This window comes from Bacillus rossius, chromosome 15 (genome assembly GCF_032445375.1).
Source record: "Bacillus rossius redtenbacheri isolate Brsri chromosome 15, Brsri_v3, whole genome shotgun sequence".
NCBI classification, from domain to species: Eukaryota; Metazoa; Arthropoda; class Insecta; order Phasmatodea; family Bacillidae; genus Bacillus; species Bacillus rossius.
This window is the reverse complement of record NC_086342.1, coordinates 44,838,860-44,983,038: the sequence shown is the minus strand read 5'-3', so window position 1 is coordinate 44,983,038 and position 144,179 is coordinate 44,838,860. Positions and strand designations below refer to the sequence as shown.

At 44.0% G+C, this 144,179-nt stretch overlaps 2 protein-coding genes across 2 annotated transcripts in view; both read right to left on the bottom strand.

Annotated features, from left to right (window-relative positions):
* The window catches only part of LOC134539557 (phosphatidylinositol 4-phosphate 3-kinase C2 domain-containing subunit beta), a 162,935-nt gene extending 132,032 nt beyond the window's left edge, over window positions 1-30,903 (bottom strand). The window contains exons 1-10 of the mRNA XM_063381696.1: window positions 30,722-30,903; window positions 27,458-27,614; window positions 24,650-25,312; window positions 23,818-24,047; window positions 22,053-22,170; window positions 20,258-20,401; window positions 14,196-14,425; window positions 14,004-14,103; window positions 9,721-9,917; window positions 4,882-5,095 (exon numbers count right to left, since the gene is read on the bottom strand). Of these exons, the coding sequence (XP_063237766.1) occupies window positions 4,882-5,095; window positions 9,721-9,917; window positions 14,004-14,103; window positions 14,196-14,425; window positions 20,258-20,401; window positions 22,053-22,170; window positions 23,818-24,047; window positions 24,650-25,312; window positions 27,458-27,614 (2,053 nt within the window). The 5' untranslated portion in view covers window positions 30,722-30,903. The remainder of the gene's footprint in view (window positions 1-4,881; window positions 5,096-9,720; window positions 9,918-14,003; window positions 14,104-14,195; window positions 14,426-20,257; window positions 20,402-22,052; window positions 22,171-23,817; window positions 24,048-24,649; window positions 25,313-27,457; window positions 27,615-30,721) is intronic.
* A 10,479-nt stretch (window positions 30,904-41,382) lies between these two features.
* On the bottom strand, window positions 41,383-137,763 carry LOC134539556 (membrane-bound alkaline phosphatase-like). Its single transcript, XM_063381694.1, has 10 exons — window positions 137,630-137,763; window positions 61,168-61,239; window positions 56,846-57,066; window positions 52,290-52,463; window positions 51,120-51,311; window positions 50,687-50,888; window positions 47,663-47,797; window positions 47,229-47,420; window positions 46,195-46,317; window positions 41,383-43,128 (listed from the first exon to the last, which is right to left on the bottom strand). Exons 1-10 carry the CDS (start codon window positions 137,694-137,696, stop codon window positions 42,899-42,901), a joined length of 1,608 nt encoding a protein of 535 aa, XP_063237764.1. The 5' UTR covers window positions 137,697-137,763; the 3' UTR covers window positions 41,383-42,898.
* Window positions 137,764-144,179: the final 6,416 nt, after the last annotated feature.

The window sequence follows — 144,179 nt, the reverse complement described above, 5'->3', positions numbered from 1 at the left end:
CCCTGGACTGCAGCTGGAAGTCCACCCTGAACGCCTGGCAGTACGTCTCTATGAGCCCTCGCTACAGGATACGGTACACACTTGCAGGCATCTCAGCCCTGGACTGCAGCTGGAAGTCCACCCTGAACGCCTGGCAGTACGTCTCTATGAGCCCTCGCTACAGGATACGGTACACACTTGCAGGCATCTCAGCCCTGGACTGCAGCTGGAAGTCCACCCTGAACGCCTGGCAGTACGTCTCTATGAGCCCTCGCTACAGGATACGGTACACACTTGCAGGCATCTCAGCCCTGGACTGCAGCTGGAAGTCCACCCTGAACGCCTGGCAGTACGTCTCTATGAGCCCTCGCTACAGGATACGGTACACACTTGCAGGCATCTCAGCCCTGGACTGCAGCTGGAAGTCCACCCTGAACGCCTGGCAGTACTTCTCTATGAGCCCTCGCTACAGGATACGGTACGCACTTGCAGGCATCTCAGCCCTGGACTGCAGCTGGCAGTCCACCCTGAATGCCTAGCAGTACGTCTCTATGAGCCCTCGCTACAGGATACGGTACACACTTGCAGGCATCTCAGCCCTGGACTGCAGCTGGCAGTCCACCCTGAATGCCTGGCAGTACGTCTCTATGAGCCCTCGCTACAGGATACGGTACACACTTGCAGGCATCTCAGCCCTGGACTGCAGCTGGAAGTCCACCCTGAACGCCTGGCAGTACGTCTCTATGAGCCCTCGCTACAGGATACGGTACACACTTGCAGGCATCTCAGCCCTGGACTGCAGCTGGAAGTCCACCCTGAACGCCTGGCAGTACGTCTCTATGAGCCCTTGCTACAGGATACGGTACACACTTGCAGGCATCTCAGCCCTGGACTGCAGCTGGCAGTCCACCCTGAATGCCTGGCAGTACGTCTCTATGAGCCCTCGCTACAGGATACGGTACACACTTGCAGGCATCTCAGCCCTGGACTGCAGCTGGAAGTCCAATCTGAACGCCTGGCAGTACGTCTCTATGAGTCCTCGCTACAGGATACGGTACACACTTGCAGGCATCTCAGCCCTGGACTGCAGCTGGAAGTCCACCCTGAACGCCTGGCAGTACGTCTCTATGAGCCCTCGCTACAGGATACGGTACACACTTGCAGGCATCTCAGCCCTGGACTGCAGCTGGCAGTCCACCCTGAATGCCTGGCAGTACGTCTCTATGAGCCCTCGCTACAGGATACGGTACACACTTGCAGGCATCTCAGCCCTGGACTGCAGCTGGAAGTCCACCCTGAACGCCTGGCAGTACGTCTCTATGAGCCCTCGCTACAGGATACGGTACACACTTGCAGGCATCTCAGCCCTGGACTGCAGCTGGAAGTCCACCCTGAACGCCTGGCAGTACTTCTCTATGAGCCCTCGCTACAGGATACGGTACGCACTTGCAGGCATCTCAGCCCTGGACTGCAGCTGGCAGTCCACCCTGAATGCCTAGCAGTACGTCTCTATGAGCCCTCGCTACAGGATACGGTACACACTTGCAGGCATCTCAGCCCTGGACTGCAGCTGGCAGTCCACCCTGAATGCCTGGCAGTACGTCTCTATGAGCCCTCGCTACAGGATACGGTACACACTTGCAGGCATCTCAGCCCTGGACTGCAGCTGGAAGTCCACCCTGAACGCCTGGCAGTACGTCTCTATGAGCCCTCGCTACAGGATACGGTACACACTTGCAGGCATCTCAGCCCTGGACTGCAGCTGGAAGTCCACCCTGAACGCCTGGCAGTACGTCTCTATGAGCCCTCGCTACAGGATACGGTACACACTTGCAGGCATCTCAGCCCTGGACTGCAGCTGGCAGTCCACCCTGAATGCCTAGCAGTACGTCTCTATGAGCCCTCGCTACAGGATACGGTACACACTTGCAGGCATCTCAGCCCTGGACTGCAGCTGGCAGTCCACCCTGAATGCCTAGCAGTACGTCTCTATGAGCCCTCGCTACAGGATACGGTACACACTTGCAGGCATCTCAGCCCTGGACTGCAGCTGGAAGTCCACCCTGAACGCCTGGCAGTACGTCTCTATGAGCCCTCGCTACAGGATACGGTACACACTTGCAGGCATCTCAGCCCTGGAATGCAGCTGGAAGTCCACCCTGAACGCCTGGCAGTACGTCTCTATGAGCCCTCGCTACAGGATACGGTACACACTTGCAGGCATCTCAGCCCTGGACTGCAGCTGGCAGTCCACCCTGAATGCCTGGCAGTACGTCTCTATGAGCCCTCGCTACAGGATACGGTACACACTTGCAGGCATCTCAGCCCTGGACTGCAGCTGGAAGTCCACCCTGAACGCCTGGCAGTACGTCTCTATGAGTCCTCGCTACAGGATACGGTACACACTTGCAGGCATCTCAGCCCTGGACTGCAGCTGGAAGTCCACCCTGAACGCCTGGCAGTACGTCTCTATGAGCCCTCGCTACAGGATACGGTACACACTTGCAGGCATCTCAGCCCTGGACTGCAGCTGGAAGTCCACCCTGAACGCCTGGCAGTACGTCTCTATGAGCCCTCGCTACAGGATACGGTACACACTTGCAGGCATCTCAGCCCTGGACTGCAGCTGGAAGTCCACCCTGAACGCCTGGCAGTACGTCTCTATGAGCCCTCGCTACAGGATACGGTACACACTTGCAGGCATCTCAGCCCTGGACTGCAGCTGGAAGTCCACCCTGAACGCCTGGCAGTACGTCTCTATGAGCCCTCGCTACAGGATACGGTACACACTTGCAGGCATCTCAGCCCTGGACTGCAGCTGGAAGTCCACCCTGAACGCCTGGCAGTACTTCTCTATGAGCCCTCGCTACAGGATACGGTACGCACTTGCAGGCATCTCAGCCCTGGACTGCAGCTGGCAGTCCACCCTGAATGCCTAGCAGTACGTCTCTATGAGCCCTCGCTACAGGATACGGTACACACTTGCAGGCATCTCAGCCCTGGACTGCAGCTGGCAGTCCACCCTGAATGCCTGGCAGTACGTCTCTATGAGCCCTCGCTACAGGATACGGTACACACTTGCAGGCATCTCAGCCCTGGACTGCAGCTGGAAGTCCACCCTGAACGCCTGGCAGTACGTCTCTATGAGCCCTCGCTACAGGATACGGTACACACTTGCAGGCATCTCAGCCCTGGACTGCAGCTGGAAGTCCACCCTGAACGCCTGGCAGTACGTCTCTATGAGCCCTTGCTACAGGATACGGTACACACTTGCAGGCATCTCAGCCCTGGACTGCAGCTGGCAGTCCACCCTGAATGCCTGGCAGTACGTCTCTATGAGCCCTCGCTACAGGATACGGTACACACTTGCAGGCATCTCAGCCCTGGACTGCAGCTGGAAGTCCAATCTGAACGCCTGGCAGTACGTCTCTATGAGTCCTCGCTACAGGATACGGTACACACTTGCAGGCATCTCAGCCCTGGACTGCAGCTGGAAGTCCACCCTGAACGCCTGGCAGTACGTCTCTATGAGCCCTCGCTACAGGATACGGTACACACTTGCAGGCATCTCAGCCCTGGACTGCAGCTGGCAGTCCACCCTGAATGCCTGGCAGTACGTCTCTATGAGCCCTCGCTACAGGATACGGTACACACTTGCAGGCATCTCAGCCCTGGACTGCAGCTGGAAGTCCACCCTGAACGCCTGGCAGTACGTCTCTATGAGCCCTCGCTACAGGATACGGTACACACTTGCAGGCATCTCAGCCCTGGACTGCAGCTGGAAGTCCACCCTGAACGCCTGGCAGTACTTCTCTATGAGCCCTCGCTACAGGATACGGTACGCACTTGCAGGCATCTCAGCCCTGGACTGCAGCTGGCAGTCCACCCTGAATGCCTAGCAGTACGTCTCTATGAGCCCTCGCTACAGGATACGGTACACACTTGCAGGCATCTCAGCCCTGGACTGCAGCTGGCAGTCCACCCTGAATGCCTGGCAGTACGTCTCTATGAGCCCTCGCTACAGGATACGGTACACACTTGCAGGCATCTCAGCCCTGGACTGCAGCTGGAAGTCCACCCTGAACGCCTGGCAGTACGTCTCTATGAGCCCTCGCTACAGGATACGGTACACACTTGCAGGCATCTCAGCCCTGGACTGCAGCTGGAAGTCCACCCTGAACGCCTGGCAGTACGTCTCTATGAGCCCTCGCTACAGGATACGGTACACACTTGCAGGCATCTCAGCCCTGGACTGCAGCTGGCAGTCCACCCTGAATGCCTAGCAGTACGTCTCTATGAGCCCTCGCTACAGGATACGGTACACACTTGCAGGCATCTCAGCCCTGGACTGCAGCTGGCAGTCCACCCTGAATGCCTAGCAGTACGTCTCTATGAGCCCTCGCTACAGGATACGGTACACACTTGCAGGCATCTCAGCCCTGGACTGCAGCTGGAAGTCCACCCTGAACGCCTGGCAGTACGTCTCTATGAGCCCTCGCTACAGGATACGGTACACACTTGCAGGCATCTCAGCCCTGGACTGCAGCTGGAAGTCCACCCTGAACGCCTGGCAGTACGTCTCTATGAGCCCTCGCTACAGGATACGGTACACACTTGCAGGCATCTCAGCCCTGGACTGCAGCTGGAAGTCCACCCTGAACGCCTGGCAGTACGTCTCTATGAGCCCTCGCTACAGGATACGGTACACACTTGCAGGCATCTCAGCCCTGGACTGCAGCTGGAAGTCCACCCTGAACGCCTGGCAGTACGTCTCTATGAGCCCTCGCTACAGGATACGGTACACACTTGCAGGCATCTCAGCCCTGGACTGCAGCTGGAAGTCCACCCTGAACGCCTGGCAGTACGTCTCTATGAGCCCTCGCTACAGGATACGGTACACACTTGCAGGCATCTCAGCCCTGGACTGCAGCTGGAAGTCCACCCTGAACGCCTGGCAGTACGTCTCTATGAGTCCCTGCACGGAGTCCCGGATCCTGTCGCAGTGGGCCGCGATGGTGTCTCGCGCTGAGAGCTCCGGCCGCTTCAGCGTTACGTTGCAGTAGTCCTTCGACTCGCTCGCGATGCCCAGCCACGGTGTGCCCTCTGCCAGCGCCGTCTGGAACCAAACATCGGCAGTCTGTTCATAAACAAGTTTTTATTTACATAAAAATACAATACATAAATTTAAAAGTTTTTTCGGCACCAAAGTATATATAATAATTTTAAGTTATCCAAGAATGATCCAAACAAAAGTAAGTAAACATACCGTATTTACTCGCATATAGGTCGCACACATAATTTGAGGTCTTGAATTTGGTATTTAAGATACCCCCCATATAGGTCGCACGGGTAATTTAATGACGCGAACGGCCGGTGCGCCGTGCATGAAAGAGTTAACGGGTACTGTAAAACTCCGCTGCTACGAGAGCTGATAATGGTGTGATAAATTGTTGTAACAAGTACTCGTAATAACCGAATATAGAAAATTGAAGTCAAGTTAGTTTCCTGACTTCTTAAAATGTCTTAATTGTAGACTATAACGCGAAAACAGTGCTTTGTATTGAAAATTGCACAGAATAAAAGTTGTAGTAAATTTAATTACGAATAAAAAAGGCCTGTTATGATTTTTTATATCTATAGCGGTTTTCGTTATGGGTTCCGATAAATACTCACGCTAAGTGAATTCACGTCACACGAGTTCGGCTATGCTAGCCGGCTGGTTGTTATTTTCGTTCAAAACGTGGCGAAGGAACTTGTGTGGATCAGGTAGAAAACATTCGGCTATAAACGAAAGATATAAGAACAATGCTATCCTGAAATGCTGTGACATGTTTATGGAGTAGATAATCACAGCGACAGACCGACAGGATGTGCTCCCGCCCTTGCCGTCAGCGATGTTTATTTTGACAGCTCAAGCAATTATCTTTTCCACGACCCTTCACAGCGTAAAAAAAAAAGAAAAAAAAACACGTTCGAATGTATATGGAAAAGTAACTATGCAGTAAAATAAATATATTTACGGCCCTGCTAAATTTTTCTATTCAATAAAATTCGAGGTATTAGTGATTTTTCAGCAGAAACTGTTGTGTGACTAATAAACAAATTGTATCATAATAACTTAAACTTATAAAGTATTTATTAACGGCGAAGGACAGTCGTATAAGCCCATAAAAATATTTATTTTACTGAGAATGGACTATACAACCTGGCTTTTGCCGCACGCGGTGTGGGAGGGGAGGAGGATGCTGACAGTTTCTCACGCAGAAGGTTGAAATAAGGGAGGAAATATGTTGAAATGTTAGTTGGAAAAGGGGGTAGGGTGTTTTTACATGGTTTGTGGCTCTGGGAGGGATGAGCCTTGAAGAATTAGCAGGGGATGGGAGAGGTAAGCGTCACGTCACGTATGACGTCAAGCCAACGCTACCGCCAGCCTGGCCGGACGAGTTTCTTATGCTCTCACAGAAGCTACGGGCGGGTAAGATAACATGACAGCTGAGACGGCTTTTCGTGCGATAGTGGACGCGCCGAGCTCGGCTAGACATTGCCTCGTGGACAGTCTAGAAGGGTGGTAACTATTTTTAGCCGTCTTTTGTATGCCTGCCTGCTTACAGTACAGCTCCCGCCAAGATAAACGTGAACACATAGCGCCCAACAAAGTGTAACAGACTTGTTTTTCAGCCGATTTTACTCAAATTTTCGACTTTCTCTGCTCAAATTTTTCACGGTTTCTCAAAAAACGGTCATATAAACGGAATGGACACATCAGAGGGGGGTCGCATCGGCGGGATTCTACTTTATTGCAAAAAAAATTCCTCAAAAATTTTAAAAGTTTTTTCTTCACATATAGGTCGCACTTCAATTTTTTCCCCATCAAATCTGGTAAAATTGCCGTACCTATATGCGAGTAAATACGGTATAAGCAATTTTGGTGATTTAAAATTATTTTAAGGCTATAGCTAGGGACAAGATTATATGTAGTAACATTTAATTACAAATTTATTCAAATCATTAAAAAAAGTTTGAAATTCAAGGAATGTCATTTCTAGACAAAATATTGTATCAAAATGCATGGATCAGAAAAATTAAATTAATATGTTTTACTGTGCACCTCTTATTGAAAAAATTTTAAACAATAAATGCTCGCTCATTTATTTTTATCATTCTGAATGTATCTGTTTTAGTCAAATTTTTAAAAAATTTTATTAGAGAAAAAATGAAGCATATAAAGTTTCGGTGGAGTATTAGAAAACAGCTTTTATAAAAATTTAAACAACAACCCCAAATTTCTCTGTTTTTAAAATAAGCTTGGACTAAAACCAAAACAATAAAACCTTGTCTCCAGTAGCATAAATGAAAGTAACGTATCATCTTCTCAGTGATGAAATGTAAATTGCTTTGTGAAAAAGTTTGAATGTAAGTCAAAGATTTATGAATCATCAGAACAGTATGAACATATTGATTAACATTTCGGTAAATCATTTCTAATTCAGAAATGAAATTCATCATGCAGAAAATACCACAGCTGTATTGGTTTACCATGCACTAAACTACTCTGGCCAGCTAGATACAAAAACCTGGTGTAATATGGCCTGATCAAATAACCTCAACCCAACATCAGAGATGTAACATAAATTCTACATAAATCTATTCAATCAGTAGAATATGAATATTATTCTAATGCGGATTTCGAAGCCCATTAAAAATAAAATATAAAAAGTCTTGAAAATTTACATGAACACAAGAAAGTTCTTTGAAATTCAAGGATGAATATCTTTATATATATAATTCTTCTGTACGTGTGTATGTGACTGAACTCCTAAACGGCTGGACCGATTTTGATGAATTTTTTTGTGTGTGATTAAGTTGATTCGGTAATGGTTTGAATTCACATATTTTTTGGGTTCCATATATACTCTTTCCAATTATTTTTTTGATTTACATGAATTTTTTAATTGCTGGTTTATTTAGGGTTGCTACAGAAACTGTATTAGCCATTTGTTTTTCTTCATGCGATTCATTTGTTTCTCTTATTTAACCTAAATATGTGACTGATCGAACGTCAACTCAGAAAAGTTCAAGAAGAGAACGAAAGATGTCAGATAAAACAAAATGTCGAAAGATTGTTTGCATGCTGATAAATTATTTTTTTATAAGAACTGGTCACATGAGATAAAAACTCCAACTAAAGGTGAGTAATGATTTTCCAAATGTCAAAATAAAAACAAAAGATACATTTATTGATGTTTTAAATATTTTTCAGTAATCTTATTACAAGTTTTGGAATAAAATTTTTATCCGTGACTTTATTAACTTTAGTAGAATCTCATTATAAAGTACATCAATAAAGCCTCAACTTTCATACTTAGTAATGAAAGTACTTTATTCGGAAAGTCTATATATTTACCTTTAAAATGTAGTATTTTTGAATTTTTAAAAATAAAGTAGTACGGGATCAAATGTTACATTAGCTTGGAAGCAAATATTTGTAAAACAAGAATTAAAAAAAAATTACTGATCTTAATACAGTAGCCTAAATTCTAGGCCTACATGTACAAAATTTATATCTGTCAAACACAAAATGACAAATGGGTTACACTATTTTGCAGATATACTATACATTTATGGAGATACAATTCCCTTGTTATCTCCTAAGCGAAGTCTCTTGTGACCAGCAGATAAAAATGACTGTTCGTATAGATTCATAATTTTTAGCGATCTTTTATTATTGTTGACAGTGTAGTGGGCACCAAACCAAATGACCGTGCCACATCTTAATTTTTCCTGCCTTTGTCAACTTCTTTCAAAATTTCCACATTTTCCTTCAAAGCGAACTGCTTGCGATTCTTTTTATCTTTTTGGCCATATATCCTGATTAAAATATTCAATCAACAATATTGTTTGCCTGGCGCCACGTCAAACGTAAACAAACCTCGCATCCATAGATAACCATAGCGCGTGTCGCGAGCATGGCTGTGCCAGGCGACATTTTGACCTTAATGGCAACACAAAGCGTGTCGGCCATGTTGTGACACCAAACAGTTCAACGCTTAACCCGCATAAATTAAGATTATTGGATTTTCTATTTTGTATATAAGTTAAAATATAATTTTTATTTAACGTTTGTATCTGCGTTAATTAAAACTTTTAAAACGTGCTCTTCAAATAACCAAAAGATGGCGCAGCTAAAAACAATTTTCTTGAAGAGAGGCGGACAGTAATCGATTAGTATTTAGATCGTCTCGTGCACTAAGTGTGTGATCCATGGAGGAGGAAGAATGGCGCGTTATACTGTACTATGATTCTATGAATCGTTGATACAATGTTTATTTACGTTTTATACTTGTTAACGATTCTTGGAAGTAATAAAAATTAATCATAATGAACATTTATATTAAAGAACCCCTGCGCAAACACAGTAACAATTATGTACGTAAAATTTTCCTGATAACTGGAAAAGAATGGTCTTTGTATTGAAAGGTAGGATACGTTTTTAATGTTAAAGTGAAATATTTTTACATTGTTTACATTGGTGTTTTGAAAAGTAATTTAAAATCATACGTTGAACTGAAAGAGACGTTATTCTGAAGTACGTTGTAAGGAATTTCACTGTATTTAGCACTTTAAACAATCATTGTAAGTTCACCAAAGATATAAAGCAGACGGGAAACGGCTGGTTTTGTTTTTACAGTACTTCATTGTGGTGTGAGCTCAGACTGGTGGAGTGTTGGCGCCGGGACTCACGAAGGGCGGGGCGGGCGCCGCGAGCTGCTGGCACGCCCTCCTGAGGCCCTCGACGGCCTCGCTGATGTCCGTGGTCTCCACGCTGCCCATGAGCGCGCAGATGGCCTTGACGCCCTGCACCACGCGCTCGGGTCGCACGGTCGCGCCCGGCACGCCAGTCGCCTGCGTCGCCCGCTCCATCTCCTGCTCCATGGTCTCTGCGCAGCCGCACGGCACGTTCCCTCTTACTCCACTCTTCCTCCCCCTGCTCTCGCTGATCAACCTCGTGGGCAGGGTGCCCACAAGGGAAAAAAATATTTTGTACCAATTTAGGCGAGAAAAAAGTACTAGATTATAATTTGTTGCGCTTTTAACAATTTAAGGAAGTTATTATGACATTGCAATGCTCTTAACTTAAATATCACACCACACACACATACAATTCCATAGTTTTTTAAAAATAATTACGCCTGATAACAAAACATACTGGAGTTAACTGTAATGTTATAATATTAAAGAAAAAAAGTACTATATCTGAGCGTAAATGTACTAGACCACTACAAGTACTAGATCTGGTACGAAAGTACTAACTGCGGACACCCTGCTCGTAGGACAACACACACAAGTTAAACTACAAATGGTTATCGAAACACATGTCAAACTGTAACAATACATTGATTGTGACCATGTAGATGACTATCAATATATATAGATATCAGGGGCGCAACAACTAAATTTCCAAAGGGGGGGGCAATATACCTTTTTATAAAGAATCATTGAAGCGGGGGGTCCGGGGGTCCTCCCCCGGGAAAATTTGTATTTAAAGGTGGAAAATGGTGCTATTTAAGCAGTTTTATTATCTAAAAATTGATTATACAGCACTTTCTTTGCCCCCGTTTGCCCCCACTTCAAGTTTTCAGGGGGGGGGGGGGGTTAAAATACCCTTGCCCCCCCTGTTGTTGCACCCCTGATAGATATTGGTTTAAAATCATTAAATCAATACATATAAAGATCGTGCACTGATTGTTTCTCTTATGTTTAGTTGATGGTGAAAACCGATAGATTTTCAGTGGCACGGTTTGAGACCAAAATACAAAACAGTTTGAAGAGAACTAAAGGTGGGCCTGTGTGAATACTAGTTTCTTGATGTGAAGCAAATATGAAATCAAATGATTGAATTATTCGTGAAGTCTAGTCGTACTGCGAATATTTTTTTTCTTGGCATGGCTGTATTCCTGTATTACACTTATTTTATATTATAAAGTACTAGAATAAAGTAAAAAATTATAATAATTTTACATTTGTAATGACTGTTCTTAATATAAAACCATTTGACCCTTAGATTTAGCACCATTCAATACAAATGATACAATAACCATGCATCAAATTAATTTTGTGCATAGATAAAAGCAGACCTGAGCTTCGTCACAAATGCAAAGCTTCACGTCAGATTCGAAGCTTCACATCACATTCAATGCTTCACATAAAATGAATACCAAATTTTCTGAGGAAGTCAAATCAAATATTAAAAAGAGCTTTGATCTGATTAGCTTAGTCAAAGCTTTGCACAGGTGTAATTAAAGGAACACATTGGGATTAAAAATTACTAGCCCAGTTTGAAAACTTACAGTTTGTCAATTTCCCTGTGTTTTCCCGGTTTTGAAGACAACCTTCTCAAACTTCAGAGTTTAAGCTTTTTTTTCTTTTTTTTTTTCTTTCCAAATTTTCCATGTTTATAGGAACCCCGACAAAGCTCAGTTGAACAATAAAAAACCCTGTTCAGAAGTCTTTCAAAGGACTTGCACAAACATAGTCATGCCCAGTGCTCGGTATATTGCACAGTCGTCCGCCCAAGAAAGCGCTAGAACAATTAATTCAAGAAATTGCTTGGACCCTGGTTCAAGGTGAATTAATTATGTAATAGATAGGCCTGTGTGAATACTCGATTTTTGATGCAAAGCGATATCAAATTAAATGTTTAAAATATTCGCAAAGTCAAGTCAATTTGCGAATATTATTCTCAGTGAAACTGTATGTAACACTTATTTTATAAAATACAGGATTTAAGTAACAAAAAATATATATAATATATATAATATATTGTAATGCTTGAACTGATTAAGTGATTAACCAATCCAATAAAAATTACAAAATAACAATATAAAATAAAATATTAACATGGACTTCATTAAAGTAAACGGAGTGCCAACTTTTACTTTTGATTTTTTTTAAGCAGCCAACTTTACCTATTTAATCAAAACATATACAACATGAAAATAAAACCTAGGTATTTGCATGAGTGTATCTTAGGCTTAAGATGTTTTAAAGCTTTGTAATACAGCCAAAGTTTCATATAAAACAAATAGCAATTTCCTGGGAAAATCAAATAGAATATTTGAAAGAGCTTTAATTGTTTAGCTTAGTCAAAACTTCGCACAGAACTAGTAATAGATTCATTGCTCTATAATGTATCTAAAAAAAAGCATTACTTTTGTTTAATGATTGCCTGTGTAAGGTATTTAATTATATAAAATATCAATATGTATAATTTAATTTATGAAATTTTTATTATATGGCTGTTAAACTCTAGAATGTACTTAGATCTATCCTCCCGCTGTGAGAATGATGTATGTACCGTATTTAATCGCATAATGTCCGCCATCGCATAATGTCCGCACATTTCTTTTTAAATACTTGAAATGGAATTTTTTAAAATCTGCATAAAGTCCGCACCAGACAAAGCAACCTTGGCCACCCCTGAAAGGCACAGTAACGGAATAGAAATTTACCGACGCTGTAAACAATGCTTTAACCTTGAGTTGTTCATTTCTCCGGAGCGGTCGCCGAGAGGGTTTTGTAGCGTGGTGAAACCGTCCGGACTCAGAAACTCGCACTCCACTGAGCAGCTGCCTGCGACGTCATGCGAGTTGCAAGGGGATGGGCTATATATAGCACAAGCCAGTACACGTCAACTTACACTACGTCACAAAGTAGGGGAGGTAGCGGAGAAGTGGTGGGGGTACATGCGCACGGTTTCACCTTCTCAATACTTCCACCACGGTTCGTTGGGAGAGGGAAAGGGAAAGGTCACTGGACTAATAGGTAATAAAAATAACTGTAAACGCAGCGGACCCGTGCAATGAAAGATTAAAAAAATATCTTTTCACGCAAAGCGTTTATTTTGTGTAGGCTGGGTGCGGCTTCTAAACGTAAGAGCGCACATGAGAGTGAGAGAAGAAAAAAAAATGAGTGGTGTCTTCCACTAATCGCCGGCACCCAATTATCTCGACACCTGTCACATTTCTCACGTCCGCTGCGGAGGGTCGCCAGTCACCAGCGCTTTGCGAAGTAGTGTGCCGCCGTTAATATTTTTCAACTGGGCCGAGGGAAGGGTGCCAATTTTACGAACCAGCGATTTTACTAATGCAATCCGCGGAACCGTGAGCATACGTAAAATCAGGGTACTAGTAAACTAATTATGAGATAACAATTTTTTTACTCTACACAAAACATGTAAAATTTTGAGGAAAAGAATTTTTTTTCAAAGTTCACCTCATGTCAGCACCTCATTTTTTTTGTTAAAAATGTAGCCAAATTACTGCAGACATTAAGCGAGTAAATACAGTAGTTCTGCAGGGCATACTTTAAGTTCTTAATGAGACTTGGTGAAAAAAAAAAAATATATATATATATATATTACAAGACTAACCAGGTATGTGTCTCCGAAAAATATTAACCGGCCAATAAATTGGAGTACTGAAGAATTATTGGAAAAAAAACTGCTCATGGATTTTACCAGTTTTAAAGTAGAAGCTGTTTTAAGAGTGGCTAACGATAATGCGAGTGAGAGTTTTTTCAAGGCCACGAGAGGCTGGAACTCAAGGCATGTTTAGTGGCGTGCTAGAAGAAGTAAGCGTACTAATCGAACGTACAATGGCCCATCTAAGGCTGTCCAGTGCACCATTTGTTCCCTAGCAAGTCAACTACCAACATTATAAACATCAACACTAGAGGGAGGCTCCCCTTTCATACAACACATTACTTATTTAAGGCACCAGTCCTCAATTAAAATAAAAGGTCAACAAGGTTAGTCCTAATTACAAGCCCTGGTAAGCAGCTTCACATATTATCCAACTAGGTATTTGAAAGCACATTCATCAATCTTTTTACAAATAAATATTAAATAATTTTAAAATACGTATTGGACTGATTTTTAAAGAATACATCAACTGAAAGAGGAACGAGTATCTTAAGATCTGTGTAAACACTGAATCAACACTGTCAAACTACAGTTTGGAACCAACCTAAGAGTATCATCAAAGAATCGTACGACATCGGATCGACCGGTTCGTTGGGCAGCAAGTCCTGCAGCTTCAGGGCGGAGTCCCTGACGTCGTCTTGTGCCTGGAAAAGAAACCCGACGAGGGACATGAACGGAGTGCCACGAACACTGGTGCGACAGCAGGTCTCGCGACGGGGACGGAGGGACCCCTCACCGTGCGGGCCAGCGGCCGCCCCAGCCGCGCGGCAGGCACCAGGCACAGCTCCACGTCGCGCTCCAGCTTGGTGCACTGGTGCACGTACTCGTAGTCGGCCAGGCTCGTCTCGGGCACCAGGAACTCCTGCAGCCCGTGCACCTTCAGCAGGTAGTCGGCGGCGGGGCGGCGCAGGTCACCCTCCAGCTCACACACCACGTGCAGCACCACGTGCTCCACCGTCGAGCCCACTGCGCACACCGCACCTCTCCGCACCTCTCCGCACCTCTCCGCACACACCGTACCTCTCCGCACGCACTGCACCTCTCCGCACGCACTGCACCTCTCCGCACGCACTGCACCCCTCCACTGCCACCAGGCCTGCGCCAACACCGTTCCATCAATTATACCCTCTTTCATCGCACAATCGTCGCACTCGCATGATCGTCGCACCCATATTTCAGGCCGTCAAAATTGGGATAAAAAAAACTTCTCACGTAAACGTCGCATGATGTTTTTGGTCCCGCCATAAGATGCCGAGCGCTTTGTGCAGGTATCTTTTCCGTATAAAACGATGTATTTTAAAGTATAGAAATCTAATATCTATTCAGACATTACCGCTTACTTATTTGATTATTAACGCAAATATGAAGTTGTCCAAAGTGTAAATTTTCTTTCAAAGAAGTTTTCAAACGTTATAACCTTTATCTGATCGTCTGCGTCGCCGCGGTGTACTGTTTATGAACATGTAGCCAGCGCTAGTTGGCATCATTCGTGTTCGGTTATGTTGCTTCCTGTACAGAGCGCGCACATATAGTCGGATATCGATATCTGGCCGACTGCATGCAGCGCGCGCTCTCTGTCGAGTGCCGAGTTAACTACACTTGATGGCCCGCACTCTTTCGTGGCAAGCGTGTACTACGACAGTTACGCGTTAGTTCACGTCACAGATTCAAGTGGCTTGCGTTCGCGTCACACATTTTGTTTTTCTATTATAAGTTGAAGAAAGGTTTTTGTTGCATGAATTATTAATTTAAATTGTTTGGTGTGCTCTTTTAAACTTCACTTTTTAATAAACGTACTTTCCATTAATGGGTTTTGTTTTCATGAATAACTTTACCTAAAATTAAATTTTTTTCCCGCATAATCGTCGCACCCCTACTTTTCAAACTTGATATTAGAATAAAATGTGCGACGATTATGCGAGAAAACACGGTACGAAATGTTGAATCGAATTGCTAGAGACAAGATCATATGGTGAATTGCGATAAAATCAAAATAACCCAGAAAACCATGTCAATACACCTTAAAAAACCTAAATGTAAGTTAACACTTTATATAGCACCAAAATATGTTATATCATGGAATTAAGCAACACTAAAATGAAACTTAATTCAAATCACAAAAAAAAAAATTTAATGTTTGAAATTCATGAATGTTGTTATTTCCTGACAATATTTGTACCTAAGTGTCTGAACCAGAAAACTTATTTAATTCTTTTATCGTGCATCCTTTGTTTAATCTCTTTTAAACTTAAAATGGGTGCTGATTAATTTTTAGGTTCTGAATGTATCTGTTTAAGACTAATTTATTACAAATTATTTTATCGTTAAAATGAAGCATACAAACTATTACAAACTTGAATTTATAAAAATAAAAACAATAACGAAACTGGACAAAATATTTAATTATAAAATCTGGTCGCTACGAGTTGTAAGAAAATCCAAGAAAATAAATTAAAAATTATTTAGCATTTGTAATGTTTGAAATGATAAAAAGATTAACCAATAGGGTCCTTATTTTTAATATAATTCAATATAAATTATAAAATATCCCCGCATAAAATTAATATTATTCAGCATTCATAAAATCAAATGGAGTGTTTTTTTTGTTAATTTATCAATTTTACCCAAACAAAACACATACAACTCAAAAAAAAAAAACTAAATATTTTCATGAGCGAATACAAATGTTTTAAAGCTTTGCAACAAATAAAAAATCTTCACAGCAAACGCGTAGCTTTCATCACAACCAAATCTTCAAATAGAACTAATAGTGAATTTCCTGGTGAAGTCAAAACCAGTATTAAAATTAGAGCTGGGCCGATCACCTATTTTGCCGATCATGCCGATGCCGATCATCTGCTGCCGATCTTGCCGATCTTCTGAGCCGATTAGAGCCTTTCAAGTACCTCTGATTACACGTTGCTTTTGACGGATCACTATAAACGGTGAAATATTCCCAGACAAAACTACTTTTCATTGACATGATTACTTAAAAATCACGACATAATAAATTTCACGGACTAGCGATTATACAGGTAAGCCCGGAAGGTCTTGTCAAGCTTCTCAGACACCAGCGCAGGGGCGTAGCCAGGGGGGGGTTTTAGGGGTTCGAACCCCCCCCTTAGCTCCAAATCTTTAATTAATTTCTTATTCATCACTCAAACAAATTTCATATTAAAATTAATAAAATTTTTACCATTACAATATTTAAATTTAAGTACCGAAAACTGCTAAAATAGCACTATTATACACCTTAAAATCCAAATTTTCCCGGGGGAGGACCCCCGGACCACCCGCTTTAATACGGGGGGGGGGGGGGGGGGGCATGCTTCTTAACACCCCCCACACGCAAATCCTGGCTACGCCACTGCACCAGCGTGCAGCTGGGTTAAGGCCAAGGTCATGTGACGTAACATCTCCCGAGGCTTACTGCGCCTTGGCAGCAGATGGATAAAAATAGTAAACTCCCCATTATTCGTGTTCATTGGGACCCACCGATGCCCGGATAATTGAAATTCTGTAAAAATAAATAAATAAATAAACCCGGATAATCGGTTAACGGTAAGGGCCGCCTTCGTATTGTTGTCTCGGCTTAAAAAAATACGGCACTGCCTAGCCATTAGTTCACGGTCATTTACAACAGCCGAAGAGAGAAAGATAAGATCGTGCTGACCTTGTACACATAAATTTTGGGTAGCTTCCCACCCCCCTCCTCCCCTTCGACCAGCCGAATGCCAGCGAGACACGTCACTCGCCAGGCGCCTGCCGTGCGTTGGCGGGCGGAAAGTAACTCAGCAGCACGTCAAACAACATTCAAACAAACGGGAGACGGGAAGCAGAAGTCAGGACATCCCCCTCAAGTTTAAAGAGTGACAAATGTGACAGCTGAAAAGGGGGGGGGGGGGGGCGACACAAAGGGTCGGTACAAACAGCGTTGCAGAGTTTGGCGGCCCACGCGATGGCTTGCAGTGTTTGCCGGCCGCCGGCCAGCGTGACGTTAATTTTAAGCGCTGACAATTTTAGCTTCTCTTTTTTTTCTGCACTTTTAAATCGTCCCGGATTATCCGATTCCCGTATTAGCGCGTCACAGATTAACGAGGTTCTACTGTGGGAAACAAAAATCTTAATCAACCGGGTTTTTATACAAAAAAAAGTTAAGCTCTATTTCCCGCTAAACAGTATAAGAATATTAATTTCGCTAAACAAAACTTTCAATAGGCCATATTTAGCGAGAAAAAACTAAATAGATGAATTCCCGAAGAGTAGTTGTTTACTAACCACGAGACAACTAGCGCCATTAATCCTACGAATTCCGTCGCGCGACGCGCGTCACTCTAATCTCTGGCGTCATATAACCAACCTAAACAACAGTCGCCACTCGCCATTCCGGTAATATTAACCGTAAATGGTAAACAAATACATAGTTTTCGGTTCGTAAATGATAAATAACTTTACAAATAGTATAATGGAAAATTATTTTACCGAAAGTACCGTAAATATACGTGGAAATTGATACTTAGGTATGTAACTGTTCAATGTTTATAAAACTTACGGTATTTGTTTACTTTATTGGTATTTTTTTTTTCGTGTGTGGTTAGTTTTAAATTATTAAATCCTATTATTTTTCTATGAGTAATCAAATTTTCTTCCCGGAAAGTACTGTAAACAAACATGGAAAGTTGTTAGGTATAGGTAATTATTCAATGTTATAAGTTTGCAGTAGGAGACCAATGATCGGCTCAAATAATCGGCTACGTTTTGCCGATCATTATGATCGGCAAAATTAACAAAATCGGCCGATTATTACGATCGGGGATCGGCATCGGCCCAGCTCTAATTAAAATTAGCTTTGATTGATTTGCTCAGTCAAAGCTCTGCACAGGCTTCGCTAGGCCACGGAAGCCTGAGAACAGTTCACAAAGACAGAGAAAATTCAAAAGAATTGAAAACATGAAAAGGTGTGCTCAAAACCTGTAAAACACACGAAAATTTACAATATCTATACTAATAATGAAACTGTTAACGATAAACAGTCTGTACATTGGATGAAGTTATAAGGGGGTGACACTTGTTAGATCATAAAAACACTACCAAAGTAAATACAGCAGGGGTAAGAATATGAGCATAAATAACAAATATATAATGAATTCGAACCAAAGTTCTATCGTAAAATAATAATTTCAAGAAAAAAACCTGAACGAGGGTTCTTTAAATGATTCATGCTGCAACGGAGTCGCAACGAAGCTTCACCATCTCGCTGCCCGCAGCGCTCCTTTCCCCGCTTCACCTCTTCCTCCCCTCCATCTTTTGGCTCAGTTCCCCTCCTACTCCACCCTCATATCCCCTCCTCTCGTCCCTCCCCTCTTTCCCACCGCGATTTCAGCGCCTCTATCGGCGCACCTTTTTCGGGCTATATAAACCCCGGTGTTACGAGGGTTTATCACTGTCTGAGCTCACTAGGAGTGATGGCGGTCCACCGGGCAGCAATAGCATAATTCTGGAGACACTCAGCGAAGCTATGCCTGATTTCATAGCAATAGTTTGGGGTTTTAGTCCTTATTACGATTTAATGCAGTTAGGAGTCTTTAATGTCAGCTTGTTTCCGTTAACCTCATCGAGTGTCTCGCTCTTGTCATTTTAATGATTAATGTTAACTTAGTTGCTTTGAGGTTTCCATGCGCACGGCACTTTCGACTTTAGTAGACGTTTGTTAGGCTTATGTAGCTTTTCTCTATTTTATGGTTTTAGCTTATTCAGAGCCATCTGCTCACTATGCTCGCGGACTTAACCGTTTTTGTTTTTCTTGCTTGCTGCCCGGTGTTTTGTAACTTAATTTATAGTCTACGCGTCGTGGCGCATCGTATCTAACTACCGGTTTAAGACTTACATACGTTATACTTGAGTACGTTCAGGCGCAATTACCGTGTTAGCTTCACAGGAGTTCGACTTAGAAAATGTTTGAACTAGTGTTAACAAATGCGACTAACAAATTATGTGTCTGAATTACAGTACCGACACACTTACATCTGTTTGTCCTTCTATTAATTCTATCTATCTATTAAAGTCTATGAACACAAACTTTGACGGAAATGTTACGTTAAAAGTGCTAACACGTAAAGAGCTTTATTTATGAATAGTGGTAAAATAACCTTTTGTGTAAAATATAGATGTAAACTTGATTGAACTATTATTGAACTATTATATTGTATTTGAGCACGCTTAGAAATGTGTATCCCTTCATACCATACGCGCATTTAAAATTGTGAAATGTTTTAATGTTTAAACATCTACCTACAGTTATGTGTAATAAAGAGTCTATTTTTCTTATGTTGTTTATATCATTTACAACACACCTCTCTTTCGTAACTTGTAATCGTGGTTACAGTTTTTCTCAGAGTACCTTTCTTAATTTTTTATAATTTTTTTAATTTACATATTTTTCTGAGTGTTCTTATTTATTGGAGTGAGGTTGGGACTATAGTAGGCTTTGCTCCAACCTCGCTTCAATGCAAAGAAGAATTTTAATTTAATGCAGTTTTTTTTTTGGACGTACGCCATTGCAGTTTTGCACTGTTTGTGATGGAAAAATTTCCGAAAAATATATACAAAATAAATAAAAAATATGAAGATAAATATTTACAGAAATCAAGTCAGAATCAGCTGATGTCAAAGTTCGCCCCAAGCAAAAAGGTGTTCATGATTGACTTAATCTAAATCCAGTAGAACAATGAGCCTCCTCCTACAGGAGCACCGCATGGTTACTGTGTCGGAACAGGCGAGTGCGGGAAGCACACTCACGATCGCAGGTGAACGTGACGGCACCGCCTCCCTCCTCGGAGTGCACCACCAGCTTCACGCTGGTCTCCGTGACGCAGGAGCTCTCGATGATGGGACTGGTCACGATGCCCGGGTTGCTGAGCGGGTCGTCATGCGGGAACTCCGCTGGGGACACACCCACACCCACACCCACCCAGATGGAAAACCAGTACACGTATAACCCTCTCAAGAACATCCCAAATCAAAAAAAAATATTCCCGATTATAGGTTTAAAAATTTTTAGCAATTCACCTGTAAATATATACAATTTTATCCTTATAATACGTTTTCCCCGTTAAAAAGTTTAAAATTTTAAGTGTCTTCAGAAACTTCTTAACAGGTATTTACTGTATTTCCAAAGATGTGACAATACAGATATGTCTTCCATGACATCCTAATCAACACCAGCTTTTACAATGAACTATACTCAACGACCTAGAGATATATAGACTGCTAGTGGGAGGCCATCTTTGATTCCAATTGAATTTGACAGAATGGTGGGCAAACAGTGCTTTGTTAGAAGACGACGTACGTTGACAGCAGAAAAGTGGCAGTGTACTAAGTTAATTATGTAATATTAAAGGATGAATTATGTTCATTATGTAAAATTATGTGATGAATGAACAGATAACAAATAACACAAATAACAAACCCACACAAATAATTTAAAAGTGGTCATTAGTCCATTGCAGTCGATTACTTTAAATTAATAGTACTAAGTGATGAGATAAATTCCATGTACTGTATCAAATTACCTACCCGAAATACATATATAATAGGTTCAAAAACTGATCTACATATTGGTCACAAACGTTGGGTCGAAGAAGGGTTAGCTATTTTCTAGCGCATTTAATGTCGTACTTACACATCACACTATGATGAAACTGTATTTAAAATTATATTTCACTCATTCCATCTTTAAGTATTACCCGCATAAACAGTAAAATTGCGAAAAACCTACATTTTTAGGGAATTTACTAGCAACTTGCATCTTTCTCCCATAAGAACCAATGCTTTTACAGTTATGTTTTGCCCACCATTCTGTCAAAACAGCTCTCTGTCTCTCTCGCTCGGATTGTAGTTCCCCAGTATGCCGTCGACAGCAGCAATTGGCGCTGAAAGCAGTGTGATAAGCAGTCTATATATCTCTAGGTCGTTGACTATACTGCATTCACTGTTATTAGTTTTGCTAAACCTTTTGTGAAGAATGTGATGCTGTCAATGCATAAATTCGAAATTATGTATTACTTTAGCTGTAATTCAACAGTTAAAACTAGCATTCCATGTTACTTAAACTTAACAAATACACTGTGTATTTGTTAAGTTTTAGTAACATGAAGAAAATGGCACAGGAAGTCTCTCCTTACTAAATAAAATTTGAAAATCCTTATTTCAAATCCAAACTATACAACCTAAACTAGGTATAGTGTACAAATTGAGTAAAAATTGTAACTAATAAAATATTAAAAAATATAATAATAATAAAAAAAGGACATATATGGAATGAACTAAGTAAGTAAATTTTGAAGTACCACAAACAAAATGGTTTTGAATGGGCATGTAATTTAATTAATAGGCTATTTAATAATGTTGTAAATGCCCCCCCCCCCCCCCCCCAAAAAAAAAAGAGCTAGAATAAAAATTGTGTGTATTAACCTCCCTTGAATAGGTCCTGCTTAATTTACTAACAATAATTTTAAAAATACAAAAATACCACGTAGATTTTGGTAAGGGTAAAATTACTTATGTTTGGCACCAGAACGCAAGTGTCCCTCACCTCTGACAGACCTGACCATCTTGTAGAAGGCTTGCAGGTCTGGATCGTGTAGCGCTCCCGTCTCTCCCTTCTGCTTCACCAGCTTCACGTTCTCGTACAGCCTGCTCTTCACTTTGTGCTGCAACACAACGCAAACAACACTCGTCCCGGTGACCGGTCTGTTGTGCCACAACATTCACAGTGCGTGCATTTCCCGACAGCACCAACTCAGACTTATCATATTTTTACCTTTCCGTTTGGATTAAAACAACTTAAAAAACCACCAGATAAACCAGCTAGATAAACTGCAGAAAAAATTGATTATGAAGACTACGAAAGAAAGAGAAACTAGAAAAGCAATCACCAATACAAATGTTTTCAAAACGTACAAACATTATGAGCAGACTGACAGCATAGTGAGCATCAGAGACTCTCCAAAACACAAATCCAAATTGAAAGTAATAAACGAAAAGGACATTGTGATGAATGTTTTTTTGAAGTGTTATTCCAATTGAAAGTAATAAACGAAAAGGACATTGCGATGAATGTTTTCTTTGAAGTATTATTCCAATTGAAAGTAATAAACGAAAAGGACATTGCGATGAATGTTTTCTTTGAAGTATTATTCCAATTGAAAGTAATAAACGAAAAGGACATTGTGATGAATGTTTTCTTTGAAGTATTAATCCAATTGAAAGTAATAAACGAAAAGGACATTGTGATGAATGTTTTCTTTGAAGTATTATTCCAATTGACAGTAATAAACGAAAAGGACATTGTGATGAATGTTTTCTTTGAAGTATTATTCCAATTGAAAGTAATAAACGAAAAGGACATTGTGATGAATGTTTTCTTTGAAGTATTATTCCAATTGAAAGTAATAAACGAAAAGGACATTGTGATGAATGTTTTCTTTGAAGTATTAATCCAATTGAAAGTAATAAACGAAAAGGACATTGCGATGAATGTTTTCTTTGAAGTATTATTCCAATTGAAAGTAATAAACGAAAAGGACATTGCGATGAATGTTTTCTTTGAAGTATTATTCCAATTGAAAGTAATAAACGAAAAGGACATTGTGATGAATGTTTTTTTGAAGTGTTATTCCAATTGAAAGTAATAAACGAAAAGGACATTGTGATGAATGTTTTTTTGAAGTGTTATTCCAATTGAAAGTAATAAATGAAAAGGACATTGCGATGAATGTTTTCTTTGAAGTATTATTCCAATTGAAAGTAATAAACGAAAAGGACATTGTGATGAATGTTTTCTTTGAAGTATTAATCCAATTGAAAGTAATAAACGAAAAGGACATTGTGATGAATGTTTTCTTTGAAGTATTAATCCAATTGAAAGTAATAAACGAAAAGGACATTGTGATGAATGTTTTCTTTGAAGTATTATTCCAATTGACAGTAATAAACGAAAAGGACATTGTGATGAATGTTTTCTTTGAAGTATTATTCCAATTGAAAGTAATAAACGAAAAGGACATTGTGATGAATGTTTTCTTTGAAGTATTATTCCAATTGAAAGTAATAAACGAAAAGGACATTGTGATGAATGTTTTCTTTGAAGTATTAATCCAATTGAAAGTAATAAACGAAAAGGACATTGTGATGAATGTTTTTTTGAAGTGTTATTCCAATTGAAAGTAATAAACGAAAAGGACATTGTGATGAATGTTTTTTTGAAGTGTTATTCCAATTGAAAGTAATAAACGAAAAGGACATTGCGATGAAGTGTTCTTCCAACAGAAGGAAGGGAAACGGCCGGGGACAGATACCTTCCTGTCGAGGGAAGACCGCCGCCTCTCGATTGTGCTCCAGGCCGCCGAGTTGCGCGGTGGCAGCGGAGGGGGGGTGCAGGGGCTCAGCGGGGCGCTGCGCTCCTTCACGACCGCCGCGTACACGGGGTCGCACTGCGAGCCCTCCCCGCTCTGCGCGTACATGTAGTCGAACGGGTCGTAGGGGTCGTACACGCTGCCCGACCACTGGGAATCCACCTCGTCTGCATCTGCACTCACACACACGCGCACTCTGCCGTCATCGGCGTGCCGGACGCTCTACCGTGACCTCGCAGCACATAACTCAGGGCCAAGGGGTACATCATTTTGTCCGGCCCCCTCCCTATCAGTTTCCCAATTTACTCGGACAAAAAGCACAGACCGTAACCACAATACCCAGTGACCACGCTGTAGACAGAAACGTAAAAGCCGTAAAAACCCAACTAACCAATTAACGATCCCGCATGTGACTTGTCTCCGTTGCCACCCACAATGTAATTATGAATTGTTTAAAAACAAATACAACAAGAAGAATGTTCGAAACCTCACCAGGAATTGAGGCAGGCGGACATTCGGTCCTAACCTTCAGGCCTGCTCAGCTTTACACCAAAAAGGAAAGGTGTCCAGTTACGCTTAGTATTTACATGTACGAGACAGATTGCAGCAATGGCAGTTTTGACCATAGTAAATCCTCGAATAATTATTAATTCATGATCGCACCAAAGCAAAAAGGTATCAAAACTGGAAATTTTGCGTGGATATTAGATATGTTGGTGAGCAAAAGTAATTGATGTAATATCCATAAACACATAATCAAATCCTCCGCGCTTACCTTTGGTTATGACGCTAGCAGCGTCCAGTGCCGGCTGGTCTGCATTGAGCAGCGGGTCGAAGGCTTCCAGCACACTGACACGCGAGGACGACGCGTCTCCGAGGCTCGGCTGGTCGAACGGGGTCAGATCTATCAGGTTGTTGTCGTCCCTCTTCTCGGGCAGCCTCGGCACCACCGGCTCGCCAGCGGTCTCCGCCACGGGCAGCGGGTAGGCGCTGGTGTTGACGGGGACGATGGTCCGGTACCCGCCCCCCACGCTCGTGCTGGACACGTGGGGCAGGAACAAGCTCGGCCGTGCGCTGTAGGGCGGCGTGGCACCCGCGTACTTGTAGTCCGTGCAGCCGGGGGGGATGTGGAGGACCCCGCCCCTGTACGGGAGGGTCGCCCCGTAGCGAGGCTCGTTCAGCAGCACAGTGGTGGTGTGCTTCCTCCTCTCCGCGGGGCACGGGCAGTTGAAGCTGATGAGGTCGCTCTCCGGGGGCTCCGGGGTCGACAAGGTGGAAGAGGCGGAGCTCCCCCGCCGCTGCACTGCCGGGGGCGGGGCTATCATCTGGGAGAGGCGGGACCCGCCCGTGTTGAACGAGCCGGGCCGGGGTCGAGACTTCAGGTCAACCTTCGCCACTCGCTCCGCGGCGGGCGCCCGGTCCGCAGTGCCGCCACTTCCTGTGCAAGCATTCCCACCGCTCCTCACCACACCAGTTGACGTGAGATGCAAGTAGAAGACATACTTGTCTCGTCAAGTCTGAGGTCATCGGAGACTACGAGGGTGATGAGATGGGAATGGAGCAGAGCACTGATGGAATATATGGGTGGGGAAAACGTTAGCACCACGAGAAAACACTCTGGCTCATGGCAACGTCTGCCACGCTTGGGTGGCCCAGGACAATGTACCTGTGTGATCTCTTAGTTCCGTGTGTGGGGATCATGCAAGGCTTATGAGGGGCCAACATCCATACAAAGCCTCACGCACGCACGCACGCACGCACGCGGCTTGAGGAAGCATAATGTAACATAGTTACCATTAAACTGTACAACTCTATTCATTTAAAATTGTATAATGTACTTTATTATAATTCTAATAACAATAACAAAATTTCTCCAGATAAATTAGCAAAACCATTGCTGGAATTGAAGTTCCAGATTGGCTAAAATATGTGGTTTTAAAGAGTTAATTTTCTTTAAATATTCTGGAGGAGAGCCCATGCACAACCTTATCATGTAGAGACTAATCCATAACCCCCGCTAGGCCCAGTAGTATGTAGGGCCCTTCTCAAAAGTTAATAGGCCCATGATGCCGCAAAGTCTAAGGCCGCTCACTGTGTATAGGGCTAGTGTACTTCCAGTTCTTGCAGCGAGGACTAGCGTACTCTCTAGTTCTCGCAGCGAGGGCTAGTGTACTATCTAGTTCTCGCAGCGAGGGCTAGTGTACTATCTAGTTCTCGCAGCAAGGGCTAGTGTATCATCTAGTTCTCGCACTGAAGGATAGTGTACTCTCCAGTACTCGCAGCGAGGGCTAGTGTACTATCTAGTTCTCACAGCAAGGGCTAGTGTAAAACCCGTTCTTGCATCAAGGGCAAATGTACTCCCTTGTTCTCGCAACGAGGACTAGCGTACTCCCTTGTTCTCGCAACGAGGATTAGCGTACTCTCTAGTTCGCGCAACGAGGACTAGCGTACTCTCTAGTTCTTGCAGCGAGAACTAACATACTCTCTAGTTCTCGCAGCGAGGACTAACATACTCTCTAGTCCTCACAGCGAGGACTAGCATACTCTCCAGTCCTCACAGCGAGGGCTAGTGTACTCTCCAGTCCTCACAGCGAGGGCTAGTGTACTCTGCAGTTCTTGCAGCGAGGTCTAGTGTACTCTGCAGTTCTCACAGCGAGGGCTAGTGTACTCTGCAGTTCTCGCAGCGAGGTCTAGTGTACTCTCTAGTTCTCGCAGCGAGGTCTAGTGTACTCTGCAGTTCTCGAAGCGAGGTCTAGTGTACTCTGCAGTTCTCGCAGCGAAAGTCTAGTGTACTCTGCAGTTCTCACAGGGAGGTCTAGTGTACTCCCTTGTTCTCGCAACGAGGATTAGCGTACTCTCTAGTTCGAGCAACGAGGACTAGCGTACTCTCTAGTTCTTGCAGCGAGAACTAGCATACTCTCCAGTCCTCACAGCGAGGGTTAGTGTACTCTGCAGTTCTCACAGCGAGGGCTAGTGTACTCTGCAGTTCTCACAGTGAGGTCTAGTGTACTCTCTAGTTCTCGCAGCGAGGTCTAGTGTACTCTGCAGTTCTCGAAGCGAGGTCTAGTGTACTCTGCAGTTCTCGCAGCGAAAGTCTAGTGTACTCTGCAGTTCTCACAGGGAGGTCTAGTGTACTCCCTTGTTCTCGCAACGAGGATTAGCGTACTCTCTAGTTCGCGCAACGAGGACTAGCGTACTCTCTAGTTCTTGCAGCGAGAACTAACATACTCTCTAGTTCTCGCAGCGAGGACTAACATACTCTCTAGTCCTCACAGCGAGGACTAGCATACTCTCCAGTCCTCACAGCGAGGGCTAGTGTACTCTGCAGTTCTTGCAGCGAGGTCTAGTGTACTCTGCAGTTCTCACAGCGAGGGCTAGTGTACTCTGCAGTTCTCGCAGCGAGGTCTAGTGTACTCTGCAGTTCTCGCAGCGAAAGTCTAGTGTACTCTGCAGTTCTCACAGGGAGGTCTAGTGTACTCTCTAGTTCTCGCAGCGAGGTCTAGTGTACTCTGCAGTTCTCGCAGCGAGGGCTAGTGTTGCAGTGAGAAGCACGGGGCCAGCAAGGAGCAGGCGGGCGCCCTACCTGCGCCGGAAGGGCTGCTGCAGTTCTGCCGTCTCTTCAGGCGGAAGTTGTCGAGCGCGAGGCTCTCCAGGCTGAGCGACAGGGCCCGCTCCAGGTCCTCCTGGAACTGCCGCTCGTAGTCGGGCTCCCGGGGCACCGGGCGAGTCGGCTCCCCCATCTGCACACACGCAGTCCACCCTGGCTCTATCTGCGTGACAGCTAGTTTAGTGACTCAATGTTTTAGCCTACTGTACATCCTTCGTTGAAAATAACTGGCTACTGTGTTTTGAGTTGAAAACACCTTAGCACTTGATAAAATGCATTTGGTAGGAGTAATTTCACGAATGGAACAGAAGTCGATTGGAACGGAATGTATAAACATGGCGCTGCCATCAGTGGATGTCTCGTAAATCTCTAAAAGGTGGCGGGCCCGCGCGATTCATCCGTAAATATTAACTTTTTGTAAATATCTGGGAATGTACTAAGCACAATGGTGTGCCAAACTAAACTTTATAATAGTGTAACTAACCTTAATACTTTATGTTATATTTTACACTCATTAACACACATAATAACAATTTTTACAATCCATATGTAGAGAGTGAGCAGTGTTTGTCATACTGTAGACACGCAGAAATTGTTTGCCTACATATGTTCGATTCTATATTGATTAAAGAATTTTGTGATGGAATTTTTACTGTTAAGTCTCAAATATTAAATTAGCTGAAAAAGGTTAAGATTTGCTTGTAGGAAGTATTTAAAATACTTATTTCTGTCGTTTAAGCACAAAGTCACAATCGTAAGGAATATTGGAAAGCAGTTTTGCTGAGCACTGGTGTGGTAATGACAGGTAGAGAAAACGTTGATGTGAATGACTCAAATGTTACATCAGCCCATAAAACATGTGCTTCACAACATGAAAAACATTTGCTGCATTTGGTATCTTGCAAAAATTTACTAAGATACCTTTGAAATTTCCAAATTAGTAAGCTGTAAGAAAATAAATTAATTTTTTTATTTAAACAAAAACATTTAAGTGTAACCGAGGAGATTAGGCCCAAATATGTTACAGGAATTTTGAATTTAAAAACAAACTACATAAGCAATTTTATTTATGTATCTTTCTGATTTCCAAGTCCACATAATATAAATAAACACAGAATAACAAAACATTTTTAACTAATGGCATTTGTGAAATCTAATTCACAACTTACCTAATATTGCAAACCAAAAACTAATATAATCAAAGGGTTTTTACTGTATGATCTTAAAATGAATTGTTCTAGACTGCAGTGAGGTCAACTGAGCGATAAGTCATTATGTGTGAACTAAATGAAAATTTTAGCTAAAAGACAAATAAAATTATAGGCTCTGATTGCTATAAATGGCATCCTGTACTCAATTTTCCATCCACATACCAAGTTAAAAGGTGGATAGGCGTAAAATCAAAAAAGTACTACATTTAACTGCCAGGTGAGTGTGTTTGAAAGTAAACATCATTTTATTTATTTTCTGTTGATAATAAATAAAAAAACTAGTTACTATGAAAGAAAACAAAAACTTTTAAATCAATTTATGGTTTTATAGTAGAAATATTTTAAGTGTGTGTTTTTCAATATTTAGATTAACATTTACTTTAGCCAACAGCTTTGACTGCAATAAACCATACGGCATATCAGCTTCAGGGTGAGAAAGGATTTCAGTTTCAATCTAACATGAATTGAATACGGCAAATTGAACCAAAACTGTAAACCAACAAGTAATGAAAAATCCAAAAATCAATTATGTTGTCTTCATTTACTGCAATATTTCGGTCCAGGAGCATAAGTAGAATTGCAATTCAAGGGGTGAGAGAGGAAAGGAGAGCAGATTCATTATGCCTCCTCTTTGCTTTCAAATTCTTTCTAGTCTATTGATGGTGAGAATGATATATTTTTTTAAGATTTTGATGTTTTGGGGGGGGGGGGTGAAGGGGGGGAGGAGGAGAAGGGGATATATCCCCCCCCCACGTATGCCCTTGATTTTAGCAGTGTTCATCTGTGCTGGTCTTCGAACAAAGCTAAAGCTAGAACTACATGATGGTAATATCCAAGCAAGAACCATGCAATTGTGCAACTCTCCTACTAGCTCTTGTGAGAGCTCCTGAAGGGCTACAGCTCATGAAGTATCAGGTGATTGAACGTGTGTTGTGTGTTGTCGCTCTTACAACAAACAAGTGATGTGATGGGTCCTTTCGTCCTGGGATGTCGCAGCCTCTAATCGAAACACAGAAGTCGGAAGTATAAAGTTCTCGGAAAACTATTGTGTTTGTTTCGTCTTTTCCTGTTTTGGAAAACTATTGTGTTTGTTTAGTATTTTCGTTTTGTTGTGTTTTTGTCTCGTTTCAACTGTTGTGCTGGTTTGTTTCTGTTTTGCAAAACTATTGTGTTTGTTTCGTCTTTTCGTTTTGTTGTGACTTTGTCTCGTTTCAACTTTTGTGCTGAATTTTTTTGGGGTTCAATTCATCATTTGTGGGATTTTTTTCATTCTCTTTGTTTTTCTTTGTTTGTTGACCATATTCCTGTTATGAAATATCATGTGGTGTATATATCCGGTTAACAACAGCAATTTTTTGCTTAATTTGTGTTTTTTGTCTTTTGGTTTATTGTAGTTTTCTTCTACAAACATACATGTGCTTAGCAATGGCATATGTCCAAAAGCTTACATCAAGTCATGCACTCCCATTGCACAAATCTTTCAAAGATAACTTTAATTGTTAGTTAGGCATTGCCAATTTAAAATGTAGCTAACTTAACTAACAAACTATGCTTAATATTTTATAGAATTTATAATGAACTACCTAACCTAACCAACCGTTCACACGATTATAGAGTATTTTTAATGAAACTAACTTTACCTAAAAAACCAATCACGCGATTTTTACAGTATATTTTAATGTAGCTAAGATAACCTAACACACCGTTCTCACAATTTTACACTATTAATGTTATTGAAACTAACCTTACTTCTAATTTAAACGGTTAACTATTTGAAGTATCACAAATTATTTAAGAAAGTTATTCGAAAACATGTTAACAAGTGGGGAAAAAAATGCATTTTGAAAGTCTTATTCATCTAGATAGCATAACAATCGCAATTATACTTTTGAATGTTATCTCCTACGACACACGAAATCTTCACACATTGGCAGTCGAGAGTTTCCAAAATTCAATGAATAGCAAAATTTCTTATAGAAATGTAAAAGTGAACGAGAGTAAATATGCATTTGTGTAAACCTTAAATTACCTTAAAGTTAGTTCCTCCAAGGATTTTAGTAAAATATTTCACTTGAAAGGACGCCCGCTAATAACATCAAATCTGCAAGATTTTCATTTCTTGAAGGCATCTTCGAGTTAACGTTAAAAGCATCAGAGGAAAAAACACATAATCAGCTGTTTTTGGCATTTAGTAGATAAAAAAATACTATTGTTATTAAAAGTTTTTTTTATTTAGTTTGGCATTTCTGTCTTGAACCATCGTACCAACCGTACTTATCTAACATCCAACAAGCCTTCGGAAATAGCGAAATAAATATTCTGCAATCGTATATTTTTATAAATAAAACTATACATTACTTTTAACCAGCTATTTTATTCTTTATTTGCTATTTTAACAAAATATATAGTTTTGAGGAGTAAAACAATTCCTAAAGATACAGTTATTATGTGGAGCACGACAGTGATTGGCAACAGTGACCCTAGCGACCGGGAAGAAAACGACGGATGTCGTCACGTTGATTACAGTTGCAACCGGTACACGGTTAATAAAATTTACCTTGAACAGGTGGTTTATGTCGGTCGCATAGGCGTGCGCACGGTAGGTGCCACAGGTGCCTTGGCACCACCATTAGGGTAAACGTTATTTTGTTTTTTACAAGCAGAAATAATACATACTTACAAAAATCCGTATTATTTCCAAAAATATATGTTTTCCAATCGTGTTGAGTTACAGATATGTGCTCATAACTAGAGCTGTAGCAAACCGTATGTATTCGTTACTGAGTAACGGGTGCGGCATCTAGTAACGAGTAACGAAACGTTACACACGAATGCATTTCGTTACTCGCATCTTTCGTATGTTTCACGCATGCGCGCGCTTATTCGTTACAAAGAACGATGTTTGTTTATTAATAAAAGTATAATTTGGAAATTCGTCGTACAAGTTTTTTACTGTTTATTAAAGGTATTGTGTGTGTAGACAAAGTTTTAGATTCGAACAGAAACAACGTAAGAAAGTATTTTTTACAAATTATAAATATGTATGTTTTTGTTTTTTATTATCGCGTATTTTCACGTTTTATGTTCTTATCTTAAAAGATATATTATAATAAAGCCGCTCTAATGAGAGTTAATTGTTTCTTGGTTAACAAAAGCTGTTAATTATCAAATATTTTTAATTGTTTATATTCGATTTATTTTTATTTACGCGACGTCATACTGTACGCGTACGAAATACGACTCGATTCGATGATGTTACATAACATAGCATGTGCCATGTCATGCGGTATCAGAAGTAACGAGTAACGATACGAAAGTAACGAATACTAATTGTTATAGTAACGAATACATACGGGTACACATTTTTTCGTTACTTTTACACCTCTACTCATAACATTATCAGTATATCAATTATCAATCGAACCAACTATACACACGGAAACAAGCCAACTTGTGTTGTAAACGCGGGCCGCGGCTACGAAACTTCTGAAATGTAAATACTTCTCATAGTTCTCCTCGAATTACATAGAATGCGCGCTCGGTGTCCACTGTTCACTCCACTCGGCAGGCGCACGGAATAATAACCGCCGTCCGCCAGGGTTTATTTAAAAAAAGAGAGAGAGTTTAGTTAGTTAAAAGGATAGGCTTACTCGATGACTTATATGCTGTCGCTGACAAAACATTTTTGTTGTATTCCAAAAGTTAAAACTTTTGCCCACTCTTATTTGTGTTTTTTTATTATTTTAATATTTTACATATTTTAGGTATGTTACAGAAGCACCGACTCCGCTCCTGCGCAGCTAGTTTACGATTAATAAAACGTAAATTCAAACACAACAAAATAGGAAATCAATTTATTATAATACATATAATTACCTAATGTATTCAAGCTAGAATTCATCCCCCAACAACCAGGCTGTGTATTGGCTAGAGCCAATAACCAAACCACATAAATCGAAGCACCGCCTTCGTATTTAAATTAGCCAGGTAATTAACGCAGCACTTTCCTGTAGTTAAGGCCGTGCTTCTACGACCGCTTAACGACCACTCAAGGCACTTCATGCACCCATTTTCGGTTTAACTATACTAATTTAAGACTACCTCAGAATACATACAGACTCACTATATTCAAAATGTTGCTAAAGAGACAGGGAATGGGGCAGGTGGGGACGCCTGCCTGTAGCGTTTAGGTCCGCTACTTTTGAACTGCGCGCGTCATCGCGGGCCTCCGGCACTCCGCTCCCCCAGTGAGGCGGTGGCCCTCACCCTAATGTAGAATCAGTTATGTTTTAATTTGTTCTGTCTAAATTCCTTTTCGGCCACCACCATCAAAAATTGTTTGGATTTCTGCTTTAAATTTAAATTTAACTTCTTGCGTTTTTCTGTTTGTAACTGTCTCGCCCTGAGACGTCGTCGCACGTATTTGTTTGGTAATGCTTTTTAAAGAATAATTAAACTTCTTTCTTCCGTGTACCTGCACTTTGCAGTAATTTTGTAAGTGTAATTTTTTGTAATATAACTTCATATGTGGAACTTATGTCCCTTTTAGACGATCGTTGTTTGGATCGTTCACTGTGTAGCCGGCTTACCCATTCAAATTGTAATTGTCGTTTTGTCAGAAATTGTTCTTGCTTTTCGTATTTAACTTTGCATTGGTTAAACGTAACTGTATCTGAATATTAACGTAATAGTAATTATGAATTAATATTGAAGTTGTTCATGCTTTTTGTTTTCGACATTGTCAGAAATGTTGACGTTATATTAATTTTGAAACAAAGCTTAAAACTGTAAATAGTTTAGTAGTTTTCCTGGTGATTATAACGTTCAAAGCCATAATTTGTCATAAAAAATGTTAAAATTTTAACATCTGTGTATTTAATGTTTTTGTTCGGAAACACCTTAAATAGCACCATTTTGCGCTTTCAAATCCAAATTTTTCCGGGGGAGGACCCCCGGACCCCCACTTTAGGCTCGGGGTCCGTGAATAACAGGGCTGTTGTGTAATCTGGCACCATCAATACTGAAGTCCTGCGCACGCCTATGGGCGGTCGTCTAGATCTTCTTCCTCTTCGAGATCATAGCGATGTACATTGCTGCATAATGCTTCACATGGCTCACACATGTTAGAGCAGTACACCTTGTACCTGCACATTGTCACTGCACAACCTTTTTATTGACTTGATGTAAGTTTTTGGACATACGCCATTGCTAAGAACTTTTTCTGTTGAAGAAAAACTAATAAATAAAATAAATAAATAAAAATAAAAATAAAAATACTCAAAAAAAGATACAAAAAACACACAAAATTAAGCAAACAATTGCTGTTGTCAACAAGGATATGAACACAAAATATTCCGAAACAGGAATATGGTCAGCAAACAAAGAAAAAACAAAGAAAAATGTACTAAGAGAACGAAAAAATCCCCACAAATGATGACAACACAAAAATATTGAAACCCAAAATAATTCAGCACAACAGTTGAAGCGAGACAAAAAAACATGACAAAACGAAAAAACAAACAAATACAATAGTTTTACCTAAACAGAAACAAGCGACGTTTCGGGAACTGCTATCTGCTCCCGTCCTCAGGCAGAGACGCACATGGTACGGAAACACAGGTGCGACTGAGTGAGTCCTGTGTTTCCGTACCATGTGCGTCTCTGCCTGAGGACGGGAGCAGATAGCAGTTCCCGAAACGTCGCTTGTTTCTGTTTAGGTAAAACTATTGTATTTGTTTGTTTTTTCGTTTTGTCATGTTTTTTTGTCTCGCTTCAACTGTTGTGCTGAATTATTTTGGGTTTTAATATTTTTGTGTTGTCATCATTTGTGGGGATTTTTTCGTTCTCTTAGTACATTTTTCTTTGTTTTTTCTTTGTTTGCTGACCATATTCCTGTTTCGGAATATTTTGTGGTGTTCATATCCTTGTTGACAACAGCAATTGTTTGCTTAATTTTGTGTGTTTTTTGTATCTTTTTTTGAGTATTTTTATTTTTATTTTTATTTATTTATTTTATTTATTAGTTTTTCTTCAACAGAAAAAGTTCTTAGCAATGGCGTATGTCCAAAAACTTACATCAAGTCATGCACTCCCATTGCACAAATCTTTTAAAGATAACAACCTTTTTATTCATTTGCATGCAACAAGTTGAAGGAACATGTCAGGTTCAAGGGATTGGTTGGCAGTAATGAAATGTAGGCCTTTGCTTGTATGCCTCCACCCAAAATTTTCCTGCTCCCCCCATGAAACTGACTGGCCCATCCAAAGCTGCACTTACACAAAAACGCGCAGAAAATTTTGGTGTACTGCAGCTCTGGTTCGGGGGAGAGTGGCCATATTTGACGAGGATTTATAAGCTGTTGTATTGTAGCATTTGTACCCCAGCTCATCTGGAGGCACTTGCTTGTTTCCACTGTACAAGGCAGCTATAAATCTCTCGCCAGCTGTGAAGATTGTCTCGACATCAATGTCTTTGTAATGTTTTTGAAGGACAGCAAAAGAAGGCTGAGGCCAGAGAGTTTTTATTCAAAATTTTAAAGGTTTTCGCTTTTCCTTTGTTAAACAAGGTATCACATGTTTACAGCATGCAAGAAAAGGCTTTGTTGGGACAGCCTTTCATTCAGCACTGTGATTGGATGAAATCACACAGAAAGAGCTCTCCCTCTTCCTGGTTTGAGGAAGCAAACATTGGTTGAAGCTGACAGGCCTATCAAAATTAAAAGGAGATTAACGTCCTATCCTACAACTGCCACTGTGTTTTAATCAGAGGAAAATTAGATGATGGTGGTGACAATCAGTCTGTCAGCATGCTGCTCCGCTTGATATCACACAATTTGGGCCGATTTTAGTTTTACCCTAATAAATGAAATCATGCGACTTTTGTTGCGTTCGTTTGCCAGGAAGTGTTCTTGGGAGTGATATTTTTTCTATCACACACTGTAGAAATTATAAGCGAAAAACCAAAACAAAGTGCTAAAATTAGGCTGTTTTTTATGAATATCTCAAAACGCACCAGGAAATTGTATTAGATAACTCCAGATTCGGATTCAACACCAAAAAAAAAAAAAAAATTGGGAATGATAATAAAACCGACTACTGGATTTTTGCAACGAAATGCCATTTTTAAATACCGTTTGCCTGGGTTATTAATACAGTTGTGCAATGCGTGTGTGATACTCAATTCAAAACAGCAATGATGTCTATGCTTAATTTATAGTACCAAAGGGGAAAATAAACACACTACTACAAACATATTTGAGGTCATTAAACAAAAGATTCGAAATGCTGTTTGAGATATGTCACTACAAATTATTACACTTTTTGTGTTATTATGAGTAGGTATGAACATAAACACTCAGAGTACCTACCGATGTCTGTTTGACAAACACTTCAAAGAACTTAAAATCTTTAATGCGTACTTTAATACTTTAATATGACGTCGTACCGACCGAAGGCCATTAGCCCGGCCTCAGCCCGCAGAACTGGCTCCTGCTGGCGGAACGCACCCCTCGCCAAGTCTCCACCCAGATGAGACGAGCGGCGTAACGCAAGTACTCCCAGGGCCATACATTGTGTAGTGTAATTACCACCCGTGCGACAGTGCACCAATTAATCAAACAGTACACTGATCAAGACAAACCGAATTAATCAATTGCGTTTCGGAATGTGCGTCGTAAGACATAAGTGCAACTCCCTTAAGGAAAATGCGTTTAACGGACGCCTTTAACTTTCGTCTTGGCTCAGAGCCTCAAATTAAGAAATCCACAAAGTGCCGGAACAATACCTGGAACAAATCCACAAACACAAGTAAAATCAGTGGGTTTTAGCGTTTAGTAACAGTCTTTAACTTGACACACTTTTTTCATATATATTAAAGTTTAAACCGAATAACGGTAAAGTGCTTTGTCGCTCGTAGCTTGGCGCACGGAGGAATTGCCCCCCCCCCCCCCCAAGCACCACGCACGAAAACCCCTCAGGCAGTTCTAATCAGCTCGCGGCCCGGAGTGGACGTGCGCGTACCGTGGGGAGCCTTCAATCTTTGTCTATCTGATTCTTCACGACTGGTAATGCCGTCGCCACTTTTACTGTCTTAAGGTCGCGGGCCACAAGGCCACCTTAAGCGCAGCCACTTACGGACCTGGCCGACTCCAGTCAAACAATTTTTCGTTAATGCAGCCGCGCAAACACCTGCCGGCCTCACAGAGTTTCCCCTGAACAACTTTAGTGCTTCGATTCGCTACGCGAATCGTAATTGCCTACTGTTAACATTCACGTACGGGCTTGGCCGTCTCCAAACACCAACACTATTACTTCCCCACGAAGGATTGCCGTAGGGAGAGCTAGTCAATTTTTATCACGAGTGTAGTGTAGTGTTATGTTTTTGCGTGTACTAATTTCCGCCCAAGCGCCGATCGGCCAGCGCGCGTGTAGAATCATGTAGCGCCTGTTCAGCAATAAATACGTGTAACCACGTTTCACGAGAGTCCAATGAGTGTTTTCTTTGTTTGTAGTTAGGCATCAGCCCCTTACGCTGTCTAGGGAGTGCGCCCGACCTCATTAGCATATAGTTTCACGTAATCCCAAGTCAAGCCACCGAGTCTAGGGGACACGCTGGGGCCGATCGACCCACTCACGGCTAGACGACAGAGCTAGCATGGCGCCCTCCCGGAAAACACCCCAATTTTCACGTACAGCTCCTTAGACTCGCCGCGGGAATCGCACCCGAAACCCCGGCTGATGGCAAATACTTCTTATCAAACCCAGATGTCAGGACTGTACTACTTCACAGCTTCATAATTAACAGGACTGATGTTTGGCACATTAATACCAAATTGTTCGAAACCTTAATTTCAATTTTAACAGGGGCGTAGGAACCGGGGGGGGGGACAGGGGGGACGTGTCCCCCTGAACTTTTTGGGTGGAGGGGACTGTCCCCCCCAACTTTCTAGACCGTGATATTTTTATTTTATAATATTATTCTGCCCAACTTTATTTGTAATTTCTTCACTCATCAAATTTTATCTTAAGGAAACAATAATAATTTTAACATCGATGTATCCAATGGTTAGATACAAAAACTACTTAAAAAGCGCTATTTTGCACTTTTAAAATCAAAATTTTCCGGTGGAGGACCCCCGGGTAAGAGGGGAATGGGTTTACATGACATCAAAATCATTATTTGTCCCCCCCTCCCCTTAACTTTATGAACACAGCTACGCCAATGAATTTTAAAAATAAATTTATATTACTGCACAACACAATAGTTAAATTTTTTTTTAATTTCCATTGCTCCAACAAGTTTAGTTCAGTGGTAAGCACAAGGCTGTACTCACAGGACCACTGAGTTGCGAGGTACTCACAGCTATTTATATGAATTTTTAGAAGTAAAGGTGTTTCTCTCAATTAAAAAAATATATGTCTTAAATAACAACTCTTAATTTGCTTTAATGGGACATTGCATTTTTGAATTACACCCTTGGCATCACTTAACTGTCATCAATTATAATGGTTACGTATAGGAAGGATAGGGACTTACAATATGGTCCTTCAATATATGAAAATATTCCTATGCACAACACCATAGGGTGCTGCCCTATAAAACTATCTTGAAATGACTTTTAAGTTATTCCTACCCATCATGTATTTTTCCAGCTAGTGTACTGTGTGTCCAGTGTGTTTACTGTGTTGTCAGTTTGTGTAATGTGTGTTCTGTGCGTCCAGTGTGTGTACAGTATGTTATTTTCTTTTGTTGAATGTGTTTCGTTTCGTCAAATGCGCGTAGTCAAATCTTTAGTAACTGTGAATATTTACTGGTTCAAAACCTCTTGGTCTTGATAAAAAATTATCAGGGATCCTTGGTCTTTTAATATCTAAGCGTAAAACATGTTCCATTGGTCTAATTGTTTTTATCGATACTTTAGGTCTGACAGTTTGAAGACTTTGTATTGACTGGTTGAAATATGTTATTTTAGCTATCGACGAAGGTTTTGTGGTCCAGAAATGTCTGGTCTGTACATCTGATATTGTTCATGACCTGGTCTCATGGACAGAAGACACTTGGCTTATACGTATAGCGTATAGCATTGTACATGAACTAGTTGGATTGTATTGCATGCATCGAAAAAAAAAATCGTCGGGCTGGTATCTTCTCTAGTGTTGTTTTCGTAGAGTGAATGATTAATAAACTCCACGAAAGGTAATGGGGAAACATAATTTACAAATGTTTTTTAAGCTTCAGTTATCCTTATCACTGATCGAGAATCAAACCCAAGACTGAGATCTGTCGCGTCAATAATTATTTTAATAAGAGACTCTTTTTGATGAATTTTTTGTATTTTTTTCCCGAATTACTTGCTAAATAATTACGAATTTCCAAGTTGTTGGACATATCGGCTTATAGAAGGCTGGTACGATGAACGTAAGCAGCTGTTAGAATTTTGAACATAAATTATTGAATAAGATTTTTTTACCTACATTTGTTTTTCATCGATCAAGTATTGGACCAAGGACGGATATCGATCGAATCAATCAGTATATGATTTGCAGATTTTTTGATGAATTTTGGAATTTTCTACGAATTTACAGCTAAATAATTACAGATTTCCAATATGTCGTCCAAATGTCAATATGGCGGGCGCCACAGTAATAATAAATTATTGCTGCATTCTAGTGGATAAAAATTAAACTATTATGATGGTAGCGCACTCTAGCAGACGAAAACCAGATTGTGATCTCCATCAGACGAAACAAGATGGTGGACATGACAACATACTAGCTGACGATATATATATACCCTGGCATTAGTGGTGGGAGGTCAGTCTGTCAGTGGCTTCAGTGGAGGAAGGATCTGTCACCATTTTTCTACCCTCACCTGGTATGAACAAAGGACATAAGTGGGTTTTTAAAATAAAAATAATAATAATAATGCATTAAAATTTGATTAATTAATTTTTATATAAATTTTAAAAAATTTCTTGATTTTCTAGCTAAATAATTACGGATTTTTAAGATGGTGGTCGTGACGTTAGTGTCCAAAATTTCGATGTGTTTTTATATAAATCATTTTTTAAATTACCAATTTTTTCATAATTTTTTTCTGATAATAATTATGGATTTTCAAGATGGCGGCCGTAACTAAAATTGCAACGGTGCTTCTTAAATAATATTTCATTAAAAATTTTTAATTAAATTTTTTGTAAATATTAATATTTTTCCCGATTTTCTAGCATACAAATTACGGATTTTCAAGTTGGCATCCGTAACGAAAATTGCAATATTAAGCAGCGGAGCATACGATTATAGAAAACAAAATGGCGGATCCAAGCTGACAGATCCAAGATGGCGGATCCAAGATCGCCTCCAGTGTCAAGGTCAAGGTCATCCAAGATGACCGCTGTAACGTCACAATCCAAGATGGCGGACACCGACACCTCACGCGAATCTCTGCGCTCGGAAGAAGTACAATAACCTTCAATCCTCAGCCTGAAGCCTGGGCCAGGAAATACTTTTCTATAATACTATTGTAATTGAAAAAAAATTAAAATGTTTAAAAACTGAACATTTTTGCTAAAGATAAGAAATATTTATATATGGTAGTAAAGACTTTAAAATTACACAATACAAACACTTAAATATTTTGAACGATAATGTTAACTATTTAATATTATTTGGGTGCAGAATATATTTAATTTTAGTTTTTGAAAATAATTAAAACTAATTTGGAAATATAATGTCAGAAAAAGTTATTAATAAAAATACTTTTTTAATGAAAAGTTTTGGTAGAAAATGGCCCTAATGTTTTATTGTTAAAAGAAAATGTTATTATCATAAAAATACATAATCAGAAACATATGACTTCAATTTCTTTAAAGTTTTTAGGGAATCAAAAAATATATATTCAGGTCTGAATATTTTTTTACGATCTTTACATGTTGTTTATGATTTAAATCCGTGCCATGGGTTGTAAAGTTGATTAAAGAAATAATATATTTTAATTTATAAGTTTACTTGGTTTAAGAAAATGTCAATGAACAGTTATTTTATGTCAAGTAAATATAATTTCCATAGCAGTTTAAATATATGTTAATGTTTTCTATCATAAGCTTTAAAATATATTATTTATTTGTATATATTAATGATGTAATGATAGTTTTTAATTAATAATTGTATGCACTTTTTGTTATATATATATTGATAATTCATTAACTTTTACTGAGTACAATTCAAGTTTATAATTTACTATTTGTGAATAAAAATGGCAATACTTTATATTTTTACGAGTTATCTGTTTGCATGAACACACATGCAAGTAATTATGTTCATAAGTAGTTTATGCAGAGTAAAGCTATATCATGAATGCATTGATACATGAGTCGAATTTTAAGCATACGACCGATCGTTACTTTTTAATTCTGATGCACAAAATTGTAAACACACATTCAGAGTAACGTGCAAATTTTTAAATAATAACTGTTTCTTAAAATGTTGGCCTGTAACCTCACAGAGGCATGAAAAAAGATAGTTTCTGAGGAAACAATTAGTTTCTGAAAACAAAACTTTTCCTCTCTTTCTGAACTTCTGGATTAGGACATGAAACACTTGTAGATATAACATATATGTTACAGAAAAACTGAATAAGTCGTTTGAAATGTTGGAAAAATTTCTTTAGGAGTTAAATAAAGTACAAATATATTTTAAAAGTCAATTTATTACCTTATTTAACTAACAAGTATACACATATATGCACGAAAACACATTGGTATATTCTATCTGTACATATCACACGAAAAATGCTATAGTATCTATGTGTAAAAATTACTAAGTATCATGTCATCAGTTCACTAACTGTCGCAAGCAAATAGCTTGACTATCAACACTATTAAAATTTACAACCATAAAATCAAAACATAAATTGCCATTGGAATATTTTCTCAACTGCCTCGTCTTTTTTCCTAGAGACACAACAAATTCAAGAAAAAATATTTTACAACCAGATTTCTAATTAAGAATTTAAAAAAAAAACATAAAATATATCTGTGTATCGAGAGACAAGGGAAGAATAAGCATCCAATATTCACATGTAGTGTCTCGCTCTCATTAACTGAGATATTGACCGAAACAGACTTCTCTTTATTTCAATGATGCGACTACATTTCCAAAGAAACTATTGTAATTGCGAATACGAGAAGCACTTAATTTGTTTGCATAATTTTTAGTTTACTTATACCCAAACAATCTACGAGAAATAGATTATGTTTTGTTTCGCTTGTACAGATATCTATAACATCATCGTTAAGTAAAGGGATACCAAAATTAATTTTTTCACACGACTGAACAATAGCATTTCTTATTGCATAAATTTTATGAATGGTTATGAATAGAGTTTAAAATATAGGTACTATTAATTACTTAAAAGTTTCATAATGCATAATAAATTATACTTTAATGGATATAATCTAATGAAGCCTTATTGCATTTGATAACTTTAAGCACTGGTGTGAGCAAGTGAAATATAAATGATTCATCATTCAATTAAAGTTAATATTAAATAAAGTAAAATATTGGTAATATTTTCCTGTTTAATTAGGGCTTATATATTATTTTATTCCACATAACTTAATTGCTGCATGATGTAAGTAAAATTTTCATTTGAAAACAAGTTTAACTGACTGAAAAAGACACAATAATAACACTATTTAGTATAATATTTAATACTATTTTTACTAGTTTAATACTATTTAGTATAGTATTTACTATATAATATTTAGTACTATTAAGTACTAAAAAAATTTTGATTTAAAATCTTAATATTTCAATGAGTATTTCCAACAGTTATACATTTTCTAGACTGGAATTATAAAGATGTTTTAAAAAATATAATATTAATTCATTGGGAAACAAAAATTCCAAGCTCCTTAATGAACACACACAATACTTTAACTTGGTTATCTCTGATATCTAATACATTCGTTAACTAGTCAAGTATCAAATTAGGTATAGAATGTTGATCCATGATGGATTCACTGACAACAACAAACTTTGTAAGGTATGTATGCAACGACTGGTTATTAAAATCAATAATTCAGAAAAGAATGGTTTTGATTCAAAGCCCAAACATCACCCAATTATTTCTAGTGTTGCTGTAGGAAACAACACAGCGTGGAAAACAAGAGCGTGTGAAGGTACACAGGCTTGCAACGAGGTGGTGCTACAAGAACTGCTCAGGCGCAGTCCAAGGCAGTGTGTCTGTCTCGCTGCAGGCGGTGATGCCGGGACCCACGCACGCAGCGAAGCCCAGCAGGTGAGGGATGACACTTTGCTCGTACACGCCCGAGAACAGGTGAGCCCAGGGCCCGCGAGCGAACACCGCCACGTCATCGCCGCCATGGGTCTCGCTACGCAGCGGCACCATGGCCGGGAACTCGTAGTCCTTGTCACCTGCAACCACGACCAGCAGATGGCAGTCACTGCTCGTACACTCCAGAGAGAGTGTGGGCTCGGGACCCATGAGTGAACACTCTGCCAGTACATCGCCGCAATGAGCCTCGCTACGTTTCGTGACATGATGGTTAACTGACAGTCCTTTAGCAATAGAGGGAGTACATCATCCCTAATTCATTTGTATGATATGCCAGATATCTATTGTAAACCTCACCATAAATATCGCGAAATAGGTAGGTAATTACGGTAGACTGATTGAGAAATTAAATATGCGTTGGTATAATTCATTATGTGCCCTGGGACTACTCTGCCAGAATTATGGTATGTTCTCCCCTCCTATCTTCCTACCTTTTTCGTATCTATCTATTAATTTTTGTCTACTGTTGTCGGCAATTTTTTCATGTCCATCATCTGGATCACATTGTGTACTGTCAGGTGGTGCCACTTTTGTCGACCTTTGTGTTTTGTCTTCGTGGCCATTAATGTAGTTTAAAGGCTGATAGGTAGTGCCAATGTTACTGAACGTTTTATTTTAAAGTTTTATAAAATACTGGTTGTTGTTTGTATGTTCAGTTGCACGATATGAATCAGTAATGTTATGATCAAACGTCAAGGACCTAAAAACGGAGCTAAATTATCACTTGCCATATGATAAAGTAAAGTGTAATAGCAAATATAATTAATTTTTTAATACCCGGTATGCAATATAGAATTCTGGGTATTTGGAAATAGCTACTAATTATAGTATGCGAAGTTGTACTCATGCTACAAGTATGGAACAATGTAAATTTTATAGCATGCCATTCTGGCTTCCACTACTCACCAAATAGACTTCCCAGAATGCAATTTGAGATATTACTTCCCTTCATCCGTTTTTCGCCTCCCCTGCATACAGGCATAATGCATAGGTCCAACATTTCTCATTTTAGTTATAAGGGGTGGTATGGCTTAGGTACTTCGCTCCCTGTGTTACCCCTCATTACCCATGATGCACTGTTTCCTCTTCTTCCTCAATAAATTATGGTACATCTTACATGCATCATCACTATCCCCACGCTCAACCTCACCCCTTTCCACTCTTACACCTCTTTAGACATATTTAAGCTCCATTGGTAGGGACCGGAAAAATTCGCGGGTTCAATGACCTCTAGGATGAACTCCATAGTTCTACGTACACTCGGTCAAATGCCACCCACTCATTGGCTGCTGTCTTGTGAGACGTTCCAGCGTAGCAGCCTGTGATTCGATAAAGCTTTGGTTGGGTGTTTCTCATTGGCTCAGAGTCACCCAGGTGAGTTGTGAACCAATAGCAGAGGCAGCACTGAGGTATAACGGTTTGTATTTTAGCCTATCGCGAAATGAATTCGCGAATTTTTCCGGTCTCTATCCATTGGTTGTCTCTAGAGGGCAACTGTTTGCATTACCTCATTTCCCAACCTACTTACACGCTAAATGCCCTAGAACCATTTTCCCCTCACTCAACTCATCTTCCACACTCTTCCCCTATGCCCAATAAAATATAGGGCTCCACCCCTCCCCCTTATTTCCAGGAACAATCTGCTGCTGTCGAGCACAATATTACGGCCACCATATTAGTTACAAAGTTCGCCACCAGAGGCGATAGTGATATGCACCTTAAATTCTCAACAAGCTACTAGAGTGGACCAGGGTAGCCATCTTTGATCCCAGAGTTTCTGTCGGAGCCCGACATAGCCACAGTTCAATTAAAAAGAAATAGCTGGCAATCCTAAAATTCAATTAACGGTCAGAGTGTGACGCAGTTGAAAAAAAATTAACAAATTTGCTACTAGAGCTTGCCACGTACATATTCGATTCAGGAAAAGGTGCTATATTTAATATATAAAGTGGCTGGCATAGTGCAGAAAGAAGTAGTTCCAATATCCTCACGAATACACACATAGTTTGTACCATGAACTATGTTCACAATATTTGTTATAAATCTTTATAAAATTTATAATTTAGTAATAAAAATATTTTACTATAAAACGTTGTTCAATATTACTGCTAACCTTATCCATCATATATAAAGAATTATACCTAATCCAATGCATAATTAACCATGATAAATAAAGTGGTAGCAAATTTGTAACCTCCTATTGAAATGAAATAAATAAAAACAATATTTTGACCCCACGCCTTTAAAACAATCAAATGTCAGTAAATAAGACTACCCTACAAACACACCATCATAAAGCCCCTACATTACGAGAAATATAACAAAAAAACTACACCAACTGTACCTGCAGACAACACCTCTTCACCAAAGGACATAAAAAGAGGAATATCCAGGAAAATTAAATGATTCAAACCATTAAAAAAAAAAGGCCAAACATATCAAAATGTGAGAAATAAAAAATGATGAGAGGTCAAGGAAATATTGATAACGATCAAAGCATTCAAACAGCAGAGTGAAAATATCCACTATTAAACACAACAGCAACTGCATTAAAACGACAGAGGAGAATCGAACACAAAACTTCACACCCAAAAGGATCATGTACGGTTTTTTTTCTGTCACGTGGTAAAAAAAAGTCATATATATCCCACCTCTCTGCTATTAGCAGAAGTCAGAAATTGTAAAAAATACATTTAAGATATTTAAAACACAATTACAGCTGAATGCCAGCAAATGCACACTTTGAAGGCTTTGAGCAATTTAACTCCTGCTGTTAATTATGATGGGTGTATATCTGTCACTACTTTCATTTATCCTCGTCCTGGCCAGTCTAGATACATTCGAAAAATTTTATATATCATAACACGCAAATAATCAGAATCAGAAACTTTGGTTTTACTCTTAGTGCACCTGTAGAGCTCAAATCATTTCCTCCTGAACACGATCAAACTGCAGAAGGGAATGAGAAAATTTGGCAAGATTTATTTGGCAATGCAAGTAAATTGTACTTTTTTTATATACATTTGAGAAAATGATTTCCTATTTGTATTGGCTTGTATTTGGTTATTTTTTTGTGAAAATCGTTTTTAAGATTTTAGTTTTAAAATCGAGGTTTCTGCGGGAAATTTTTTTAAATAACTACTTACCTAATTTGTCTGAAGAAATGTCATATCTGGTACCGTTCTTCTGCGGCTGTTTGTACCCGGGTCCATTTGCGTAGCTCAGCGTAGAGTACGGTAATGTGTCGACATCTGAATAACCGGCAACACCTGAAAAAAAAAAAAAAAAAATCTAAGTAAACCGTTTGTACCAACAAATGTTTTCACAAAAAAAAAAGGGGGGGGGGTTGTCGGTAAAGTCGGTTTACGGACGATAATTTTACGTGATAACGACATAAGAAGATATGATGAAAAATTGCATACTTTTTAATTTTCAAATATTATTTACAGTTTTTGCGAATTTAATTTAAATAATTTGTTTATATATAATCACGAACAATTAGTCAAAGAGCCCGCCTTAACCTGTTTGATATTATAGAAGATTTTCTCGCACGGTGGTTGGCCGGTTCTTGCACGCTCGGCTCAGGCGGAACGTGACAATTTTTCGTGCGTGCAGCCGGCGTTCATCGATTTATAAGACGCTATTATGTCAAAAAAATACATTTTTAAAACAATGATCTGCTTGTAAACTTGGTTTATCTACATACTAACGAGCATGCAGAAACATGATCAATTAAAGAAATACGTTCGACTGATATCAGTATCCATATAAGAATATTAAAAAAAAAGTTAAAACCATGCTCTTGTCTCCACATTATCTCCTACACCAAAACTACTACACTTTACGAAACACGTCGGTCACAAATTATCCAGACATATCTTCCTAAATTTGCGGACTCTGAGATAACTTACTTTGGACCTGAATATTAAAAAGAACATTCTTGGTGTGTATTTAACTGTTTAGGTCCACAGCAAGAAGACGGTCGTTCAAATTAGCTTGGGCTTCTGGGTTGCAGCCGCGTCCTCGGCGAAATATTCACCGACGTTTCGGTCGACATTGCAGTCGCCATCATCAGGGAGCATCAGTGGTAGGTAACTGCTCCCTGATGACGGCGGCTGGAATGGCGGTGAATTGTTCGCCGAGTACGCGGCTACAACCCACGGAGGAAGGACTGGCTCACCGAGTACCGGGCCGCCGCGGGCGGGGTAGCCGCTGTACGTCATGACGTGCGCGTGGTCCGAGGTGACCACGACCAGGGTGTCGGAGCTGTTGGTGAGCTCCACCGCCAGCCGGACCGCCTCGTGCAGCTGCTCTGCCTCGTCCAGCGCCTTGTGCGCCCGGTTCTCGTGGTGGCCGTGGTCTATCCGTCCTCCTGCACACCCGGCACACCCCTCAGTGGGCCTTCTGCCGCGCGCACCCGGCACACCCCTCACAGTGTGCCGGCCGAGCGCTCTCCTCAAGTTCCCAAGGTGTACACAAACAAATCAATACTTCAGGTCATATTGCTTTGTAATAATTGTTTGGGCCCTTTCGTTATATCATATTAAATCTTTCTTAACCACGGTGTATTAGGGAAAATCCCTATCAAATGGAATTTATGGTTGGTATGCTTGCCTTCCACGAACAGGAAGAAACCTTCCGGGTTCTTCCGCAACATGGCGATGGCCACTGCTGTCATCTCGGGCAGGGTCGGCTCCGACCTGCTGTCGGCATCGAGGTGGTAGGCCATGTGATCAGCCTCGAACAGTCCTGCAAATAACGAAACGAAGGTGATAAAAAAACTATTTCAATGCCGTGCCACATCAAGTAGCCCTCTTAAATGACTCGCCATCAGAATCCCACTATTTAACACTCGTGCCCAATGTGAAAGGGGGTAGTAAAGCGCCGCCACTGATAATCGGATTAAGCGTGTAGCGGTAATGGAGGGCTGGGTGTTGCCTGTACCGTGCCTTACCCACAGGCAGATACGTGGGCTGACCTGCCAGCACCCTTGCTGTGATCCTCGTAACACTGCCCCCTCCATAAGCCTGTTCGTTCCCAAAAGGTAACAATGTGCTACTGTTGTCCATGCTACGGTGTCATCTTACACATCTGGCAGTTGTGCTGGATATGGACCACTTCTTGACAGCTGTACCACCCCGGTCTCACTCAAATCCTTTTGCGGCCACAGGTCTGCTTCGAGATTATTCTGGGCCTCGTTCTTCTGTATTTGTTGCATTTACCATCAGGCAGTTCTGTTGGGTGCGTTCCCATTCCATTCCGGGCACCTCAGTTGGATATGCCCTGGTCCCTGTCAGGCGAAGCACCGTGGGTGACTTTCTGCTCTTCGAACCTGTGGGTGTTTCTCCTCCTTAACTCCATTATCACACCACTGTCATTATCCCTTCGGTTTTCTTCCGTGATTCAGGCAGTGGTGGATAGACAATCCATCGTTCTCGACATGTGAAGCATAGTTGGCGATCCCTTTTTCTCCGAACCGGTAGAAGTTTTGCGTGATCAATCCTCTTATCATGATGTTGGCCTTCTTTCTTCAGCTTACTCCCACGATAAAGGCGATCCCTTTGGACATGCCTCCATTCGAGGCATGCAAAACACAGCGGGTATATCTCCTTTTATTCGAACTAGTAGAATCTTTTCCTGTTAAGTCCGGTTACCACAATATTAACCTTTCGTCGGTTTACTCCTACTATTTGGGCAGTCGCGTTGGACTTGCCACCGTTCTCGAAATGCAAATCTTCATGGGCGACCTTCAGGCCTCTAAAGCTGTGAACTATTCAACACTTTTCTTTATGCCCCATGGATATTTCCTTCATAAGTACTGGAACCGGCATTCACATCGTTGTAAAGTTCTATCACAGCTCGCCTTGCTGAGATGCTCTTGTGTCTTGAGGCAGTGGATCACAGCTCATCTTGTGGTGGGCCAAACGAAGGGTTTGCTGAATCTACGTATCTCTGAGTCCATCTATAAATGCACTAGTGGCTAGCTGCTGTCGGATCTCTGCAAGGGGCTCTGGATAGGCAAGGTGCACAAGCTTCTAGATTTTTGTCTATAATTTCTTAAGTGTTTCTGAAGATGCATTCACACCCCACCCATATGTCTGTTGCCAAACCTTAGTTCTAAGGCTTCCACCAACACTGAATATCGCCTCTGGTTCGGAACTGGTACGGTCTTCAGCAGCTCGAGTGGAGTTCCTCGAAGGGCCAAGACGAGTGTTGTAACTTTCTCTTCATCACTCCATCCATTAGATTTCTCATCTGCCTCAACTGTTGCCTGTATCATGCCCATGAAAATTATTCTTCGAAAGTGGGTGCTTGAATTTTGGGTGGCCATTAGTAGAGCCTTCCATCTTTACCTCCCCTGAGACATTCTTTCGGCTGGAAGCACCTTCTGCTTCTTCAGCAACGTCATTCCTCGGTTGCAGCTTCTACATGCCATTTGGTTGACTGTTAAAGCCACATGAGCTATTGTGCCACTATGTCTTCTTGTTCAGTTAACTATTGCCCCTGTTGGGCAAGTTGCTCTTCTTGTTGTACGAGATACTGCCCCAAACACTGTACTTTAACTTCATACTGTACGCTGGTTTCGTCCATTTTCTTCTTCATTTCTTCTTGAACAGCCACTTGTTCTCTCCGAATGTCTTCTTGCGCCACCACCAGCCAGTTTAACATATTTTAAGGAGCTTTTTTTTCATTTATCTTGGCTCTTCTTCATTTCGTCAAAATTAAATCTTCATAGCATTCTTCGCTATTTTGAGCTGTTCCTTATTTCATTCTTCATTTCATAATGGCTATTCTACATTTTATTCTCCATTCCCTCCAGGCTACCTTCCATTTTCTTATTGTTACTTTTCTCCTGGTCATTCTTTATTTCTGCCAAGAAAGCCATTATGTTCATAATTTCGTCGACCACTATCTTCCTCGCCAACATACACTGACGATGTAACTATCACTTATTTACTATTAACTACACTCGAATTTCATCATGACCTATACTATACTTCTACACAAAACTAACACTAATTTTATAACATTTTAAACTAATTACAAATCCTAGCATTAACTTTATTCTTAAATAGTTAAATTCTAATTTTTTATTTTTTATTATTTTTTATTTTCAAAAATTGGTCCGAAGTATATTAATTAGGGCTATCCTTACTTCTGACACTAAATGTTACGAGATAGGAAACAGGTCCTGAAATGAAAGCCCAATTAATTAATTAATTGCAATTTTATTCATTTGGTGAATGAACCCTTGGCGAGCGATAGCGGGCGGCGAGAAATTAGCTTCGTGCGCGGAGACTGGTGCATATTGGGACGGCATGCGTGCGGACTAGTGAGTAGCGCGAGGCAGTGTGACGGGACAGAGGTGAACGGTAAGAGACGAACGGTAGGAATAGCCACTGTCGAGCCGACAAAGGGTGCGAATAATTTAAAAAGTTTGTAAATTAAGACAAAGTGTGATTATTAGTTGATAAATATCCTTTACATGCCTGTTTTCCCACTCGTAACACTAGGTTTCATTTACCATAACCATTTGACCATTGGATCTCCATTCCTATTGCATCACCTCATATCACACAACACAACGCTACTGGCCGAATGAGTGGACACCGAGATGCTGTGGGGGCAGGCACGCACCCAGCAGGTAGTCGGTGGCGGCCACGTCTACGTCCAGCAGGCCGCGCCGGTCCCACGCGTAGTGGCTGGAGGCGCCTCGCAGGTCCTTGTCGTCCTGCCACTCGGCCACCAGGTCCGCCCCGTCCAGCCGCGACCCGCGCCTGCCCTCCTCGTCCACCGTCGACCTCGGCCTGAAGCACCGCCTGCCGCCGCCCAGCACCACCTGCACAGCACCCTCTGCCTCCTGCACCAACACCATCTCAAGAGAGAGACCAGCGAGACGGGAGCGGACGTTTTGACGCAACACGGACTGGGACTGCGGTTCCGGCCCAGTCTCCCCTTAAATACTTACGGGGAAAATGGAGATGAGGGTTTTTAATGGGTGGACCATCATGTGTCATCCCTCAAGGTGGTACTCTATATAAAAAAACAAGTGCGTGGCCGAGGCGCTCACCTCGAAGTTATGGCCCGGCGAAGAGCGCACCAGCTGCTGGGCGATGTCGGGACAGCGGGCCGGGTCGACGCCGTCGCGCGCCACCTCGGCGTCGCTCTCCCAGTCCCGGTTGGCGGTGTGGGCGTAGGCGCCGGCGGGGGAGGCGTGCGTGACCCTCGTGGTGGTCACCAGGCCCGTCGCCTTGCCCGCGTCCTGCGCAGAGCACCTGCTAGCCGGGCGGCGGACACATGACCTTCCGAGACCGCTATTGTTGGTGGAAACAATGGGGCATCCTAGATGTCTGATGGAAACCTGGCAGGAGTTCAAGAAAACCTTCCAAAACATTGTGGCTGGCGGAAAAAACAGGGCATCTAAGATGTTTGATGGAAACCTGGCAGGAGTTCAACAAGACCTTCCAAGACATTGTGGTTGGTGTAAACAATGGGGCATCCTAGATGTCTGATGAAAACCTGGCAGGAGTTCAACAAGACCTTCCAAGACATTATGGTGGGTGGAAACAATGGGGCATCCATAAGACCCGATGGAAACCTGAAAGACTGGCAACATAGAGTTCAAAAAGACCGGAAATTTTATGATGGGTGGAAACATTAGGACATTCGAGATGCCTGATGACAACCTAGCATTCTGACAACATGGAGTTTAAAAAGACCTACGGAAATGATATGGTGGGTGGAATGAATGGGGCAACCAAGATGTCTGATGAAAACCTGAAATACTGACAATATTGAGTTCAAAAAGACCTTCGGAAACTTTATGGTGGGTGGAAACATTAGGACAGTCTAGATGCCTGATGAAATCCTGGAAGACTAACAACGAGGAGTTTTTAAAATACCTTCGGAAACTTTTCGATGTATACATTTACAATATACACAATTTTAAAACTGTGGCCATAACTGTAAATGTGACATGGACATATTTCGTTACTTATAAGGTTTCCTATGTATTCCATTAACAATAGTGAAACTCGAGCTGCTCGTCCCCTTGCCTTGCTCTACCTTTCGCCGGCCCTGGGACGGAAAAAAGGGAGGCGGGAGACATATCCCCATCGAAATTCTAAAATAAAGTAGTATAATTCTCAGCAAAAAGTGGAAAGGCAGTGAAAGCAAGCAGCGGGAAAGGCTGGCGGCAGGGCGCAGCGGCGAGAGAGAGAGAGAAGGGGGGGACACACACCTGCGCCCACTGGAACACGGATGTCACGTGGGTGGATGAGTTCCTCTGCGCGCGACAGTCCTTCCTGGCGACCCGAGCGCTCACGCCCAGCGTGCCGTAGTTGGCCTTCACGCCGCACAGGTAGGCCGTGGCCGAGCAGGCAGAGTCCGCCACCGGCGAGTCCACGCAGTACGTCTGCGGCACACGTCACACGTCACATTGCACACGCTTAACGAGCAGGCCGTGTGCCGTGTCCACCATCAGTGAGTCCATGCAGTATGTCTGCGGCACACGTCACACACTACAAGTCGCATATCCAAGTTAAATACCCTCTTGCAGTTTTAATACGAAGGCCGTTTATTTTTTAATCTCCGATAAAGTACAAAAAACAAATTTACTTACCATAAAAATATTGTTCACCAAAGTTCAGCAGAGTCTTACTTATTTCTCTACATAATCGTCAAAACGTACGTCATATCGTAACACAATCTTCTCGATATTTCTTCAAAGTATTCAGCCGCCAGTGAATAGAGATACAGGGCCAGCGCCTGGGTCTCCCTCTGCCTCACGACGCCGCTGTGAGACGGGTGGACTAATCGCGCGGCGCACTGGCTCCCGCGTCTAGACTTAGCCCTGTATCTCTGTTCACTGGTGGCTGACTTCTTTGAATTAGGATCGAAAACCTTTTGTTATGATATGACAAATGCTTCGATCGTTTTGGCGATTATATAGAAAAGTAAGTAATACCCTGCTGAATTTTTGGTGATAAAATTTTTATGTTGTGTATTTTTTTTGATAGCTCATCGGAGGTTAAAAAAAAGCCCTTGTATGTATTAGGCTTAACTATTTTGCTTTAATATTTCGTGCTTTTGCTCATTATTTTCAATAAATTCTTAATATTAACATATTTAATTGTTTAAATAAAAGGTTTTTTTTTTATTTTAACCAAATCCTTATTTAATGGTATTTATGAATTTAGAGGCAAATTATAGTGCGAGTCCTATAATGTACTGAAAACATGTCATGTACAGTTGTAGATTTACCATTTGTTTGTAAACTTCTTTTGAACCTCTTAATTTTAATTGTATCATAAATAAAATAATATGCGTTACGTTTTCCAGAAAAAAATTAGAAATACAAGTTTTCAGTTTTTTTGGTGAACAAATCTTTATTTATTAGGAATGATATTATAAAAAATAAGGGTTTAAACATAAGGCCAAATCCGAAAGGTTAATCTAAACTTGCATACCACATGATTTCATGCTTCACTATATGCTAGGACTGACATAAAAACCTTCATTTAAGTACATAAAAACATAATTAAGGACTAGTTTTATAAAACAATATTTTTTACAAACAATTAAATATGGTTTATTTAAAAAGTATTAAAAATCAAGTGAACAAAAAAACCGAAATATTATAAAAAAGATTGGTTGTCTGTAAAGTCGGTTTACGGACGATAGTTTAACGTGACAACGTCATAACAAAATATTGATGAAATGATTGCATAATTTTATAAATAAAATTGAATAATTTTACTGAATTATCACTATTTTGTATGGATACAAAGACGGAGTGAAATGAAATCTACAATTTATTTGATAAATTTACTTTTATTTGCACTCATTAATTCAAATATGTTTATTACTTTAACGAACAGAGTATTTTAACTATAACTTTTATACATGTTTGCTATTTAACTTCAAGATCGTCGAGAATATTTTACGCTTTTTCGCGATTACACATTTAACGACGAAGTTTGTTCGTCGTGAAATTAAACGTAGAATTTAATAAAAATGTCCTTTCTGTTAATAAAATAAGTATTAGTAAGTTTAAGAAAGAATTTCTGCTTTAATCTCCAACCCAGACGCTCGTGGTGCGCTGGGGCCGAGATTAAAATTCGTCCAGAATATTTTACGATTTTATGTCTTCCAGTGCTCAAAATGATATGCAATTGTGGCCCCGGGCACGAAATTGTATTTATAATTCATTAATAATAACGCCCATCGCGATAAACAAAGGAAAATATGTATTAACGAGTGCCTGGTTGCCGCGGAAGCGGTTAGATAGCGCGATTTTTTCGGATCGCGTTCGTCACCATAGATGACAGCACCGTAGGGGAATAATATTATTTCGTTTTTATAATACGATTTTATAAAAAATACGCATCCCAAATACACCAAACTTATTTATAATGTGTTACACTATTTTTTTAAACATTGTGCAAAAGATCCCGTGTGTAATTTGAATTATTATGTGTAACTGTAAAACACCATTGTTCGTACAAAAACGTATTTGAAAATTCAACATTACTTTTAAATAACCGTACCGATTGTGTTGAAAATCGGTGGAGGATCGTTAAATTACATAATATTAATAATTCAAACGACGAAAAAATGATTGAAAAGTCAAATCGTTTGATGTTTTAATCGAGTGAAAGAGAGATGCGGCGCAAGCGAACAATGAGCGTAACGGGACACATCGTAGTGGGACAATGTGCGATACGGGACACTTTTTCGTGCGTTCAGCCGGCGTTCATCGATTTATTGGACGTTGTCACGTCAAAAAATAATTTGAGTACTACCCCCAGTAACAAGACAGCCTAAAATGTGGACATAACACAATTCAGCTAAATATGTACTAATGTGCACTTCCATCCTAAGGAAAAACACAACCCACTACCATCATAAACACGGAAATTCTGTGCTATCCTGAAAATATGCCATAGCGCATCAGTGATATCGGATAAAGATTATTACTCTAGATTTCTCACGGTAAGGTAACTGCTCATACAACAGTCCTCATACAACAACTCCCCTGAGAGCCAACTCTTCTGGCCGACGTGCAGCCTGGAAGGTCCTGAACTGTGAGCACTCTTGCTGTGGACAGTGCAGCACGTACCTTGGAAAGGCCGGTGTAAGGACTGACGTGCAGCCTGGAGGGTCCTGAAATGTGAGCACTCTTGCTGTGGACAGTGCAGCATGTACCTTGGACAGGCCGGTGTAAGGGAATTGCTCGAACAAAAACTCCCCTGAGAGACAACTCTTCTGGCCAACGTTGAGCCTGGAGGGTCCTGAACTGTGAGCAATTATGTTGTGGACAGTGGAGTACGTACCTTGGAAAGGCCGGTGTAAGGACTGACGTTGAGCCTGGAGGGTCCTGAACTGTGAGCACTCTTGCCGTGGACAGTGGAGCACGTACCTTAGACAGGCCGGTGTAAGGACTGACCTTGAGCCTGGAGGGTCCTGAACTGTGAGCACTCTTGCCGTGGACAGTGGAGCACGTACCTTTGACAGGCCGGTGTAAGGACTGACGTTGAGCCTGGAGGGTCCTGAACTGTGAGCACTCTTGCTGTGGACAGTGCAGCATGTACCTTGGACAGGCCGGTGTAAGGACTGACGTTGAGCCTGGAGGGTCCTGAACTGTGAGCACTCTTGCCGTGGACAGTGGAGCACGTACCTTGGAAAGGCCGGTGTAAGGACTGACGTGCAGCCTGGAGGGTCCTGAACTGTGAGCACTCTTGCCGTGGACAGTGGAGCACGTACCTTGGACAGGCCGGTGTAAGGACTGACGTTGAGCCTGGAGGGTCCTGAACTGTGAGCACTCTTGCTGTGGACAGTGGAGCACGTACCTTGGACAGGCCGGTGTAAGGACTGACGTTGAGCCTGGAGGGTCCTGAACTGTGAGCACTCTTGCCGTGGACAGTGGAGCACGTACCTTAGACAGGCCGGTGTAAGGACTGACCTTGAGCCTGGAGGGTCCTGAACTGTGAGCACTCTTGCTGTGGACAGTGGAGCACGTACCTTGGACAGGCCGGTGTAAGGACTGGCGTTGAGCCTGGAGGGTCCTGAACTGTGAGCACTCTTGCTGTGGACAGTGGAGCACGTACCTTGGACAGGCCGGTGTAAGGACTGGCGTTGAGCCTGGAAAGTCCTGAACTGTGAGCACTCTTGCTGTGGACAGTGGAGCACGTACCTTGGACAGGCCGGTGTAAGGACTGACGTTGAGCCTGGAGGGTCCTGAACTGTGAGCACTCTTGCCGTGGACAGTGGAGCACGTACCTTAGACAGGCCGGTGTAAGGACTGACCTTGAGCCTGGAGGGTCCTGAACTGTGAGCACTCTTGCTGTGGACAGTGGAGCACGTACCTTGGACAGGCCGGTGTAAGGACTGGCGTTGAGCCTGGAGGGTCCTAAACTGTGAGCACTCTTGCTGTGGACAGTGGAGCACGTACCTTGGACAGGCCGGTGTAAGGACTGGCGTTGAGCCTGGAGGGTCCTGAACTGTGAGCACTCTTGCTGTGGACAGTGGAGCACGTACCTTGGACAGGCCGGTGTAAGGACTGACGTTGAGCCTGGAGGGTCCTGAACTGTGAGCACTCTTGCCGTGGACAGTGGAGCACGTACCTTAGACAGGCCGGTGTAAGGACTGACGTTGAGCCTGGAGGGTCCTGAACTGTGAGCACTCTTGCCGTGGACAGTGGAGCACGTACCTTAGACAGGCCGGTGTAAGGACTGACCTTGAGCCTGGAGGGTCCTGAACTGTGAGCACTCTTGCTGTGGACAGTGGAGCACGTACCTTGGACAGGCCGGTGTAAGGGAACTGCTCGAACGACAACTCCTGGCCCTCCCCTGAGAGCCCCCTCTTCTGGCCGATGTACAGCCTGGTGGCCGTCAGGGTCGGGATGGACATGCCGTCTCCCAGGAACAGGATCACGTTCTTGGCTCGACCCTCGATTCTCTCGGCGAACAGGTGTTGCTTCACGGTCTCCTGGGCCTTGTTGTTCCAGTACGCAGGGTCTAGGGAACAAGACAGCTCAGTTACACATCTGGACATGAGGGAGATACAAGTGTTTAACCATGTCTTGATATGAAGTACATGTTGATGAGGCTGAATTCCAAGTGTTCATGGGTCCGGAAATATTTTTTTTACAAATATTGCCTTTCATAACTCCGGATAAACCTGTTATGCGGAATACCATGTGGATAGGTAAATGATCTATAATACCATAATCCACAATATGTAAACAGTGGGAAAGGCACAAACACAGAAGTAATTGACAAATTTTTTATAAGCATGTCACACGAATGAGTGGAAATGATGGGTAAATTTTCTTGTAATATCCACAGTGAACACGGAAACATGGCGACCACACAATGCGACGTCGCCATGCCAGCAGGACGTACTCTTGTAATCCAGGAGACCATTATGCCTCACCTCTGTCTATCCAGTGGTTGCCAAACAGTCATTTGATAAATGTATGAACACAGAAACTGTGATGTCGCTCCATTGTGGGTGAAGTACATGTCTAGGATTATTGCCAATGGGACATATTCTAGCAGAGCAGGTAAATGTTTCCATGATACCTTATCCCACGGAGCCCTATGGAATAACATACCTAGGGCCTCAATGAACAGTTACCAACAATTTCGCACCACACATGGGCCGAGTAGCGTTTCTGAAAACTGGTTAGAAAAGTCGCGTGGTGATTCACATGTGCTCATATGCGCTGATTGTGAAAATTCACCATGTGACATCGCAGTGTACAGTCGCTTCGTCTGTAAATAGCAAAGTAATTTGGAAAATCATCTGGTGGACTGGGCCTGAACATGATGTTCAGGAGTACGGATGTTCCCTGATTGGCTGATGCTGTTCTACAAACATCTTCCTCTCCTGACTCTTTAGGGCTGTGCGTTCACGATACTTCCCCTCCGCTATCACCCTTTGCTATTCCATTCGTAGAATGGCCATTCGCCAGCTCTAAAGAAATGCAGAATCATTTCCAGACCTATGTTCATTTCTCCTGTCACCTCTGCATGTCCTGCGTTAGGACCCAGAGTTTTGACTAGTTTTTGAGATAAATCCTGTGCTTCAGTGCGAATTGGGCCTCACGTGTTGAGGAGTAAAGTGTGTTGTGTATTGTCTACACAGACAGTAAGGTGAAGAATGTATCACTGTAGGGTCTGGACATGTTAGGGAAAGAAATCTACGTGAGTAGGTGTTATGTCGCACGTGTGGGCATGAGGCGCTCTAAGACTGTAGAGGGCTTCGAACAACTTTCTCCGTAGCTCGCAAGAAGTAGAGCCGGTGACTCTCATACCACGAGAGTGACGTATTTGCAGTCATGTGGAAGGAAGACCCCGATGAAGGCAGAAGAGGTTAGAGTGTCGCGTCCGCTCGAAGGAAGCGAGAGATATACCATGCAGTGACTATTCTGGACTCATACACGTAAAGTTTCTATGTAGAACGGTTATGCACACAGAGTTAACACTACATGACCTTAAATATTAAAACGTCTCCACATCACCAAATGGGTACTTATGAAGCAGTAAGTGCTAGGAACTAGGGTTAAAACCACGATCTTTGTCCCATAAATGGGATATCTTTTCGATCTTATCAACCTAGAATTTCAGTGGAAAGAGAAGCACAGAGCTATAATTTTGTTCTCAAGACAGATGAATAAATATTGAGTAAATAATCTTTTCTGGATGTCAAGTTTAGGGAGAATTAAGTAAAGTGTAGTAATTAGATTCTTATTAAACCCCTAAAAGGGACCAACAGGGCAGTATCACTGCATTATTAACGCGTAGACTGAATATGTACGTGAATTGAGCGACGTTTTTTTACACTTTAATGTTAAGATCCCATTTATTTTTCACCCTACCTCATGTAAGATTTTTTTTCTCTGACAGATAACAAATAACATTTCAGAATTTTTATGAATTTGTATTCCTCGAGAAGCAATAATGAAGTCAAACTACTGATTTTGATTTTTAAAATAATGCATTTTTTAAAATTAATGGTTATTTTCAGCTGATTTATTCATATATTTTCATTATATTTTTAAATAATTTTTTAGGTGGTTGAAACGAAGACTCATAGTTTTCCCGCCTTCAAACATTGATGGAAGTATTCACTCCTTTTTAACAGCTAGCTCACTTGCTACGTAAAATTAACTTTAAAAATGATTACTCTTCTCATTCCTAGGAATGCTCTAAGTTTAAGTAACCTCCTTTCTAAAGTACCGAAATAATTAAATTTTAGAAGCTGCCACTGACAACGATGGATCATTATTTAGAGTGTGGTTCCAGTATGGCTTAGAAATCGCGTGCAACGTTATATGTAGCATTGGCTCATTTAAGTTAAGTATTTATGTAAATGGCCATTAAGGGGTTGAAACTCTATCAGAAATAACATCTACATTCTCAAGAGGATTGTGCAACTACAAAATGTAAAATTTAAAAAAAAAACTTCTTCATAAACTCATTCTGTGAAAATATAATATGTATGTAGTATTATAAAAATATGGTGCGCTTAAATAAATTAGATAAAAATTATTCCCGAATTGTAAAACATTCTGGTGATCCTTTGTTGTTTCGGAGAGATGAAGTGGAAGTCCGCCTGAAGGTATGCAGCCAGCCTTGCTGGAGGGAACAACAGGTGGTCTATACATCAGGCGTACCAAACGCCTCAGTCGGCACGGAGTGAGACTTCCTGCGAGAAGATTGGTTGAGCAGGTGACGGAGGGAGGTTCACAGCCAATAAGGGCGCAGGTATCGTGATCGGTCATTCCGGCTCAGGGAGGCAGGAGTTTATTCCGGTATTAACGCTCGAACTATTTCAAATTACTGTCGTTTATTCACTAAAATTACTCATAATGTATTTTTGGCTCTTAACAGTTCTACTGTTTACGTGATACAAAAATTAAATTACGTACAATTATAGATACAATTATAAAATCAGATTAATATGAATAGGAACTTAACTGCTAATTCTCCCGTAATAATAAAAAAATTTGTGAAGATTCAAAAATGAAAAAAAAAAAAAAATGTATTTAGAGGCCAACAGTTAGCAATTAGGTGATATTTCGATTAAAAAACAACAAAATCATGTTGTTAAAAAAACTTAAATTATAAGGTTGATTTTAAACTGTTAGGTGGCAGTTTAAAGTTGTTTATATCTAAGCTAACACCAGCAGCTTTACTCGCGCGAGAATTGTAACACGTTAAAAAAAAAATTCCAAACATCATTATGTAAAGCGATAATAAAATAAAAGGTATTTATAATGTTTATTTCATTACTAAACCTTTCATGGTGGGATTTCGAAACTAGTAAAAATACATCTGTGTCTGAATTCAACTTCATTGCAGGTTTATCTCGAGAAACGAACATTAAAAAATATGTTTGTACAACTTGGGGTCTGAAATGTTTTCAATTACTGTGCTATGTTTTTGAAGTCAGAGCTGAGTGACTGATAATGTTTTGCAGATAATAGAGAAAATTTTTAAGATGGAGCACTAAACGTCTGGATTATGTTAAATTGAATAATGTGCTATAGCCACCACAACATTTATTACTGTTATAAATTGATTTCGATGAAATAATTTTAGTTAACGCCATGAATTCCCATAAATATTTTGTTGGCACAAAAATAATAACAGTTTTCATTGTAATTATTTTACGTCAGCTATATGTTTTTCGGTGTTTGCACAACCATTTTTTAATTGATCATCATCCAGACGCTAATAATTGGTGTTTTTTTTTTGGTTTGTTTTCAAATACTTTTTGCATGATTAACTATAAACCAGATATTCAGCTGCCATTTCAAAGGAATTATCAGCCTTCTAAAGAATTTTAAACCATAACTCAAAATTATTTTTCTACCTACTTTTTAGTAATGAATTTTTAGCCAATCTTTGTAGGTCAACTCTGTTGATTTTAAATGTAGACAACGTTTGTCAATTTATATTTCCCGTTTCAGGGAAACAGATAAATAAACTTTGATAAAACCACACTAGCCTCATTTTCTGTCCATTAAGGAAAACATATAAAACTTTTACAAGTAACCTGTTTTCAATGCAAATTAAACAAAATATTGTCACGAATGTAAATTTGCTTACCTTTTTCAACATTGACGCTTCTTTTAATACGACTGCTTGCCACATTGTTGTTGGGATGCATAATCTCTCCACCTGGTTTGGAAAAGAAACCAAACGTAATTAATAACAAATAAAATTGTTTGATTGTTTAGTTCAAACATGACAGATAAATTACTGTTGCGAGTGGGGTAAACAAGTCCGAAAGTATAGCCCAATTAATGGAATATATTTTTATTTACTATGTAATATTTAGATTATTTTATAAGTTATACAAATTTAATTATATGTCCAAAAATTATTCACTCTTTCATTCAGTCCACAGTTTACTCTCCCTACTGGAGCTCTGCTCGACAGTTGCTCCCTCTACTGCTGGTCTCTTACCTCGCACCTCTGTGCCAGCACACTGCCTCGCACCACTCACACAACACTGTCCCGATGCACCAGTCTCCGCACACGAAATCCACCCCTCGTCGCTCGCTATAGTTCACCAAGTGGTCACTCTAGACACAGGACTACCGCAGTGGGACGGGGCGCTGTCTCTCCGGCAGTTGGGCAGACCGGCCTGCCTCGTCGCCTCGCCTCTAGCATCTTCGTAACAATACTTCAGTGAACAACTAGTTAAGCTTAGGTTTTGGTGAAAATCAATCCGTTGGCATTTTTGAGGACTAAAACGAGATTTTTTTTTATTAAAAACGGGAATTTTTTCCTTGAAATAGAGAAAAATTTATTTTCAAAATTTTCGTGGTTTTTTGAAGGAATTTTTTTTTCTCCTAAAACTGGTAATTTTGGTGCTTTTGGTAATTTTTTTGGCAAAATTTTGGATCATTTTTGGCAAATTTTGAAGGTCAAGGTCAAAGGTCAAGTTCATCCAAGATGGTGGTCGGTACCTCGGCACCTCAGCCTGAAGACTGTCTCAGGAGGTACTATTATATACTACTCACTAGGTATTATTCCATGCATATTGAAATGATTTCATTTGACAATAAAATATTTCACTTTTTCTATTAATAATCAATTAATTTTTTAGGGCCAAGTATAAACTTAGTAAACGTCGTAATATGTCAATCACAGAATAAACTGAATTTTTGTTTTGTTTTAGTTTATAAGGTCTAATGGCCAAATTCGTAGCTTACCGATATTTTGCAATAAATATTTTTTTTCAGTGCATGCATATCCCAAATCAAAAAAGCTGAAAGCTTCGAAGTGTTATCTGTATTGGTTTTTGCCGTCGCGAATGACAAGCTAAGACAAACGTGAGGACATGGGAAAAACAAAGATTGTAAGAATTATATTTCGAAACGCCGATCCTCCCTGGTTATCTGGTCGGGCGTGACGAAGTCGAACGCTGTTTGGAAGACATTGCACGAGGGAACGTGCCTGATCCGTTAAGTGGTTAATAATGGGCTCTTTTCCCGCTGCGTGAAAACGGCGAGCGACGTCGCTGGATGTCGGCCGTAGCCGTGACGTCAACACTTCCTCCTCTATGGCGTCGCGTCCAACATAACCTCAACACGAACACGCCCAGCCATATACCTCTTTAAAATTGCTTCCATACTGGGAGGCAATTAAAAATTAACGAATGATAACAAAATCGGGGGATACAGTTCGGTGTTTCAGCTACATATCTATCATCTCCATCCGAAATTTAATTGCACCACTGGATAGCTAAAGGATCAAAGAATTCGTTACGATAAGTGAGGACTGTGACGCATCGCGCGTGGTGGAGTGGGAAGCGCCGCCATTTTGTGGTCATTTTTCTGCGTTTCGAGATTTCCATTTAGTATAAGTTTTGACTCGGAGAACCTACGACGTTCGTTGGTTTCAATCGTCAGCTCTCGTCAAAATCTATCGATTTAATGTATAAAACATTAGTGTAAAATAGTTATAGTGAATATATATGGTTTTAAAATATTAAAATGTATAATCAATATCTAATATATAATGTCGGCCTATACGCGACTTCTTAGTGTTCAAACATGATTATAACATACATATAATAGCGCATTTTATATTTTGTATAGAAAATATTACCTGTTACGTACACGTATTCACGTACAACACATGGACGTGTCAATGACACAGCCATATCCCATTTTTGTTGTAGCCTACTTACTTTACTGTGTAAGTAATGCCGAAAAGGAATTTAAGTTTTTCAGCAGTAAATAAGTAAAAATGTATATAGACTAACAAACACATGGTCGCCAATAAAGCAGTCATTATAGCAAGAATGGCTGCAATAAAAACCTGGTTACAGTTTCATAAACAGATGTCTGGGTGAAGCAGTAAACAGGTAGTATATAAATGTATGTTCGGCTACCGGTGTCGGTGTCTGTGTCCGCCATCTTGGATTGTGGGATCACGGCGGCCATCTTGGACGACATCGACCTTTGACCTTGACATTCAAAATTTGCCAAAAATTGTCCCAAATTTGCCAAAAATTCATCCAAATTTCTAATTTCCTATGAAATAATCTGTTAAAATATTCTAAATAATTAAAAAAAAAAAATCCCTACTTCGGTGGAAAAATTCCCGTTTTGAGGGAAAATTTCACGGTTTAGTCCTCCAAAAAATTCAGCGGCTTGAAAATTCCCCAAAGCGGCTTAAATTCCTCATGGGCAAGACGCCCCAAGCCGCCGAGTTCATGACCTCAACCATTAAAATGTCATGGCCGTCGTTTAAAATTGTGACATACCAACCTTTTTCAATTATCATTTGGGTCACCCTCTTGAAAATCCGTGATTATTATCAGACAATCTTGGAAACATATAAAAATTTATTAATTAATAAATTTTTATTTATAAAAAGCACTTGGAGTCCTCGGTTCGAACTAGGTGAGGTCTAAAATTGCGATGAATCCTCTCTCCATGGAAACTACCAGAAGACTGATCTCCCACCACAAATGCCAAGGAATATATATCCCCAGCTAGTATGACGTCATGTTCACCATCTTGTAACTGTTGCTGGAGTCTGCCATCTTGGATCCGAAATATTGTTTTTGTATGAGAGAGTGCGCTACCGCCATGTTAGTTTAATTTTTACCCGCTAGTATATAGTAATTATTTATTGCCAGGGCACCTGCCATATTGACATTTTAGCGCCATTTCGGAAATTCGTAATTATTTGACTATAAAATCAGGAAATTTCATATTTAAAAAAATCTGCAATCAATATACTGATTTATTAGTTCAGTTCCTGTCAATGGTTTGATCCATAATCCAAAAAAAGGTAATTTTAGGTAATAAATAATTAATTCAATAATATATGACAAAAAATCCTTAAAGCAACTTAGGTTCCTAGTCTACCAGTTTCCAGTAAGCTTATGATGACATATTGACCGTCATCTTGAAATTCTCTAATTATTTGGCTAGAAATACGGAAAAAAATCCCAAAATTCATTAAATATTTACTAATTAATTTACTACTTAATTCAATGGATTACTGTCCTTGCTTCAAATCCTTGTTCAATGATAAAAAATAAAAATTTATTTCAATATCACTTCAATTTACTATTAAAGTGACAGGTTCAAGAAATAAAACAACAGAATTACAACAAAAATTGGTTGTCTGTAAAGTCGGTTTACGGACGATAGTTTAACGTGACAACGTCATAAAAAAACATTGATGAAATGATTGCATACTTTTTTGAATAAAATTGATTCATTTTTATTGAATTATCACTATTTTGTATGGATACAAAGAAGGAGTGAAATTAAATCTACAATTTAATTGATACATTTACTTTTATTTGCACTCATTAATTCAAATATGTTTATTACTTTAACGAACAGATTATTTTAACTATAATTTTTATACATGTTTGCTATTTAACTTCTTCCAATCTGTGTTATTCTGTTAAGGATAGGACGATGATAGGAAAAGTAGGAAACGAATGGGAGTGTTTCAAGTTTAATGTGCCTCGAAAAAGTCAAATAGATGGTTGTTTCAATCAAGTGGAAGAGAGATAGATGCGGTGCAAGCGTACAATGAGCGTAACGGGACAATGTGCGTAACGGGACACTTTTTCGTGCGTGCAGCCGGCATTCATCGATTTATTAGACGTTGTCACGTCAAAAATATTTAATTATACCTCCACTACTACAGAAACACTTGCAAAGTTAGCAATCTAATAAACAGTTAGTTCTGCATCGGCTTGAACTGACTAATACTTGCCTCCAATCGGTTTACTGAAGACAAATACTAGCCAAATACTTTACCTACGTAGTCTTTTTCTTCCCGACAGAGTTTGCCGATACTGTGTTAACTGATTCCTTCACATAGTCGGAATTGTAAATGGGAGTATTCACTGTCTTGAATGCCTACTTCTTCACTTGGCTCTCGAATGGATACGCTTTACCATACATGCAGTCCAGACACTAGTTATATTTAAAAGGTCCGTACGTTTCTACCTCATCAGTAATCTGAGATATAATCAAGAAAAGTACAAATGACTTTCGACGCGCTAAACGTATTTAGACAGTAGTAGTCTTTCAAGATTTCACTAAATGTAGATTGCGCTAAATGGAATCCACTATCAGTTATCTGTAATGCACCAAGCACAGACTTGTGTTTAGTGTCATGTCCAGAAGTTATCGCAATCGGTTACGGCCCATCTGCTTGTGTGCGTGTACGTTTACGAGTCTCCAACCTAAACCAATGAGTCGAAATGTCTGCAGGTAGTTTCACAGTAGGCACGTGGATTTCTCCTTTGCAGTTTTTCGCGTGTTTTCTCAAACTGTCAATACGAGTAAACCACACATGACACTCATCAGATCTAAACTTCATACGAGAAGGATTCTTCGTACATTTACTTCTCTCATGTCTTCGTGCATCATGGGAAAATGCGAACGACATATCTCAGTAGCAGTTCGATGAAGGCGAACCTTTCAGACCCAAACCAGATGACGTTGTTACTGCAGTTGTGCCAATTCCCGGTGCACTCTTATGCACATCGATGCATCGTTGTTGCAGCGAAACCTTTACTTTCTGCCGTACAGCACGACCTCTGCATGTCTTCAAGTGCGTTTTCATATTATCTTTTCTGGCAAACTGTTTATGTCATTTCTCACGGCCAAATATTATGCGAGGAGGATTCTTAGTACAGAATACAGGTTTAGTTTTATCGTTGGGTCAATCTGCACATCATTTAAATTTTGGCTTGTTCACTGTGAATTTATGTTTTCAGTTTTATTTCTTACTAGCCGGTAAGAACTATGAGGTGGTAGAATTTCCTCACTGCATCCTGTTAGGGCAGACTTAGATGAAGGAAAGAGTCTTTGGTGGACATTTGACACATCGTACAATTTTTTGTAAGGCACATTTTTTGAAGTGAAACAGTTTTGGGTGTGGTGGGAGAAAAATTTCAAGGCCGAATTTTAATGCAATTTTTTCGTGAAACATTGTTGTGAAACATTTTTTATTTCCTAACCTAACTTAAAGCTATGAGTGTTTTTGGGAGGGTTCCGGGTTAGGGAGGGAGACTAAGTGCGTCTCAGGCCGAAGCCCATACGCTCTAATCATGCAGGTTGTTGAGGTAGCATGCATCATGTGCTAGGAGGGGATTCGCCAGCCATGGAAGCGATTGGCGCCATGACTATCTCCCCTCACAGACTATACTAGACTAAGACTAGATAAGTTGGGCCCGGGTAAAACCTGCATGGACACATGGAAAACCCTGGGCACTTACATGCGGGATGCAAAAATTTAATGCATTAATAACAACCAGGTTGGTTACGGGAAACAGAAGGATGGTTCTGGAAGAACAGTTGGACAGAGTAGAAATAAACTACTAAGCAATGGGCGGGAACTTGGACATTGCTGTCCGCATCACATTGGGTGGCACTGGTTGTTTCGGGGGCGACTTTTGTCGTTTCCCGCCAGGCTGCCAGCCAGCCTAAACTAAATTAAGAAGGGAATTATATAGTAGGCCTGTGAATATAACATTATAATTAAACATTAAAATAAACAATAAAACATGTTTAATCCGGTAGCTTTTAAAAAATTTTAACGCTTTTTTCCCCGCGAGCTGGTGCATCGAGCCTGCACTCAGGAGTGGACATAGCCTCAGGTAGGCCCAAGTCGATCAGAGAAATTATCCAGTCCTCCATCGCGAGGCCCTAACCTCAGCAACTAGTAGTAATGTACTGTCGCGACAGCGGGCTCCACGTGGCTTAGTGCGACTCAGGTTGAACCCCGCCATGCTGCAGGGATAGCGACCCGCCTGCGCCTGACTTGCTGGCATCTAGTAGGGGAGTGTTAGGGCAGAGGGCGACACAGCGGGGTTTGAGCTTATTTTGAAGTGAGAAATAATTTTGTTAATTCGAGAATTATTTTTAGAAAATTGTTTCTCTCTCTCTCTCTCTCTCTCTCTCTCTCTCTCTCTCTCTCTCTGCCGTTTTACCCCTTACGACATACTTACAAGCCGAGGTTTGAATTGCCAAAGAGGTTTCACTTAGGCTATATCACATGTACTGAGTTACACGCGCTCATTTTTATATTTAAGTTGTGTAAAGTAAGAGTATTTATATATTTATTATTTTGTATAGTTGACAAGTTCTCTGAATACTTTTTCGTATTCCTCACAAATTTTACTTTAAACTATCATTTTTTTAACGCTGATGTAGAAATTTTTCACCAAAGAATCAAACTTTTGTCACACAAAATAGGCAGTTGTTAATGAAAATAACAGGCACATTTTTTGACGTGACAACGTCTAATAAATCTATGAACGCCGGCTGCACGCACGAAAAAGTGTCCCGTAACGCACATTGTCCCACTACGGATGTGTCCTGTTATGCTCATTGTACGCATGCGTGGCATCTCTCTTCCACTCGATATAAATGTTGAATAATCAAATACGTTTTTACGAACAATGGTGTTTTACAGTTACACATAATAATTCAAATTACACACGGGATCTTTTGCACAATGTTTTAAAAAATATTGTCACATATTATAAATAAGTTTGGTGTATTTGGGATGCGTATTTGTTATAAAATCGTGTTATATAAACGAAATAATATTATTCCCCTACCGTGCTGTGATCTACGGTGACGGACGCGAACCGAATGAATCGCGATAACAATCCGCTATCGCGGGAACCAGGCACTCCTTAATACATATTTTCCTTTCTTTATCGCGAGGGGCGTTATTATTAATGAATTATAAATAATATTTCGTGGCCGGGGCCACAATTGCATATCATTTTGAGCACTGGAAGACATAAAAACAAAAATATTCTCGACGTATTTTAATCTCTGGTTTTCATTGCTTATTACAACAACAATTTCGCCAATAAAGGTAAATTATTTTATATCGCTCTTTGCTAACCTGAACCTCCTAGCATTGCGACCGAGTCCGTGGCGTAACTCTGTTTTCATGCATTTCAATGTAACATTTTCATTGCTCTTTGCTAACCCATTACTCCTAGCATTGCTGCAGAGTCCGTGGCGCAAATATATTATTTTTGACTGCATCTTGGTGTTGGGTAAGCCATTTTCCTTCACGTCATCCTTAAAACACACCCATTCGTTTCCTACTTTTCCTATCATCGTCACACAGATTGGAAGAAGTTAAATAGCAAACATGTATAAAAGTTATATTTAAAATAATCTCTTAGTTAAAGTAATAAACATATTTGAATTAATGAGTGCAAATAAAAGTAAATTTATCAATAAAATTGTAGATTTCATTTCACTCATTTTATTTATCCATACATAATAGTGATAATTCAATTAAAATGATTCAATTTTATTCATAAAAGTATGCAATCATTTCATCAATGTTTTGTTATGACGTAGTCACGTTAAACTATCGTCCGTAAACCAACTTTACAGACAACCAATTTTTTTTAATAAGAATCGGATGTTATAAATGTATAAAAGTAAATGCGATAATGGTGCATTGTCGATCAGACTGGAAGACAGTGAATCGTAAAGAGGTTTTTTCATCTCATAATTCAAGAACGGAAGTTTTTTCGTCAACTTTGAGGGCGCGCAGCGCCCAGACCGTTGGAGGTGGAGGGCTCAAACATTTTTTCTGCACACCTTTCATCCTTCGTCTGTGCAGCGCCCCACCCTAAGACCCCCTCCCCCACAACCACTGGGAGGAGATAGAGTGAACAGAGGGGCATGTTTTCTAGATCTGTCACCGAGGAAGGCGCGCTCTAAGTCGCGTAACTTCCGTGCCGTTGGTCCGGGGGCCCAACGCTTTGGCACAGAGGTAGTACAGGATATTACCTCCAGACTTTTTCTTCGGATTTTGAAAATATCATCTCATAATTCAAGAACGGAAGTTTTTTCGTCAAATTTGAGGGCGCGCAGTGCCCAGACCGTTGGAGGTGGAGGGCTCAAACATTTTTTCTGCACACCTTTCATCCTTCGTCAGTGCAGCGCCCCACCCTAACACCCCCTCCCCCTCGCCAATGGGAGGTAATAGAGTGAACAGAGGGGCATGTTTTCTAGATCTGTCACCGAGGGAGGCGCACTCTAAGTCGCGTAACTTCCGTGCCGTTGGTCCGGGGGCCAAACGCTTTGGCACAGAAGTAGTACAGGATGGTACCTCCAGACTTTTTCTTCGGATTTTGAAAATATCATCTCATAATTCAAGAAAGGAAGTTTTTTCGTCGACATTGAGGGCGCGCAGCGCCCAGACCGTTGGAGGTGGAGGGCTCAAATATTTTTCTGCACACCATTCATCCTTCGTCTGTGCAGCACCTAACCCTAAGACCCCCTCCCACACAACCACTGGAAGGAGATAGAGTGAACAGAGGGGCATGTTTTCTAGATCTGTCACCGAGGGAGGCGCGCTCTAAGTCGCGTAACTTCCGTGCCGTTGGTCCGGGGGCCCAACGCTTTGGCACAGAGGTAGTACAGGATGGTACCTCCAGACTTTTTCTTCGGATTTTGAAAATATCATCTCATAATTCAAGAACGGAAGTTTTTTCGTCGAATTTGAGGGCGTGCAGCGCCACGACCGTTGGAGGTGGAGGGCTCAAACATTTTTTCTGCACACCTTTCATCCTTCGTCTGTGCAGCGCCCCACCCTAACACCCCCTCCCCCTCGCCAATGGGAGGTAATAGAGTGAACAGAGGGGCATGTTTTCTAGATCTGTCACCGAGGAAGGCGCGCTCTAAGTCGCGTAACTTCCGTGCCGTTGGTCCGGGGGCCAAACGCTTTGGCACAGAGGTAGTACAGGATGGTACCTCGACACTTTTTTTCGGATTTTGAAAATATCATCACATAATTCAAGAATTGAAGTTTTTTCGTCGACTTTGAGGGCGCGCAGCGCCCAGACCGTTGAAGGTGGAGATCTCAAATATTTTTTCTGCACACCTTTCATCCTTCATCTGTGCAGCGCCCCACCCTAAGACCCCCTCTTCCCCAACCCCTGGGAGGAGATAGAGTGAACCGAGGAGCATGTTTTCTAGATCTGTCACCGAGGAAGGCGCGCTCTAAGTCGTGTAACTTCCGTGCCGTTGGTCCGGGGGCCAAATGCTTTGGCACAGAGGTAGTACAGGATGGTACCTCGAGACTTTTTTTTTCGGATTTTGAAAATATCATCTCATAATTCCAGAACGGAAGTTTTTTCGTCGCAATTGAGGGCGCATAGCGCCCAGACCGTTGGAGGTGGAGGGCTCAAAATTTTTTCTACACACCTTTCATCCTTCGTCTGTGCAGCGCCCCACCCTAAGACCCCCTCCCCCTCAAACCCTGGGAGGAGATAGAGTGAACAGAGGGGCATGTTTTCTAGATTTGTCACCGAGAAAGGCGCGCTCTAAGTCGCGTAACTTCCGTGCCGTTGGCCCGGGGGCCAAATGCTTTGGCACAGAGATAGTACAGGATGGTATATCGAGACTTTTTTTTCGGATTTTGTAATTATCATCTTATAATTTAAGAACGGAAGTTTTTTCGTCGACTTTAAAGGGCGCGCAGCGCCCAGACATTTGGAGGTGGAGGGCTCAAATATTTTTTCTGCACACCTTTTATCCTTCCTCTGTGCAGTGCCACACCCTAAGACCCCCACCCACTTAACCCCTGGGAGGAAATAGAGTGAACAGAGGGGCATGATTTCTAGATCTGTCACAGATGAAGGCGCGCTCTAAGTCGCGTAACTTCCGTGCTGTTTGTCCAGGGGGCCAAACGCTTTGGCACAGAGGTAGTACAGGATGGTACCTCCAGACTTTTTCTTCAGATTTTGAAAATATCATCTCTTAATTCAAGAACGGAAGTTTTTTCGTCAAATTTGAGGGCGCGCAGTGCCCAGACCGTTGGAGGTGGATGGCTCAAACATTTTTTCTGCACACCTTTCATCCTTCGTCTGTGCAGCGCCCCACCCTAACACCCCCTCCCCCTCGCCAATGGGAGGTAATAGAGTGAATAGAGGGGCATGTTTTCTAGATCTGTCACCGAGGGAGGCGCGCTCTAAGTCGCGTAACTTCCGTGCCGTTGGTCCGAAGCCCAAACGCTTTGGCACAGAGGTAGTACAGGATGGTACCTCCAGAATTTTTCTTCGGATTTTGAAAATATCATCTCATAATTCAAGAACGGAAGTTTTTTCGTCGAATTTGAGGGCGTGCAGCGCCACGACTGTTGGAGGTGGAGGGCTCAAACATTTTTTCTGCACACTTTTCATCCTTCGTCTGTGCAGCGCCCCACCCTAAGACCCCCTCCCCCACAACCACTGGGAGGAGATAGAGTGAACAGAGGGGCATGTTTTCTAGATCTGTCACCGAGGGAGGCGCGCTCTAAGTCGCGTAACTTCCGTGCCGTTGGTCCGAAGCCCAAACGCTTTGGCACAGAGGTAGTACAGGATGGTACCTCCAGAATTTTTCTTCGGATTTTGAAAATATCATCTCATAATTCAAGAACGGAAGTTTTTTCGTCGAATTTGAGGGCGTGCAGCGCCACGACCGTTGGAGGTGGAGGGCTCAAACATTTTTTCTGCACACTTTTCATCCTTCGTCTGTGCAGCGCCCCACCCTATGACCCCCTCCCCCACAACCACTGGGAGGAGATAGAGTGAACAGAGGGGCATGTTTTCTAGATATGTCACCGAGGAAGGCGCGCTCTAAGTCGCGTAACATCTGTGCCGTTGGTCCGGGGGCCAAACGCTTTGGCATAGAGGTAGTACAGGATGGAACCTCCAGAATTTTTCTTCGGATTTTAAAAATATCATCTCATAATTCAAGAACGGAAGTTTTTTCGTCAAATTTGAGGGCGCGCAGTGCCCAGACCGTTGGAGGTGGAGGGCTCAAACATTTTTTCTGCATACCTTTCATCCTTCGTCTGTGCAGCGCCCCACCCTAACACCCCCTCCCCCTCGCCAATAGGAGGTAATAGAGTGAAAAGAGGGGCATGTTTTCTAGATCTGTCACCGAGGGAGGCGCGCTCTAAGTCACGTAACTTCCGTGCCGTTGGTCCGGGGGCCAAACGCTTTGGCACAGAGGTAGTACAGGATGGTACCTCCAGACGTTTTCTTCAGGTTTTTGAAAATATCATCTCATAATTCAAAAAAGGAAGTTTTTTCGTCGACATTGAGGGCGCGCAGCGCCCAGACCATTGGAGGTGGAGGGCTCAAATATTTTTCTGCACAACTTTCATCCTTCGTCTGTGCAGCTCCCCACCCTAAGACCCCCTCCCCCACAACCACTGGGAGGAGATAGAGTGAACAGAGGGGCATGTTTTCTAGATCTGTCACCGAGGGAGGAGCGCTCTAAGTCGCGTAACGTCCGTGCCGTTGGTCCGGGGGCCCAACGCTTTGGCACAGAGGTAGTACAGGATGGTACCTCCAGACTTTTTCTTCGGATTTTGAAAATATCATCTCATAATTCAAGAATGGAAGTTTTTTCGTCGAATTTGAGGGCGTGCAGCGCCACGACCGTTGTAGGTGGAGGGCTCAAACCTTTTTTTCTGCACACCTTTCATCCTTCGTCTGTGCAGCGCCCCACCCTAAGTCCACCTCCCCCACAACCACTGGGAGGAGATAGAGTGAACAGAGGGGCATGTTTTCTAGATCTGTCACCGAGGGAGGCGCGCTCTAAGTCGCGTAACTTCCGTGCCGTTGATCCGGGGGCCAAACGCTTTGGCACAGAGGTAGTACAGGATGGTACCTCCAGACTTTTTCTTCGGATTTTGAAAATATCATCTCATAATTCAAGAACGGAAGTTTTTACGTCAAATTTAAAGGCGCGCAGTGCCCAGACCGTTGGAGGTGAAGGGCTCAAACATTTTTTCTGCACACCTTTAATCCTTCGTCTGTGCAGCGCCCCACCCTAACACCCCCTCCCCCTCGCCAATGGGAGGTAATAGAGTGAACAGAGGGGCATGTTTTCTAGATCTGTCAACGAGGGAGGCGCGCTCTAAGTCGCGTAACTTCCGTGCCGTTGGTCTGGGGGCCAAACGCTTTGCCACAGAGGTAGTACAGGATGGTACCTCCAGACTTTTTCTTCGGATTTTGAAAATATCATCTCATAATTTAAGAACGGAAGTTTTTTCTTCAAATTTGAGGGCGTGCAGCGTCACGACCGTTGGAGGTGGAGGGCTCAAATATTTTTTCTGCACACCTTTCATCCTTTGTCTGTGCAGGGCCCCACCCTAAGAATCCCTCCCCCTCAATCCCTGGGGGGAGATAAAGTGAACAGAGGGGCATGTTTTCTAGATTTGTTACCGAGGAAGGCGCGCTCTAAGTCGCGTAACTTCCGTGCCGTTGGTCCGGGGGCCAAACGCTTTGGCACAGAGGTAGTACAGGATGGTACCTCGAAACCTTTTTTTCGGATTTTGAAAATATCATCTCATAATTCAAGAATTGAAGTTTTTTCGTCGACATTGAGGGCGCGCAGCGCCCAGACCGTTGGAGGTGGAGATCTCAAATATTTTTTCTGCACACCTTTAATCCTTCGTCTGTGCAGCGCCCCACCCTAAGACCTCCTCTTCCCCAACCCCTGGGAGGAGATAGAGTGAACCGAGGAGCATGTTTTCTAGATCTGTCACCGAGGAAGGCACGCTCTAAGTCGTGTAACTTCCGTGCCGTTGGTCCGGGGGCCAAACGCTTTGGCACAGAGGTAGTACAGGATGGTACCTCCAGAATTTTTTTTCGGATTTTGAAAATATCATCTCATAATTCAAGAACGGAAGTTTTTTCTTCGAATTTGAGGACGTGCAGCGCCACGACCGTTGGAGGTGGAGATCTCAAATATTTTTTCTGCACACCTTTCATCCTTCGTCTGTGCAGCGCCCCACCCTAAGACCCCCTCTTCCCCAACCCCTGGGAGGAGATAAAGTGAAACGAGGAGCATGTTTTCTAGATCTGTCACCGAGGAAGGCGCGCTCTACGTCGTGTAACTTCCGTGCCGTTGGTCCGGGGGCCAAATGCTTTGGCCCAGAGGTAGTACAGGATGGTACCTCGAGACTTTTTTTTCGGATTTTGAAAATATCATCTCATATTTCCAGAACAGAAGTTTTTTCGTCGCCATTGAGGGCGCATAGCGCCCAGACCGTTGGAGGTGGAGGGCTCAAATATTTTTTCTGCACACCTTTCATCCTTCGTCTGTGCAGCGCCCCACCCTAAGACCCCCTCCCCCTCAACCCCTGGGAGGAAATAGAGTGAACAGACGGGCATGATTTCTAGATCTGTCACCGATGAAGGCGCGCTCTAAGTCGCGTAACTTCCGTGCCGTTTGTCCAAAGGGGTTAAAAGCTTTGGCACAGAGGTAGTACAGGATGGTTTTTCGAGACTTTTTTTTCCGGATTTTGAAAATATTATTATTTCATAATTCAAGAACGGAAGTTTTTACGTCGACTTTGAGGGCGCGCAACGCCCAGACCGTTGGAAGTGGAGGGCTCAAATATTTTATCTGCACACCTTTGATCCTTTGTCTGTGCAGCGCCCCACCCTAAGACCCCCTTCTCCTCAACCCCTGGGAGGAGATAGAGTGAACAGAGGGGCATGTTTTCTAGATCTGTAACCGAGGAAGGTGCGCTCTAAGTTGCGTAACACCCTGCCGTTGGTCCAATGGCCAAACGCATTGGCACAGAGGTAGTACAGAATGGTACCTTGAGACTTTTTTTGCGGATTATGAAAATATCATCTCATAATTCAAGAACGGAAGTTTTTTTGTAGAATTTGAGGGCGCACAGCGCCCAGACCGTTGGAGGTGGAGGGCTCAAATATTTTTTCTGCACACCTTTCATCCTTCGTCTGTGCAGCGCCCCACCCTAAGACACCCTCCACCTCAACCCCTGGGAGGAGATAGAGTGAACAGAGGGGCATGTTTTCTAGATCTGCCACCGAAGAAAGCGCGCTCTAAGTCGCGTAACTTCCGTGCCGTTGGTCCGGGGGCCAAACGCTTTGGCATAGAGGTAGTACAGGGTGGTATCTCAAGAATTTTTTTTTCGCATTTTGAAAATATCATCTCATAATTAGAGATCGGAAGGTTTTTCGTCGAATTTGAGGGCGCCCAGCGCCCAGACCGTTGGAGGTGGAGGGCTCAAATACTTTTTCTGCACACCTTTCATCCTTCGTCTGTGCAGCTCCCCAACCTTAGACCCTCTCCCCCTCAACCACTGGGAGGAGATAGAGTGAACAGAGGTACATGTTTTCTAGATCTGTCAGCGAGGGTGCCGTGCTCTAAGTCGCGTAATTTCCGTGCCATTAGTCCGGAGGCCAGAAGCTTTGGCACAGAAGTAGTACAGGATGGTACCTCGAGACTTTTTTTTCGGATTTTGAATATATCATCTCATAATTCAAGAACGGAAGTTTTTTGTCGACGTAAAGGAAGCGCGCAGCACCCAGACCGTTGGAGGTGGAGGGCTCAAATATTTTTTCTGCACACCTTTCATCCTTCGTCTGTGCAGCTCCCCAACCTTAGACCCTCTCCCCCTCAACCACTGGGAGGAGATAGAGTGAACAGAGGGACATGTTTTCTAGATCTGTCACCGCTGGAGGCGCGCTCTAAGTCGCGTAACTTCCGTGCCGTTGATCCGGGGGCCAAACGCTTTGGCACAGAGGTAGTACAGGATGGTACCTCCAGACTTTTTCTTCGGATTTTGAAAATATCATCTCATAATTCAAGAACGGAAGTTTTTTCGTCAAATTTGAAGGCGCGCAGTGCCCAGACCGTTGGAGGTGGAGGGCTCAAACATTTTTTCTGCACACCTTTCATCCTTCGTCTGTGCAGCGCCCCACCCTAACACACCCTCCCCCTCGACAATGGGAGGTAATAGAGTGAACAGAGGGGCATGTTTTCTAGATCTGTCACCGAGGGAGGCGCGCTCTAAGTCGCGTAACTTCCGTGCCGTTGGTCTGGGGGCCAAACGCTTTGCCACAGAGGTAGTACAGGATGGTACCTCCAGACTTTTTCTTCGGATTTTGAAAATATCATCTCATAATTCAAGAACGGAAGTTTTTTCTTCAAATTTGAGGGCGTGCAGCGTCACGACCGTTGGAGGTGGAGGGCTCAAATATTTTTTCTGCACACCTTTCATCCTTTGTCTGTGCAGGGCCCCACCCTCAGAATCCCTCCCCCTCAATCCCTGGGGGGAGATAAAGTGAACAGAGGGGCATGTTTTCTAGATTTGTCACCGAGGAAGGCGCGCTCTAAGTCGCATAACTTCCGTGCCGTTGGTCCAGGGGCCAAACGCTTTGGCACAGAGGTAGTACAGGATGGTACCTCGAAACCTTTTTTTCGGATTTTGAAAATATCATCTCATAATTCAAGAATTGAAGTTTTTTCGTCGACTTTGAGGGCGCGCAGCGCCCAGACCGTTGGAGGTGGAGATCTCAAATATATTATCTGCACACCTTTAATCCAGCGTCTGTGCAGCGCCCCACCCTAAGACCTCCTCTTCCCCAACCCCTGGGAGGAGATAGAGTGAACCGAGGAGCATGTTTTCTAGATCTGTCACCGAGGAAGGCGCGCTCTAAGTCGTGTAACTTCCGTGCCGTTGGTCCGGGGGCCACACGCTTTGGCACAGAGGTAGTACAGGATGGTATCTCCAGAATTTTTCTTCGGATTTTGAAAATATCATCTCATAATTCAAGAACGGAAGTTTTTTCTTCAAATTTGAGGGCGTGCAGCGCCACGACCGTTGGAGGTGGTAGGGCTCAAATATTTTTTCTGCACACCTTTCATCCTTCGTCTGTGCAGGGCCCCACCCTAAGACCCCCTCCCCCTCAATCCCTGGGAGGAGATAAAGTGAACAGAGGGGCATGTTTTCTAGATTTGTCATCGAGAAAGGCGCGCTCTAAGTCGCGTAACTTCCGTGCCGTTGGTCCGGGGGCCAAACGCTTTGGCACAGAGGTAGTACAGTATGGTACCTCGAGACCTTTTTTTCGGATTTTGAAAATATCATCTCATAATTCAAGAATTGAAGTTTTTTCGTCGACTTTAAGGGCGCGCAGCGCCCAGACCGTTGGAGGTGGAGATCTCTAATATTTTTTCTGCACACCTTTCATCCTTCGTCTTTGCAGCGCCCCACCCTAAGACCCCCTCCCCCTCAACCCCTGGGAGGAGATAGAGTGAACAGAGGGGCATGTTTTCTAGATTTGTCACCGAGGGTGCCGTGCTATAAGTCGCGTAATTTCCGTGCCATTAGTCCGGAGGCCAGAAGCTTTGGCACAGAAGTAGTACAGGATGGTACCTCGAGACTTTTTTTTTGGATTTTGAAAATATATCCTAATTCAAAAAAGGAATTTTTTGACGAATTTGAGGGTGCGCAGCGCACAGACTGTTTAAGGTGGAGGGCTAAAATATTTTTTCTGCACACCTTTCATCCTTCGTCTGTGCAGCGCCCCAACATAAGTCCCTTCCGCCCCTAACCCTGGAAGGAGATAGAGTGAACAAAGGGGCATGTTTTATAGATCTGTCACCGAGGAAGGTGCGCTCTAAGTTGCGTAACTTCCGTGCTGTTGGTCCGGGGGCCAAACGCATTGGCACAGAGGTAGTACAGGATGGTACCTCGAGACTTTTTTTGCGGATTATGAAAATATCATCTCATAATTCAAGAACGGAAGTTTTTTTGTCGAATTTGAGGGCGCACAGCGCCCAGACCGTTGGAGGTGGAGGGCTCAAATATTTTTTCTGCACACCTTTCATCCTTCGTCTTTGCAGCGCCCCACCCTAAGACACCCTCCACCTCAACCCCTGGGAGGAGATAGAGTGAACAGAGGGGCATGTTTTCTAGATCTGCCACCGAAGAAAGCGCGCTCTAAGTCGCGTAACTTCCGTGCCGTTGGTCCGGGGGCAAAAACGCTTTGGCATAGAGGTAGTACAGGGTGGTACCTCAAGAATTTTTTTTTCGCATTTTGAAAATAACATCTCATAATTAGAGATCGGAAGGTTTTTCGTCGAATTTGAGGGCGCCCAGCGCCCAGACCGTTGGAGGTGGAGGGCTCAAATACTTTTTCTGCACACCTTTCATCCTTCGTCTGTGCAGCTCCCCAACCTTAGACCCCCTCCCCCTCAACCACTGGGAGGAGATAGAGTGAACAGAGGGACATGTTTTCTAGATCTGTCACCGAGGGTGCCGTGCTCTAAGTCGCGTAATTTCCGTGCCATTAGTCCGGAGGGCAGAAGCTTTGGCACAGAAGTAGTACAGGATGGTACCTCGAGACTTTTTTTTCGGATTTTGAAAATATCATCTCATAATTCAAGAACGGAAGTTTTTTGTCGACGTAAAGGAAGCGCGCAGCACCCAGACCGTTGGAGGTGGAGGGCTCAAATATTTTTTCTGCACAACTTTTATCCTTCGTCTGTGCAGCGCCCCACCCTGAGATCCCCTCCCCCTCAACCCCTGGGAGGAGATAGAATGAACAGAGGGGCATGTTTTCTAGATCTGTCACCGAGGAAGGTGCGCTCTAAGTAGCGTAACTTCCGTGCCGTTTGTCCGGGGGCCAAATGCTTTGGCACAGAGGTAGTACAGGATAGTACCTCGAGATTTTTTTTCGGATTTTGAAAATATCATCTCATAATTCCAGAACGGAAGTTTTTTCGTCCCTGTTGAGGGCGCATAGCGCCCAGACTGTTGAAAGTGGAGAGCTCAAATATTTTTTCTGCACACCTTTCATCCTTCGTCTATGCAGCGCCCCACCCTAAGACCCCCACATACTCAAACACTGGGAGGAGATAGAGTGAACAGAGGGGCATGTTTTCTAGATCTGCAACCGAGGGAGGTGCGCTCTAAGTCGTTTAACTTCCGTGCCGTTGGTCCGGGTGCCAAACGCTTTGGCACAGAGGTAGTAAAGGATGGTACCTCGAAACTTTTTTTTCGGATTTTGAAAATATCATCTCAAAATTCAAAAACGGAAGTTTTTTCGTCAAATTTGAAGCCGCGCAGCGCCCAGACATCTGGAGGTGGAGGGCTCAAATATTTTTTCTGCACACCTTTTATCCTTCGTCTGTGCAGCGCCACACCCTAAGACCTCCACCCCCTCAACCCCTGGGAGGAAATAGAGTAAACAGAGGGGCATGATTTCTAGATCTTTCACCGATGAAGGCGCGCTCTAAGTCGCGTAACTTCCGTGCCGTTTGTCCGGGGGCCAAACGCTTTGGCACAGAGGTAGTACAGGATGGTACCTCCAGACTTTTTCTAGGGATTTTGAAAATATCATCTCATAATTCAAGAACGGAAGTTTTTTCGTCAAATTTGAGGGCGCGCAGTGCCCAGACCGTTGGAGGTGGAGGGCACAAACATTTTTTCTGCACACCTTTCATCCTTCGTCTGTGCAGCGCCCCACCCTAACACCCCCTCCCCCTCGCCAATGGGTGGTAATAGAGTGAACAGAGGGGCATGTTTTCTAGATCTGTCACCGAGGAAGGCGCGCTCTAAGTCGTGTAACTTCCGTGCCGTTGGTCCGGGGGCCAAACGCTTTGGCACAGAGGTAGTACAGGATGGTACCTCAAGAATTTTTCTTCGGATTTTGAAAATATCATCTCATAATTAAAGAACGGAAGTTTTTTCTTCGAATTTGAGGGCGTGCAGCGCCACGACCGTTGGAGGTGGTAGGGCTCAAATATTTTTTCTGCACACCTTTCATCCTTCGTCTGTGCAGGGCCCCACCCTAAGTCCCCCTCCCCCTCAATCCCTGGGAGGAGATAAAGTGAACAGTGGGGCATGTTTTCTAGATTTGTCACATAGAAAGGCGCGCTCTAAGTCGCGTAACTTCCGTGCCGTTGGTCCGGGGGCCAAACGCTTTGGCCCAGAGGTAGTACAGGATGGTACCTCGAGACTTTTTTTTCGGATTTTGAAAATATCATCCCATATTTCCAGAACGGAAGTTGCTTCGTCGCCATTGAGGGCGCATAGCGCCCAGACCGTTGGAGGTGGAGGGCTCAAATATTTTTTCTGCACACCTTTCATCCTTCGTCTGTGCAGCGCCCCACCCTAAGACCCCCTCCCCCTCAACCCCTGGGAGGAGATAGAGTGAACAGAGGGGCATGTTTTCTAGATTTGTAACCGAGGAAGGCGCGCTCTAAGTCGCGTAACTTCCGTGCCGTTGGTCCGGGGGCCAAATGCTTTGGCACAGAGATAGTACAGGATGGTACATCGAGACTTTTTTTTCGGATTTTGTAATTATGAACTTATAATTTAAGAACGGAAGTTTTTTCTTCGAATTGGAGGGCGTGCAGCGCCACGACCGTTGGAGGTGGTAGGGCTCAAATATTTTTTCTGCACACCTTTCATCCTTCGTCTGTGCAGCGCCCCACCATAAGTCCCCCCCGCCCCTAACCCTGGAAGCAGATAGAGTGAACAAAGGGGCATGTTTTATAGATCTGTCACCGAGGAAGGTGCGCTCTAAGTTGCGTAACTTCCGTGCTGTTAATCCGGGGGCAAAACACATTGGCACAGAGGTAGTACAGGATGGTACCTCGAGACTTTTTTTGCGGATTATGAAAATATCATCTTATAATTCAAGAACGGAAGTTTTTTCGTTGACTTTAAAGGCTTGCAGCGCCCAGATGTTGGAGGTGGAGGGCTCAAATATTTTTTCTGCACACCTTTCATCCTTCGTCTGTGCAGCGCCCCACCCTAAGACCCCCTCCCCCTCAATTCCTGTTAGGAGATAGAGTAAAAAGAGGGGCATGTTTTCTAGATTTGTCACCAAAGAAGGCGCGCTCTAGTTCGCGTAACTTCCGTGCCGTTGATCCGGGGGCCAAATGCTTTTGCACAGAGGTAGAACAGGATAGTATCTCGAGACTTTTTTTTCTGGATTTTGAAAATATCATTTCATAATTCAAGAATGGAAGTTTTTTCGTTGACTTTAAAGGCTCGCAGCGCCCAGACCGTTGGAGGTGGAGGACTCAAATATTTTTTCTGCACACCTTTCATCCTTTGTCTTAGCAGCGCTCCAACCTTAAAACCTCTTCCCCTCAAACCCTGGGAGGAGATAGAGTGAACAGTTTTCTAGATCTGCAACCGAAAGAGGCGCGCTCTAAGTCGTTTAACTTCCGTGCCGTTGGTCCGGGGGCCAAACGCTTTGGCACAGAGGTAGTAAAAGATGGTACCTCGAGACTTTTTTTTCGGATTTTGAAAATATCATCTCAAAATTCAAGAACAGAAGTTTTTTCGTCGACTTTGAGGCCGCACAGCGCCCAGACATTTGGAGGTGGAGGGCTCAAATATTTTTTCTGCACACCTTTTATCCTTCGTCTGTGCAGCGCCACACCCTAAGACCCCCACCCCCTCAACCCCTAGGAGGAAAAAGAGTAAACAGAGGGGCATGGTTTCTAGATCTGTCACCGAGGAAGGTGCGCTCTAAGTAGCGTAACTTCCGTGCCGTTTGTCCGGGGGCCAAATGCTTTGGCACAGAGGTAGTACAGGATGGTACCTCGAGACTTTTTTTTCGGATTTCGAAAATATCATCTCATAATTCCTGAACGGAAGTTTTTTCGTCGCCGTTGAGGGCGCATAGCGCCCAGACTCTTTAAGTGGAGAGCTCCAATATTTTTTCTGCACACCTTTCATCCTTCGTCTGTGCTGCGCCCCACCCTAAGACCCCCACATTCTCAAACACTGGGAGGAGATAGAGTGAACAGAGGGGCATGTTTTTTAGATCTGCAACTGAGGGAGGCGCGCTCTAAGTGGTTTAACTTCCGTGCCGTTGGTCCGGGGGCCAAACGCTTTGGCACAGAGGTAGTAAAAGATGGTACCTCGAGACTTTTTTTTCGGATTTTGAATATATCATCTCTAAATTCAAGAACGGAAGTTTTTTCGTCGACTTTGAGGCCGCGCAGCGTTCAGACATTTGGAGGTGGAGGGCTCAAATATTTTTTCTGCACACCTTTTATCCTTCGTCTGTGCAGCGCCACACCCTAAGACCCCCACCCCCTCAACCCCTGGGAGGAAATAGAGTAAACAGAGGGGCATGATTTCTAGATCTGTCACCGATGAAGGCGCGCTCTAAGTCGCGTAACTTCCGTCCCGTTTGTCCGGGGGCCAAACGCTTTGGCACAGAGGTAGTACAGGATGGTATCTCGAGACTATTTTTTCCGGATTTTGAAAATATCATTTCATAATTCAAGAACGGAAGTTTTTTCGTCGACTTTAAAGGCGCGCTGCGCCCAGTCCGTTGGAGGTGGAGAGCTCAAATATTTTTTCTGCACACCTTTCATCCTTCGTCTGTGCAGCGCCCCACCCTAAGACCCCCACATTCTCAAACACTGGGAGGAGATAGAGTGAACAGAGGGGCATGTTTTCTAGATCTGCAACCGAGGGAGGCGCGCTCTAAATCGTTTAACTTCCGTGCTGTTGGTCCGGGGGCCAAACGCTTTGGCACAGAGGTAGTAAAAGATGGTACCTCGAGAATTTTTTTTCGGATTTTTAAATATCATCTCAAAATTCAAGAACGGAAGTTTTTTCGTCGACTTTAGAGGCGCGCTGCGCCCAGTCCGTTGGAGGTGGAGGGCTCAAATATTTTTTCTGCACACCATTCATCCTTTGTCTGTGCAGCGCCCCACCCTAAGACCCCCTTCTCCTCAACCCCTGGGAGGAGATAGAGTGAACAGAGGGGCATGTTTTCTAGATCTGTAACCGAGGAAGTTGCGCTCTAAGTTGCGTAACATCCGTCCCATTGGTCCGGGGGCCAAACGCATTGGCACAGAGGTAGTACAGGATGGTACCTCGAGACTTTTTTTTTCGGATTTTGAAAATATATCATAATTCAAAAAAGGAATTTTTCGACTAATTTGAGGGTGCGCAGCGCACATACCGTTTAAGGTGGAGGGCTCAAATATTTTTTCTGCACACCTTTCATCCTTCGTCTGTGCAGCGCCCCACCCTAAGACCCCCCCCCCCTAACCATGGGAGGAGATAAGGTAAACAGAGGGGCATGTTTTCTAGATCTGTCACCAAAGAAGGTGCGCTCTAAGTTGCGTAACTTCCGTGCTGTTGGTCCGGGGGCCAAACGCATTGGCACAGAGGTAGTACAGGATGGTACCTCGAGACTTTTTTTTCGGATTTTGATTATATCATATCATAATTCAAAAAAGGAAGTTTTTTCGTTGAATTTCAGGGTGCGCAGCGCCCAGACCGTTTAAGTTGGAGGGCTCAAATATTTTTTCTGCACACTTTTCATCCTTCGTCTGTGCAGCGCCCCACCCTAAGACCCCCTCCCCGTCAACCCCTGGGTAGAGATAGAGTGAACAGAGGGGCATATTTTCTAGATCTGTCACCGAGGAAGGCGCGCTGTAAGTCGCGTAACTTCCGTGCTGTTTGTCCGGGGGCCAAACGCTATGGCACAGAGGTAGTACAGGCTGGAACCTCGAGACTTTTTTTTCGGATTTTGAAATTAACATCTCATAATTCAAGAATGGAAGTTTTTTCGTCGACTTTGAGGGCGCGATGCACCCAGACCGTTGGATGTGGAGGGCTCAAAAATTTTTTCTGCACAACTTTCATCCTTCGTCTGTGCAGCGCCCCACCCTAAGATCCCCTCCACCTCAACCCCTGGGAGGAGATAGAGTGAACAGAGGGGCATGTTTTCTAAATCTGTCACCGAGGAAGGTGCGCTCTAAGTAGCGTTACTTCCGTGCCGTTTGTCCGGGGGCCAAATGCATTGGCACAGAGGTAGTACAGGATGGTACCTCGAGATTTTTTTTCGGATTTCGAAAATATCATCTCATAATTCCAGAACGGAAGTTTTTTCGTCGCCATTGAGGGCGCATAGCGCCCAGATCGTTAAAAGTGGAGAGCTCAAATATTTTTTCTGCACACCTTTCATCCTTCGACTGTGCAGACTTTGAGGGCGCGCAGCGCCCAGACCGTTGGAGGTGGAGGGCTCAAATACTTTTTCTGCACACCTTTCATACTTCGACTGTGCAGCGCCCCAACCTTAGACCCCCTCCCCCTCAACCACTAGTAGGAGATAGAGTGAACAGAGGGGCATGTTATCTAGATCTGTCACCGAAGAAGGCGCGCTCTTAGTCGAGTAACTACCGTGCCGTTAATCCGGGGCCCAAACGCTTTGGCACAGAGGTAGTACAGGATGGTACCTCAAGAATTTTTTTTCGGATTTTGAAAATATCATCTCATAATTCAAGATCGGAAGTTTTTTCGTCGACTTTGAGAGCGCGTAGCGCCCAGACCGTTGGAGGTTGAGGGCTCAAATATTTTTTCTGCACACCTTTCACCCTTCTTCTGTGCAGCGCCCCACCCTAAAACCCCCTTCCCCTCAACATGTGGAAGGAGATAGAGTGAACAGAGGGGCATGTTTTCTAGATCTGTCACCGAGGAAAGCGCGCTCTATGTCGCGTAACGTACATGCCGTTGGTCCGGGGGCCAAACGCTTTGGCACAGAGGTAGTACAGTATGATACCTCGAGGCTTTTTATTCAGATTTTGAAAATATCATCTCATAATTCAAGATCGGAAGTTTTTTCGGCGAATTTGAGGGCGCGCAGCACCCAGACCGTTGGAGGTGGAGGGCTCAAATATTTTTTCTGCACACCTTTCATCCTTCGTCTGTGCAGCGCCCCACCCTAAGACCAACTCCCCCTCAACCCCTGGGAGGAGATAGAGTGAACAGAGGGGCATGTTTTCTAGATCTGTCACCGAGGAAGGTGTGCTCTAATTCGCGTAACGTACGTACCGTTGGTCCGGGGGCCAAACGCTTTGGCACAGTGGTACTACAGGATAGTACCTCGAGACATTTTTTTCGGATTTTTTAATATCTTCTAATAATTCAAGAACGGAAGTTTTTTTCTCGACTTTGAGGGCGCGCAGCACCCAGACCGTTGGAGGTGGAGGGCTAAAATATTTTTTCTGCACACCTTTCATCCTTCGTCTGTGCAGCGCTCCACACTAAGACCTCCTCTGCCTCAATCCCTGGGAGGAGATAGAGTTAACAGAGGGGCATGTTTTCTATATCTGTCACCGAGTAAGGCGCGCTCTAAGTCGCGTAACGTCCGTGCCGTTGGTCCGGGGGCCAAACGCTTTGGCACAGAGGTAGTACAGGATGGTACCTCCAGATATTTTTTTCGGATTTTGAAATATCTTCTCATAATTCAAGAACGAAAGTTTTTTCGTTGAATTTGCGGAGCGCAACGCCCAGAACGTTGGAGGTGGAGGGCTCAAATATTTTTTCTGCACACCTTTCATCCTTCGTCTGTGCAGCGCCCCCCTACTAAGACCCCCTCCCCCTCAACCCCTGGGAGAAGATAGCGTGAACAGAGGGGCATGAATTCTAGATCTGTCACCGAGGAAGGCGCGATCTAAGTCGCGTAACTTCTGTGCTGTTTGTTTGGGGGCCAAACGCTTTGGCACATAGGTAGTACAGGATGGTGCCTAAAAAATTTTTTTTTCGGATTTTGAATATATCATCATCTCATTATTCAAGAACGGAAGGTTTTTTCGTCGACTTTGATGGCGCGCAGCGCCTAGACCGTTGGAGGTGGAGGGATCAAATAATTCTTCATCACACCTTTCATCCTTTGTCCGTGCAGCGCCTCACCCTAAGACCGCCACTCCTCAACCCCTGGGATGAAATAGAGTGAACAGAGTCTCATGTTTTCTAGATCTGTCACCGAGGAAGACGCTCTAAGTCGCGTAACTTCCGTGCCGTTGCTCCTGGGGCCAAAGGCTTTGGCACAGAGGTAGTACAGGATGGTATCTCGAGACCTTTTTTCCGGATTTTGAAAATATCATCTCATAATTCAAGAACTGAAGTTTTTTCGTCGACTTTGAGGGAGCGCAGCGCCCAGACAGTTGGAGGTGGAGGGATCAAATAATTCTTCATCACACCTTTCATCCTTCGTCTGTGCAGCGCCCCACCCTAAGACCAACTCCCCCTCAACCCCTGGGAGGAGATAGAGTGAACAGAGGGGCATGTTTTCTAGATCTGTCACCGAGGAAGGCGCGCTCTAAGTCGCGTAACCTCCGTGCCGTTGGTCCAGGGGCCAAACACTTTGGCACAGAGGTTTTACAGGATGGTACCTCGAGACCTTTTTTTTCGGATTTTGAAAATATCATCTCATAATTCCAGAACGGAAGTTTTTTCGTCGCCGTTGAGGGCGCATAGCGCCCAGACTCTTTAAGTGGAGAGCTCAAATATTTTTTCTGCACACCTTTCATCCTTCGTCTGTGCTGCGCCCCACCCTAAGACCCCCACATTCTCAAACACTGGGAGGAGATAGAGTGAACAGAGGGGCATGATTTTTAGATCTGCAACTGAGGGAGGCGCGCTCTAAGTGGTTTAACTTCCGTGCCCTTGGTCCGGGGGCCAAACGCTTTGGCACAGAGGTAGTAAAAGATGGTACCTCGAGACTTTTTTTTCGGATTTTGAAAATATCATCTCTAAATTCAAGAACGGAAGTTTTTTCGTCGACTTTGAGGCCGCGCAGCGTTCAGACATTTGGAGGTGGAGGGCTCAAATATTTTTTCTGTACACCTTTTATCCTTCGTCTGTGCAGCGCCACACCCTAAGACCCCCACCCCCTCAACCCCTGGGAGGAAATAGAGTAAACAGAGGGGCATGATTTCTAGATCTGTCACCGATGAAGGCGCGCTCTAAGTCGCGTAACTTCCGTGCCGTTTGTCCGGGGGCCAAACGCTTTGGCACAGAGGTAGTACAGGATGGTATCTCGAGACTATTTTTTCCGGATTTTGAAAATATCATTTCATAATTCAAGAACGGAAGTTTTTTCGTCGACTTTAAAGGCGCACTGCGCCCAGTCCGTTGGAGGTAGAGGGCTCAAATATTTTTTCTGCACACCTTTCAACCTTTGTCTGTGCAGCGCCCCACCCTAAGACCCCCTTCTGCTCAACCCCTGGGAGGAGATAGAGTGAACAGAGGGGCATGTTTTCTAGATCTGTAACCGAGGAAGGTGCGCTCTAAGTTGCGTAACATCCGTGCCGTTGGTCCGGGGGCCAAATGCATTGGCGCAGAGGTAGTACAGGATGGTACCTCGAGATTTTTTTTCGGATTTCGAAAATATCATCTCATAATTCCAGAACGAAAGTTTTTTCGTCGCCGTTGAGGGAACATAGCGCCCATACTGTTGAAAGTGGAGAGCTCAAATATTTTTTCTGCACACCTTTCATCCTTCGTCTGTGCAGCGCCCCACCCTAAGACCCCCACATTCTCAAACACTGGGAGGAGATAGAGTGAACAGAGGGGCAAGTTTTCTAGATCTGCAACCGAGGGAGGCGCGCTCTAAATCGTTTAACTTCCGTGCTGTTGGTCTGGGGGCCAAACGCTTTGGCACAGAGGTAGTAAAAGATGGTACCTCGAGAATTTTTTTTCGGATTTTTAAATATCATCTCAAAATTCAAGAACGGAAGTTTTTTCGTCGACTTTAGAGGCGCGCTGCGCCCAGTCCGTTGGAGGTGGAGGGCTCAAATATTTTTTCTGCACACCTTTCATCCTTTGTCTGTGCAGCGCACCACCCTAAGACCCCCTTCTCCTCAACCCCTGGGAGGAGATAGAGTGAACAGAGGGGCATGTTTTCTAGATCTGTAACCGAGGAAGTTGCGCTCTAAGTTGCGTAACATCCGTCCCATTGGTCCGGGGGCCAAACGCATTGGCACAGAGGTAGTACAGGATGGTACCTCGAGACTTTTTTTTTTCGGATTTTGAAAATATATCATAATTCAAAAAAGGAATTTTTCGACTACTTTGAGGGTGCGCAGCGCACATACCGTTTAAGGTGGAGGGCTCAAATATTTTTTCTGCACACCTTTCATCCTTCGTCTGTGCAGCGCCCCACCCTAAGACCCCCCCACCCCTAACCATGGGAGGAGATAGAGTAAACAGAGGGGCATGTTTTCTAGCTCTGTCACCAAAGAAGGTGCGCTCTAAGTTGCGTAACTTCCGTGCTGTTGGTCCGGGGGCCAAACGCATTGGCACAGAGGTAGTACAGGATGGTACCTCGAGATTTTTTTTTCGGATTTTGATTATATCATATCATAATTCAAAAAAGGAAGTTTTTTCGTTGAATTTCAGGGTGCTTATCGCCCAGACCGTTTAAGGTGGAGGGCTCAAATATTTTTTCTGCACAGTTTTCATCCTTCGTCTGTGCAGCGCCCCACCCTAAGACCCCCTCCCTGTCAACCCCTGGGGAGAGATAGAGTGAACAGAGGGGCATTTTTTCTAGATCTGTCACCGAGGAAGGCGCGCTGTAAGTCGCGTAACTACCGTGCTGTTTGTCCGGGGGCCAAACGCTTTGGCACAGAGGTAGTACAGGCTGGAATCTCGAGACTTTTTTTTCGGATTTTGAAATTAACATCTCATAATTCAAAAATGGAAGTTTTTTCGTCGACTTTGAGGGCGCGCAGCGCCCAGACCGTTGGAGGTGGAGGGCTCAAATACTTTTTCTGCACACCTTTCATACTTCGACTGTGCAGCGCCCCAACCTTAGACCCCCTCCCCCTCAACCGCTAGTAGGAGATAGAGTGAACAGAGGGGCATGTTTTCTAGATCTGTCACCGAAAGTGCCGTGCTCTAAGTCGCGTAACTTCTGTGCCGTTGGTCCGGGGGCCAAACGCTTTGGCACAGAAGTAGTACAGGATTGTACCTCGAGACTTTTTTTTCGGATTTTGAAAATATCATGTTATAATTCAAGAACGAAAGTTTTTTTCGTCGACGTAAAGGAAGCGCGCAGCACCCAGACCGTTGGATGTGGAGGGCTCAAATATTTTTTCTGCACAACTTTCATCCTTCGTCTGTGCAGCGCCCACCCTAAGATCCCCTCCACCTCAACCCCTGGGAGGAGATAGAGTGAACAGAGGGGCATGTTTTCTAAATCTGTCACCGAGGAAGGTGCGCTCTAAGTAGCGTTACTTCCGTGCCGTTTGTCCGGGGGCCAAATGCATTGGCACAGAGGTAGTACAGGATGGTACCTCGAGATTTTTTTTCGGATTTCGAAAATATCATCTCATAATTCCAGAACGGAAGTTTTTTCGTCGCCATTGAGGGCGCATAGCGCCCAGATCGTTAAAAGTGGAGAGCTCAAATATTTTTTCTGCACACCTTTCATCCTTCGACTGTGCAGACTTTGAGGGCGCGCAGCGCCCAGACCGTTGGAGGTGGAGGGCTCAAATACTTTTTCTGCACACCTTTCATACTTCGACTGTGCAGCGCCCCAACCTTAGACCCCCTCCCCCTCAACCACTAGTAGGAGATAGAGTGAACAGAGGGGCATGTTATCTAGATCTGTCACCGAAGAAGGCGCGCTCTTAGTCGCGTAACTACCGTGCCGTTAATCCGGGGCCCAAACGCTTTGGCACAGAGGTAGTACAGGATGGTACCTCAAGAATTTTTTTTCGGATTTTGAAAATATCATCTCATAATTCAAGATCGGAAGTTTTTTCGTCGAATTTGAGGGCGCGTAGCGCCCAGACCGTTGGAGGTTGAGGGCTCAAATATTTTTTCTGCACACCTTTCACCCTTCGTCTGTGCAGCGCCCCACCCTAAAACCCCCTTCCCCTCAACTTGTGGAAGGAGATAGAGTGAACAGAGGGGCATGTTTTCTAGATCTGTCACCGAGGAAAGCGCGCTCTATGTCGCGTAACGTACATGCCGTTGGTCCGGGGGCCAAACGCTTTGGCACAGAGGTAGTACAGTATGATACCTCGAGGCTTTTTATTCAGATTTTGAAAATATCATCTCATAATTCAAGATCGGAAGTTTTTTCGGCGAATTTGAGGGCGCGCAGCACCCAGACCGTTGGAGGTGGAGGGCTCAAATATTTTTTCTGCACACCTTTCATCCTTCGTCTGTGCAGCGCCCCACCCTAAGACCAACTCCCCCTCAACCCCTGGGAGGAGATAGAGTGAACAGAGGGGCATGTTTTCTAGATCTGTCACCGAGGAAGGTGTGCTCTAAGTCGCGTAACGTACGTACCGTTGGTCCGGGGGCCAAACGCTTTGGCACAGAGGTAGTACAGGATAGTACCTCGAGACATTTTTTTCGGATTTTTTAATATCTTCTAATAATTCAAGAACGGAAGTTTTTTTCTCGAATTTGAGGGCGCGCAGCACCCAGACCGTTGGAGGTGGAGGGCTAAAATATTTTTTCTGCACACCTTTCATCCTTCGTCTGTGCAGCGCTCCACACTAAGACCTCCTCTGCCTCAATCCCTGGGAGGAGATAGAGTTAACAGAGGGGCATGTTTTCTATATCTGTCACCGAGGAAGGCGCGCTCTAAGTCGCGTAACGTCCGTGTCGTTGGTCCGGGGGCCAAACGCTTTGGCACAGAGGTAGTACAGGATGGTACCTCCAGACATTTTTTTCGGATTTTGAAATATCTTCTCATAATTCAAGAACGAAAGTTTTTTCGTTGAATTTGCAGAGCGCAACGCCCAGAACGTTGGAGGTGGAGGGCTCAAATATTTTTTCTGCACACCTTTCATCCTTCGTCTGTGCAGCGCCCCCCTACTAAGACCCCCTCCCCCTCAACCCCTGGGAGAAGATAGCGTGAACAGAGGGGCATGATTTCTAGATCTGTCACCGAGGAAGGCGCGATCTAAGTCGCGTAACTTCTGTGCTGTTTGTTTGGGGGCCAAACGCTTTGGCACATAGGTAGTACAGGATGGTACCTAAAAAAATTTTTTTTTCGGATTTTGAATATATCATCATCTCATTATTCAAGAACTGAAGGTTTTTTCGTCGACTTTGAGAGCGCGTAGCGCCCAGACCGTTGGAGGTTGAGGGCTCAAATATTTTTTCTGCACACCTTTCACCCTTCTTCTGTGCAGCGCCCCACCCTAAAACCCCCTTCCCCTCAACATGTGGAAGGAGATAGAGTGAACAGAGGGGCATGTTTTCTAGATCTGTCACCGAGGAAAGCGCGCTCTATGTCGCGTAACGTACATGCCGTTGGTCCGGGGGCCAAACGCTTTGGCACAGAGGTAGTACAGTATGATACCTCGAGGCTTTTTATTCAGATTTTGAAAATATCATCTCATAATTCAAGATCGGAAGTTTTTTCGGCGAATTTGAGGGCGCGCAGCACCCAGACCGTTGGAGGTGGAGGGCTCAAATATTTTTTCTGCACACCTTTCATCCTTCGTCTGTGCAGCGCCCCACCCTAAGACCAACTCCCCCTCAACCCCTGGGAGGAGATAGAGTGAACAGAGGGGCATGTTTTCTAGATCTGTCACCGAGGAAGGTGTGCTCTAATTCGCGTAACGTACGTACCGTTGGTCCGGGGGCCAAACGCTTTGGCACAGTGGTACTACAGGATAGTACCTCGAGACATTTTTTTCGGATTTTTTAATATCTTCTAATAATTCAAGAACGGAAGTTTTTTTCTCGACTTTGAGGGCGCGCAGCACCCAGACCGTTGGAGGTGGAGGGCTAAAATATTTTTTCTGCACACCTTTCATCCTTCGTCTGTGCAGCGCTCCACACTAAGACCTCCTCTGCCTCAATCCCTGGGAGGAGATAGAGTTAACAGAGGGGCATGTTTTCTATATCTGTCACCGAGTAAGGCGCGCTCTAAGTCGCGTAACGTCCGTGCCGTTGGTCCGGGGGCCAAACGCTTTGGCACAGAGGTAGTACAGGATGGTACCTCCAGATATTTTTTTCGGATTTTGAAATATCTTCTCATAATTCAAGAACGAAAGTTTTTTCGTTGAATTTGCGGAGCGCAACGCCCAGAACGTTGGAGGTGGAGGGCTCAAATATTTTTTCTGCACACCTTTCATCCTTCGTCTGTGCAGCGCCCCCCTACTAAGACCCCCTCCCCCTCAACCCCTGGGAGAAGATAGCGTGAACAGAGGGGCATGAATTCTAGATCTGTCACCGAGGAAGGCGCGATCTAAGTCGCGTAACTTCTGTGCTGTTTGTTTGGGGGCCAAACGCTTTGGCACATAGGTAGTACAGGATGGTGCCTAAAAAATTTTTTTTTCGGATTTTGAATATATCATCATCTCATTATTCAAGAACGGAAGGTTTTTTCGTCGACTTTGATGGCGCGCAGCGCCTAGACCGTTGGAGGTGGAGGGATCAAATAATTCTTCATCACACCTTTCATCCTTTGTCCGTGCAGCGCCTCACCCTAAGACCGCCACTCCTCAACCCCTGGGATGAAATAGAGTGAACAGAGTCTCATGTTTTCTAGATCTGTCACCGAGGAAGACGCTCTAAGTCGCGTAACTTCCGTGCCGTTGCTCCTGGGGCCAAAGGCTTTGGCACAGAGGTAGTACAGGATGGTATCTCGAGACCTTTTTTCCGGATTTTGAAAATATCATCTCATAATTCAAGAACTGAAGTTTTTTCGTCGACTTTGAGGGAGCGCAGCGCCCAGACAGTTGGAGGTGGAGGGATCAAATAATTCTTCATCACACCTTTCATCCTTCGTCTGTGCAGCGCCCCACCCTAAGACCAACTCCCCCTCAACCCCTGGGAGGAGATAGAGTGAACAGAGGGGCATGTTTTCTAGATCTGTCACCGAGGAAGGCGCGCTCTAAGTCGCGTAACCTCCGTGCCGTTGGTCCAGGGGCCAAACACTTTGGCACAGAGGTTTTACAGGATGGTACCTCGAGACCTTTTTTTTCGGATTTTGAAAATATCATCTCATAATTCCAGAACGGAAGTTTTTTCGTCGCCGTTGAGGGCGCATAGCGCCCAGACTCTTTAAGTGGAGAGCTCAAATATTTTTTCTGCACACCTTTCATCCTTCGTCTGTGCTGCGCCCCACCCTAAGACCCCCACATTCTCAAACACTGGGAGGAGATAGAGTGAACAGAGGGGCATGATTTTTAGATCTGCAACTGAGGGAGGCGCGCTCTTAGTGGTTTAACTTCCGTGCCCTTGGTCCGGGGGCCAAACGCTTTGGCACAGAGGTAGTAAAAGATGGTACCTCGAGACTTTTTTTTCGGATTTTGAAAATATCATCTCTAAATTCAAGAACGGAAGTTTTTTCGTCGACTTTGAGGCCGCGCAGCGTTCAGACATTTGGAGGTGGAGGGCTCAAATATTTTTTCTGTACACCTTTTATCCTTCGTCTGTGCAGCGCCACACCCTAAGACCCCCACCCCCTCAACCCCTGGGAGGAAATAGAGTAAACAGAGGGGCATGATTTCTAGATCTGTCACCGATGAAGGCGCGCTCTAAGTCGCGTAACTTCCGTGCCGTTTGTCCGGGGGCCAAACGCTTTGGCACAGAGGTAGTACAGGATGGTATCTCGAGACTATTTTTTCCGGATTTTGAAAATATCATTTCATAATTCAAGAACGGAAGTTTTTTCGTCGACTTTAAAGGCGCACTGCGCCCAGTCCGTTGGAGGTAGAGGGCTCAAATATTTTTTCTGCACACCTTTCAACCTTTGTCTGTGCAGCGCCCCACCCTAAGACCCCCTTCTGCTCAACCCCTGGGAGGAGATAGAGTGAACAGAGGGGCATGTTTTCTAGATCTGTAACCGAGGAAGGTGCGCTCTAAGTTGCGTAACATCCGTGCCGTTGGTCCGGGGGCCAAATGCATTGGCGCAGAGGTAGTACAGGATGGTACCTCGAGATTTTTTTTCGGATTTCGAAAATATCATCTCATAATTCCAGAACGAAAGTTTTTTCGTCGCCGTTGAGGGAACATAGCGCCCATACTGTTGAAAGTGGAGAGCTCAAATATTTTTTCTGCACACCTTTCATCCTTCGTCTGTGCAGCGCCCCACCCTAAGACCCCCACATTCTCAAACACTGGGAGGAGATAGAGTGAACAGAGGGGCAAGTTTTCTAGATCTGCAACCGAGGGAGGCGCGCTCTAAATCGTTTAACTTCCGTGCTGTTGGTCTGGGGGCCAAACGCTTTGGCACAGAGGTAGTAAAAGATGGTACCTCGAGAATTTTTTTTCGGATTTTTAAATATCATCTCAAAATTCAAGAACGGAAGTTTTTTCGTCGACTTTAGAGGCGCGCTGCGCCCAGTCCGTTGGAGGTGGAGGGCTCAAATATTTTTTCTGCACACCTTTCATCCTTTGTCTGTGCAGCGCACCACCCTAAGACCCCCTTCTCCTCAACCCCTGGGAGGAGATAGAGTGAACAGAGGGGCATGTTTTCTAGATCTGTAACCGAGGAAGTTGCGCTCTAAGTTGCGTAACATCCGTCCCATTGGTCCGGGGGCCAAACGCATTGGCACAGAGGTAGTACAGGATGGTACCTCGAGACTTTTTTTTTTCGGATTTTGAAAATATATCATAATTCAAAAAAGGAATTTTTCGACTACTTTGAGGGTGCGCAGCGCACATACCGTTTAAGGTGGAGGGCTCAAATATTTTTTCTGCACACCTTTCATCCTTCGTCTGTGCAGCGCCCCACCCTAAGACCCCCCCACCCCTAACCATGGGAGGAGATAGAGTAAACAGAGGGGCATGTTTTCTAGCTCTGTCACCAAAGAAGGTGCGCTCTAAGTTGCGTAACTTCCGTGCTGTTGGTCCGGGGGCCAAACGCATTGGCACAGAGGTAGTACAGGATGGTACCTCGAGATTTTTTTTTCGGATTTTGATTATATCATATCATAATTCAAAAAAGGAAGTTTTTTCGTTGAATTTCAGGGTGCTTATCGCCCAGACCGTTTAAGGTGGAGGGCTCAAATATTTTTTCTGCACACTTTTCATCCTTCGTCTGTGCAGCGCCCCACCCTAAGACCCCCTCCCTGTCAACCCCTGGGGAGAGATAGAGTGAACAGAGGGGCATTTTTTCTAGATCTGTCACCGAGGAAGGCGCGCTGTAAGTCGCGTAACTACCGTGCTGTTTGTCCGGGGGCCAAACGCTTTGGCACAGAGGTAGTACAGGCTGGAATCTCGAGACTTTTTTTTCGGATTTTGAAATTAACATCTCATAATTCAAAAATGGAAGTTTTTTCGTCGACTTTGAGGGCGCGCAGCGCCCAGACCGTTGGAGGTGGAGGGCTCAAATACTTTTTCTGCACACCTTTCATACTTCGACTGTGCAGCGCCCCAACCTTAGACCCCCTCCCCCTCAACCGCTAGTAGGAGATAGAGTGAACAGAGGGGCATGTTTTCTAGATCTGTCACCGAAAGTGCCGTGCTCTAAGTCGCGTAACTTCTGTGCCGTTGGTCCGGGGGCCAAACGCTTTGGCACAGAAGTAGTACAGGATTGTACCTCGAGACTTTTTTTTCGGATTTTGAAAATATCATGTTATAATTCAAGAACGAAAGTTTTTTTCGTCGACGTAAAGGAAGCGCGCAGCACCCAGACCGTTGGATGTGGAGGGCTCAAATATTTTTTCTGCACAACTTTCATCCTTCGTCTGTGCAGCGCCCACCCTAAGATCCCCTCCACCTCAACCCCTGGGAGGAGATAGAGTGAACAGAGGGGCATGTTTTCTAAATCTGTCACCGAGGAAGGTGCGCTCTAAGTAGCGTTACTTCCGTGCCGTTTGTCCGGGGGCCAAATGCATTGGCACAGAGGTAGTACAGGATGGTACCTCGAGATTTTTTTTCGGATTTCGAAAATATCATCTCATAATTCCAGAACGGAAGTTTTTTCGTCGCCATTGAGGGCGCATAGCGCCCAGATCGTTAAAAGTGGAGAGCTCAAATATTTTTTCTGCACACCTTTCATCCTTCGACTGTGCAGACTTTGAGGGCGCGCAGCGCCCAGACCGTTGGAGGTGGAGGGCTCAAATACTTTTTCTGCACACCTTTCATACTTCGACTGTGCAGCGCCCCAACCTTAGACCCCCTCCCCCTCAACCACTAGTAGGAGATAGAGTGAACAGAGGGGCATGTTATCTAGATCTGTCACCGAAGAAGGCGCGCTCTTAGTCGCGTAACTACCGTGCCGTTAATCCGGGGCCCAAACGCTTTGGCACAGAGGTAGTACAGGATGGTACCTCAAGAATTTTTTTTCGGATTTTGAAAATATCATCTCATAATTCAAGATCGGAAGTTTTTTCGTCGAATTTGAGGGCGCGTAGCGCCCAGACCGTTGGAGGTTGAGGGCTCAAATATTTTTTCTGCACACCTTTCACCCTTCGTCTGTGCAGCGCCCCACCCTAAAACCCCCTTCCCCTCAACTTGTGGAAGGAGATAGAGTGAACAGAGGGGCATGTTTTCTAGATCTGTCACCGAGGAAAGCGCGCTCTATGTCGCGTAACGTACATGCCGTTGGTCCGGGGGCCAAACGCTTTGGCACAGAGGTAGTACAGTATGATACCTCGAGGCTTTTTATTCAGATTTTGAAAATATCATCTCATAATTCAAGATCGGAAGTTTTTTCGGCGAATTTGAGGGCGCGCAGCACCCAGACCGTTGGAGGTGGAGGGCTCAAATATTTTTTCTGCACACCTTTCATCCTTCGTCTGTGCAGCGCCCCACCCTAAGACCAACTCCCCCTCAACCCCTGGGAGGAGATAGAGTGAACAGAGGGGCATGTTTTCTAGATCTGTCACCGAGGAAGGTGTGCTCTAAGTCGCGTAACGTACGTACCGTTGGTCCGGGGGCCAAACGCTTTGGCACAGAGGTAGTACAGGATAGTACCTCGAGACATTTTTTTCGGATTTTTTAATATCTTCTAATAATTCAAGAACGGAAGTTTTTTTCTCGAATTTGAGGGCGCGCAGCACCCAGACCGTTGGAGGTGGAGGGCTAAAATATTTTTTCTGCACACCTTTCATCCTTCGTCTGTGCAGCGCTCCACACTAAGACCTCCTCTGCCTCAATCCCTGGGAGGAGATAGAGTTAACAGAGGGGCATGTTTTCTATATCTGTCACCGAGGAAGGCGCGCTCTAAGTCGCGTAACGTCCGTGTCGTTGGTCCGGGGGCCAAACGCTTTGGCACAGAGGTAGTACAGGATGGTACCTCCAGACATTTTTTTCGGATTTTGAAATATCTTCTCATAATTCAAGAACGAAAGTTTTTTCGTTGAATTTGCAGAGCGCAACGCCCAGAACGTTGGAGGTGGAGGGCTCAAATATTTTTTCTGCACACCTTTCATCCTTCGTCTGTGCAGCGCCCCCCTACTAAGACCCCCTCCCCCTCAACCCCTGGGAGAAGATAGCGTGAACAGAGGGGCATGATTTCTAGATCTGTCACCGAGGAAGGCGCGATCTAAGTCGCGTAACTTCTGTGCTGTTTGTTTGGGGGCCAAACGCTTTGGCACATAGGTAGTACAGGATGGTACCTAAAAAAATTTTTTTTTCGGATTTTGAATATATCATCATCTCATTATTCAAGAACTGAAGGTTTTTTCGTCGACTTTGATGGCGCGCAGCGCCCAGACCGTTGGAGGTGGAGGGATCAAATAATTCTTCATCACACCTTTCATCCTTTGTCCGTGCAGCGCCTCACCCTAAGACCGCCACTCCTCAACCCCTGGGATGAAATAGAGTGAACAGAGTCTCATGTTTTCTAGATCTGTCACCGAGGAAGACGCTCTAAGTCGCGTAACTTCCGTGCCGTTGCTCCTGGGGCCAAAGGCTTTGGCACAGAGGTAGTACAGGATGGTATCTCGAGACCTTTTTTCCGGATTTTGAAAATATTATCTCATAATTCAAGAACTGAAGTTTTTTCGTCGACTTTGAGGGAGCGCAGCGCCCAGACAGTTGGAGGTGGAGGGATCAAATAATTCTTCATCATACCTTTCATCCTTCGTCTGTGCAGCGCCCCACCCTTAGACCCCCTCCACCTCAACCCCTGGGAGGAGATAGAGTGAAAAGAGGGGCATGTTTTCTTAATCTGTCACCGAGGAAGGCGTGCTCTATGTCGCGTAACTTCTGTGCTGTTTGTTTGGGGGCCAAAGGCTTTGGTACAGAGGTAGTACAGGATGGTACCTCGAAATTTTTTTTTCGGATTTTGAATATATCATCATCTAATTTTTCATGAACGGTAGGTTTTTTCATCGTCTTTGAGGGCGCGCAGCGCTTAGAACATTAAATGTGGAGGGCTCAAATATTTCTTCATCACACCTTTTATCCTTTGTCTGTGCAGCGCCCCACCCGAAGACGGCCTCTCCTCAACCCCTGGGAGGAAATAGAGTGAACAGAGGGGAATGTTTTCTAGATCTGTCACCGAGAAAGACACTCTAAGTCACGTAATTTCCGTGCCGTTGCTCCGGGGGCCAAAGGCTTTGGCACAGAGGTAATACAGGATGGTATCTCGAGACTTTTTTTCCGGATTTTGAAAATATCATCTCATAATTCAAGAACGGAAGTTTTTTCGTCGACTTTGAGGGCGCGCAGCGCCCAGACCGTTGGAGGTGGAGGGCTCAAATATTTTTTCTGCTCACCTTTCATCCTTCCTCAGTGCAGGGCCCCACCCTAAGACCCCCTCCTCCCCAACCCCTTGGAGTAGATAGAGTGAACAGAGGGGCATGTTTTTTAAATCTGTCACCGAGGAAGGCCCGCTCTAGGTCGCGTAACTTCCGTGCCGTTTGTCCAAGGACCAAAAGCTTTGGCACAGAGGTAGTACAGGATGGTACCTCGAGGCCTTTTTATTCGGATTTTGAAAATATCACCTCATTATTTAGGAACGGAAGTTTTTTCGACTACTTTAAGGGCGCGCAGCGCTTAGACCGTTGGAGGTGGAGGGCTCGAAAATTTTTTCTGCACACCTTTCATCCTTCGTCTGTGTAGTGCCCCACCCTAAGACCCCCACCCCCTCAAAACCTTAGAGGAGATAGATGATTAGAGGGGCATGTTTTCTAGATCTGTCACCGAGGAAGACGCGCTCTATGTCGCATAACTTCCGTGCCGTTGGTCCAGGAGCCAAACGCTTTGGCACAGAGTTAGTACAGAATGGTACCTCGAGACTTTTTTTTTCGGATTTTGAAAATATCATCTCCTAATTCAAGAATGGAAGTTGTTTCGTCGACTTTGAGGGCGCGCAGCACCCAGACCGTTGAATATGGAGGGCTCAAATATTTTATCTGCACACCTTTCATCCTTTGTCTGTGCAGCGCCCTACCCTAAGACCCCCTCCCCCTCAACCACTGGGAGGTGTAAGAGTGAAAATAGGGGCATGTTTTCTAGATCTGTTACCGAGGAAGGCGCGCTCTAAGTAGCGTAACTTCCGTGCCCTTGGTCTGGGGGCCAAACGCTTTGGCACAGAGGTAGTATAGGATGGTACCTCTAGATTTTTTTTTCGGATTTTGAAAATATCATCTTATATTCAAGAACGGAAGTTTTTTCGTCGACTTTGAGGGCGCGCAGCGCCTAGACCGTTGGAGGTGGAGGCCTCAAATATTTTTTCTGCACACTTTTAATCCTATGTCTGTGCAACGCCTTACCCTAAGACCAACTCCCCCTCAACCCCTGGGAGGAGATAGAGTGAACAGAGGGGCATGTTTTCTAGATCTGTCACCGAGGAAGGCGCGCTCTAAGTCGCGTAACCTCCGTGCCGTTGGTCCAGGGGCCAAACACTTTGGCACAGAGGTTTTACAGGATGGTACCTCGAGACCTTTTTTTTGATTTTGAAAATATCATCTCATAATTCAAGAATGGAAGTTTTTTCGTCTACTTAAAGGGGGCGCGCAGCGCTTAGACCGTTGGAGGTGGAGGGCTCAAATATTTATTCTGCACACCTTTCATCCTTCGTCTGTGCAGCGCTCCACACGAAGACCTCCTCACCCTCAATCCCTGGGAGGTGATAGAGTGAACAGAAGGGGCATGTTTTCTAGATCTGTCACCGAGGAAGTTGCGCTCTAAGTAGCGTAACTTCCGTGCCGTTGGTCCGGGGGCCAAACGCTTTGGCACAGAGGTAGTACAGGATGGTACCTCGAGAATTTTTTTTCGGAATTTGAAAATATTATCTCATAATTCATGAACGGAAATGTTTTCTTCGATTTTGAGGTCGCGCAGCGCCCAGACCGTTGGAGGTGGAGGGCTCAAATATTTATTCTGCACACGTTTCATCCTCCTCTGTGCAGCGGCCTTCCAAAGACCCCCTCCCCCTCAACCACTGGGAGTAAATAGAGTAAAAGAGGGGCATGTTTTCTAGATCTGTCACCGAGGAAGGCGCGCTCTTATTCGCGTAACTTCTGTGCCGTTGGTCTGGGGGCCAAACGCTTTGGCACAGAGGTAGTACAGGATGGTACCTCGAGAATGTTTTTTCGGAATTTGAAAATATTATCTCATAATTCCAGAACGGAAGTTTTTTCGTCGACTTTGTGGGCGCGCAGCGCCAAAACCGTTGGAGGTGGAGGGCTCAAATATTTTTTCTGCACACCTTTCATCCTTCGTCTGTGCAGCGCCCCACCCTAAGACCCCCTCCCCCTCAAGCCCTGGGAGGAGATAGAGTGAACAGTGGGGCATGTTTTCTAGATCTTACACCGTGGAAGGCGCGTTCTAAGTCGTGTAACTTCCGTGCCGTTGGTCGGGGTCCAAACGCTTTGGCAGAGAGGTAGTACAGGATGGTACCTCGAGACTTTTTTTTTGTATTTGGAAAATATCATCTCATTATTCAAGAAAGGAAGTTTTTTCGTCGACTTTGAGGGCGCGCAGCATCCAGACCGTTGGTGGTGGAGGGCTCAAATATTTTTTCTGCACACCTTTCATCCTTCGTCTGTGCAGTGCCCCACTTTAAGACCCCCTCTCCCTCAACCCCTGGGAGGAGATAGAGTGAACAGAGGGACATGTTTTTTAAATCTGTCACCGAGGTAGGCGCGCTCTAAGTCGCGTAACTTCCATGCCGTTGGTCGGGTTGCCAAACACCGTGGCACAGAGTTAGTACAGGATTGTACCTCCAGATTTTTTTTTCAGATTTTGAAAATATCATCTCATAATTCAAGAACGGAAGTTTTTTTCGTTGAGTTTGAGGGCGCGCGGCGCATAGACTGTTGTAGGTGGAGGGCTCAATATTTTTTCTGCACACCTTTCATCCTTCATCTGTGCAGAGCCCCACCCTAAGACCCCCTCCCCTTCAACCCCTGGGAGGAGATAGAGTGAACAAAGGGGCATGTTTTCTAGATCTGTCACCGAGGAAGGTGCGTTCTAAGTCGTGTAACTTCCGTGCCGTTTGTCCGGGGGCCAAACGCTTTGGCACAGAGGTAGTACAGGATGGTACCTCGAGACTTTTTATTCGGATTTTGAAAATATCACCTCTTTATTAAGGATCCCAGAAAATGGTAAATTAAACTTGCTCATTTCGGTGTAAAAAAAATGACAAAAGCGGTGCAAAAAAATGACAATAGCGGTGCAAAAAACCGGTGTAAAAAATCGGTGTAAAAATAAGCAATCAGTAGAGACCCCAAAAAATTGTGAAAAAATTATGCCATTGGCGGTGTAAAAAAAATCTTATAGCCTTACTGCTTCCTTATTTGCCTGGCCAATTTTTGGGACATAAGTTTCTCTAAGAGTGTTGGCTGATGATGGCAAATCCCCTGCACCCAAAATGTATACATAACTTACAATTTACTTATAAATATGTAGCATTTATAAGGTTATCGCTGAAAATATTAATGGGCTAATTTATTCAAAACCATTCTTAGCCAAACCTAACCTAACCTTTTCTAGATTAGGTACTGCTGGATTACAGTCAAACCATCAATCAATCAGTCAAAAATATATTGTGGTGTGCTCACCATTTCCCAATGCAATCCATCCTATTCATGTGTTTGTTAATCTGAGGTACTTGCACATTTATTTAAAGTAAAGGTAAGTTAATCGATAATATTGTAGGCCTACATATGCTAATGTACTTTTATTAGAGGGGGAAAACATTTCTAAATAAATAAGGCTAACCTTCAACATGGGTGTTACACCATTCCCTCATAGCTGGATGATCAGCTTTTTCCAAAGGAATGTTAACTTACAGCATCATATTAACAAAATCAGAAAAAAAATTCTTGTTTTCTGCACTTTAAAGCTTGTTTGCTTTATTCACGCTGTCGCCTATCGAGATTTGTTTAGGCACGGTAGAATGCTTGAAAAAATAATTGTCTTTTTTGTTTTGTTTTGTGTGTGTCATTTGCCACATGCTTTTTGCACGTGTCTTTGCGTGTACAATCAACCCGCACGTTGCAGAACTTGCACATCATAATTTTGTCCCGCTGATCAAAAATATAAAATCATCCGATTTTATCTCTCTTTCGCGATCAAATATTGTCGAAGTTTTCGGCATCTTAGCCACAAATTCAATTGTATCACAAAACTTACAAAATGTGGACGGTAGTTGTAAACACTCATAGATATGTGCATGCCAAAATGACTGCCATCTTAGCTCGATGCGATTAAATTAGGTTAGAAAAATCGACACCAGTGCGCCTTGCGGCAGAAACGACCATTATTCAAAACACGAAAAATGTGGAGTCAATTTGTTATGTTGGTAGTGCGCACATATCGATTGTTGACAATTCTTACATTTTGTTTTCATTTGCGATGGCAATATTTACTGTTTGTAAACAGAGTAATAAAAATACGTGAAATTCAGTAACGTGTCAAAACGAAGATAATTTCACGGCACTAGTCTTTCAGTCTATGTTTATGTCACGCCTATGTTTATGATGGCGTAAATAAATAGAACTTACGACATAAGGACATTATTATGTGCGAAAAAGCGTGAATTTCGCGCGAAAATTCGTGAATTTCGTGACTGTCAAAATCAAAGGAAAGTCGCAAAATTCGTTTAAAGTATCAAATTTTCGCGTTATTTCGTGAATTTCGCGCTTCACCATTTTTCGGGGTCTCTACTCATTATTCAAGAACGGAAGTTTTTTCGTCTATTTTGAGGGCGCGCAGCGCCCAGACCGTTGGAGGTGGAAGGCTCAAATATTTTTTCTGCACACCTTTCATCCTTCGTCTGTGCAGCGCCCCACCCTAAGACCCCCTCCCCCTCAACCCCTGGGAGGAGATAGAGTGAACAGAGGGGCATGTTTTTCTAGATCTGTCACCGAGGAAGGCGCGCTCTAATTCGCGTAACTTCCGTGCCGTAAATCCGGGGGCCAAACGCTTTGGCACAGAGGTAGTACAGGATAGTACTTCGAGAATTTTTTTTCGGATTTTGAAAATATCATCTCATAATTCAAAAACGGAAGTATTTTCGTCGACTTTGAAGGCGCGCAGCGCCCAAACCATTGGAGGTGGAGGGCTCAAATATTTTTTCTGCACACCTTTCATCCTTCGTCTGTGCAGCGCCCCACCCTAAGACCCCCTCCCACTCAACCCCTGGGAGGAGATAGAGTGAACAGAGGGGCATGTTTTCTAAATCTCTCACCGTGGAAGGCACGTTCTAAGTCGCGTAACTTCCGTGCCGTTGGTCGGGGTCCAAACGCTTTGGCAGAGAGGTAGTACAGGATGGTACCGCGAGACTTTTTTTTTTGTATTTGGAAAATATCATCTCATTATTCAAGAAAGGAAGTTTTTTCGTCGACTTTGAGGGCGGTCAGCACCCAGACCGTTGGAGGTGGAGGGCTCAAATATTTTTTCTGCACACCTTTCATCCTTCGTCTGTGCAGTGCCCCACCCTAAGACCCCCTCTCCCTCAACCCCTGGGAGGAGATAGAGTGATCAGAGGGGCATGTTTTCTAGATCTGTCACCAAAGAACGCGCGCTGTAATTCGCGTAACTTCCGTGCTGTTGTCCGGGGGCCAAACGCTTTGGCACAGAGGTAGTACAGGCTGGACCCTCGAGACTTTTTTTTCGGATTTTGAAATTAACATCTCATAATTCAAGAACGGAATTTTTTTCCTCGACTTTGAGGGCGCGCAGCGCCCATACCATGAAGGTGGAGGACTCAAATATTTTTCTGCACACCTTTCATCCTTCGTATGTGCAGTGCCCCACCCTAAGACCCCCTGCCCCTCAACCCCTGGGAGGTGATAGAGTGAACAGAGGGGCATGTTTTCTAGATTTGTCACCAAGGAAGGCGTGCTCTAAGTCGCGTAACTTCCGTATCGTTTGTCCGGGGGCCAAATGCTTTGGCACAGAGGTAGTACAGGATGGTACCTCGAGACATTTTTTTCGGATTTTTTAATATCTTCTAATAATTCAAGAACGGAAGTTTTTTTCTCGACTTTGAGCGCGCGCAGCACCCAGACCGTTGGAGGTTGAGGGCTCAAATATTTTTTCTGCACACCTTTCACCCTTCGTCTGTGCAGCGCCCCACCCTAAAACCCCCTTCCCCTCAACATGTGGAAGGAGATAGAGTGAACAGAGGGGCATGTTTTCTAGATCTGTCACCGAGGAAAGCGCGCTCTATGTCGCGTAACGTACATGCAGTTGGTCCGGGGGCCAAACGCTTTGGCACAGAGGTAGTACAGTATGATACCTCGAGGCTTTTTTTTAGATTTTGAAAATATCATCTCATAATTCAAGATCGGAAGTTTTTTCGTCGAATTTGAGGGCGCGCAGCACCCAGACCGTTGGAGGTAGAGGGCTCAAATATTTTTTCTGCACACCTTTCATCCTTCGTCTGTGCAGCGCCCCACCCTAAGACCAATTCCCCCTTAACACCTGGGAGGAGATAGAGTGAACAGAGGGGCATGTTTTCTAGATCTGTCACCGAGGAAGGCGTGCTCTAAGTCGCGTAACGTACGTACCGTTGGTCCGGGGGCCAAACGCTTTGGCACAGAGGTAGTACAGGATGGTACCTCGAGACATTTTTTTCGGATTTTTTAATATCTTCTAATAATTCAAGAACGGAAGTTTTTTTCTCGACTTTGAGGGCGCGCAGCGCCCAGACCGTTGGAGGTGGAGGGCTAAAATATTTTTTCTGCACACCTTTCATCCTTCGTCTGTGCAGCGCTCCACACTAAGACCTCCTCTGCCTCAATCCCTGGGAGGAGATAGAGTTAACAGAGGGGCATGTTTTCAATATCTGTCACTGAGGAAGGCGCGCTCTAAGTCGCGTGACTTCCGTGCCTTTGGTCCGGGGGCCAAACGCTTTGGCACAGAGGTAGTACAGGATGGTACCTCCAGACATTTTTTTCGGATTTTGAAATATCTTCTCATAATTCAAGAACGGAAGTTTTTTCGTCGAATTTGCGGAGCACTACGCCCAGAACGTTGGAGGTGGAGGGCTCAAATATTTTTTCTGCACACCTTTCATCCTTCGTCTGTGCAGCGCCCCCCTACTAAGACCCCCTCCCCCTCAACCCCTGGGAGAAGATAGCGTGAACAGAGGGGCATGATTTCTAGATCTGTCACCGAGGAAGGCGCTCTCTAAGTCGCGTAACTTCTGTGCTGTTTGTTTGGGGGCCAAACGCTTTGTTACATTGGTAGTACAGGATGGTACCTAAAAAATTTTTTTTTCGGATTTTGAATATATCATCTTATAATCTAATAATGTAAGTTTTTCGTCGACTTTGAAGGCGCGCAGCGCCCATACTGTTGGCGGTGGACGGCTCAAATATTTTTTCTGCACACCTTTCATTCTTCGTCTGTGCAGCGCCCTACCCTAAGACCAACTCCCCCTCATCCCCTAGGAGGAAATAGAGTGAACAGAGGGGCATGTTTTCTAGATCTGTCACCGAGGAAGGCGCGCTCTAAGTCGCGTAACCTCCGTGCCGTTGGTCCAGGGGCCAAACACTTTGGCACAGAGGTACTACAGGATGGTACCTCGAGATCTTTTTTTTCGGATTTTGAAAATATCATCTCATAATTCAAGAATGGAAGTTTTTTCGTCTACTTAAAGGGGGCGCGCAGCGCCCAGAAAGTTGGAGGTGGAGGGCTCAAATATTTATTCTGCACACCTTTCATCCTTCGTCTGTGCAGCGCTCCACACGAAGACTTTCCCACCCTCAATCCCTGGGAGGAGATAGAGTGAACAGAGGGGCATGTTTTCTAGATCTGTCACCGAGGAAGGCGCGCTCTAAGTCGCGTAACTTCCGTGCCGTTGGTCCGGGGGCCAAACGCTTTGGCACAGAGGTAGTACAGGATGGTACCTCGAGAAATATTTTTCGGATTTTGAAATATCATCTTATAATTCAAGAACGGAAGTTTTTTGGTCGAAATTTGAGTGTGCGCAGCGCCCAGACCGTTGGAGGTGGAGGGCTCAAATACTTTTTCTACACACCTTTCATCCTTCGTCTGTGCAGCGCCCCACCCTTAGACCCCCTCCACCTCAACCCCTGGGAGGAGATAGAGTGAAAAGAGGGGCATGTTTTCTTAATCTGTCACCGAGGAAGGCGTGCTCTAAGTCGCGTAACTTCTGTGCTGTTTGTTTGGGGGCCAAACGCTTTGGTACAGAGGTAGTACAGTATGGTACCTCGAAATTTTTTTTTCGGATTTTGAATATATCATCATCTCATTTTTCAAGAACGGAAGTTTTTTTCATCGGCTTTGAGGGCGCGCAGCGCTTAGAACATTGGATGTGGAGGGATCAAATATTTCTTCATCACACCTTTTATCCTTTGTCTGTGCAGCGCCCCACCCTAAACCGCCTCTCCTCAACCCCTGGGAGGAAATAGAGTGAACAGAGGGGAATGATTCTAGATCTGTCACCGAGAAAGACGCTCTAAGTCACGTAATTTCCGTGCCGTTGCTCCGGGGGCCAAAGGCTTTGGCACAGAGGTAATACAGGATGGTATCTCGAGACTTTTTTTCCGGATTTTGAAAATATCATCTCATAATTCAAGAACGGAAGTTTTTTCGTCGACTTTGAGGGCGCGCAGCGCCCAGACCGTTGGAGGTGGAGGGCTCAAATATTTTTTCTGCTCACCTTTCATCCTTCGTCAGTGCAGGGCCCCAACCTTTGACCCCCTCCACCCACACCCCTGGGAGTAGATAGAGTGAACAGAGGGGAATGTTTTTTAAATCTGTCACCGAGGAAGGCCCGCTCTAGGTCGCGTAACTTCCGTGCCGTTTGTCCAAGGACCAAAAGCTTTGGCACAGAGGTAGTACAGGATGGTAACTCGAGACTTTTTATTCGGATTTTGAAAATATCACCTCATTATTTAAGAACGGAAGTTTTTTCGTCTACTTTAAGGGCGCGCAGCGCTTAGACCGTTAGAGGTGGAGGGCTGAAATATTTTTTCTGCACACCTTTCATCCTTCGTCTGTGTAGTGCCCCACCCTAAGACCCCCACCCCCTCAAAACCTAAGAGGAGATAGATGAATAGAGGGGCATGTTTTCTAGATCTGTCACCGAGGAAGGCGCGCTCTATGTCGCATAACTTCCGTGCCGTTGGTCCAGGGGCCAAACGCTTTGGCACAGAGGTAGTACAAAATGGTACCTCGAGACTTTTTTTTTTCCGATTTTGAAAATATCATCTCCTAATTCAAGAATGGAAGTTGTTTCGTCGACTTTGAGGGCGCGCAGCACCCAGACCGTTGAATATGGAGGGCTCAAATATTTTATCTGCACACCTTTCATCCTTTGTCTGTGCAGCGCCCTACCCATAGACCCCCTCCACCTCAACCACTGGGAGGTGTAAGAGTGAACAGAGGGGCATGTTTTCTAGATCTGTTACCGAGGAAGGCGCGCTCTAAGTAGCGTAACTTCCGTGCCCTTGGTCTGGGGCCCAAACGCTTTGGCACAGAGGTAGTACAGGATGGTACCTCGAGACTTTTTATTCGGATTTTGAAAATATCACCTCATTATTTAAGAACGGAAGTTTTTTCGTCGACTTTGAGGGCGCGCAGCGCCTAGACCGTTGGAGGTGGAGGCCTCAAATATTTTTTCTGCACACTTTTCATCCTTCGTCTGTGCAGCGCCTTACCCTAAGACCCCCTTCCCCTCAATCCCTGGGAGGAGATAGAGTGAACAGAGGGTCATGTTTTCTAGATATGTCACCGAGGAAGGCGCGCTCTAAGTCGCGTAACTTCCGTGCCGTTTGTCCGGGGGGCAAACGCTTTGGCACAGAAGTAGTACAGGATGGTACCCCGAGAACTTTTTTTTCGGATTTTGAAAATATCATCTCATAATTTAAGAACGGAAGTTTTTTCGTCGACGTTATGGGGGCGCGCAGCACCCAGACCGTAGGAGAAAGAGGGCTCAAATATTTTTTCTGCACATTTTTTATCCTTCGTCTGTGCAGCGCACCACCCTAAGATCGCCTCCCCCTCAACCCCTGGGAAGAGATAGAGTGAACAAAGGGGCATGTTTTCTAGATCTGTCACCGAGGAAGGCGTGCTCTAAGTCGCGTAACGTACGTACCGTTGGTCCGGGGGCCAAACGCTTTGGCACAGAGGTAGTACAGGATGGTACCTCGAGACATTTTTTTCGGATTTTTTAATATCTTCTAATAATTCAAGAACGGAAGTTTTTTTCTCGACTTTGAGGGCGCGCAGCGCCCAGACCGTTGGAGGTGGAGGGCTAAAATATTTTTTCTGCACACCTTTCATCCTTCGTCTGTGCAGCGCTCCACACTAAGACCTCCTCTGCCTCAATCCCTGGGAGGAGATAGAGTTAACAGAGGGGCATGTTTTCAATATCTGTCACCGAGGAAGGCGCGCTCTAAGTCGCGTGACTTCCGTGCCGTTGGTCCGGGGGCCAAACGCTTTGGCACAGAGGTAGTACAGGATGGTACCTCCAGACATTTTTTTCGGATTTTGAAATATCTTCTCATAATTCAAGAACGGAAGTTTTTTCGTCGAATTTGCGGAGCGCAACGCCCAGAACGTTGGAGGTGGAGGGCTCAAATATTTTTTCTGCACACCTTTCATCCTTCGTCTGTGCAGCGCCCCCCTACTAAGACCCCCTCCCCCTCAACCCCTGGGAGAAGATAGCGTGAATATTGGGGCATGATTTCTAGATCTGTCACCGAGGAAGGCGCGCTCTAAGTCGCGTAACTTCTGTGCAGTTTGTTTGGGGGCCAAACGCTTTGGCACATAGGTAGTACAGGATGGTACCTAAAAAAAATTTTTTTCGGATTTTAAATATATCATCATCTCATTATTCAAGAACGGAAGGTTTTTTCGTCGACTTTGAGGGCGCGCAGCGCCCAGACCGTTGGAGGTGGAGGGCTCAAATAATTCTTCATCACACCTTTCATCCTTTGTCCGTGCAGCGCCTCACACTAAGACCGCCACTCCTCAACCCCTGGGATGAAATAGAGTGAACAGAGGGGCATGATTTCTAGATCTGTCACCGAGGAAGGCGCGCTCTAAGTCGTGTAACTTCCGTGCCGTTGGTCCAGGGGCCAAACGCTTTGGCACAGAGATAGTACAGGATGGTACCTCAAGACGTTTTTTTACGGATTTTGAATATATCATCTTATAATCTAATAATGGAAGTTTTTTGTCGAATTTGAAGGCGCGCAGCGCCCATACCGTTGGCGGTGGACGGCTCAAATATTTTTTCTGCACACCTTTCATTCTTCGTCTGTGCAGCGCCCCACCCTAAGACCAACTCCCCCTCAACCCCTGGGAGGAAATAGAGTGAACAGAGGGGCATGTTTTCTAGATCTGTCACCGAGGAAGGCGCGCTCTAAGTCGCGTAACCTCCGTGCCGTTGGTCCAGGGGCCAAACACTTTGGCACAGAGGTACTACAGGATGGTACCTCGAGACCTTTTTTTTCGGATTTTGAAAATATCATCTCATAATTCAAGAATGGAAGTTTTTTCGTCTACTTAAAGGGGGCGCGCAGCGCCCAGACCGTTGGAGGAAGAGGGCTCAAATATTTTTTCTGCACACCTTTCATCCTTCGTCTGTGCAGCGCACCACCCTAAGATCGCCTCCCCCTCAACCACTGGGAAGAGATAGAGTGAACAAAGGGGCATGTTTTCTAGATCTGTCTCAAAGGAAGGCGCGTTCTAAGTCACTTAACTTCCGTTTTTTTGGTCCGGGGGCCAAACGCATTGGCACAGAGGTAGTACAGGATGGTACCTCGAGACATTTTTTCGGATTTTGAAATATATCTCATAATTCAAGAACTGAAGTTTTTTCGTCGACTTTGAGGGCGCGCAGCGCCCAGACCGTTGGAGGTGGTTGGCTCAAATACTTTTTCTGCACACCTTTCATCCTTCGTCTGTGCAGCGCCCCACCCTCAGACCCCCTCCCCCTCAACCCCTCGGAGGAGATAGAGTGAACAGAGGGGCATGTTTTCTATATCTGTCACCGAGGAAGGCGCGCTCTAGGTCGCGTAACTTCCGTGCCGTTGGTCCGGGGGCCAAACGCTTTAGCACAGAGGTAGTACAGGATGGTACCTCGAGTCTTTTTTTTCGGATTTTGAAAATATCATCTCATAATTCAAAAATTGAAGATTTTTCGTCGACTTTGAGGGCGCGCAACGCCCAGACCGTTGGAGGTGGAGGGCTCAAATATTTTTTCTGCACACCTTTTATCCTTCATCTGTGCAGAGCCCCACCCTAAGACCCCCTCCCCTTCAACACCTGGGAGGAGATAGAGTGAACAAAGGGGCATGTTTTCTAGATCTGTCACTTAGAAAGGCGCGATCTAAGTCGCGTAACTTCCGTGCTGTTGGTCCGGGGGCCAAATGCTTTGGCACAGAGGTAGTACAGGATGGTACCTCGAGACTTTATTTTCGGATTTTGAAAATATCACCTCATTATTTTCTAGAACGGAAGTTTTTTTGTCGACTTTGAGGGCGCGCAGCGCCCAGACCGTTGGAGGTGGAGGGCTCAAATATTTTTTCTGCACACCTTTTATCCTTCGTCTGTGCAGCGCTCCACCCTAAGACCACCTCCCCCTCAACCCCTGGGAGGAGATAGAGTGAACAGAGGGGCATGTTTTCTAGATCTGTCACCGAGGAAGGCGCGCTCTAATTCGCGTAACTTCCGTGCTTTTGGTCCGGGGGCCAAAAGCTTTGGCACAGAGGTAGTACAGGATGGTACTTCGAGAATTTTTTTTCTGAGTTTGAAAATACTATCTCATAATTCAAGAACGGAAGTTTTATTCGTCTACTAAAAGGGGGAGCGCAGCGCCCAGACCGTAGGAGGTGGAGGGCTCAAAAATATTTTCTGCACACCTTTCATCCTTTGTCTTTGTAGCGCCCCACCCTAAGACCCCCACCCCCTCAACCCCTGGGAGGAGATAGATGAACAGAGGGGCATGTTTTCTAGATCTGTCACCGAAGAAGGCGCGCTCTATGTCGCGTATCTTCCATGCCGTGGGTCCGGGGACCAAACGCTTTGGCACAGATTTAGTACAGAATGGTACCTCGAGACTTTTTTTTTTCGGATTTTGAAAATATCATCTCATAATTCAAGAACGGATCTTTCGTCGATTTTGAGGGCGCGCAGCGCCCAGACGCTTGGAGATGGAGGGCTCAAATATTTTATCTGCACACTTTTCATCCTTCGTTTGTGTAGCACCCCACCCTAAGACCCCCTCCTCCTGAACCACTGGGAGGAGATAGAGTGAACAGAGGGGCATGTTTTCTAGATCTGTCACCAAGGAAGATGCGCACTAAGTCGCGTAACTTCCGTGCTGTTGGTCCGGGGGCCAAATGCTTTGGCACAGAAGTTGTACAGGATGGTACCTCGAGACTTTTTTTCGGATTTTAAAAATATCATCTCATAATTCAAAAATTGAAGATTTTTCGTCGACTTTGAGGGCGCGCAGCGCCCAGACCGTTGGAGGTGGAGGGCTCAAATATTTTTTCTGCACACTTTTCATCCTTCGTCTGTGCAGCGACCCACCTTAAAACCCCCTCCTCCTCAAGCCCTGGGAGGAGATAGAGATAACAGAGGGGCATGTTTTCTAGATCTGTCACCGAGGAAGGCGCGCTCTAAGTCGCGTAACTTCCGTGCCGTTGGTCCCGGGGCTTAACGCTTTGGCACAGATTGAGTACAGGATCGTACCTCGAGACATTTTTTTTCGGATTTTGAAAATATCATCTCATAATTCAAGAACGGAAGTTTTTTCGTCGACTTTGAGGGCGCGCAGCGCCCAAATCGTTGGAGGTGGAGGGCTCAAATATTTTTTCTGCACACCTTTCATCCTTCGTCTGTGCAGCGCCCCACCCTAAGACCCCCTCCCCCTCAAGCCCTGGGAGGAGATAGAGTGAACAGTGGGGCATGTTTTCTAGATCTTACACCGTGGAAGGCGCGTTCTAAGTCGTGTAACTTCCGTGCCGTTGGTCGGGGTCCAAACGCTTTGGCAGAGAGGTAGTACAGGATGGTACCTCGAGACTTTTTTTTTGTATTTGGAAAATATCATCTCATTATTCAAGAAAGGAAGTTTTTTCGTCGACTTTGAGGGCGCGCAGCACCCAGACCGTTGGTGGTGGAGGGCTCAAATATTTTTTCTGCACACCTTTCATCCTTCTTCTGTGCAGTGCCCCACCCTAAGACCCCCTCTCCCTCAACCCCTGGGAGGAGATAGAGTGAACAGAGGGACATGTTTTTTAAATCTGTCACCGAGGTAGGCGCGCTCTAAGTCGCGTAACTTCCATGCCGTTGGTCGGGTGGCCAAACACCGTGGCACAGAGTTAGTACAGGATTGTACCTCCAGATTTTTTTTTCAGATTTTGAAAATATCATCTCATAATTCAAGAACGGAAGTTTTTTTCGTTGAGTTTGAGGGCGCGCGGCGCATAGACTGAAGGAGGTGGAGGGCTCAATATTTTTTCTGCACACCTTTCATCCTTCATCTGTGCAGAGCCCCACCCTAAGACCCCCTCCCCTTCAACCCCTGGGAGGAGATAGAGTGAACAAAGGGGCATGTTTTCTAGATCTGTCACCGAGGAAGGTGCGCTCTAAGTCGCGTAACTTCCGTGCCGTTGGTCCGGGAGCCAAACGCTTTGGCACAGAGGTAGTACAGAATGGTAACTCGACACTTTTTTTTCGGATTTGGAAAATATCATCTCATAATTCAAGAACGGAAGTTTTTTCGTCGACTTTGAGGGCGCGCAGCGCCCAGACCGTTGGAGGTGGAGGGCTCAAATATTTTTTCTGCACACCTTTCATCCTTCGTCTGTGCAGCGCCCCACCGTAAGAGCCCTCCTCCCCAACCCCTGGGAGGAGATAGAGAGAACAGAGGGGCATGTTTTCTAGATCTGTCACCGAGGAAGGCGCGCTCTAAGTCACGTAACTTTCGTGCCGTTGGTCCGGGGGCCAAACGCTTTGGCACAGAGGTAGTACAGGATGGTACCTCGAGACTTTTTATTCGGATTTTGAAAATATCACCTCATTATTAAGGATTTCAGAAAATGGTAAATAAAACTGGCTCATTTCGGTGTAAAAAAATGACAAAAGCGGTGCAAAAAAATGACAAAAGCGGTGCAAAAAAACTGTGTAAAAAATCGGTGTAAAAATAAGCAATCAGTAGAGACCCCAAAAAAAAGTGAAAAAATTATGCCATTGGCGGTTTAAAAAAAATCTTATAGCCTTACTGCTTCCTTATTTGCCTGGCCAATTTTTGGGACATAAGTTTCTCTAAGAGTGTTGGCTGATGATGGCAAATCCCCTGCACCTAAAATGTATACATAACTTACAATTTACTTATAAATATGTAGCATTTATAAGGTTATCGCTGAAAATATTAATGGGCTAATTTATTCAAAACCATTCTTAGCCAAACCTAACCTAACCTTTTCTAGATTAGGTACTGCTGGATTACAGTCAAACCATCAATCAATCAGTCAAAAATATATTGTGGTGTGCTCACCATTTCCCAATGCAATCCATCCTATTTATGTGTTTGTTAATCTGAGGTACTTGCACATTTATTTAAAGTAAAGGTAAGTTAATCGATAATATTGTAGGCCTACATATGCTAATGTACTTTTATTAGAGGGGGAAAACATTTCTAAATAAATAAGGCTAACCTTCAACATGGGTGTTACACCATTCCCTCATAGCTGGATGATCAGCTTTTTCCAAAGGAATGTTAACTTACAGCATCATATTAACAAAATCAGAAAAAAAATTCTTGTTTTCTGCACTTTAAAGCTTGTTTGCTTTATTCACGCTGTCGCCTATCGAGATTTGTTTAGGCACGGTAGAATGCTTGAAAAAATAATTGTCTTTTTTGTTTTGTTTTATGTGTGTCATTTGCCACATGCTTTTTGCACGTGTCTTTGCGTGTACAATCAACCCGCACGTTGCAGAACTTGCACATCATAATTTTGTCCCGCTGATCAAAAATATAAAATCATCCGATTTTATCTCTCTTTCGCGATCAAATATCGTCGAAGTTTTCGGCATCTTAGCCACAAATTCAATTGTATCACAAAACTTACAAAATGTGGACGGTAGTTGTAAACACTCATAGATATGTGCATGCCAAAATGACTGCCATCTTAGCTCGATGCGATTAAATTAGGTTAGAAAAATCGACACCAGTGCGCCTTGCGGCAGAAACGACCATTATTCAAAACACGAAAACTGTGGAGTCAATTTTTTATGTTGGTAGTGCGCACATATCGATTGTTGACAATTTTTACATTTTGTTTTCATTTGCGATGGCAATATTTACTGTTTGTAAACAGAGTAATAAAAATACGTGAAATTCAGTAACGTGTCAAAACGAAGATAATTTCACGGCACTAGTCTTTCAGTCTATGTTTATTTCACGCCTATGTTTATAATGGCGTAAATAAATAGAACTTACGACATAAGGACATTATTATGTGCGAAAAAGCGTGAATTTCGCGCTAAAATTCGTGAATTTCGTGACTGTCAAAATCAAAGGAAAGTCGCAAAATTCGTTTAAAGTATCAAATTTTCGCTTTATTTCGTGAATTTCGCGCTTCACCATTTTTCGGGGTCTCTACTCATTATTCAAGAACGGAAGTTTTTTCGTCTACTTTGAGGGCGCGCAGCGCCCAGACCGTTGGAGGTGGAAGGCTCAAATATTTTTTCTGCACACCTTTCATCCTTCGTCTGTGCAGCGCCCCACCCTAAGACCCCCTCCCCCTCAACCCCTGGGAGGAGATAGAGTGAACAGAGGGGCATGTTTTTCTAGATCTGTCACCGTGGAAGGCGCGTTCTAAGTCGCGTAACTTCCGTGCCGTTGGTCCGGGGGCCAAACGCTTTGGCACAGAGGTAGTACAGGATGGTACCTCGAGAATTTTATTTCGGATGATGAAAATATCATCTCATAATTCAAGAACGGAAGTTTTATTCGTGTTATAAAAGGGGGCGCGCAGCGCCCTGACTGTTGGAGGTGGAGGGCTCAAATATTTTTTCTGCACACCTATCATCCTTCGTCTGTGTAGCGCCCCACCCTAAGACCCCCACCCCCTCAACCCCTGGGAGGAGATAGATGAACAGAGGGGCATGTTTTCTAGATCTGTCACCGAAGAAGGCGCGCTCTATGTCGCGTATCTTCCGTACCGTTGTTCCGGGGGCCAAACGCTTTGGCACAGAGGTAGTACAGAATGGTACCTCGAGACTTTTTTTTTCGGATTTTGAAAATATCATCTCATAATTCAAGAACGGAAGTTTTTTCGTCGACTTTGAGGGCGCGCAGCGCCCAGACCGTTGGAGATGGAGGGCTCAAATATTTTATCTGCACACCTTTCTTCCTTCGTCTGTGTCTGCCCCACCCTAAGACCCCCTCCCCCTCAACCACTGGGAGGAGATAGAGTGAACAGAGGGGCATGTTTTCTAGATCTGTCACCAAGGAAGATGCGCTCTAAGTCGCGTAACTTCCGTGCCGTTGGTCCGGGGGCCAAACGCTTTGGCACAGAGGTAGTACAGGATGGTACTTCAAAACTTTTTTTTCGGATTTTGAAAATAATATCTCATAATTCAAGAACGGAAGTTTTTTCGTCGACTTTGAGGGCGTGGAGCGCCCAGACCGTTGGAGGTGGTGGGCTCAAATATTTTTTTCTGCACACCTTTCATCCTTCGTCTGTGCAGTGCCCCACCCTAAGACCCCCTCTCCCTCAACCCCTGGGAGGAGATAGAGTGAACAGAGGGGCATGTTTTCTAGATCTGTCTTCGAGGTAGGCGCGCTCTTAGTCGCGTAACTTCCATGCCGTTGGTCGGGTGGCCAAACACCGTGGCACAGAGTTAGTACAGGATTGTACCTCGTGATTTTTTTTTCGGATTTTGAAAATATCATCTTATAATTCAAGAACGGAGATTTTTCGTTGAGTTTGAGGGCGCGCGGCGCCCAGACCGTTGGAGGTGGAGGGCTCAATATTTTTTCTGCACACCTTTCATCCTTCATCTGTGCAGAGCCCCACCCTAAGACCCCCTCCCCTTCAACCCCTGGGAGGAGATAGAGTGAACAAAGGGGCATGTTTTCTAGATCTGTCACCGAGGAAGGCGCGCTATAAGTCGCGTAACTTCCGTGTTGTTTGTCCGGGGGCCAAACGCTTTGGCACAGAGGTAGTACAGGATGGTACCTCGAGATTATTTTTTCGGATTTTGAAAATATCATCCTATATTCAAGAACGGAAGTTTTTCGTCGACTTTGTGGGCGCGCAGCGCCTAGACCGTTGGAAGTGGAGGGCTCAAATATTTTTTCTGCACACTTCTTATCCTTCGTCTGTGCAGCGCCCCACCCTAAGACCCCCTCCCCCTCAATTCCTGGGAGGAGATAGAGTGAACAGAGGGGCATGTTTTCTAGATCTGTCTCCGAGGAAGGCGTGCTCTAAGTCGCGTAACTTCCGTGCCATTGGTCCGGGGGCCAAACACTTTGGCACAGAGGTAGTACAGGATGGTACTTTGAGACTTTTTTTTCGGATTTTGAAAATATCATCTCATAATTCAAGAATTGAAGATTTTTAGTCGATTTTGAGGGTGCACAGCGCCCAGACCGTTGGAGGTGGAGGGCTCAATTTTTTTTTTTTTTTTTTGCACACCTTTCATCCTTCGTCTGTGCAGCGCCCCACCCTAAGACCCCCTCTCCCTCAATCCCTGGGTGGAGATAGAGTAAACAGAGGGGCATGTTTTCTAGATCTGTCACCGAGGAATGCGCGCTCTTAGTCGCGTAACTTCCGTGCCGTTGGTCCGGGGGCCATACGCTTTGGCACAGAGGTAGTACAGGATGGTACCTCGAGATTTTTTTTTTCGGATTTTAAAAATACCATCTCATAATTCAAGAACGGAAGTTTATTCGTCATCTTTGAGGGCGCGCAGCGCCCAGACCGTTGGAGGTGGAGGCCTTAAATATTTTTTCTGCACACCTTTCATCCTTCGTCTGTGCAGCGCCCCACCCTAAGACCCCCTCCCCCTCAACCCCTGGGAGGAGATAGAGTGAACAGAGGGGCATGTTTTCTAGATCTGTCACCGAGGAAGGCACGCTCTAAGTCGCGTAACTTCTGTTCCGTTGGTCCGGGGGCCAAACGCTTTGGCATAGAGGTAGTACAGGATGGTACCTCGAGACGTTTTTTCGGATTTTGAAAATACCCCTCCAGAAGGGGGGGAAGTCCGTTTTTTGTTTTTTCATTTTAAGGGCGTAGCCCCCGCACCTTTTGAGTCGGGAGGTTGCCTTTTCGCAGAAAGTTGCGATAAAATACGCTCTTCTTACCATGTAAGTGGCATCATTGAAAAAAATTAATTTTTTTTGGAAAAAAATTATTTTTCAATTTCTATTGGGAGAGGGCGTAGCCCCCGCACCTTTTGAGTCGGGAGGTTGCCCTTTTGCATAAAGTTTCGATAAAATACACTCTTCTTACCACGTAAGTGGTATCTTTGAAAAAAAATTATTTTCATCGAAAATGTCTTTTTTTTCGATTTCTATTTTGAGAGAGCGTGGGCCCCTTATCTCATAATAGTTAATGTGTGATGCCATAATTACTGTTTGGTGTACCATAAATTCCATACATATCCATATAAATTACAATAAGGTGTTCAAAAATTCCGGTACGTATACCATATTTATCGCACGATTTCTATTCGCCTTCTGGGACATCGCCCCCGCATCTTTTGAGTTGGGGGGATGCCCTTTGGCAGAAAGTTGCGATTGAATACGCTCTTCTTATTACATAAGTGGTATCTTTGAAAATAATTTATTTTGATAGAAATTTTTTTTAATTTCTATTTGGAAAGGGCATAGGCCCCGCATCTCATAATAGTAATTGTGTGATACCATAATTACTGTTTTGTGTACCATTATTACGGTACATATCCCAGAAATTATCGTACGGTGTACCATTATGTCCGTATATATCCTCAGAAATTCTCGTATGGTGAACCATAATTCTAATACATATACCATAATTATTGTACGCTGTCTTTTCGCCTTCTGGGACGTCGCCCCTGCATCTTTTGAGTTGGGGGGATGCCCTTTGGCAGAAAGTTGCGATTGAATACGCTCTTCTTACCACATAAGTGGTATCTTTGAAAATAATTTATTTTGATAGAAAATTTTTTTTATTTCTATTTGGAAAGAGCATAGGCCCCGCATCTCATAATAGTTAATGTGTGATGCCATAATTACTGCTCGGATTTTGAATTTACCCCTCCAGAAGGGGGGGAAGTCGGTTTTTTTTAAGGGCGTAGCCCCCGCATCTTTTGACTTGGGAGGTTGCCCTTTCGCAGAAAGTTGCGATAAAATACACTCTTCTTACCACGTAAGTGGTATCTTTAAAAAAAAATTATTTTGGTCGAAAATGTCTTTTTTTTTCGATTTTTATTTGGAGAGGGTGTGGGCCCCGCATCTCATAATAATAATTATGTGATACCATAATTACTTTTTTGTATCATAATTTTGATGCATATCCTCAGGAATTATCATGCAGTGTACCATAATTTCGATACGTATACCATATTCATCGTACCATTTCTATTCGCCTTCTGGGACATCGCCCCCGCATGTATTGAGTTGGGAGGATGCCCTTTGGCAGAAAGTTGCTATTGAATATGCTCTTACCATGGTAGTGGTATATTTAAAAAAAATTATTTTGGTCGAAATTTTTTTTTATTTCTATTTGGAAAGGGCCTAGCCCCTTCATCTTTTGAGTTGGGTTGGGTTGGGTTACGTTAGGTAAGGTAACGTAAGTTAGGTTATGTTGGGCACGACATTTTTAACTATTTCAGTCGCAAATTTAGGTTATGCTATTGTAGGTGAGGTTAGGTTAGTATATGTTAGGTTACATTTGGTCAGGTTAGGATCGGTAAGGTTAGGTTAGATTATGTAAGGTTAGTTTATGAACGACATTTTTTACTATTCGTTTGTGGTTGTACATACAAACATACATATAACTATTCTATATAAATATTATTATATATTATATTATTAAATATGTATTTCCTTATATAAAAATATATAAATATGCATCCTTTTCGGACTTTGTTTTTTTTTATTCGTTTGTGGTTGTATTGACTTCAGGACTTTAATTTTTCTTCTATACATTTCATTTGCTTTAGTGCACGAAAAGATCCTTATTAGGAATACTACACATCCTTTTAAACATAGCCCGCGAATCTCGCTGGCCTAACCACTGGTTATTTTATAATCAACGTGGAAAGTCTAAATTTCACAGAATCTCGTTGTAATTTAATATTGTGCAACTATTTATTACGATTGATAAATAATCTCTATTTCAAGAATTATGTTCGAACTAACATAATATTTTCTTTACTAAAATACTATAGGACTATAGTTATGCTAATTGACATTCAAATGAAGTGTTTGATAACTAAATAGAGTTCTTCCACGAAAACAAACGCACGTAATTCCCGTGTGCGTACATACGTATAAGAACTGGGACTCACATGCTCACACACATATTAGACACACATATGCATGCACATAATTTATGAGCATGCATATGTGTGTCTATGTAATCATGTATACACATAGAGATAACTCAGACAATCCCACAGAGGTTTACAGTGGTTGTTTTTAGTTTCTGAAGAAAAATGTCAGCGAGTAAACATTTTTTATTAGTTCTTTTGACTCTCAAACCGGGAAATTTGTTTGATATTTTTTTGTTTTCTAAATGGTAGCTTTTCGATATGGGTAAGTAAAGCCATGGGGTGGCCGTGTGTGCCGTGTTGGCTAGACGTCCAAATCATTGGCTGATGTGTAGTGTTCGCATTGTGGAAACTGTTTCAAACGGCTGTGTTTCATGGTAGTGGAAGTGTTTAACGACGAAGATTCCAATTCGTACTTGAACACAATCATCAGACGTGATCATGCAACGTTTCCGCAATATTTAGGATGTTGCGATATGGCTCAGGAGAGGTAAAAAAATGGGGCGTGGCTGTGTCATGGACGCGGCCGTGTGTTGTATGTGAATACATGTAAGTAACAGGTAATATTTTCTATACAAAATATAAACTATGCTATTTTAAGTATGTTATAATCATGTTTGAACACTCGCATAATTGCAACCGCCTCAGCTGCAGATGTACTGGCACCGTCGTTGATCCGCTCGGCCTCATTCATTCTGTTACGTTCCCGGCACTGCTTCACTCTGTCATGTGGTGTTTTATTGGTGTCATTCCATTGCTTTTGGGGAGCCCTTTCCAACCGTATACGATCTCTGTATTTGGATTTGACTTTTTGACGCGTATAGGCGGACATATAGTTTTGATTATTTTTTTATTTTAACACCATATATATTCACTGTAACTATTTTACACTAATGTTTTATATATTCAATCGATATATTTTTACGAGAGCTCACGATTGAAACACAAACGAACGTCGTAGCTTCTCCGAGTCAAAATAGAAATCTCGAAACGCAGCAAAATGACCTCAAAATGGCGTCGCTTCCCCCTCCACCGCGCGCGATGCGTCACAGTCCTCACTTAGCGTAACGAATTCTTTGATCCTTTAGACGTCCAGTGGTGTAATTAAATTTCGGATGGAGATATATATGTAGCTGCAACACCGAAACTGTATCCCCAGATTTCGTTATCATTCGTTTTTTGAATTGCCTCCCACCGTGGGAACTATGCTAAAGACGTATTCACGTCACATCACGCTGACTCCTGGCACCCCTGGTTCCAAGGGTGATAAAACACCTGCGAGGCCACGAGCCACGGGTCGCTGCGGCAGTATCACGTGTGCGGACGGAATACGCGAATGTCGTTATCAGCCGTGACCGCTGGTAAGGTTGGGTTCGCCACTACCAAAAACTACGCAAGTGCTCAGCACACGGCGCGCACCAATACACGGATGTGCAAAAACTGTTCCCAATCGAACTCTTATGCATTAGTACAGCCAATAAAATTTCGCTTTTAACCTGACACATGTTGGCGTTTTTAATTAATAAATATTTGAATTAATTACCTAACTGGTAATTCCACCGAAACAACCTAACATCAGCCTGTTTTTTTTTTTTACATTTAAATAATTCAGGCGTGTGAATTGTTTGGTAAACAATGTTTAATGAAGCTAAAAAAAATTTTAGTATTTTATTTAAGTTTTGTAACAAAGACAGTTATACAGATAATAACGATAATATATTTTGAAAGCAGTGTAATGTCTCGGCAATGTTTCCCAACTTCCGCCGAAATGCAACCCTGCTCTACTCTAGTTCATCGTTGCACCAATCGTCCGGAACATAAATAAAATACCTATATAAATAAATTTCCCTTCGTGTGCTACATCAGATTAACCCATACACACGACCGTACCATGATATATTTGTTTTAATTCGTAGGTTCTGAATCATTGAGGACGAATAGTGGGCACACAACTCATGCTCCATGTTCAGTTGCGAGCACAGTTTAACTGATGAACCAATGAGGGACCGAGGACTGGTGGGGGAAGGGGGTTGTCTGAGGGACAGGTCACCGCCAGAACAGTACAAAGTGGCCACTGGCTGCGAGTGTGCGCTAAGGGCGACACCGGCTTGCGCATCGGGTGCATATTCGCCCCTACGGTCATCTCGTAGGTAACGTGCCTCTCTGGGATGTTTATCACGTAAAGTAAACGAGATGAAGGATTTTCTCTGCGGGAGAGACGTGGTGTCAAGGTGACGAGGTGGCGAGGTGGCGAGGTGACGAGGTGGCGAGGTGACGAGGTGGCGAGGTGACGAGGTGGCGAGGTGACGAGGTGGCGAGGTGACGAGGTGAAGAGGTGGCGAGGTGGCGAGGTGGCGAGGTGACGAGGTGACGAGGTGACGAGGTGGCGAGGTGGCGAGGTGACGAGGTGACGAGGTGACGAGGTGGCGAGGTGAAGAGGTGGCGAGGTGGCGAGGTGACGAGGTGGCGAGGTGACGAGGTGGCGAGGTGACGAGGTGAAGAGGTGGCGAGGTGGCGAGGTGGCGAGGTGGCGAGGTGACGAGGTGGCGAGGTGACGAGGTGGCGAGGTGACGAGGTGAAGAGGTCGCGAGGTGGCGAGGTGGCGAGGTGACGAGGTGGCGAGGTGACGAGGTGGCGAGGTGACGAGGTGGCGAGGTGACGAGGTGACGAGGTGACGAGGTGACGAGGTGACGAGGTGACGAGGTGGTGAGGTGAAGATGTGGCGAGGTGGCGAGGTGACGAGGTGGCGAGGTGACGAGGTGGCGAGGTGGCGTGGTGGCGAGGTGGCGAGGTGGCGAGGTTGCGAGGTGGCGAGGTAACGAGGTGGCGAGGTGGCGAGGTGACGAGGTGGCGAGGTGACGAGATGGCGAGGTGGCGAGGTGACGAGGTGGCGAGGTGGCGTGGTGGCGAGGTGGCGAGGTGACGAGGTGGCGAGGTCGCGAGGTGACGAGGTGACGAGGTGGCGAGGTGGCGAGGTGAAGAGGTGGCGAGGTGGCTAGGTGGCGAGGTGACGAGGTGACGAGGTTTCGAGGTGGCGAGGTTTCGAGGTGGCGAGGTGACGAGGTGGCGAGGTGGCGAGGTGGCGAGATGGTGAGGTGACGAGGTGGCGAGGTGGAGAGGTGGCGAGGTGGCGAGGTGACGAGGTGGCGAGGTGGTGAGGTGGCGAGGTGGCGAGGTGGCGAGGTGACGAGGTGGTGAGGTAGCGTGGTGGCGAGGTGGCGAGGTGACGAGGTGGCGAGGTGGCGAGGTCGCGAGGTGGCGAGGTGACGAGGTGACGAGGTGGCGAGGTGAAGAGGTGGCGAGGTGGCTAGGTGGCGAGGTGACGAGGTGACGAGGTTTCGAGGTGGCGAGGTTTCGAGGTGGCGAGGTTTCGAGGTGGCGAGGTGACGAGGTGGTGAGGTGACGAGGTGGCGAGGTGGAGAGGTGGCGAGGTGGCGAGGTGACGAGGTGGCGAGGTGGTGAGGTGGCGAGGTGGCGAGGTGGCGAGGTGACGAGGTGGCAAGGTGACGAGGTGGCGAGGTGACGAGGTGGCGAGGTGACGAGGTGTCGAGGTGACGAGGTGGTGAGGTGACGAGGTGACGAGGTGGCGAGGTGACGAGGTGGCTAGGTGACGAGGTGACGAGGTGACGAGGTGGCGAGGTGGCGAGGTGACGAGGTGACGAGGTGGCGAGGTGACGAGGTGACGAGGTGACGAGGTGGCGAGGTGGCGAGGTGACGAGGTGACGAGGTGACGAGGTGACGAGGTGACGAGGTGGCGAGGTGGCGAGGTGACGAGGTGACGAGGTGGCGAGGTGGCGAGGTGACGAGGTGGCGAGGTGACGAGGTGACGAGGTGGCGAGGTGGCGAGGTGACGAGGTGGCGAGGTGACGAGGTGACGAGGTGGCGAGGTGACGAGGTGGCGAGGTGACGAGGTGACGAGGTGGCGAGGTGACGAGGTGACGAGGTGGCGAGGTGACGAGGTGGCGAGGTGACGAGGTGACGAGGTGGCGAGGTGGCGAGGTGAGGAGGTGGCGAGGTGACGAGGTGACGAGGTGGCGAGGTGACGAGGTGGCGAGGTGACGAGGTGACGAGGTGGCGAGGTGGCGAGGTGACGAGGTGACGAGGTGACGAGGTGGCGAGGTGGCGAGGTGACGAGGTGGCGAGGTGACGAGGTGGCGAGGTGGCGAGGTGACGAGGTGGCGAGGTGACGAGGTGACGAGGTGGCGAGGTGGCGAGGTGGCGAGGTGACGAGGTGACGAGGTGGCGAGGTGGCGAGGTGGCGAGGTGGCGAGGTGATGAGGTGACGAGGTGGCGAGGTGAAGAGGTGGCGAGGTGGCTAGGTGGCGAGGTGACGAGGTGACGAGGTTTCGAGGTGGCGAGGTTTCGAGGTGGCGAGGTGACGAGGTGGCGAGGTGACGAGGTGGCGAGGTGGCGAGGTGGCGAGGTGACGAGGTGGCGAGGTGGTGAGGTGACGAGGTGGCGAGGTGGCGAGGTGGCGAGGTGACGAGGTGACGAGGTGGCGAGGTGACGAGGTGGCGAGGTGACGAGGTGACGAGGTGGCGAGGTGGCGAGGTGACGAGGTGGCGAGGTGACGAGGTGGCGAGGTGACGAGGTGACGAGGTGACGAGGTGGCGAGGTGACGAGGTGGCGAGGTGACGAGGTGAAGAGGTGGCGAGGTAGCGAGGTGGCGAGGTGACGAGGTGGCGAGGTGGCGAGGTGGCGAGGTGACGAGGTGGCGAGGTGACGAGGTGAAGAGGTGGCGAGGTGGCGAGGTGACGAGGTGGCGAGGTGGCGAGGTGACGAGGTGACGAGGTGACGAGGTGGCGAGGTGACGAGGTGACGAGGTGACGAGGTGGCGAGGTGACGAGGTGGCGAGGTGACGAGGTGACGAGGTGGCGAGGTGACGAGGTGGCGAGGTGGCGAGGTGACGAGGTGACGAGGTGACGAGGTGGCGAGGTGACGAGGTGGCGAGGTGACGAGGTGACGAGGTGACGAGGTGGCGAGGTGACGAGGGTGCTGAACCCTTGTTGGGGCTCGAACTCGCGCCCTTGGAGCCGCTCGCCAGGTTACCGTCGACTCTCCGAGAGCACGAGCTCGAAGCTGCTAGCTGCTCCTGGAAGGTCACTCCGCGGGCCTCTACGCCCCGCTGGACGCTACACTCTATTAAGCAAGGAAAACGACCGCGCCGAGCCTTCAACGTGTACAATGCACGCAACTCTCTAGACCTTGGCTGGGCGCCGCAGGTGCCACAAGACAACTCGCCACAATCAAGTGACGTGTGCCGGTAACCATAACTTATAACAATGCTTCACGAAGCACCGTTAAGCACAAGAGCTTTTAAGGTGAGAGGACTTCCTGGACAGTAACAATTTCGAACCCCTGGGAGAGCGACACAGGAGAAGTTTTATACCGAGTTCCTCAACAAACCAAGCAAGACGTAAAGCCGTGTCCTCCGATAAGCCCTACCACAGAGCAGGTTGTACTACAGAGAGTGCTGCACTAGCGACCAGTCCTACCACAAGACATGAGATTAGTTCTTCTGCAAACGATCAACCATACCACAAGTGAGTGATACAGAGGCGAGCATCCCTACAAGAGAGTATTGCACTTTTGAGCAGCCCTTGCACATTCTTCGATATTTTGTATCGAACGTCTTGTTTAAGAACGGCCAGAGTGTCTAGGATCACTAACTGATCCAGTCCCCCTGAATTTTTAAACTAATCTCTCCTCAGTTCACGGATTTAAATCACTATTCAAACCATATTTTGTACGAAAATTGCGAACTGTGTAGCGGCTATTATTTTTAATATTGCTAAACAATGAAAATGCGTTGTTCTTCCGTGTAGCGCTCCATTTTTACTGACCCCGAACTCTCTGCTGTCTCAATGTCTTTTTTTTTTTTTTTTTTCGTGGGCAACACTTTACCGCACCAATGGCGCACGGTTCTAATCCAGAGTTAACTTCGGGACCCCATATACAAGCCGATACATACCTGCTACATATGGCTGGCCAATCCCCTCCTAGCACACGATACATGCGACCCTCTCCCTGCATGGCTAACACCCTGCATGATTAGAGCGTATGGGCTTCGGCCTGAGACGCACTTAAGTCTCCCTCCCTAACCCGGACCCCTCCCAAACACACTTAGTTTTAGTTAGGTTAGCAAGAGAAAAAAATCTACACGTGGTGAAGAAGTGCACTGCTTGGGGAAGACAACTGCTGATGCCTCTGTCGTCTGCACCCACAGTTCCGGCAACTATGTGTCCTTTTTGAGTGTGCTAACGTCCGAGTTGGCTAGGCTAGATGTGTGTTTTGTTCATTGCCTGTTCGTCTTGAGGGAAAAAAAAATTGATTGTCTGTAAAGTCAGTTTACGGACGATAGTTTAACGTGACAACGTCATAACAAAACATTGATGAAATGATTGCATACCTTTATGAATAAAATTTAATCATTTTTATTGAACTATCGCTATTTGTATGGATACAAAGAAGGAGTGAAATGAAATCTACAATTTAATTGATAAATTTACTTTTATTTGCACTCATTCATTCAAATATGTTTACTACTTTAACGAACAGAGTATTTTAACTATAACTTTTTGAATGAAACTGGTTGTTTAGTTGGAATGTTCAATTGGCTCCATAAAATATATATTCCCTTGCACGTCGGTTAGGCGGTTCAACTTGATATTAAAATTTCAATTTTTTTTTAATTGTCTTTTATGTTTCTTTTTGTTTATTGCTCTTTATTTTGTAAAAATGGAAAAATAACCATAAAAATTAATTAATAAAAAATATTTTAGTTAAAGTACTAAATTTAAAAGCTACTTTTGAAAGCCCGCCTTAACCTATTCAATTAATAAAATAGTAGATTCATAGGCCAATCGAGTGGAAGATAGATGCGGCTCAAGCATACAATGAGCGTAACGGGACAATGAGTCATCCTTTTCGTGCGTGCAGCCGGCGTTCATCGATTTATTAGACGTCACGTCAAAATCTACTTGGAGCAATTCTATGCACTGACTTAGCGAAATATTTTTTAAGAGACATGCGTTTTAAAAACGATACATTAAAAAAGCAGTCACCAGATTTCCAGGAAAAACTGCCACGAAGTTATGATCTTGAGTTGAGTGTTTTATAAACTTACACATTTGTATACACCGATAATTATGTGATATCTGTTAAATGGTTTTTTTGTGGCATGCAAACATGAAAAACATTTTTTGGTGTCCATGACTCTGACAAGACATTGACGTACAGTTGTGTGGATATCGACACATCCCTATCACAGCCGTGAAAAAACTGACTGATATGAGTGGAGTTTGGATACATGTGAGGCACTCTATGGAATAACAGGATTCCAATGCAACTGAATCGTTGACTGCTGGTGTAAGTCGTCATCTTTGACAGCTCCCAGCCTTTAGTCGGGTCAGCAAAGACCGATTTATCCATTTTCCTCTGTCATACCTCCATTCCTTCTCTTTCTCTCTGTTCTAGTATTCTCCTCCTTCAGGCACCTCTTCCTTGGTCTTACTTGGGGGTCTTCTTCTTATGTACTCAACTCCATAATTGCTCCAGTAAAGTCGGTTTACGGACAATAATTTTACGTGATAATGTCATAGGCCTAAGAAAACATTGATGAAAAATTGCATACCTACTTTTTAATTTTCAAATATTATTTACACTTTTTGCAAATTTAATTTAAATAATTTGTTTAAATATAATCACGAACAATTAGTTAAAAAGCCGCCTTAACCTGTTTGATATTATAGAAGATTTTCTCGCACAGTGGTTGGCCGGTTCTTGCACGCTCGGCTCAGGCGGAACGTGACAATGAGTCATGCTTTTTCGTGAGTGCAGCCGGCGTTCATCGATTTATAAGACGTTATCACGTCAGAAACAATATGATTTACAAATAAAATGGGGTGTGGCTGTGTCATGGACACGGCCGTGTGTTGTACACGAATACGTGTACGTAACAGGTAATATCTTCTATACAAAATATAAAATACGCTATTTTATGTATGTTATAATCATGTTTGAACACCAAGAAGTTCTTCGGTTTTCAATGTTTTGTTTATAACAACTATTTCCGCTCGTCAAGTTCAGGAAAGAAATCAAGTCAACAAATAATTGCCTTGTTATCACTTTATTAATTATAGGTCTGTGATACGAAAATTACGATACAAATGGCATACAGGATACATCGAGATTTCTGGTAAACGTTAAATCAATACAGGTATTGCCTAACGTTGTTGGATAAGTTTCGATGTAAGGCAATTTTTTTATTTATTTTAACACCATATATATTCACATAACTATTTTACATTAATGTTTTATATACGCAATTGATAGATATTCACGAGAGCTGACGATTTAAACACAAACGAACGTCGTAGCTTCTCCTAGTCAAAAGTTACACTAAACGGAAATCTCGAAACGCAGCAAAATGACTTAAAAATGGTGGCGCTTCCCCCATTCACCGCGCGCGATGCGTCACAGTCCTCACTTAGCGTAACGAATTCTTTGATCCTTTAACTATCCAGTGGTGTAATTAAGTTTTGGATGGAGATGATAGATGTGTAGCTGCAACACCAAACTGTATCCCTTGATTTTTGTTAACATTCGTTTCTTTTTGAAATCTATGGAAGCAATTTTAAAGATGTGCTCACGTCAAAAGGTTTCTAGATTGGCAAGTATCTGAAGACAGTAAACTACTGCTCCATTTTGAATGACGTGTTCCCCGTGACCACGCGGCCACGCCTCGCGCAGCTACGAGCCAGGCAGCGAGCTGATAGCAACTGATAAACTTGAGCACGGGGAAGTGTGGGCTCTGTCGGCTTCGCTGTTGGTAGGACTGACTGACGAAGACGTCGTTTCGCGCCCAGAAGAAGATGTTGAGTAACAACAGCGCAGACACAGAACATGCGACTGTGCAGAGGTTGAAAGTGCCAGTAAATCACGAATTACATCTGGAAACCTGAACGCTGTGGAACATAGTGATGTAACATGTATTTATAGTTAATATTGGAACTACAAAAAAAAAAACGCAGTTACAGGCAGTGAGTTGTTTTCAAAGGTTAGTTTCACGAGTGTTAGAGCACTAGGACATAGCCAGGAGCTCCGTAGCGTCTGCCCCCTCCCTTCAGGGATTAAAAAAGGGGGGGTTGTCTGTAAAGTCGGGTTACGGACGATAATTATACGTGATAACGTCTTAAGAAAACATCGATGAAAAATTGCATACTTTTTAATTTTCAAATATTATTTACAGTTTTTGCAAATTTAATTTAAATAATTTGTTTAAATGTAATCACGAACAATTAGTTTAAAAGCCCGCCTTAACCTGTTTGATATTATAGAAGATTTTTCTCGCACTGTGGTTGGCCGGTTCTTGCACGCTCGGCTCAGGCGGAACGTGACAATTTTTCGTGCGTGCAGCCGGCGTTCAGCGATTTATAAGACGTTATCACGTCAAAAAGCTATGACAGAATAAAGAAATTATAGCCAATTAACTTCATAAGATTACAGATATATCATTGTGGACTACAATATGTATTTCCTCCCCCATTGTAGCCCAAAATGACTTTAAAGTATTTTTAACGACGGTTTAAACACGTGATACTGCAGTAAGTCATCAAAACAAAAACATAAAAAACCAAAGTATCGAATTTTGCAAATATTCTTTTCTATAGAAAAATCATTTCTTAAATTTCTATGTGTGAACATTGGTGTTCTAAAATTCTACTATTCCCTTCGATTTTAGAGCGAAAACAAATTTTCTTTTAAGATGCAATCATAAAGGAAAACATACCTACTCATAAAAACTGATATAGCGGTTTCACTGCACTCCCTTCACAAAATGTTAGCCACGGCCCTGACACAGGCATGATCTTGTGGCCCTGACATAGGCATGTCTACGCGTCACGCTCTGAGCAGTCCACACTCGTAGCCTTTGCATTTTGTTTGTTATTCTAGCCGAAAGTTTTAGCTGAAAATACTAAATATTTGATCTGAATTACAAACACACCAATTAATGCAAGCTATTTAAGTTTGTTTGCCAATTTTTTTCGTAAATTACGAGATGTATATTCTTGTTGAAGCTTTATTATGTACGTGTTAAAATATTTATTTTTCAATCAAAATATTAATATTTATATGTAATAAAGTAGAACTGATTTTATGAGTATTCTAGTTCCCAAATATTCTGTCACGTATAACCTGCAAAAGGCCTTGCGAAACGGTATAGTTTCTTTATCTGTAAGTCAAGTAGACGCACTCACACTTCACTGTCAGCTCGGAGCTGAGTGGACGACACAAGAAGACAGTGAAGGCGGTAAGTCACCTGGGTTGGGAAAGGCGGGCTGTTACGTCTGCAATTACTCTCGTGTCTGAGCAAGAACTCGCGTCACCTTCGACTTCGTTTAGTAGGTCAACTGTCAGTGTGTTAGTTTCAATAATAGGCTTACACAATTCATTATTTAATTGTTTGACGTGATAACGACTAATAAATCGATGAACGCCGGCTGCACGCACTAAAAAAAATTCCCGTTACGCACATTGTCCCGTTACGCTGTGTCCCGTTACGCACATTGTACGCTTGAGCCGCATCTATCTCTCTTCCATTCGATTGGAACAACCATCTATTTTACTTTTTCGAGGCACATTAAACTTTAAACACTCCCGTTCGTTTCCTACTTTTCCTATCATCGTCCTATCATTTACAGAATAACGCAGATTGGAAGAAGTTAAATAGCAAACATGTATAAAAGTTATAGTTAAAATAATCTCTTCGTTTAAGTCATAAACATATTTGAATTAATGAGTGCAAATAAAAGTTAATTTATCAATTAAATTGTAGATTTCATTTCACTCCTTCTTTTTATCCATACAAAATAGTGATAATTCAATATAAATGATTCAATTTTATTCATAAAAGTATGCAATCATTTCAACAATGTTTTGTTATGACGTTGTCACGTTAAACTATCGTCCGTAAACCGACTTTACAGACAACCAATTTTTTTTCTTCGATATTTTTAAATTCCTTTTCCTTCACCCACGAACAAAATTCTTGTACTCGCCACTGGTATCTGAGGCATGACGACAGGAAACAACAAAAGGTCGTATAACTAATTTGTAGATATCGCAAAATCCGAATCATCAGTGTTATGTATTACTTAGCAGCCACACTGTATGTCCGATATAAAAAGACCCTGCACCGACTTTTTTTAAAGACGCATCGAAATTAATTTTTTTTAACTTGTTTCAAGTGTAACAAAATTAGGTTTAACTATTTAGCTTTTTTTTCGTTGGTTACAAGTTTGCAAAACTTCAAGTCGCTAGTTCAACTGTAAGTGGTTTGGAATTTGTATGGATGATAAGTGCGTCAGTGATTTGCACGTGGGGATGTATATATGTTGAAGGTTTGTACATAGAATAATAAATTAAAATTTGTACATACTGTTAGGTAAAATAGAGTCATCAAATTTGGCAAGAATATTGGCACATTCAACTGAAATAAGCTTGCCAATGTGATGACCCTAATTGGCCAATTAGAATGAAAAAAATTGGTTGTCTGTAAAGTCGGTTTACGGGCGATAGTTTAACGTGACAACGTCATAACAAAACATGGATAAAATAATTGCATACCTTTATGAATAAAATTGAATCATTTTTATTGAATTATCACTATTTTGTATGGATACAAAGAAGGTGTGAAATAAAATCTACAATTTAATTGATAAATTTACTTTTATTTGCACTCATTAATTCAAATATGTTTATTACTTTAACGAAGAGATTAGTTTAACTATAACTTTTATACATGATTGCTATTTAACTTCTTCCAATCTGCGTTATTCTGTAAATGATAGGACGATGATAGGAAAAGTAGGAAACGAACGGGAGTGTTTAAAGTTTAATGTGCCTCGAAAAAGTCAAATAGATGGTTGCTCCAATCGAATGGAAGAGAGATAGATGCGGCTCAAGCGTACAATGTGCGTAATGGGACACAGCGTAACGGGACAATGTGCGTAACGGGAATTTTTTTAGTGCGTGCAGCCGGCGTTCATCGATTTATTAGACGTTGTCACGTCAAAAATAAATTATTTTATTTACGGACCTCGTTTTAAAGACGGCATGTCAGCCCTCGAACGAGGCTGTACAGTAAACCGCATGCAAGCATGTCCTGGTGTCCACCTTCAGAGCCGCTGGCGAGGTACTCCAAGCTGCACCATGCAGTGTGACGGAAGAAACAAGTCCGCGCAGTTACTGAGACACTGGGAAGCCCTCAGCTACAGAGAAGCGTGTCTGGCCTTGTTACTGTAGGTACCTCCAGATACAAGCCCGTGTTTGCCGTTTAGGGAAAATCAAATACCTTCTTTGAAAACACACTGAGATTAGTCAGTCGACACCGCAGCAAGTCACCGTAATGCCATGTGCGTCTCGACAGGGGAGTTGAACATCGGGAGATCCAGACATGCAAAGGTGGGTACTAGTGGTGGGAGTAGCGAAATGAAGTGGTGGGCACTAGTGGTGGGAGTAGCGACATACAGAGGTGGGTACTAGTGGTGGGAGTAGCGACATACAGAGGTGGGTACTAGTGGTGGGAGTAGCGACATGAAGTGGTGGGCACTAGTGGTGGGAGTAGCGAGATGCAGAGGTGGGCACTATTGGTGGGAGTAGCGACATGCAGAGGTGGGCACTAGTGGTGGGAGTAGCGACATGCAGAGGTGGGTACTAGTGGTGGGAGTAGCGACATACAGAGGTGGGTACTAGTGGTGGGAGTAGCGACATACAGAGGTGGGTACTAGTGGTGGGAGTAGCGACATACAGAGGTGGGTACTAGTGGTGGGAGTAGCGACATGAAGTGGTGGGCACTAGTGGTGGGAGTAGCGAGATGCAGAGGTGGGCACTATTGGTGGGAGTAGCGACATGCAGAGGTGGGCACTAGTGGTGAGAGTAGCGACATGCAGAGGTGGGTACTAGTGGTGGGAGTAGCGACATACAGAGGTGGGTACTATGGTGGGAGTAGCGACATACAGAGGTGGGTACTAGTGGTGGGAGTAGTGACATGAAGTGGTGGGCACTAGTGGTGGGAGTAGCGACATACAGAGGTGGGTACTAGTGGTGGGAGTAGCGACATGCAGAGGTGGGTACTAGTGGTGGGAGTAGCGACATACAGAGGTGGGTACTAGTGGTGGGAGTAGCGACATGCAGAGGTGGGCACTAGTGGTGGGAGTAGCGACATGCAGAGGTGGGCACTAGTGGTGGGAGTAGCGACATACAGAGGTGGGTACTAGTGGTGGGAGTAGCGACATACAGAGGTGGGTACTAGTGGTGGGAGTAGTGACATACAGAGGTGGGTACTAGTGGTGGGAGTAGCGACATGAAGTAGTGGGCACTAGTGGTGGGAGTAGCGACACACTTAGGTGGGTACTAGTGGTGGGAGTAGCGACATACAGAGGTGGGTACTAGTGGTGGGAGTAGCGACATGAAGTGGTGGACACTAGTGGTGGGAGTAGCGACATACAGAGGTGGGTACTAGTGGTAGGTGTAGCGACATACAGAGGTGGGAATAGCGACATACAGAGGTGGGTACTAGTGGTGGGAGTAGCGACATGAAGTGGTGGGCACTAGTGGTGGGAGTAGCGACATACAGAGGTGGGTACTAGTGGTGGGAGTAGCGACATACAGAGGTGGGTACTAGTGGTGGGAGTAGCGACATGAAGTGGTGGGCACTAGTGGTGGGAGTAGCGAGATGCAGAGGTGGGCACTATTGGTGGGAGTAGCGACATGCAGAGGTGGGCACTAGTGGTGGGAGTAGCGACATGCAGAGGTGGGTACTAGTGGTGGGAGTAGCGACATACAGAGGTGGGTACTAGTGGTGGGAGTAGCGACATACAGAGGTGGGTACTAGTGGTGGGAGTAGCGACATGAAGTGGTGGGCACTAGTGGTGGGAGTAGCGACATACAGAGGTGGGTACTAGTGGTGGGAGTAGCGACATGCAGAGGTGGGTACTAGTGGTGGGAGTAGCGACATGCAGAGGTGGGCACTAGTGGTGGGAGTAGCGACATGCAGAGGTGGGTACTAGTGGTGGGAGTAGCGACATACAGAGGTGGGTACTAGTGGTGGGAGTAGTGACATACAGAGGTGGGTACTAGTGGTGGGAGTAGCGACATGAAGTAGTGGGCACTAGTGGTGGGAGTAGCGACATACTTAGGTGGGTACTAGTGGTGGGAGTAGCGACATACAGAGGTGGGTACTAGTGGTGGGAGTAGCGACATGAAGTGGTGGACACTAGTGGTGGGAGTAGCGACATACAGAGGTGGGTACTAGTGGTGGGTGTAGCGACATACAGAGGTGGGTACTAGTGGTGGGAGTAGCGACATGAAGTGGTGGGCACTAGTGGTGGGAGTAGCGACATGCAGAGGTGGGCACTATTGGTGGGAGTAGCGACATGCAGAGGTGGGCACTAGTGGTGGGAGTAGCGACATGCAGAGGTGGGTACTAGTGGTGGGAGTAGCGACATACAGAGGTGGGTACTAGTGGTGGGAGTAGCAACATACAGGGGTGGGTACGGTTTAAAAATTCCTTCTTTGTCGTAAAAACTACGGTTTTATAATAGCAATTCGGAGTACTGATGTGTTTGTAACAATAAGGTGTGGTATTTAGTGCGCATTTCTCTCAGTCAGGTTTAGGCAATTCGTTTTAATAATATACATCAATATAACTTCTTCAAAAAAAAATTTTAATTTTCATATCTTTACATTATCTTTTGAACAAATTTCGCATAACTTTGACTGGTACTTACGTATTAACGCCACCGCAGCTACCTTTAAATATTGTGGACGGTTGGTTGGGTTATAGCTACATTAAAAGAAACTATAAAATATTTACAATGGTTGCCGAGGAATTACCAATTTGAGGTGTGCCTATTCTGACCCAACCAAGAGCTCACATGATTTCACAGTATTTTTATTGTTGCTATACTAACCCAACCAACCATCCACAATATTTAAAGGTAGCTGCGGTGGCGTTAATACGCAAGTACCATTTCACCAATAATGTGTTCACTCAATAATTTACTTTTAAAGTTGTATTTTTTTTTGCAGTTTTTAAAAGTTATTTGTAGCGAGTGTGTCGAGAAGCAGAACTGGACAAGGTATTTCTTATTGATGACAACCTTGTGTTTGTGAAACAGCGAACCAGTGAGTGTACAAGGACTGTTCGGCCAGGTTGTTCCAGCCGGACACCGCTGACAGAGAACCGGACACTGCACTGCACCAGATACTGCAGTTCCCAAACATTCTGTCATGTATAACCTCCAAAACGCCTTTCAGAATGGTAAAGTTTCTTCATCTGGAAGCCGAGTAGACGTGCACACACTTCTTCACTGTCGGTTCTGAGCAGGGTGGACGACACAAGAAGGCAGGTATTAGGGTGGCAGAGGGTGTGGAGGCGTCTTGCCGACCAGAGACGAGCTGAACAACCACAAAGAGTGAGGCATCTGGAGAGATGGCCCCCACAAGGGTGGGGCCGGGTGGACCCCTGAGTCCAGGGCCCGGGCCTATCCCAGTGTGTGACATAAACATACATACTCGCTGTGGTTATTTTAAAGTGAAATAATTTTATAAATAAAGCTTATTTTGGACTGTTAAAATAGTAACCGTAATTTTACCTTGTATTTTCAGGTTAAATAACATTCTAAAAAAGAGTGTAGGTAAGAAATGACCATGCAATTATAATGTAGCACGTGACTGTAAATTTGTGTGTGTGTGGGGGGGGGGGGGGGTTCCGTCTCAGATCCTGGGTCCAGGGACAGTAATCGAATGTGGATGCCATGTTCTGGAGGATATGCATCTGTCGTACATAAGACTGCTGAGAGAAGGTATTGATGAGGTACCTTCTCACTTATCTCCTTGAAGGTATCTCAGAAATGTCTTTTCTATTGCAAACATTGAAACTCGCCATGTATAAGGTAAAAAAGGTTAATGCATCCAGCAATGTACATCATGAGGACTGTCTCTAAGGTGATGTGGAAATCTGTGCAATACAGGATACACACAGGAAATGGCGGAATGACTGATGACATTGCTACAATTTATGTAATAGTGAAATGTGACGCCTTGAATTCAGAACGGGTGGCAGGAGCTATTCGTTCCAACAATGACAAGGGGTTGCTCAACAGGAATACATATTGCATTTCATGCGACTATAACTCTTAAATACTGCACCCAGATGGCCTCGGGGTCTTATCAGGCCGCTATGCCGGAAAGTCCATAACGAATCTTCATAATACAAATGTAATGATATGGGTTGACATTTTCCCTCCAGTTTAACCTCCAATACAGGTAGAGCTGATACATTTGTAAACAAACGGGCCGCCATATTGGTACGTGTAGTACATTGAAATCCTCCTCCCGTTTTGGCTTTATCCGCCTCGTCTAGAATCAGACCTCATGCTCCATCTGTGTATTCCCTCATCGCTGGTTTATACCTATGTTTATTTGACACATGCGTGGTAAACTTTTAGTAAAGGGCAGATGAATACTTGGTCACCGAGCCAGCGACAGGGCTACAGGGTGACAGGGCGACATAGCGACAGACAGGGCAACATGTGACAGACGGTCAGAGCGACAGGGCGATGGGGTGACAGACAGGGCAACATGTGACAGACGGACAGAGCAACAGGGTAACAGTTGACAGACTGACAGAGCGACAGAGCGACATGGTGACAGGGCAACAGATCGACAGACAGGGCAACATATGACAGACTGACAGAGCGACGGGGCGACGGGGCGACAGGGCAACAGGTCGAAAGACAGAGCAAAAGGTGACAGACTGACAGAGCGACAGAGCGACGTGGTGACAGGGCAACAGGTCGACAGACAGGGCAACAGGTGACAGACTGACAGAGCGACAGGGAGATGGGGCGACAGGGCAACAGGTCGACAGACAGGGCAACATGTAACAAACGGACAGAGCGACAGGGCAACATGTGACAGGCTGACAGAGCGACAGAGCGACGTGGTGACAGGGCAACAGGTGACAGACTGACAGAGCGACAGGGCGATGGGGCGACAGGGCGACAGACAGGGCAACATGGTGACAGACAGGGCAATAGGTAACAGACTGACAGAGCGACAGGGCGACAGGGTGACAGGGCGACAGGGTGACAGCGACAGGGCAACAGGTGACAGGGTGACAGGGCTACAGGGCGACAGGGCAACAGGTGACAGGGTGACATGGCAACAGTTGACAGGGCGACAGAGCGACAAGGCAACAGGTGACAGGGCGACATGGTGACAGTGCGACAGGGTGACAGGGCAACAGGTGACATGTTGACAGGGCGACGGGGCGACAGGTGACAGGGCGACAGGGCAACAGGTGACAGGGTGGCAGAGTGGCAGGGCAACGGGTGACAGGGTGACAGGGTGACAGGGTGACAGAGCGACAGAGCGACAGGGCAACAGGTGACAGGGTGACAGGGTGACAGGGTGACATGGCATCAGGGCAACAGGGCAACAGGGCAACAGGGTGACAGGGTGACAGGGTGACATGGCGTCAGGGCAACAGACTGACAGGGTGACAGGGCTACAGGTGACAGGGTGACAGGGAACTCACCGGCCAGGAGCGGCAGCAGCGCGCCGAGCAGCAGGGACGGCAGGGTCGGCAGGCACGAGGCTCTCATGGCGAGCTGCGGCGGCTCCTGGGGGCGGGCGTCGCGACGCCGGCGGCTATATGTCCTTCTCCCCTCCCCGTCAAGGCCCGCGCCTGCCCGAGCGGACCGAGATTAAGGCCGCGGTTATCAACAGCGCGAAGACACTAGCCGCTAAACTAATGTACTTCACTTCACCAACTGCGCGGCTTCAAGCTCTAAAACCATACTATTTTTCATTAATAATATTTTTCTCCGAAAACGTGTGCAATACTTTAAAATTTGTATTTTAAAGCATATCTTACCATCATTATGCGATATCTCAGTAAGTGATAATGCGATGCGTATGAAAAAAAACGAAAAATCGTAGCATATCCACTTTACATCCGCAATTAAAAATGGTTTCGGTATGTATTCCTTTCAAAATATTGAAGGTGGGTGGAACATAAGTCTAAACATAAAATGTTGAAAGCTGATTTATCCCGATGCTTGCTTTGCGATTTTGCATATTGCGTGATTTAAATATGGTTTTTGAAAACTTTGTTATCTTACTTTTTACGTCATGTGTTTCTTGCGTTTATGCTTTCTTGCATAGTTTATAAACCCGGTCTAAAGATTGACTTCCTCGGGTATTTTAGATCATTTGATTTCCACGCATTTTAGTTTTTATTTTGATATCTACAGATTTGTTTCTATATAAGCATTGCAAATAAGTTTTTCTTGTTAATATTTGCGCCATGTGTATTCAACTCGTAATCAGGCAAGAACTACTTGTAGTTAAATTTTTGCCCGTCAAACTGCACCAAGAAGACTTACCTGAAGTAAGTTGTCTATGTTTCTACGACAGTTAATGTATTGTTACGAGGATGCTAAAGGCAAGGCAGCGAGGCAGGCCGGTCAACCCGGCACGCCGGCCAGGGGGGCGGGGGGTCCAGGGGAGGCCCCACCTCCCGGAGAGTACCGCGCCTCTCTCCCTGTCTCTCGAGGGTTCCGGGAAGTGGAGTAACTAGGACGCCATCGTTCTCGGAACTTCGAGGGTAAAGTCGGGGATTCTGATAACGCGATGCCTCGGAGGGCTACGAGACTTTTCCAGGGTGGGACTGACAGGTATATAAACAGCGAGGCTGGCCCCTGGTGAGTGAGTGGGACACTGGCGAGTGACCCCTTGGCGAGCGATAGTGAACGACGAGAGACGGACTTCATCGAGGATGGAGCATCTGGTGCGGCGGACGACTGATGGGTTGGGACCGTGGCTCGTGGCGGAAAACGAACGGCAGAGGGAGCCACTGTTCGAGCCGACCTCCAGTTGGGAGAGTAAACAGTGGCCTTACTAAAGTTCGATTAATGTGTGGACAGATATATAAATTGTAACTTGCCCACTGGTGTAAATATTAGGTAATAAATAAAACTCTAGTAAATTAATTCGGTAATTATATCCAAACTGTTTTTCCCACTCAGAACGGAATACAACTTTACTGCTAAAGGGCTAGAAAACTTTTTTTTTTATTTTCTTCATAAAGAAGTAAAGCTAAACAAAGGACCATTAGCAATCAGCGACCTAACAATTTCTTTTGCAAATATGGCGGTAACAATTTCTACTCAATGCTTTCTCATAGACAAAAACAAAAGTATAAATACTAGTAATAGGGGAGCCCAGTTTTAAAATTGTTAGTTAAGCTTTTCGGGTTTGATTTGTTTTATGTGCTAATTTTTTTTAATACCGTCAAATTAGACAAGAAAAGGGGGTGAACGATGCTTGAAATCAGGTATTTTTGCGTTTTTGATATATTTCTTATGATGCAAAGGGAATGTTAAAGTCAAGTTTATAACCTCGGCAGACGACCGCATCATTCTCAAAAATCAAGAAAACCTCGAAATATTTGACTTTTTTCATTGTTTGTTAATTTTGACCCGGAAGAACTGGTTTTACGACATCTAAGGTCCTATTTATGTTTGAAGTAATTAACTTTGTAACAATTAACCATTATTGTAGGACCAATAGTTTCTGTGATACATCTTTTAAAAATTTTGCCGATTTTTTCAAGTTACATTAATTTTAGCAATATTTCATAATTTTCAGTACCATTTATGTTTATGAAGGCCTAGTTTAGTATTCGGAAACCTCCTCCTACTCTCCTGGGGTATCAGGTTATTCAAAAGTGACCCCTTTCCCTCCTCACTGCTTGAGAAATTTGGTGATCTTTCCACATAGGTCCAAAAGTGGTTAGGAGTCGACAAGGAGCTTCTTGACTGGGGGGTGGCTGCGCACTCCCCAAAGTCTCAGCTCCAGGATCAAGACAAGAGATGCGACGCCTCAACATCGCCTTGAGCTCATCTCCTGCAGCTACAGAGAAGACTGTGGCAGTGCTTGCAGCTGCAGGAAGGCTGGGATCACGTGCTCCATAGATGGCATCCCCTGCGAGGGAGCCTCTTGTGACATCGTCCCTGAGCTCGCATTTGGCGTGAATTACTCACCCATCTCAGATGACCTGACAGATAAAAGAATAATTGTGGACGCCCATCTCGGATATTCTTGAAAACCCTCCTGTCATCTCAGAAGACGACGTCTTGAACCAACTAGGTCCATAAAAGAGGGCAACATTTGATGAAAATAAGAAACACATCCTCCAAATTAATTAAAGATGTTAGTTTTTCTTATATTAAATATGTTAGATTTCCAGATTATTCCATTTACATATTTCACTTCTTTATCTCTTTTTTATATTTTATAATGAAAATGATGGTCACAAGAATTAAAAGACATTGTAAATAATTTTCAGACTTGTGATTTTTTTCACATTCCATGCCTGTAAATAAAAATACAAAATCTCATTTTTTGCTCAAATCATTTTGGGGGATGATCACTTTGGTCCCCTGGGACTTCAGTGGAGTCCATTAAGAGGTTGGGAGGGGGTTTTCTAACAATAAACTAGGCCTTCAGAAACATAAATGATACTAAAAATAATGAAATTTTGCTAAAATATCATGCAACTTGAAAAATTGGCCAAAATTTAAAAAGTTGTATTTCCCAAACTATCGGTCCCTCGGTGACCATTATTTTCTAATAATGTGGCAAATTTCATCAACTTCAAAAGTAAATAGGATGATTTTCGCAACAAAAAAAAAAGCTTCTGGTATAAATCGACAAAAACTGAAAAAGGGTTGAAAATGTTGAGGTTTAATTTATTTTTGAAAATGACACAGTCGTCTGCCGAGTTCGAAAACTTGTATTTAACATTCCCCTTGCACTATAAACAACATATAAAAAGAGCAAAAATACCTTATTTGATGCATCGTTCTATGTCTGTCTGACTGTAGTATTAATTAGGTTATGAAGTTTAATTTAAAGGGCTAGAATTGAGATTGGTTTAATGTCTTTTACCACAATAAAATGTTGTAACAGTGACCTGAAAAGATTTGGTTACTTTTTTTTTTTGTGTTGGTGGGATTCACTTTCTAAATATTATTCACTATTAATTTTTTCTGAGCAGTTTGGCTTCACACCCTAAAAAAGAAATTGTGTACTACTTGTGCCTGGTGAATGGAACAAATTGCAAACACCACTGTGGGTGTTTAACCAATTTGTTTTCCCCTCTAGTAACTATGCAGTGAAATACACTGCAAATATCTGTTGAGGGCGTCAATTTCATCCATGGTCACATAACTTGTGTATTTTTATGGAGCTCTTGTTGAGTATCTTCTGCTCCTAGATGGCCTGGAAGGTTGGCATCTTGGTCAAAATTTAGCATCACTCTTTTACGAACGACGAAACACGTGTCCACCAACAATTCATGTCATCAGGAACCCTAGACAGAAGCACCATCAAATCTAAATTGATGGGGCTGGAAGTTCCCTCTGCATGCAGCGAACTCCACCTGCATCGCTATGTGTCTGCTGTCCGTGCTGTACCTTGACGACCCGGGAGATATCTGTGGTAAGAATAAACTCTGGTTGGCCTGTGTAGCACTCAGCATGGCTGTTTGATGCTCGATAGAAGACTGGAGTCGATTTCTGGATGGGGCAGGAGGAATTCACCCCATTGGCTGTCACTTAATGTGGTTTTGAGCTCTTGGTTGTTTGATATTTGGTTTTCCATCTGATTTTCACAGTTGGGCGTATGTTTCATGTCAAATGTACAACTCTGGAGCATAAAATGTATCAGGTTATTTTAAAATTGTGCCTATGGGCCGAGTCCAACCAATCCAGATAATAGCTTTTGTCGACCTGCCACCTTCTGCCGCTGAAATGATGATCGAGACGACGATGGATGCCATAGGCACCAACTAGCAGTTATGCCTGTCTACAAGTTCACAGAGCATTTGAGACTACTTTTCCGTCGTCCGGGTTCTCGTGTTCGAGACTCGGCGTGGTTCCTAGCGGGAAGGCTGGTGTTTAAAGAAAGTGTATCTGGGAAAGCACCAGGCTAGCTCTGTGTCTAACCGAGAGTTGGGTCGTTGGGTGCGAATGCCCCTGCGTGGCCCGCTAGGACCATCGGCGGTGGTCGTGGTTGGAGGGATCCCTGGCTATTGACACGTTATGGGCCCTGCACAGCATAACACGCTGATTCCTGGCTGGGTAGGGAAGTTCACACAATAACATACACGGATTCGGTTTTGCACTGTCGTATACACGTCGCGCACGGAGTATGCGGAGTGGATGCTTAATTGGATCGAACAGTTACACTTGCAGTTTACAGTTACACGATGCACATTGAATTACCCTACGAAACTTGCACTAAATTGACACTGGACGCTCTGACGCACCGTCACTAATCTTAAAATCCTCACGCCAGTCGAGGTTGAGGGGGAAGTCGATTGGAGGCGGCCAATCCCGAAAATTGCAAAGCGGCGGTACCTGGGTCCACCTGTGTGGCCCGCGGTCCGCTTTTAAATTAATTACAAGTCTTTAAGTCGTTGTTGCCGGTGTCTGTGCACTCGACGATTATCTAAAAGTATTTGGTGGCGGGAGTCGGCCCGTGCCATATGCTGCACTGACCCGCGAAATGCTTTGTGCGGGGAGTTTATGTTTAAGCGGCTGGGTTAGGCCCTACACCGTAAAAAGGACCGGGTGCGCACGGGGAGTTTAATAAACGAAAAGGATTTGAATTATGACTATAGTTACCAGTAGTGAATTTCAGTGGAGACAAAGGATGCAGACTCCCCGTGGGACACACGTCCGCCCCGGTCCGCGAGTTGCTCGGTACTGGCGTCTGGCCTTGGCGCGAGTGGAGGCCTCAGTGTTCTCTCGCGCCAAGGTTTCTAAAGTTCTGTTATTCGGAAATTATTAAATTAACAAGAATTAAAAGTGGCTCTAAATTAATACATTAAATAATAAAGATTAACCTAATTGGCAGATACTCTCTATGAATCAGATTTAACAAGTTAACATTAATTAAGTTTGAATAATACAAGTCACACTGGAGACTGTTCGTCACTTGTTGACTGCTCCAGTGGCGATTTATACACAAAAAATGGGGAGGTCATAATTACGTTACAGAATACTCTAATTAATTTAGGCAGAAAGCCGCAAGGGGAGCACTCACAAATGTATTGACGTAAATCCACACGTGAGTGACCCGGGCACTCCTACATCGCACTCTCCTTGAATGGGGATTTTTAATAAAACATGACTGTACCATTAAATTGTGTTTTATTTATAATTAACTGGGTTCGAGGTGGCTGGTTAATTAGGGCATGGTCTTTGATTCTACCTGTTTCACCGGTGCTCGCCTGACTCGGGTGGGCCATGGCTAGGGGTGCGTTCCGTTAGCGGGGTCGAATGCTGGTGTTTGCAGGTCGGGCTTTGGGGTGGCCTTCGGTCGGACGACGTCAACATTTTCAGGGCGTAACATCGCCACATGGCCGGCGAGCAGCAGGTATTGACACAACAGAAATACTCCCAGTTGTTGTAGCCACCAGTGATGATATGCTAAATGATGGTCTAGTCCATTTTGAAATGAGATGTTCGGCATACTGGAAATATTTTCTTTATTAATTTTAGGCACCCTTACATCCACTGATCAGTGCATGGCATGGTTACTTCGAGAGACAGAGCTCGAAGTGACACACTTGTTACGGTCACATTAACTTGACCACACAGAGTTACGTGTTAATCGGTGAATGTTTATTTACCGGCCCTCTAGCCTTCGCCTACAAATTGGTAGGACAAGAGCTCTCAGCACCCTGCATTAACTTGAAATGTAAATGTCCACGCACGTGGTGAGTCTCCTCAGCACTACACGTAAGTACCGACACAATTACAAAATGCACTGTAAGTTATATGTAGTGGCCATTCCCCAATGGTCACGCTACAACAAATACAAAAACCCTGAATACCAATGACATACGAAACGACCACTTGACACATGGACTACAAGTATTTCCTATTAAGCAGAAACATGGCTGTGGTATAACACTGTAAGCAGCATCGGTGACCACCTACCAAGGTTAGCCATGTCGTTGAGTGCCAACTCCTGGTGAGGAGCAACTGCACATAACTTTGTTTGGGGTAGGACAT

What these genes read in the sequence shown, in the direction of transcription:
- LOC134539556 (XM_063381694.1), bottom strand. Translation starts at nt 137,696, where the DNA reads ATGAGAGCCTCGTGCCTGCCGACCCTGCCGTCCCTGCTGCTCGGCGCG. An exon ending in CTTACACCGGCCTGTCCAAG is followed by an intron (nt 52,464 to 56,845) that starts GTACGTGCTCCA and finishes CGTGTGCCGCAG; the next exon opens with ACGTACTGCGTGGACTCGCC. An exon ending in CCGTGTTCCAGTGGGCGCAG is followed by an intron (nt 51,312 to 52,289) that starts GTGTGTGTCCCC and finishes TGCTCTGCGCAG; the next exon opens with GACGCGGGCAAGGCGACGGG.